Below are 144,179 nucleotides of genomic sequence, written 5' to 3'. Positions count from 1 at the left end.
CCTCTCTAAAGTCTCTGAGAGGTATTTAGATCCGGAGGTAACAGACGCCCTTGGCTGAATGAGTGCAGGAATGCACAGGTTTTTCAAGTGAAAGCATCCCCCTACTGAATGAGCTGTTACCTCAGACACGACAAAAGTAAATCTTAAAGAGACCGAACATGTGCACTAACTGATGGTTTGAGAAAGTGGTGGAAGGGTCCGTTTAAATATCGGAAAAGTGTAAGTTGACGGAAAAGAAGGAGAAAAATATGGAAAAAGCTGAGTTTGTCAGAGGGAATTTGGGGCGAAGATGCCTGTAAAGAAAGCATATATGAGTATTGATTGGCAAAAGCACAAGCATGTAGCTCCCACCCTGGTGCACGGCCGGCACCAGTGGTGGCAGATACATGAGAAAAAAAAAGAAATTGGGATGTGACTTAAAAGTGTGTTTACGGGGAAAATAAAAACCCGGAAGAAAATATACTTTACTCGCTACGAAAGAGTATAGGAAAAAAAGCTAAAAGAGGCAGTATAGGAGAATGAGAAACGAATTAGGAATTAACTCCTGATCACGCTGCACTGGTTAATGTGCTGCAGCCAGCGACTAAGTTATATCCTGCTCTCCCACAGGGGAACAAACAGGCAGGAAACGAAAATAATTGGGATCAATTCCCTCAGTGGCCATATGGAGAAGGGGGGTCTGATTGGGATAACACTTGGTATGAGTGTGATAAAGACGGATCAGGGTCTCCCCTGTTAGAGGGAGGGCGCCCGCAGATCTATACTCTCACTCGAAGTGGGAAAGGACTTGATGTAGCAGGGGCTGGCGCCGTTGATGACAGCGCCACTCTAACACTGTCTCGCACCCCGTCGAGGGGGTCTGCAATCGCACCTACCTTCCCTGATTTCCCCCATACGATCAAATCCAAAACCGTAAGATATTGACCGGTGGGCTAAAGTACCGCACCCGAAATTAGAAATGCAGCGAACCTGGAGTGCGCTTCAGGAATTAAAAGGATTCATGTAGAAGTAAAACAAGAATACAGCACATTGTATTACGAAGAGAAAAATATATTCTCGATGTGTATGTGTGTTTTATGAATTTTTGTGCGGGCATGTATGTGTGTAACTGTGAGTTTTGGTCTACTAAATGACGGTGTGAGTGTGTTTAGCCAGCGGGACTGGCTAGAGACGTAACTAAAGAGACTTGACGAAAATCAACTTATGGAGATTGGAAAATATAAGAGCGTCTGAAACGTATAAGTACAGTACAGGTGGACGTAAAAGTAGTTAAACAGTTTTTGTATTTTTATACAATTAGTTGCAATAATGGAAACAATTTGGTTTTATTCGAATGTCTCGAAACCAGACATGCTGAAACGCTGTAGGTTTAGAATCGAGACTGGGGAGAATAACGTCTTGTGAGAAAATCTGTTTACCTAACGATTAGATCCTGTAAATCCCTTGTAGCCTCCCTAAGTCTGTCCCAGTCCAGTGGATAAAAATGTACTGTTAATGGAGTGTTGGTTTCTCTGTTAGGGGATACTGGAGCACTACTGTCCTGCTTGTTTCACTCCTCTGTTCAACAGTGTACTATAGACCACCACCTGAAGGAGGGCACGACCTCATCCCAGGAGAGTGGGTGTGGATCAGGAAATTTCCTTCACAGGTTCTCCAGCCCAGGTGGGACGGACCCTACCAGATCCTGTTGACAACCGAGTCTGCGGTTCGAGTGGAAGGAAAAGATCGCTGGATCCACGCGCCACACTGCCGACGAGCCTCATCCCCATTTACAGACTCAGAATGAAATCATTTCTGTTTATAACAATAATTGTTGCTGTAGGACTATGTTCCGCAGGAATTAATGATCATCTCTCCCACAAAGGAGAACATGGAATTAATTCCTTTTTAGGCCTCTCCTATCTGACAGCTAAGAAAACCAACCAAAGTGCCTGCTGGGTGTGTGCCGCATTACCCAAATATGTACAGGGAGGACTTCCTATGGGGGCCATTCCTTGGCGTCTCGAGGAAGTCATAGGCATGATCATTTGGAGGGATAATTTAGGAGATTTTAATATGACAAACTATGGGGGTTGCCATAACACGACTTTAACCTGCACAACATTACAATATCTACAGGAGCAAGGCTTAGAGCCCACGAGTTTCACAGGCTCTTACGCTCCTAAATATAACAGAAGCCATACACCACCATACCTGACTCTCAATAAGGAACGTGAGGGAAACATATGTTTTCAGCACACTAATTGGTCTGCACTTGGTTGGATGGAGTCGTTGCAACCTTACCATCGCTGCAAATATATCCACCTCTACCTTCCAAATTCCAGGATGGGATCGGCACACCCCACAATTCGGTATAAGCTTCTTATTTTCAGAGGCATGGGGAGCGCCAAACGGAACATATTTCATTTGTGGAAAACGAGCCTACCCATGGTTGCCAGCCCAGTGGTCTGGCTCATGTTATTTAGGATATGTGGTTCCTCATATCCGTGTTCAAATCCACAGCCCCTTCGGACCTAACCACAGACCACAAAGAAAATTGGCTGATTGGGAATATTATTTAGGTATAATATTTCCACAAGCCGGCATGAACTTTCTGAGTCGAGAGTTAATTCAAATGGCCTCGACTTTAGAAGAATTAGCAAATTCTACCTCATCTAGTCTGAAGGCTGTTAATGATGAGATGGTAGCCCTCAGAACAGTGGCCATGCAGAACCGACTAGCTTTAGATTATGTACTGGCGGCCCAAGGAGGAACTTGTGCAGTAATTGGCACTGAATGCTGCACATATATCCCTGATAATTCTGAGCACATCTCAGATCTGGCCCAACACATTTACAATGAGGGACAGAAATATCAGGACTATTATTCTGAAAATTGGGAAATTGGATCTTGGGTAAAGTCTGTGTTTGGGGCCTGGGGCGGAACTTTTTTACAGTGTTTATTTGTAGGAATAGTATTGTTTATATGTATAATTGTAATCATCACGTGCACAAAAACATGTATCACATCTTGCCATAACCGTGGAACGTACAATGTCATGGCAATACATACCTGTTCGCCAAGAAAGGAAAGATCTGCCCTGACATTGTATGTATAAAAATAGGCTACACTGACGTATGCCATATTTTATAAGGGGGGAATGAAGAAAGATGTGAAGACGGGGGTTTGAATTTAATCTTTTCTGTAGGGGGTTTAGACTTCCAAGTCACAAGCTGGGGTTTATAGCAGGAAAGGGGGTTAACTGATAAGGATTGCAGATGCCAGCTAGGAACCCCCCTGGGTGTAATGTTAAACTGACCATTTGCCCAGAACATCGTAAACTGGCCAAATACCATGATACCCCCTCTTTACCATCAGACCGAGTGACGTCAGAAACGGAGAAGAAAACTGTATATAACCCAAAAGTTTGTAACAGTACGGGGAACAATACTTCGGTTTTGTTGTTTCTTGCGGGAAACAAGACTTCGGCTTTATTGTTCCTTGCATGCAATAAACTCATCTGTTTTACTTCATCTCGGGATCAAGAACCTTATTTCTTCTGTTACAACAGATCCAAACAGGAAAACCTATGAATATAAAAAAGGTTATAAAAAAGGAGGCCAATTCAGTCCATCTAACTAGGTAGTTAGTGGCTTATTGATCTCAGCTACCCGTTTCTTGTATAAAGCTATGGTATCAGCTTCAACAGTGCGACTGGGTAGTTTGTTCCATAATCCCACAACCCAGTGGGAAAAGAAGTGCCTTCTGTTCTCTGTTCTTGTTTCACTGTTCATTCTGAATTAGGTCTTAGAAAACTTACAATTAAGTGGACACTATTTCATGCCCTGAAACTTTTCTAGCATGAACACCACTGTGCCTATTACTTAAGACCCCCCAGAGTTATTAGGGAGACATATGAAATACTGGTTGCCCTTATCTTTCACCTGGAAAAGGCAGCAAGGTCCGGTCCGGTAGAATGAATTGCATACAATTATATATGCAAAGGACTGTAATATTCCTTATATATAAATAGTCACCTACTGTATATGAATACGGAGTACAGACATCTACCTTATTCAAGTATAGAGGCAGCCTTTGTTGTTAATGAATGAGATAAATTACAGGTATGTTTTGGAATTTAGAAAGCATTTTCCTGAACCATAATGTGAAGGCCAACACTATGGACCTGGCAACAAAACAATGCAGTACATCTGACATACAGTAAATAGTAGGCACAGCTGAAATCAGACAGAATCAAACAACTCAAGGAAAAGCTGCCAGTTCTTAAAAAGCCTGTTGCTGGGAAAAAGGAGATGATGTGGAACAGCAGCTGAGAACAAGGTGTAATAAGTGCAGATGAGTCACAAATGGTCAGGGTTTTAATAGGGTCATATTGGTTGGGTCGAAGGGTTAGAAAAATAGCTGAAAGTAATAATTTATTCTTTCATACATGTCAAAAACATCTGTTGTCAGGGGTATAGGATCCTGGCAACAGCAAGCCATCATTAGTCAAGATTTACTACCTTATTATCAGTTGCCATCGGAGATGTATCATCAGATCATGATTTGACAGTGCTTTTGAGCCCTGCATATTTTGATCTGTGCAGAAGCATGGAAACAGAACAGATTTAACTTTTCCAAAACAAAATGTAAAAAATAAGAAAAAGAAAAAATCCATACTGAAAACTGTTTATAAATGCAATGTATATTTTAAGTTCAAAGACCATCAGAATTAAAACCATAAAGGAAATTGTTACACCACTTCTATTCTGATTATTAAAGCAAATATTTCATAGCTGTGAAATGTAGATATTACTGTACAACATGCATACTTTACTGTATACTTTATATATAATTCTAAAAAACAGTAAATATTTTTAGCATCTACTGAAAATCTCAGGAAGACTTACTGAAGTACACCAACTCTACTCTGCTGTTGTTCCTACCCACCCTTTCATTCTACTCGTTCATTAGTCCATCTTGGCAGCCTACAGGCTTCCTTTAATCCCCTCAGTGGCTGTAGCCATTGCTTTTTATGTGCTGTTTATTTTACTTAGGTGTATCAAATTCTTAGGAAAATTAGTCTGTAAGCCATTGAACAGGGCTTTAAAGACATCCAGAGCACTCACAGCAAAATCTGAGAGTATTATCAGCAAAATAATGGATATTGTATCTGGTAACCTGCCAGCAGCCATATCACCCTGCAAATCACAACTGGCAGCCCACTGAAGCTGATATGAGCCTTGTCAGTACCTGGATGGGAGATCTCCTGGGAAGAATTAAGGTTGCTGCTGGAAGAGGTATTAGAGAGGCCAGTAGGGCGCGCTCACCTTGTGGTCTTTGTGGGTCCTAATGCCCCAGTATAGTGACGGGGACACTATACTGTAATTAGGAGCAGTTCTTTGGATGAGATGTAAAACCGAGGTCCTGACTCTCTGTGGTCATTAAAAATCCCACGGCGTTTCTTGAAAAGATTAGTGGTGTTACCCCAATGTCCTAGCTAAAAATAGACAAATTTCCCATTAGCCTTTACCCATTACCCATCTACGCATTAGCTTCATCACCTTGTTGTCCTCCCCACTGAGAGCTGGTGTGTGGTGAGCATACTGGTGCAATCTGGCTGCCGTCGCATCATCCAGGTGGATGCTGCACATTGGTAGTGGTGGAGAGGAGTCCCCATTACCTATAAAGCACTTTGAGTGTAGTGGCTAGAAAAGCGCTATATACTGTAAGTGTAAGCAATTATTATTATGTAATCTTTCCAGCATGTCTGGAGGGCATACTCACCAGATGCCTGAACCACTTCAACTAGGTTCTTTTGATCTGTAGGTGCAGTGACTTCCTTCCAAGATCCTCCCAGTGATCCTCCGCACTCCACACTTTATCACAAAAAATAAGCCCAAAAGCCCTACAGAGTAACATCATTTCCACTGCTTGTACCTGCGATCTCAATCTTTCGGTCTTTATTATTATTAACTGTAATAAATGCAAAGCACAAGATAGGAGATACTTTGTAAAAAAGGAGCACTGATGTGACACTGTCTACTGTAGTTGTTTTGCAGATGCTGATTATAACCAGGTTTCAGAGGTTAAGGCTTGACTGTGACCTTTAATTATTAAACAACAAATAGGAAAAATCTGGTGATATTAATTCTGTCCAAAAGCTCCCTTGGTATCCAACCAGCTGTATGCTGAGCAATTGAAAACCCATAATTTAATTTAAGATTAAATAATTTTATGTTGGAAGATTAAAATTTGTCCCAGTCTTTAAGTGTGATTGAATAAAAATATAATGGAGATCTTCTTTGAAAATAATAGGGACTGATACAAATGATGTTTTCTCATTACTAATTATTTGGTTTACACTACTAACACTACTGCTTGGTGTTACTATCCCTATCAGCTGTTTCGGTCAGCATGACTGCAGTTACATCATCTTTCATCACAGTTCAGCCTCTTGTGATGTCATCAGAATATGAAGGTGAGGTGAAGGTTCCAATCTTTTAGAGATAAATTGGGCATTAAATGTTTAGCTAAAAGACAAAGAAGATGAAGTGAAGACTCTACTGGCAGCTTTTGGGCTGCTAGTATGGAGGGGGCATATTGTTAATGAAAAGAGGGCCCTGACCTCTGCAGAGCTCTGCTTGACACCCAGTGAGGTTGAACTGCTTATCAGACAGGAGGACACTGGGCAGTCCAGAGAGGAACACACAATAGTAAGAAACAGCAGACACAGTATAGCCAGCTAATGTAGTGTACAGTACAGATGCAACCATTCAAAACGAGCGGGGTACGCTGTAGTACAACGCGGTGGGAGTGTCACATCAAAACTCGGCATAACGTGTAATTTCGTGTCATACTGCATTTTACTGCATGCACATTTGATTATGTTAATAGTATCTGGAATCACCTTGTAAAACCGCCAGGTGGACCTAATAAAGCTAAATCTCTCGTATACAGCATTTGAGCTGTCAACAGAAAACACCCGGTTTCGAATCCCCATCACTGCTGAGGGACAATCTTTATTCAATTAAGAATTTAAGTTGTATACTCTTTAGACTTTTAAATTTAAACTGTGTATTACAGCATGTTAATCATAAAACATTAAAAAGTTGGTATATTTTATGAAAGCAAGATTGCTCAGTTGGACAAAAGTACACAACCTACCACCTTAATCATAAATATTTTAATTATGCAGGAATATTTTATGCATCAAAGTCTTTACCTGAAGATATTACTAATAGTATTAATAATGAATGACCTTGGACAAGCTGTAAACTCAAAGTATTACCCTGGTCCACATTCTTTGTAACCGTCTTTATAAATGAAAAGAATACAAAGTAAATTTTGAGAATCTCCTATTCACCATGCCTTTCACATGCTCATAAAAGATATTAATTTAGGAACATAAACATATTACTGTATGTAAACGGTACTGTATATGGCTGGTCTTGGTAATTTAAAGAAAAAATACACACCAGTATTCCATTTCTCCCTAAACATTTTAAGCATCAAAGTTTTATAAAACGGTCCCCAAATATGCGATTGCTGTATAGAATAAATTTTATTTTTTAAAATGTATTTAACACGAAAATTAAGCTGTTTATTCCGCCTGAGAATATAGTCCCTCGTTGCTACACAACACAGAAACACAGTCACAAGTAACTGGCAAAGAGAGGACAAATTACTTGTTTTTTGTTTATTTCTTTAGCGCATTTATTTAAACATTTCCATCGATTGTACAAGCACTGAAAAACTGTCCAATCCCTAGTTCACCAGGCATTTTCTTTTACTATAACAACAGGCATCAAAACTCCCTTGCTTTTAACAGAGCATTTAATAATTTCTAAGAATAAAAATGATTTAAATTATGCGACACATCATTCAATGAGAGCTCAAAATATCACAAGGATCCTCAAGAGCGCAACAAAGACAGCAGAAAAAGATATCAGATACATGAGAATCCAAGCTTTTTCATCTACGCTAAGAAGTAGTCTTTAAAATTTCTTTATCTCACAGTGAAGTCAAAATTCCGGGGTGTGCGTATATTAGAGAATATAGCTTCAAATGTGTGTCAGCCAATCAGATTTCAGGACCGGAATTATCCGTTTTATAATAGGGAATATAGTATGGAATCACGTATCTAAAGAAATTAATAATGATATTAATTTAAGGATGTAAATATCTAAAAAATATGTATCTACAGCTGTATATAGCAGGTAGTATTACTGTATTCCACTTTCTTTGTAAACATTGAAAAACAGATTCATAATGCGAAGCTGTGTCACTCTTCTGTGTAAAAAAAAAATGGTTTGAAAACTGTGGCTCCTGTTTTTAATAAGCTGCTGAGTAAAGAAAAGGAATGTTCTTGCTGTCAGTCTTTAGCGAAGATATCCCTAATAGTATTAATAATGAATGATGTTGGACAAGCTGTAAACTACAAGCTGTAAAGTATTACATTGGCCCACATTCTTTTTAACCGTCTTTGTAAACTAAAAGATTTTATTTTTTCATTGACAAAAAGTAATACCAATTGAGCAATCTTGCTTTCATAAAATATACCAACTTTTTCATGTTTAATGATTAAAATGCTGTAATACACAGTTTAAATTTTTTACAAGGTGATTCTATTAACATAATCAAATTTGCATATGGTAAATTGTGGTATGACATGGTATGACGTGTTATGCCGCATTTTGATGCGATACGCCCAACGTGTTGTACCGCAGCATACTCCGCTCATTTTGAATGGCTGCATCTGTATAAGCTCCAGCTCCCCTACCCGTGACCCTGTATCAGATAAAACAGTTAGAACATGGATGGATTTAGAAGTATGTGAATATGTTATATTTATAATTTCAGACCACATAAGAGAACAATAAAGACTGACAATCAATGAGTGTATATCCAGATACAGATTAAAGAAAGATGTCTTAGATTAAAAAAAATACAATTTTTCAGTGCACACAACAAATTTCCAGGGTCATCTGGCATACCACCTGGGGGCGCTCTGCGGACCATAGTTTGAGAACCACTGGCTTACATCATCCAGCTGTAAATCAGGTAAATCAATGAGCTGTTTGGAGAAGGTGACAATATTTTGCAACCTTGGTAGCACTGATGTCTACTGTGATAGAATACTCTTTGGCTTAAAAAAATTAAAAACTGTCTGAGAAGTAATGTAATGTGGCTCTGAAAAGTTGGGAGTTGCTCCCACTCATTCAGAATTGAATCCTGGTGGGAGCAAATTCACACACATCTTATAAGCTTTTTTCATTTTTGTTGTTTTGTTGTATATATATATACCTATAATACAGTATGTTTTATATCCATTAAAAGTCACCCCAACTAAGGGGATCTGCCATCATTTTGTTAGATTTAGCACTGAACAATACATGATATTGTAACCCCAATTTGTTCTGTAATTGTGAGTCATAACATTTTCTTGTTTAATGTTGTGACAGTGGAAATTGGCTTCAAATATTATACTATTACTCCTACTTTATAATAGAATCCCAGATCTGCCTGGTAGGATACCTCTCATTACTTCATATGACAGCTCAAAATATACAATTGTATTACAGTACTTCTTCTTAGCAATACATATTTCTAATACATATTTCTATCAATGCTGTACATTATGAAGCATGAACTTCAATAACACACATTTCTTATGCTATTCGATTTTTCTCTCAACTCCATGTTGGCTTAGTCTTCTCTACAGTTCTAAAGCTGTCCACGCTCCATCTGCACAGACTGTGACATCAGCTTCAAATTCAAGTCTGCAATATACTGTATATGGCTGCCAGTGAAATCATCTAACAAAAATACCCTTCCCTCCAAAAATTCCTCCCAGGTTATCTCAAGAATAAGTATCTATTTAAATACAAATTGAATACAGTTTTCAGTCCTAATCATGGAGTAACCCTGTGTCTTCTGGTTATTGCTCCAGAGAATTCTTAATCACAAGCTAATTTATTTCAAGTTTTTATTTCAGGCCTTTTTTTAAATTTGCTTTCAGTTCTAAAAATGACATTTGTAATTAGTGTGAACTCTGTGCTAATTAGTGAGCTTCAGAACAGCCCTCATTCAGGTATGTGAGCTGAAATATAACCAATAGGATTTAAGAAGAAGAAAAAACACTGATTCACTGAGGGAGTTGTCTGACACAGTCATTCCCACATGTATGTTCATTATCAATTGATTGCTTATTTAGGGCTGTTTAATCAGATATATTGATAAGGGAGCAAATTCTTAATTAGCAAGTCAAAGAGAGACTGCATACATTTCTGAATGCTGAAATAATGCACATTAACAACAGTATTTTTAAAACAATGACTGAGTGCTGAAAAAAGTCTAAACCAGCATGCAGATCACTTACAGAAGCCAGTTAGCTCTGGTAATTAGAAGCATAGCTGGTGCAAGAACCAACAGACACAGATTTTGATAGGATGGTACGTTCAGGCATAATGGCATCTATCAGAAATGACTTGCTTCCCTTAGTTATCTGACCAATACAAAGACGACAATTGGTCAGATGACTTAAAAGCCAGGAAGCGGTGGCATGTTATTCTTTGCTGTGTAGAGATGTTGGGGAGTACTTTTTTTCTTTCACTTTAAGTAATAAAGCACTCTTTTTACCAAATGGCTCTGCTTGTGTGTATTTTCCTTGACATCTGCTTATTTGAAAGTTTCTGTTACCTGGGTCTACACCTTTGCAAAAAAGAAGCCTAGACTATATCAATAGTTCTGCTGAATGTGTTTATTACCAGAGAAGTTTCCAGATTTGTGTTGCTGGAGAAGCTCTAAATGCCTGTTTCTGGCCTCTCCAAGCCATTTGTGAAATTATGACATTGTATGAAAAACCTTTTCATTTGACTTTTTCTCCACAGTACAGTGTGAACTGACGGCTGAAGTCTTCTCCTTGCTTACCTCCTCTGAGACATCTTCACCTCTCATGTGGGCAACATCCTTTCTGCCAGAACAACCAATGAACAGTTGGCCATAATTGAACAGTTTTCACCGTAGCTTATTCCTGCATTATCAGGTGTTATAATCCACCCCTTCCTTTCTCAGCTGATTTACGGCATATCCACCATTCAAAGTGCTGCAGTATTGTTAAAATACTCATAGTCAAATGCAATAGTCAGAGAAAACAAGTGCCTTATTTTCTTAGCTTCTCTTAGCTTGGTAATAAAGTTAAAAGAATGTGACCTTAAAAAAACATTTACTGTAAGAGACAAACAACATAAATGCTGTCCTCTAAAGACACAAAAAAGATCCCTCCTGGCAAAACACAAATAGATAATGGGTAAAGAGGTCACCTATTTCTTATAAAATCAAATAATAATTAAGGATTAGGACGATATTAATATCCTGCTAATAATCTCATTAAATAAATGCTAAAATTGGGAAACTACTTCCCTAATCAAAACAGTGTATCTCTAAATGAATGGGCTTTTTTAGTCTGAAGGATAACACAAATGGGAAATCAATGTTTTAACAAATAAAACATGAGTCCCTTTCTTAAGGTCTAGAGTCCAGTCTACTTAAAGTATCTCGACAGAGACTGTGCCTGCCTGGAGAGAGACTGTGAGATAAAATTCAACTATGTAAACATTCAAAGGATGTCCTTTGTTCTAATAAAATCAATTGGATATTTTTAATGGGGAAACCCAAACACCTTTATATCCCCTCCCCTGAAATAACAATGTGTAAAGAACCTAAGAAGACAGTAAAATATCTGTCAGTAAAATAGACAAACATCTAGTTATTGATCAGTAAAGACTGATCACCTGCTTTATGTGAAATCAATTCATTAAAGAAGGGACTAAAACAAGGTACATGTATCAGTGCTCAGTGACAGTGAATCTGTTACTGAAAGAGACATCATGCCCTTGAAACCTAGATAGGGTAGAATGTTCCCGTGGCAAAAGACCTGGTGTTGTGAATAGGCACTGTTGAGTTCACTGCTGTCTGGGTAGTGTCCTCATCCTACAGTATTAGCAACTGTGATTGAATCCTGGTGGAGTGACATTTGCCACACACAAACAGGTAAGAAAGGTGAGAGAAAAAATATTTCCTTTGATAATTGACCCTTATGACAATAAAAAGTCATGAGAGAATAAAAAATACTTTTTTCATTTTTAAATGTCATTTTTTAATGAACGATATAAGGGTGAGAAATTAGGAATAGCACTATGTGGAAATGGATAAATTTTTCTTTCTTCTAAATGAGATCAGGTCTCCAGATTAATTAAATGCATTCATTCTGCACCATAGTTCCTTCTCATTTAACACGAGATATGAAAACCTGTATCCATCTTTAATTTATTTTTATAAATCTATGCCTGATAATCCTTAAATGAGACATCTGTAATCACTGATATTTCCTAGAGTTTCCAAGATCTTCATGTTAAAAAACAGTTCTCTGAACACTAAAACAGAACTATCAACCTTTCCACAGAAAGAAAGAAAAATATCCAGTTTGAAATGGGCAGACAGCTCTGCAATAACTAAGCACTTAATTCTAAAGTACCAGTTTTCACACTGTCAGTCTGTAATAAGTGTGCTTTACTTTAACATTTTCTTCATTTTCATTCATTACACTTATCTATACATGAAAAAAATAACTACACACATGCCAGTCAAAACCATTATCTACCTGTAAGGTTTAGAGTTAGGTTTTGAATGTTTTTTTCATTCTTTGCAGCCAAATCTCATGCAACACCATGTGAAATGTCTCTTTTGCTGTTTGACAGCTCTCAGCCACCAATCACACATCACATTCCCAGCACATAGTGTAGAAGCCAGAAGCCTCTGGCAAACAGAAATTTGCAATTGTACTAGACTTGTACCTAGTGATATATGCCAGAAGACAAGGTCATGATTTAATCAGGATCAAAGTGAGTCAAGGCATACAAATACTGTCATAGTTTTATTTTTAAAGCTAGTAAGATTATAAAATCACCTTTAAAATGAAATCAAAATGGCAAACCATTCACATTCACATAAAACAGATTATTTTGTGTGGATAATACAAAGCAGAAAATATACAGTATAATGAAAAACAAAAAGATCTCCTATTCACAGTCAGAATAAAAGCAAAATGATAATAATAATAATAATAATAATAATAATAATAATAATAATAATAATAATAATAATAATAATAATAATAATAATAATAATAGCTTACACTTATATAGTGCTTTTCTGGACACTCCACTCAAAGCGCTTTACAGGTATTGGGGACTCCCCTCCACCACCACCAATGTGCAGCTATCCATAATAGCAATGGTTATGATCAGAGTACTTATAGTTGAAGTAATGGAGTTTATTACTTTATTTACTTTATTAAATGATGCAAGTCTTTTTCACCCATTCATCTTGTAGTATTTACAATTACAATTACAATCACCATTGAACTTAACATTGAAATGTTAACAAAAAGTGTTACAAATATATATATATACTGTATATATTTCTAAATGTTTTCTGATATTCTGATATAGATTATTATTATTTATTATTGCCTACAAAAGTTACGTTTTTTGGCCCCTCATGTTTCCAATTACAAGTCTACAGCCCTAACCATCATTCTGCTCTTATCCTTGTATTGACTAAAACCAACATGTGTGTGGCTTTGGTGTTGTCTAGGAATCACTCTGTAGCATATTTGCATTATCAGAAAGATACTTATTCCTGGTAAGGGTTGTGGCCAGCCATAGCTTATTCAAATATAGGGAGTTTAGAATCAATTGCATGGCATGCACACACACACAAATACCAAGGAGTATTACTTAAACAGCAGATCTTTAGAAGGAGGTTCCAAAGTTGGAAGCTGGGAAGAAACCTAATAACTCAGAGAAAGATTGTACAGACAGAGGAAAAACATACAGACCTCACACAAAAGACACCCAAGCCTGTACTCAGGACCCAAAAATTGTGAAATAACAGCTCTATTATTTAGAGCCACCACACTACTGTGTTAGCCACATCGGTAATAGTGTTTGATAAATTAGGGTTGAGTGCATAGCACATAGAAGGGTGTTAAATAAAGATCTACTGTAAGGCATAGCAAGGAGATAATCGCTAATATATTGGTGATTGATAAACTTACCTAAATAGTATTGAAAATGATGGTGTACCTCTAGTGTTCTACCTAAAGTGCTTCTTCTCGAATACATTGTAGCGGCAAGGCTTATTAAAAACACAGAAATTAAGTTTGCTGCTCCCTTGCCAGTCTCTGTCTCTCATCTCAGTGGTGCTGGACACAGAGAGGCCATTCCATTTGGTTCACATTTAAGGTGTTTTTCTAGCTGATAGAGTGTCCTGATAAGGAACAACTCCCAATGCTGAGATTCTCCAGCAACCCTAATAAATGGTCATCTCTGGCACCTTACTGTCTGGGAGATTCCAAGGGAGAGTCTCATCCCAAGTTGTTTGCAACCCTAAGGTCAGAGTACATTGTTACTCATCCTCAGCCAATCAGGAACTGGTAGGGCAGGTTAACCCCACGTGGGTCTCGAATGCCCACGGAACTTTCAACCAATGAACGACTGTAGTTCCTCATGGTAAAACAGGCAGCACAGGCTCCTCAGGCTCCTCAGGGCCCCTCCAGGACATTCTCAGACTCAACCACGACAACCACGTAACGGCCAGTTTGTCCGAGTGCCAGGACTTTACTGTGTTCTAAGAGTCAAGGTCAACGGAGGTCGCCAGCACATAACCAAAGGATCCACCCGAGGTTAGCCCAGCAACACCTCGTGAACACACTGTTAACTTTCACCTGATCAACAAGTGAACTACGGTCGGAACTGTGGACAGCTGAATCTCAGGATTCAGGACTAGCGCTACATCAGGAACGAACCGGTCTTCTTCCTGTTTAAAGAGTGTGACCTGCTTGGACCCGCAGTCACTTTTCTCATGTGCTCAAACTCCGCTAGTAAGCCAGAACTAACTAGCCGGTCTTCAGAGAGCATCAGCAGCGCATCATAGCAGAAATCTCTTCCTCCTTCTCCCACAACTCCAGCCGCACCGGCCACTGCCTGGCACCAGGCCAGAGAACGCTGATTGGACACAGCAACAAGCCTGCCACTGTTCCTATGTGTCTGCGGAAGATCTGAATCCACACAGATTGGATGAGTATTCAACATTCTGTATTACAGCTCAAGAATTCAATTGTTACCTCAACACCAGTTGATATCAATTTAATTCCTATGAGTGATGTACTTGTTTTTGAGTATCTAGTGTAGAAGTTGTAATCCAAGTTCATTTATGAAACGGTCTCAAATGAATGGTATACTGAATGTGTGTCCCTCTTGGTTTGTAACTCTTCGTGATTTAATATATACCTTATGTATTCTGCTAACCCTCACTGATAAGATCTGTAATGTTTATTCACGTTATGTATTAATAAATGTATCGTCGTGTATTAGTATCCGTGTGTTTGCATTGCTGTTATCCCGCAAGGTCGGCTTTCTAATAGCCATCAAAGAATCATTTTGTGACTTACTGCTACAATTAATAATTGTCCCAGTAAATGCACAAAACCCCTACATTTATTGGTGCCTCGTGAGAGGATGCCCACATTTATTGGTGCCCCGTGTGAGGAATGGCTCAGGTTGAAATAAGTTGACCAAGCGGAATAATTCAGTAGAAAAAAATGCAGCGGCTTTTGTATACGACAATACAGAGTGTGCTGAAAGCCGAAACAGCCTCCCTGCCACAGGAACGGTGCTCCGAGCAGCCGCCTGATCCACCAGGTAAAGAACACCCCTTTTACATCCCTATAGAGGAGCAGATCTCCCCACTTGGTGATGAAAAGGAGCTTTCCCTGTGCACCCTGGCACCCAAGTGGGGTCAGGACCACCACCCCGCAGTGGTGGAAGGGATCCAGATGGCAGGAGAGCAGGTTGGTGATGTAGCCCTCACCCTTAGCCCTGAGAGGCCCTCTATTAGTGAGGATCTGTTTGGGCCTGGTGAGTGATAGCAAGTTCCAAGACTGTGAAGTAGCTATCCCAGTGCTGGGGCGGCTCGCTCCCTGAACCCCTAGAGAGGGAAGGGGGGAGCGAGCAGGTGTCCTACTGTACACCCACCCCTAGCGAACGATTGCAAACATGCCGATCAAGGGATTCCTCAATCAGGAAGTGTGCAGGTTGGACCTGAACAGTGAGAATGGGGTAACAATCCTAGATCACTCAGGTGCTCCAGATGACCACACAGCCAAGGGTCAAGCATGCTCCACCGCTGTACCACCCCCAGCGGGGTTCCTAGAGCACAGGCATGAATATATATACAGTATATAAGTGTATAATTAAGTTATACATCCTTGAATTTCACAAAGTTCTCACAGAAATAATTTTAGTAGCAGGTGCACTGATCTCTTACTGCACATTCATGATATAGATAAATTCATCCAATAAATTATGGTGATCATCAATAGGGTATGTGAAAGTCACAGACTAGTAGAATGTGTGGTATCTGTTGAAAGCAATACATCTGTTGCTGTGCAACAGGTCACAGATGCAGTCTTGTTAGATTTCAAAGGGCCTGAGCCATAAAGTCTGAACAAGCATGTGTTTCTGTCATGGGGTGCCAACAGTGAATGTAGGGCAGGGGCTTGGGGGCAATTTTTAACTTTAGTTGCGTACTGTATATAATGGCCAGAGTTGGGTGTGTTTTTGTTTTTTTCTTTGTGTCAACTCTTTTCATTTAATCAAGGTCTCCAAGCCTTTCTAACTCAGATAGTGTAGTAAAGTGACAACAAAGATTAAATGACGTACTATTTTACCTAGACCCCCCATTAATTACCATACAGTCAGGGGACACATGTTAGATTGTGTCGGGTTGCTGAATAGGGTGTATTGAACCTGGAACAGCTGGACAAAGAAGAAGAAGGAAAAAAGAGAAAGAGGCAATGAACTGTGACAGCTGTTCCTCTGTATGCAGTCATTTCCTTAATAAGCTTGCACTTACAGTATGTGTGCTATTTCACCTCATCATTCCTCACCCTCATTCAGGTTGTTATGGTCAGAAAATCACTGGTGGGTAATCCAGGGCAAAGTCCACAAGTCCAGAACTGGGTGATCCATCCAAGACAAAAACAAGATAAGGTTAAAAACCGGAACAGGATCTGATGCAGGGACAGGGGATAAAAACGGGTTAACGAGGTCAGGCACTCCGGACCCAGATGGTCAGGACGCCGTGGTGAAGCCTATGCTGTAGGGTCACTCCAGGACCCGCTGGTACGGGGGCTTTCGGGCGTCTATCTTCCGATGCTGAGCACAGAATAGTGAGAGCGTCTGGGTTTAATAAGGAGGGGCAGGATAGGAGGCAGGTGTTGTTTAGATGTCTTCACATCACTGTACAAGTGATTTCAATCATAGTGATAATTGACGCATTATCAAACACTCTTTTCTTTATTATAGAGATTGAAGATGATAGAAGTATAGCATCTCTTGTATCTTGTGTTTATTCTGAAACGATATATTCTGAGCTTTCTTCTCTGAGCAGAAAGTTAGATCTGGTCTTTTAAGACCTCTAATATATATTTAATCTTAGACAATATGTTTCAGAGAGATTCATTTTATAATCCAAGCCATCATTGTAATTCAGCCCTTAATATCAAGGAGTATTATATTTCTAGAAATTCAATCTTCTGTTCTCCTTACTGCCTAAATCAATGTTAAAATTGGTTCTGTTTCTTTTCTTAAGCCAAGGATGGTGGAACAGAACTGTATATTATTTATATGTAATTAATTTAATTATCCATGTTTACTGTATCTATCTTTGAATGCCGTCTTTTGTCACAATGTTATTATAAAAGTTGATGTTTCTGTTACAGTATCTGTAAGTTGGAATTAGTGACAAACAATTATCAATGTTCGATGTTATGTTACCAATAGTTCCCCAATAATACTTTTTTATTGTTTGAAAGTTAACAATTTTTCACATTACTGCATTGCATATTTTCATTCATTACATTTCTATGTCTTTTATAGAAAGTACTGACAGCTTTCATAATGAAAGACAACTCAGAATCAATTTATAAATATAAATATGACAAATGGAATTTGTTGAATTCATAAAACACAATTGTTTATTTTGCTCTGCAAAGAGTCCAAAGGAGAACTACTAGAACAAATTGAGAGGTGAGTCATATGTGAATCATTTGCCGTGACTCAAATGGCTGATCAGTCACTCGGGGATTACAAAAGATTTTAATCAAAATTAGGTTAAAAAAATCTGAAATAAAATTATATTTTTATTATAAATTATTATTATAAAATAAAACACTTGAAAGACAGGTAAAAATGCAATTACTTTTTTAAATTGATTTTTATTAATCACTAGTTTGGAATAATGGTTTAATTAAAGTTGGGTAATATACAGTAAACACTGACTGTAAACTCATCCAAAGTAAGACATTTGATCATCATGGTGAGGATGATACAGAATCTAATACATTTTTAAAAATTCTCACTGGGAGATGAATGCCTAGTCTGGTCACAGCACCCAGTTCTTCTCCTCTGACTCTGAGGAAGGAAGTTCTGATTCTGTGCTGAAGTATGTGACTAGAGCAGTGGTTCTCAGAGTTCTATGGTCCACTTATACCATGTCACAGATGCGGTGGACCACCTACTGTATGCAGAATAATTTTGGTTTCGGTGGTCTTTCTGATGTATGAGTTCGGAAAACCATCTTTGAGAACACAGACGGAGAGATTAGAGTGGTCGTGGCCGTCAGAGGTGAAATGAGAAACAATGGGCTTGGAGAGATCTTTAATCTTCACAGCCCTGACGTGTTCTCTGAAGCGGTCTCCGAGTCTCCTTCCTGTTTCTCCAATGTAGATGGCTGGGCATTTGCTGCAAGAGATACAGTAAATAAGGTTGCTGGAGGTACAAGATGCTGTCTGGGTGATCCGGAACTGTCCTGAGGGGCCTTGAATGAGTGTGGTGGTGGATGTGTACTTGTAGGTGATACAGCGAGCTCTGTTGCAAGGGAAAGTGCCTGGTGTGGATGGTTGTTGAGGGCGGTCAAGGGAGCTGTGAACAAGGAGGTTACGCAGATTAGGTGGTCGGCGATATGAGATGATAGGGCGATCAGAAAAGAGGGCCCCAATGGAGGGATCATCCTGTAGGATGGAAAAGTTGTGGTTAATGGTCCTGGGGATAGGAAGTGTGTTAGGGTGGTAAGGAAGCTCCAAAGGAATGCGGTTGGTTACGGCGGGAGTTCCTGATCGGGTTAATGGTAATGGGGGTGTTTTTGGCTCGGGCAAGGGCCCTGTCAATCACACTGCTGGGGTATCCTCTGTTGATAAAAAAGGAGTACATTTCGAGGGCTTGGTTCTCGAAGTTGATGTCGTCGCTGCATAATTATCGTAGCCTAAGGAACTGTGAAAAAGGAAGAGAGGTTTTAGTGTGGTTGGGGTGAAATTAGCTGTACAGGAGGTAGCTGTGTGAATCCGTGGGTTTGTAATAAACTGAAGTGGACAGTCGGGGGTAGTTGATGGAGAAGTTGATGTCTAGAAACGGAAGAGTAGTGGAAGATATGTTAACCGTATATCTGAGGGACGGTTGGAAGTTGGTGAAATGGTGCAGGAAGAACTTAAGCTGATTGTTCGAGCATGTGACGCAGTCATCAATATATCGTTTGTAGAGGTTAGGGACATAGCCAGTGGAGGAAGCGAAGAAGCGTTCTTCTACCCAGCCGACAAAAATATTGGCATAGCTGGGATATCATCAGAGAAGTGATATCCGGATCCAAGCTGGACAACTTTAGTCTCATGTCCAGAAGCAGATGAAGATCACATCTACAGTAGCATACCTTCTGCTTCCTTGCACATCACATTTATCAAGCTGTTGGAATTAGAGATACAGCACTGCTGTATGGTTCACAAATTACCTCACTCGCATTTTCACTTCTATTCTGCATCTTGCTCACACTTGTGCTGTCACTATCGTCGCTATATTTGCGTTTTAGAGTCCCAGATTTGAGCCAGTGATCCATAATAACCCTTCTGCTTTGACTGCTTTTTTAAATTACACTTTAAACGTTCAAATTCAATGTAAGATATTTAAAAGTAAGAACAAAACAATACGAACAATAATAAGTGCAACGGTCGAACCACACTCACATATCAAAAAGTAAACAGTGTAACCATGCAATCATGACAACTAGTGATGCGTGGGTTGACTCAGGTTAAAAAAAAAAGATTTTAGATAAGGTTGGGTAGGTGCGGGTTAATATATGACCAAAAGCAAAATATTGCAGAAAACCGATCATTTGTATGTTAGATTAAAGTGATTTGATTTGACTGACGTCATCTTTAAGCCCTAATTGGTTGTAATCACAAGGCAAAGTGGGAGAAAACATAAGCAAACAGACAACAGTGTATTACAAAGAAAAAAACATAATGGCAACCTCGTTAGAGCAGATCAGGACACAACTCCAGAACAGTGAGATAACAATAAAGAAGAGAGAGGGACAGAAGAGCCAGGTGCAAGAAGTTTGGCAAGCTAGTCAGCACAACTCAAGAAAAAAGCACAGATTGTTATCTGCATCGATGGTGAAGCACTTTACACTAATGACAGTCACAAGACTAGGCTACTTTAGTCTGTACAAACAAGGAATCTGGATATGCTGTTTCAATTAATGTTGATTAAATGAATGGTGTGATTTCTAATGGAGTGGGTTCAGACCAGTTTCAGGTCAGTTCTTTTATCATTTTAAATCTGGTCGGCAGGTGCGGATAAAAAAAAGCCGACCCTCACATCACTAACAACAATACACTGCTGCACAGCAGCAAGGACATCGCTGCCAAACTGACTGTCTCGTTTTCAATGTGTGACATCATTTCATTCATGATGCATAAAACTAAAACACTGAAGCAATAGGCGCTGATGGGGAGAATGAAGAGGCGAGGTGGTCTGGCATAAGTCAAGCTTCATTAAAACACAAAGGCAACAGAAGGGTACATCCAAGGAGAATGAATGGAAACTTTGCCCTTTTCGGCAGACCCTCAAGCCAGCCAAGCCTACGACTAGGCTGGTGCTCGCCCAATTACTGACACGCACAGTCCCCTTAATGGCTGGTGAAACCCCCAAACCTAGAACCAACACACAACTCCCTCCTCCCACTATTTACAGCTTGCAGTTCTTAACAGTGCTCCTAGGGGGAGCCCCTTCATAGAGGACACTATAATATTCTTTCCTCAGACTTAAACAGCGTAGACTTGCTTTAAGAAAGATGATTAGGTCAGCCCGTGGACCACCTAGCACTCGCTCCCAGATCACTGATGGTCCGTGGACCACACTTTGAGAACCACTGGCCTAGAGAATTACCCACTATGCTAAGCTATGTCAGTAGAAGATCTTTATTAGAAAGCTAAAATTCTGTGTCATCCTGGCTATGACGATTAAGGTGTTAAGAAAAAGACAATTTGTAATGTATAATGAGACCATTCTATTGTTCTTTTTAGATCTGCTTGCTGTAGATTTTTCACATTTAATTTCCCTCTTCAGGCAGTTTTAGAAAAGCAATACTGTTTCTATTAAATTGTGTCTTACACATTGCATTTTCAATTCTACATGTTCTTTACAAATTCCTTTCTTCATATTCATTGCTGAAAAAACACTTATTGTAATACTACTGTCACGTAGCAGTTCTAGGGCCCTATGCAGACGACACGATCCAGTTGGTGAAGACACAGGGTCGGAACCCGCGAGGGGAATCAGGAACAGAAAGTTAAAAGCATAACGGAGCCAGACACAGCAGGACCCCGGGCTCTCATGAAACGCGATTCAATGAGGAACCTCGGGTGATGCCTACGCCTGGCTTTTAAGGTGGAACTAAAGAGGGGCTGGAATAAGGAGCAGGTGTGGAGAATGAGGTAGAACGAGGAAGGGCTGGAGCGCCCTTAAGAGGAGGAGTAGCGATCGTGACAGTACCCCCCTCCTTTCCAGGGCGGCTCCGAAGCCCTAAACAAAAAATAAAAAAGGATGAAGTCCAGGCTGCCAATGTGCCATCCGCAGGGCCTGGGTGTTGGTTCCTCATTCTGTCACGTAGCAGTTCTTTCCGGGCCCTATGGAGACGACACGATCCGGTTGGTGAAGACACAGTAGGAATAAAATCATGCAGGAGAAGGGATGGAGACAAGGGGGCGTGTCAAAGGAGTGCAGGTGTCCAGGGGAAGTGAGTCTGGGGCTAACAATCCATTTGGGAAATCCAAACGGGTAATCAGAAACAAGGGCTGAAGTCCACGACCAGGCGATCCATCTGGGGGGGGGGGGACAGGAACCAGGTCAGAACCGGCGAGGGGAATCAGGAACAGAAAGTTAAAAGCATAACGGAGCCAGACGCAGAAGGACCCCGGGCTCTCATGAAACGCGATTCAATGAGGAACCTTGGGTGACGCCTATGCCTGGCTTTTAAGGTGGAACTTAAGAGGGGCTGGAATAAGGAGCAGGTGTGGAGAATGAGGTAGAATGAGGAAGGGCTGGAGCGCCCTTAAGAGGAGGAGTAGTGATCGTGACAACCACCTGTTGCACAAAATAACAATATAAAGCACAATTAGGTAAAAAGAACATAAAGTACCTATTACTGACTACAGTACTTCTACATATTTCAAAACATGTTTGCAAGACAGAATTCTTTAAAAAATCCTACTGTTGATTTGATGTTTTGCAAAAACGCATATCAAACAAAAGACTGTGCATCTTTTACACAGATATTGAACAGAACTACAAATGTTTACTCCTGTTATTGATTACTTGCTTGCTCAAATTACTGTATATTATCATGTTTTAAAATGTACTGCCTTTTTTAAAAACATTTTCAAAACAAGACAAGCACATTGCAGGAGCACTTGTACAATTCTTTGAGAAAGTTTATCCAAAAGGAAATTAGCTGAAATATAAGTATATTAAAATCTGAGAAATTCTGCTTTGCAACAGCATCACGATAAAAGCCAAAATGAATAAGAATCTATTTTCTATGTGAAGCCTTCTAGAATTTAAATGTTTTCCAGATGATCATTTAAATGCATGTTATGTTTATGTTTCTTTGGTTCAGAATTTAATCATTTATCAGATACAATAGAGAACAAATGGGAATGGAAATCTGAAAAGGAACACAAAAGAATAATGTAAGTGCATAACATTGAAATGCAAATTCAAATAATATAATAGAAACGATGGTACACAATTGAAAATGTGTACACAGAATCACTGGAGGACTCACTAATATTAAAGTTCTTCATTTGCTACCTACTGTATAAACTATTAAAGTACAACTTATTGTCAATCATCTTATATGAATGTTTTTTTTTCAGGTTACTCTGAAAGACACCGTGAAATTGTACTATTCAGATGCACAAAAAACACAGCACTCAGGTTTCATGGATTTAGTAAAATATTAAAACATGCACAGCAAAAAATAAAACACTAATAAAATCCAAGTCAAAGAATTTGATCAGTTTTCAGCATGAAACGTAACTTACGTCAGAATGAAAATATCAGTGTTGGGTCTATCACAATTGCAATGTTAAGGTCATGCTCGGCCTCTGGATAGAATGTTTTTTACTGTGTGTTCTTCCATTCTTCCTGTGCATTTGCAACCAGCTACTGAAGGCTGTTCAGCCATAGTTGTCTTCTGTTGCTCCGACAGATGTTCTGTTAGAATATTCAGATATTCTAACAGGCTCAGGTCAGAAAAAAAACTTGTAACAGTAATACATTGTTATTGATTTCTTGATAACATGAGATTGTAATACTAGTACTATGTGGTCTTGCATTGTCCATCTACATTGTCTCAGACTCCCTGATGGCTTGCAGGACAGCTTATTCAATGTACTCTATCAGTAGTTAGGCTACCCTGAATCAGGCCCAAAGGTGATTTTGAATTAAAGATAATTCCTCCAGACATCATGTTATCACTATGGTTCCATTTTGTGGCCTGAACAATGAAAGAGAGAGCATCATGTTTTCATGTACTAGTCATTCAATTATCTGTCGATCATTAGTAAATTAAACACTTTCACTCTCTCCCCCAAGTATATCTTTTGTTTTATATTTTCATATTGTATCCTCTGAGATCTGAACATAATTAAAAAGGTTAGTCAGACAAATTTGACAGTCCTGGCCTGTGACGGGGACCTTCTGCCTTCCAGGATGTTCTGTTCATTCACAGAACCAGTTTCCTGGTTTTTCAGCTCTAGCCTGCTGACTAGAAGTAGAATATCTCTTCAACATGCAAAGGCTACCTTCACAACAATAAGAATCGTCATTCATGGGGCATGGTCATATTTTTCTGTTCTTTCATCTCACTTAAATTATGTCTTTCTGAATGGTTGCTTATACAGATTAATAACCAATTTTAACTCAACTCAAATATCAAATATATAGCAGCTGGTGTTTTTCTGAATTCCCATTACATGAGATGAATATTTTGTTATCCCAAGGATGAATACTACTCAATTAAAAATCCTATTTACATTTTACAAGTACAGTAAATAACATTATTTACATCATGTATCCAATGATGTAAAACATAGGCTATCTTGTTCTAAAGTCTGTATTTATTAAAATAGTAAATGCATACTAATAATTCCATAATTACCAGTCAGCGTGGTAGGCCCAAAGAATAAAATATAATATTTACTTCATACTACTACAGGTGTTCATTTCATAAGTTTTTAACTACCTCTTGCCTAGATCTGATATGTATTTTTCACAGATTAAGGTGTAAAATGAAACTCTCACTCACCAAGTGTGTTTATCACCACATCACAATTGTGAGAAAATGTACATTAGTTTTCTCAGACCCTTCTATTTAGTTTTCTTTTTGTGTCTTTGCTTTCATGCAAATACTCCAATTTTAGTTTTAAGAAACCTAATTTTTGTTGTTTTTGTCAACACTGATTAAAGTTCTGATGCATTTGTCCTCTAGCATGTACATGGTATTAAGGTTACATTTCGTATTCAAACAGTAGTATTAGAGGTTTGCTTCTAAAATGCATGCATTTAGCAGTTAAAATTATCAGTCTAGAGCACATGTGCGTATTAATCTTTAATAGCACACAGGCCCTTCACAAGTGGCTTTTACACTTTGAATTCTGAGATGTTTTACACACCAGGCAAAATGCTAAACAGATTCAAAGCATGTAGTTTTAAGTACTAAGAATAAAACAAATGATAATCACTAGTACTCAATGAGTGAACATTAGGTACAAAAATCTATGACTATTGCTGATCAGGTGCTTCTTCTTAATAATAATAATAATAATAATAATAATAATAATAATAAAAAGTACTGTATCTAATTTGATATTTCAATATTTCAATATTTCAAACACAGCAATATGATGCTAATAACAAGACAGAATCAGTCAAATCAAGGAAAGTAATGTTAAAATGAGTAAGAGAAAAGCTCCTGAGTTAAAGTATCCTGTGAAGAAAAATCCACAGATATCCATAGTGTACATCATTATGCAATCAACTACTGTCGCCAGTCTTCCAGACAGTATTCACACCACTGTTTTGCTAAAAAAACAGATTAAATGAAGCTACCATTCTAGTAACTTATAATGCAACACCTTGTGATCTGTTTTGAGCCATGAAGGGTTGGAAGAGGTGAATTTCATTGATGTGGGTTTTGATGTGCATTTTTGTTGATGTTTGATGTGCATCTGCACAATCTAAGGAGAGACAGAAGTAATCAATTCAAGAGCAACTATTTACAGCGATCAATAACATGTAAATCCTCCATATCCATTGTATATTACTGTTCCAGAAACACCTCTAGCAGACATTGCAGCTACTACAATGATATCCCCAATGAAGAAGTTCACGTAAAATTTTCATATTCATGAGCAGACATGACCAATTCAAATACAAAAGCAGGTATTATCACCTGGTTGGCAATTTCATGGGTTATTTAAATAGTTCTGGCCAACAACAACAGCATTCCTAAATATTGTTTAGGAATAACTTCACATGACTGTAACTTGTTTTTAAGGACATTTTCATAGACTTTCTCATCAATCTTCTTTTTGTCTTTCCACAATTCACATAGGGAAGGCATTTTATTCTACTATTCAAAGCAAGTGTACAATTGTGAGAAATTAGGATCCTGCAGAAGTGTACTATGAGAAGCTAGAGTTTGCAAAATGAATGGCTTGGAGGAAACTGTAAAAGAAATTCACCAGAAAATGAAATTGCTTACTAATGTTAAACTAAAAACTACTGTATAAAACCAAAGCATAAAATCAGTTTGTCAAGTACTAAGAGCCTGAGAGACAGTCATTAAAAGGTCATATGCGTAAGTATTTTTAATGATGGCCCTGAGTCACATCTTAATCATAGTGTCTAAATGCAACTACTGTAGTCATCTCATATAATTAAACCTTAAATGAGCTTCAGTCATTTTTTATATTGGATTTGAACTGCAAATTGTGAATAAATGCATTAACAATAGTCTCCACAACTCTTTGAACTAGATTAAGTGCCACCTTCTAATACATTTAAGTAACATCCAGCAACTCTTTCAAAATACCATATTTTAAATACAGTAGGTGATAAGTGATGAATAATATCAATATCTTCCAGTACCTATTGTGGTATTCTAATCCCTAAAAAATTATTGTGGTTGAAAAACAGGCTTTTTCAATGTACAGCACAACATATCTGCAGTTCTCTGTGACTTGCTCTATTACTTTTTTTTACGTCATAAAGAAAGTTTCATACTCCTAAGCAATACAGTACAGTATATGCTTTTCCCCAAGAACCAAACGTAAGTTTGAGTTACATAAGTCACATATTATCTTGGTCTTGTACTTAAGTATCCTTTGAGTTTAAAGCTGTAGCAAAAATTACATGAATACATTTAATCCAATGAAATGTTATTGAAAAGGTTTCTGCATTCAATACTTAATGTTTAATATTTCCATGGACCATGATTAATCATAACACCTGCCTTCTTACCTAAAGTAATATTATGTGGTCCACAGTTAGTGTTAATCATGGTTTGTGAAATCCCAGTATTGTTCCATTCAATCAGTACCAGATTCTAAAATCATTTAAAAGATTCAATTGCTTTTCTTAGCTCAGGTTAAAATTTCCTTTCCTCCAATTTTAAGATGCAAATGAGGCTCTTCTTTGCTGGTGTGCATGAACTGACAGAATATCATTCCATATTAAAAGTAAGTAAACATTCCTTTTATTTTTGTTATTAGTTATAATCCTTTAATGTAATTATTTTCTTTAATTTAAACATCTTTTAACTTTTCTAGTTCAAAATAGAAATTTGTTCTATTTGCAGATGTGAAATGTTGCAGTATTGGCTCAAGCAGCTTTTTTAAGAAGCACACATTTAAAGAGGTGAAATATATGTTTCATTAAGCTACCAAAACCTTACTGAGATTAATTATTTTTCTCTAAAGAATATCAGTGTTCACGAAACGCATAAAGCAAAATTACAATTGTATAAAACCAAATATAAGTAATGTTTAGTTCATTAATGTGTCCGTGAAAGCAAAGTCTATTTAGCATTCCCCACCTAAAGCCTGGTTAAAGATTTACCTCTAGTGTAATGATCTGACAATCTCCGTTTAGACTAATAACAGAAATACCCATATGTAATAAACTTTAAAAGTGAAAAAAATATCATGGCCTCACTTTGTTTGTGGATGTTGCAAAGGCACACAGTATAAAATAATGGGAACCATACACACGAGAAATGGCTATTAGGCCATTCTAACAAACTTTGTAGTCAGTTGTTAATTAATCCAAGGATTGTATCCAGTGGTATCTTGAAAGAAACTAGGGTATTAAGTGAGTAACTTGTTTCATACTCCTACAACCCTTTGGATAGAAAAGTGCCTCCTGTTCTTTGTTTTTCACATAGTTTTCAAATGTGTCCTCTGGTTCATGTTTAATTGTGAAGAAATCTGCTCATTTGACTCTACCAATGCCTTGGAAGGTTTTAAAACTGCTTTGTATTGCATCTTTTTTAACTAAAGACGTGAAATAGGGCTTTTTATTACATAGACTCAGTGTTATCTGTGTAACAAAACATAATATACTCCATTCCTTTATTTGTAAAATGAATTTATTTTGCTAGATTATCAGATCAATATTGTTGCTTGTTAAATAACAACTTACCTGAAGTTGTTTGGAAGATTATCTCCCTAATCTTGTAATGTCTAGAATTAACAAAAATATTGTTAGATTATTGCTAAAGAGGGGCAAGGGATTTTGGGGAAGTCTTAAAGACAAAATATAAGATTATACTATAGAAAGGTATTATAGAAGTTAAAGTTTCACCCTCTACATATAATATACTGTATTTAGGACTATATATTTCACTTTATTTGGATTCTTTACCTGTATACTGTATATAATATTAATTTGATAAAATGCAATTGGATACATGTCAATTGTATGCCATTTCATAATATTTTTCTACACAGGATCCAGCAAATGGTGTTAAATATTCTTTATTTTTTTTGCCTGCAATAAATATTTTCATAAGAAATAAAATGTTAAAGCTCTGAAAATAACTTGCCCACCATTTAATTCATTTTGTCAAAGAAATCATATTTGCTTCTGATGTGTCACAGAATATTCAGTGATTTTTAAAAGTATTCAGGCCCTTCCAATGGTGTCTCATTATGTAAAATTAAAAAATGTATTCAGATGCATGGAGTCAGTGACAGAAACACCTTTGGAACAATTAAAGCATCATCTCTTTTTGGATAAGTCTAACAAATTTGCACAGTGGCTTGGTGAATTTCTGCCTATTCGACTTGGCAGATTTGCTCAAACTCTCTCAAGTAGATTGTGTTATGCTGTGGTGGCTAGCGTGGTAATAGACCAAAGCCCTAGTGCTTCTAATGGTCTTTCTACAGAATCAGTGAAAGGATAGAACAGGGGATTTAGAGAGAGAGATATATGGTGCAGGCAGGGGAAAGGAAGACAGTCTGTCAGCGGAGATCCCAGGTGAAATAGAAAAAAATGGGTGAGGTTGGAGAGCTGGTGTCATGAAAACACAAGGAAAAAACGAATAATCTAAATAAATCAAAGGTTAAAAAAAATTAAACCAAAACGGGTGGTTAGGCTGTTGCTTGGAGAAAAACAAGAGGAACAAATACACTCCATAGCTGTTAAACTGTCTTAAATAAAGAGCCTAATTAGATTGTGATTTAGATTGGGAGCCTGACTGAAATAGTGTTGGTCTGGCATTCTGATCTAGTTTGAGTGACAGGTTGAGAAATTTTGGGAATGTTTCTGTTTCCAGGGGCAACAGCAGGATGCAAGATGGTCCCAGCCCGGGCATGAGGAGACTGAGGATTGCTTATGGACAGCAGTTTTCATGTCATTCCACAGATTCGTGTCAGGAATCAAATCAGGATTGGGACAATCAATGACATTCACTTTCTTATTGTTAAACTCTTCTAGGGTAGCTCAGGTCTTTTGCTTTGGATCATTGTCCAGCTGAAAGCTGAATTCACTAACTGACCAAAAACATATTGAAAGTATCATGACTGCAAGCTTTAAGAAAATTGAAAACTTTTCAAGCATCTGAATGCTATTGTAAGGCACTGCACCATGCTGTTGCATAGCCAGTAAATTATGTCTATAGCAGATATTTTCAGGATAATTACACAAGCTGCTTTATTGTGCCCCTGGCATGGATAAGGAGTGTGTATCTTAATTAAATTAGACTACAGAAGAGTGTGTCTAAAACATATTGGAGACATTAAGAGTTTTGGTGGTAAATATAATAAGTATAATGGGTCAGATAGCATGCATTTGAACATTTTTGTGTCTAGACATCACCTATCCAACAGATGCTGTTTTGTACAGTATATCACCGTTGAAAAAGAGTCTCAGACTGAACCCTGAACCCGAAATACAAAATGCCAAAAACATCGATTCTGACCAAATTCATAAACATATGGGCGGCACAGTGGCATAATGGTTAGCATTGCTGCATTGCAGCTGCTGCCCAGGGTTCAACTCTGGACCTTTGAGGCTAACTGCATAGAGTATTTATTGTAATAGTTTCGGGTTTGGCGAGGATGGACTCGGTGACTCAGACACTCGTTGAGTAAAGAAAACTGTGCTTTTATTAAAGTTCAGTACAGCCAGCACAGCACTACCGCTACCTCGCGCCAACAGAGCAGAAGACAGACTGAAAGTGAAAGAGAATGATCAAGCCCCAGAGAGAGACAAGAGAGAGAGCAACACGCCGGGATCTACAGATGCAGCCATTCAAAGTGCGCGGCACAGACACATACAGGAGGTAATTGGCTACGGCCTCGCGCGTCATGATGCAAAATACCCCAGTACGTGATTGGTTGACCGACAGGGGCACTCGTGGTGCATTGGTCGGTCGTAGAAAGATTTAAATGTCTTTACTGTGCCCGTTTTAGTATTGAATATTTATATGGAATTTTACCACTGAAAGGAAATCTTAGTAGCTGAGCATAAAAAGAATAGGAGCATACTGTAACGCGTGTGAAGGCCATAAACGATATTAATTTTAGAACATAAACATACAGTATATGGCTGGTCTCGGTACTTTAAAGAAAAAATACACACCAGTATTCCATTTCTCCCTAAACATTTTAATCATCGAAGTCTTTAACTAACCTGATACCGGAGTCAACAAGCATACTTTTAGAATTTGATTAAAAGGGAATATAATATGGAATTGCGTATCTAAAGAAATTAATAACGATATAATTATATTCATGTACCGCAACACAAGAATAGTACACGCTATACGATGTCTGTTGATAATGTTTGTATGTCTTTTTCAACACTCCTCACGTGACCTTGCCGGTGGCGATGTGGGTTAGGTTCCTGACTCCCACGTCACATGTTGCGTTTTTGAATCCAGCTGGAGCCATTACTTTTTTTTTTAACAAACATTTCTTTGAAAACATAAAAGGTTTCCCTGGGTCAGAGATTAAATAAAACTTCACTCGCACCAAACAAATTTATATTTCTAAATATCAAAACATTATCAAATTTAAGTCATTTTAATAACAATGAATAGTCACCTATGCGTTACAATATACACATTTATATTGATTTAAATCGCGTTTAAATTGCCTTTATTTAAAACCCATAAATAAAGCTGATACTGTTTAGACTTTTAATTATTTAAAACTGTATTACAGCAGCATAATGCACAATGCAACGTAAATCGCTATCTTTGTCTTCTGCGTAATAATGTTCACCTCTCTGTCCAGCAAATTAACAATAGTAATAATAATGAACTTTATTGTATATGGCACCTTTAAAGGTGGCTCCTCAAAGCGCTTTACAGGTTAAAAACAATAACAACAATACTGTTAGGCTGGGCAAACGATTTTTTTTTTAAAGAAATACAAAATGAGATATAATGATGTGTTCCGGGTTAGACATTAAGAAAGAGCATAACACGTGTACTGTATACACTGCAAGTACAACCCCCCTCTCTGCGGGAGTGCTGGCTGTGACGAATTAAACCGGTTTCACAGGTATTTTCAAAGTAGAAGGGGGCGAGATTTCCAGCAAAAGACACCTCCCCCCCTCAAAAACCCAGTAAGTACAGTACTTAATAGTTAAGAAAGCTAGGCTCCTCAATGAAATCGCTTTAACATGCTAATGCGTTGGTGTAACAGTCCAGGCGTGGCAAGCTTCTAATGTCAACTCGACTACGGCGAAGGGAACCCTTCTTTCATTGGAAGACAATGAACATATTCTAGCCCTAAATGAATTAATAGCAAACATGGTTTACATAAAAGACATTTTTCCAAGAAAGTTTAGCCTTTGTCACTAATGAAACCACTAAATAAAGACATAAATATAGAAATCTTAAGATTTTTAAAATACATGACTTTGCTAAAATTTATTAAAAAATAAAAACGATTACAAACGCCAGCGGAGAGAGAGAACAGGGGAGGGATGTTCGTTTTGCATAAGGGGCCGGGCTTTGGAAATTAGGTCTATTTGGAAATGTGGAGTTACATGTTCTGGCTGTTTGTGAATTATCGTTGTTGAGTATAGAGTGTTGAGGTATTGATTTTGTGTAATGCTTTATGTTGAAAATTGAGGTGGATTTTGTTTATAATAAAGAGGATAAACTGGGATGGGAGGAGGGTTTGGTTTTGCATAAGGGGCAGGATTATGATATTGGAGGAATTTGAGGGAGTTTAATGGTTTGATATATTTGATTTTGTATTGTGGTTGTTATCTATTGTAACGCCCTCGCCTGGTGGTGAGGAGGAAGCACCCCTAGGCGCTCGTAGTACCGCTGGGCATGCTGGGAGTGGTAGCCGGGAAGAGTCTGAGGGTCAGCACGATGACCAGCGGCTGACCCTACCTGTGTAAATAATGTCCTAGTAATTCTAGTGCCCTGTGTAGTCCTGTAAAAGTATAGTGTGTTGTTAGGTAATTACCACCCTAAATATGTGTACGTGTTCCGTCAGTCTCCTCATGTGTGTGTAGATCCTGTGTTTGGCTTTTTTGGTGTGGTTGTTAAATAAAGTCAGTGCTTGGTTAATCGCGTCTCCACTGTTCTTTAGTTCTGAAAAAGAACCTACAAACGCTACACTATGTTTTTGGTTGGTATTATGTTTATATGGTTGTTTTTGTTGGTTGGTCGTTATTATGGTTATTAATAATACGATCTATAGTTGAAATCTGAGCCTAAATAAAAAGAAAAAGCATTTTCAGAGAGCAATTAAGCTGTGTTTATGTAGAATAAGTGATTAGGTTTATGAGCAATCTAATTACTTGTTCGTTTAAAATGCTATATAAAATAAAGCTCGGTTAAAAGCAAAGGAGATTGTCTGTTATAGTGGACATAAAAACAAGAGTTTGCTGGCATTATATCCTAGAAGACACAGACCGGCGCCAGACCGGGAGAATGCCCACAGCGTAAAAGAAAATGCCTGATGAACTAGGGATTGGGCAGTTTCCAAGTGCTTGTACAATCGATTGAAATGTTCAAAAAAAATGTGCAAAAGAAATAAACAAAATAATCATTTATTTCTTTATCATATTGGCTAGCTAATGTCCTCTCTTTTCTAGTTAGTGGCTGTGTTTCTGCGTTGGGTAGCAATGGGTGACTGTTCTCAGGCGGAAGATATAAACAGCTTAATTTTCGTGTTAAACAATTTTTTAAAATTAAAATTCATTCTATACAGCAATCGCATATTTGGGTACCATTTCATAAAACTTTCATGCTTAAAATGTTAAGGGAGAAATGGAAGACTGGTGTGTATTTTTTCTTTAAACTACCAAGACCAGCCATACACAGTACAGTTTACGTACATACAGTAATGTTTATGTTCCTAAATTAATATCGTTTATGACCTTCAGACGTGTTATGCGTCTCTTCTTTTTGTGCTCAGCTACTAAAATTTCCCTTTAGTTGTCAAATTAAAACTAAGCAGATTAAAATGTGCACAGTAAAGAGATTAAATGATTAAATCTTTTCACTACCAACCAATGCACCACGAGTGCCCCTGTCGGTCATTTTGGCCAGCCAATCACTTACCGCGGTGCCCTGCGGTGGCTTGTGGGTAGTTTACCGTACCGCGGGTTTGTACTGTGCATTTTGAATGGCTGCATCTGTACATGTTCCTAAATCAATATCTTCTATGAGCATGTGAAAGGCATGCTGAATGTGGACCAGGCCAGTACTTTGAGTTTACAGCTTGTCCAAGGTCATTCATTATACTGTAAATACTATTAGGAATATCTTCGGTAAAGACTTTGATGGCAACACCTCAAACATGAGAGGTTGAGCTTTATTAGCTCCACCTTGCAGAAATTCAGGATACTATTATTTTATTTGTGGTATCATGCGGCGCTATGCCAGAATATACAGTATAAATACCGTAACTTGCGGTATACTGCGTCAAGCGCACCGGAAAATAATGCGTTATCGCCCGCTTGTTTTGAATGGCTGCATCTGTATTCCTGTAGGTACACAGGGATAGGGAGGCAATTGGATACAAGTATAACTAGGGGTGCATAACCAGGGAACTATTTACAAGAAGGCGGGTGATCTCATCCAGTTGCCAGACGAATGCGCTACACTATGTTCTTCCTGCGTTTGTGTGATTTTTGTCCAGGTAGTCTGGTTTCCTCCCACAGTCCAAATACATACCAGCAGGTTAATTGGCCCTGGTGTATGTGTACCCAGTGATGGACTGGTGTCCTGTGCAGAGTGTATCCTGTCTTGTGTCCGTTGCTTGCTGTAATAGGCTCCAGCTCCCTGTAACATTGTATTTAATACAAAACAAAATGTAATATTGTCACTGCATATTTTTTTATTCATTTTTATGTCATGAATTAAAACAACAGAACATCAGAACAACTACAAGGGTGAGAAAATGATATTGATTCTATATTTCCTTCATTCTGAACTCATTTGGTTCTATTTCTTTATTATTCCATAAGCAGTTCTGGATATACTGGGACTATTCTTCACCAAATGTAAAATCCCCTTGAACTTTCCCAAAGTAGCAGTTATTAAACAGTTATTATACTGGTATTTGACAAGTGAGAGGAAACCAGAACTTTTGATGAAAATCAACCTGAACAACAGCAGAACCTGTACATTCCATAAACAGGGACACCCATTTGGAATCTAACCTTGGAACCTGAAGTTACCAGTAGTACAAACCACCATCTTTGAAACAACCATTAGACACTTATTAGAGAAAATACTATAATTGAATCATAGGAATACAATTGAGTTATTTTAATATATACTGATGGAAAAAATGAAACACAACACCTCCTCCTCCACAGTCTGGCCCTCCAGTCTCTGTGAAACAGGCTGAAGAGTGATTAATCCGTGAAGAGGACCTGATGCCACTGCTGATGAGTCCATACCCTGTCTGGCCCAAACCAGTTGGGTGTGATGTCTAGGAGGTGTGAGCAGAGGGCCTCTGACAGGTTGCCTTGCTCTAAGGCCAGCAGCATGGATCCTCACTGTCCTGTCACTGATGTCGGCATTGTTTTCTGCCAGCACTTTCAGCAGCAGTACGGGTGGCAGATCTGAAACGATCTCTCAGATGGACCAGTCTGATGTGTCGGTCATGCTCTGGTGTGGACACTCGAAGGCAACCGGATCCTGGATGGCTATCTGACCAGCCGGTCTGCTGAAATCTTCTCATGCAGTCTTCATGCCTACAGCATGCCAATGGCCCTCTCCCTTTGCTTTTGGTGACATTCGCGGCATTATGTAATGCATAGAAAAGTTACTTTTTCTTGCAGTGACCTAAGCTTTGAATTAAGGCCTTTTTAAAGGCATTGTTCCACCTGGACCTCGTTGGGTAAAAGTGCACCTAACGAGCTTTCGTGTGATTGGCAAGTTGCAATGCCTCACTGCACAAGCTACTGTATATTGCTGTTCAGAGGGCTTAAAACAAATTGACAACTTTTTGTGAAAGTACATACTGTACAGTAAGCTATAACTATAGTATTCACATTCCAGAAATGTCTTTTTTTCCATCAGTGTATATATAGTGTGAAAATGCTATCCTTATTAAATACTGTATGTGTCACAGATGTCGGAAAGGATGAACCGTAGAATGACAGGAGAGTGAAAAACCCTATGCCTAGCGGCAAAACGGGGGTTAGCCCGGTCTCAGCTGTTCAGGGAATGCCGTGTAGAAATCTACGCCCTCAGGTAGCGGACATGGGGCGACCTGGTGCTAGGCGGGTCTCAGGACATCCGAACGTCAATGCTGAGCGAAGGCAGACTGAAAGACCTGGAAATATATAGACCCAGAGAGAGAGAGAAACACTGCAAGGACTGGAAAGAACCGGAAATGAGAGACAGGACAGAGAAGGAGCGCCCTCTGGCTGCACAGGGTGTGACAGTATCCCCCCCCCTTCATGGGCTGCTCCTGACGACCCATACAAATAAATGAGCTGCACAGCACTGGGGGGAGGAAAAACCTAATTTAACTGAAAGGAAAGCTCCGGGAGTCCACGGCTGAGAGCTAACCCCCTCCTCCGGGGTATAAACCTTTATTGGGTGGAGGAAGGGGGGGTCGAGTAGAGCTCCGAAAACTTCCAACAAAAAAGTACACAAGCACAAACACAACAGACATAAACCTGGGAAAGACCAGGGAGACAAACCACAAAAAAACCAAAGTTCCGAGACACGGGGAGCAGGGGGGAGCAAATAGGAGGGGAAACCAGGAAGAGAGAAACCAAAACAGGCAAAAAACTAGAATAAAACACAAAAACCCGGGGAAAAAATACCTCAGACTGGGCAATAGGCACGTTCACATTCCAACGCTGATATCGGAGTGGACAACCTGAGGAAAGCCAGACCGCAGTCCGCTCACAGACACAGATGCCCGGAGTGATATCCAGTGAAAGGATTTGAGGAACGGAAGAAAGCTCACCAAACTAACGCTGATATCGGAGTAGACAAACCCGAGGAAAGCCTGGCACAGGACCCGCTCACAGGCATGGAAGATCGGAGTGATATCCAACGAGAATAGAGGAACTGAAAAAAAAGGCCCAGAGAAAAAGAAAAAACTGCAGAAAAGGCACCGCTCGCGGGGTCGAAAATGGCTCAGCATTCTGTCAATGATGTCTGAAAGGACGAACCGTAGAATGACAGGAGAGCGAAAAAACCCTATGCATAGCGGCGAAACGGGGGTTTGCCCAGGCTCAGCTGTTCAGTGAATGCCGTGTAGAAACCTATGCCCTCAGGTAGCGGACGTGGGGCGACCTGGTGCTAGGCGGGTCTCAGGACATCCGAACATCAATGCTGAGTGAAGGCAGACTGAAAGACCCGGAAATATATAGACCCAGAGAGAGAGAGAAACACCGGAAGGACAGGAAAGAACCGGAAATGAGAGAACTGGAAATGGCTGCACAGGGCGTTACAGTATGTATTTCTTTGTAGAATAAAAAGAATAAAAAATGAAGACTTCAATGACAGGGAAATCATTATTAATTGTAGGTATACTAAATAGTTTCTTCACTCTTCTTTTATTTGTGATCTGTGAGCAAGCCCTTACTGAGTAATTTAAATTAATTTTTAGAACTGGTTACCAACACAAGCAAAACATTTGCAGCTCTGTTTCTTTCCTGTTACATGTGAACATTTTCTCTTTTGTCTAAGAAAAAGAAATAAATATAAAATATTACAGTGTGATAGTGTGCTACTCTGTATGTACAGGTTTATTCATTCTGCTGTATGTAAAATGTCAGATTCCCTCAGGAGAAAATCAGAGAATAAATATTGATAGCAACCTCACAGTACACTCCCTAATTGCCATGAAAGGGTTGTTAACCTAATTAATTCACATTCATGCTGCTTCTCTAAATCATCACCAAATTATATAAATCATTTTGCAGCTAATGCTGTATTTTAACAGGTGATGCATATAATTCATTACAAATATATACACACTGAAACCATTTTAACATACTGTATGTATTAAAAAGTATAAAAGCCTTAATTAGTTCATGGTACACCCATTGGTTCATCTTATTTTATTTACACCACTACTCATTAACCAACCTTGATGACAGTTTGGAACTAGGTTTAAATTTGAAATCTTTTAAAAAACTTTTTAATTTCTGTCTTGGTGATATTTGAGAAACACATGTATGAATAAAAGTGATAATGGTTAGTCCTGTGGAAAATAAAATGCATAGGGAATGAATGGAGAATGTTAAGACCCAGATGATAATTGCTTACTTAAGATATCGTTGCTATTTATTAAATTCTTAGCTCTCCTTCTGAAATTTGAATTCCAGACACAGCCAGGCTCCAATGGACACCTTAGTACATTGATTTATTTCTAGACTTTGGTGCTAAAAGAAGATCAAGATGGAAAATGTGGATCTTTCTACATGCATGCCATAGGAATGAGACTGTATTCTGTATATTCATAAAACATACAGATGCAGCCATTCAAAATGCGCAGTACAAACCCGTACTGCACACAACTACCCATAAGCCACTGCGTTGTACCGCAGTACGTGATTGGCTGGCCAAAATGACCGACAGGGGCACTCGTGGTGCATTGGTCGTTAGTGAAAAGATTTAATCATTTAATCTCTTTACCGTGCACGTTTTAATCCGCTAAGTATTTAATATTTATATGGAATTTTACAACTAGAGGGAAATTTTAGTAGCTGAGCATTAAAAGAAGAGGAGCATAATGTGTCTGATGATCATAAACGACATTAATTTAGGAACATAAACATGTTATGTAAACTGTATATGGCTGGTATTGGTAGTTTAAAGAAAAAATACACACCAGTATTCCACTTTCTTCACTAAACATTTTAAACATTTTAAGCATCAAATTCTTACATGTGGTTGAAGAAAGATGTGAAGATGGGGTTAAATTAAATCCTTTCTTTCTGCCTGAAGATTAGACTTCTAAGCAACAAGCTGGAGTTTATGGCAGGAAAGGGGGTTAACTGATAAGGATTCCAGATGCGAGCTAGGAGAGCTAGAAAACCCCCTGGGGATGTAATCTTAACTGACCATTTGGCCAGGGTCTGTTAACTGGCCGAACACCATGACCCCCCCTTTACCATAATAACGAGTGACATCAGAAGCATCAGGAAAACCCTATATAAACTGAAAGTTTGTACCGGCACTTTGAACAATACTTTTGTTGTTTCTTGCAGGAAACAAGACTTCGGCTTTATTGTTCCTTGCATGCAATAAACTCATCTGTTTACCTTCATCTAGAGATCCAGAACCTTATTCTTTCTGTTGTAATCTTGCCATAGCCAAAATGTAAATGTAGTGGCTCTCTGAAGGCACCAGTTCTGTAGGGTTTGGGCATTTACTGAGACAATTATTAATTGTAGCAGTAAATCACAAAGTTGATTCTTTTGATGGCTTTAGAATCCAACCATGCGACATAACTCAAACAATGCACACACACAGGTACTAATACACGAGGATACATTTATTAATACATAGAATATGCATATAAAACTAACAGATCTTATCGAGAGGGTTATCAGAATACAAAAGGTATATATTCAGTCAGTTACAAAGAGTTACATATATCAAGAGGACATACGTTCAGTATATCATTCATTAAGACCGTTTCGTAAATGCACTTGGTTATAACTTCTACATCAGATACTCAAAACAAGTACATAACTCTTAGGAATTAAATTGATATCAACTGGTTGGGATAACAATTGAATTCTCGAGCTGTAATGCAGTGAAGTTGAATACTCATCCAATCCCTGGGGATTCAGATCTCCTGCGGGCACAAAGAAACAGTTGCAGGCTGTTGCTGTCCAATCCGCGCTCTCTGGCTCGGTGCCAGGCTGTGCTGTGCGGCTTGCGACGGTGCGCTGCAGATGCTCACTGGCCGGCTAGTTAATGTTGGCTTTAACTAGCAAAGTTTGCGCACAGGAGAAAAGATGACTGTGGGTCCCAGCAAGTCAGGAAGAGGACCGGTTCGTTCCTGATGAAGAGCTAGTTCTGAATAGTGATTCAGCTTTCCACAGTTCCGACCTGTTCACGAGGCTTGCTGCTGGTGCTAACCTCGGGTGGATCCTCTGGTTACTCTCTGGCAACCTCCGCTCTAGACTCTTAGAACAAAGGAAAGTTCTGGCACTCGGACACATTGGCTGTTCTGTGGTTGTCCGGGCTGAGTCACAGGATGGTCAGGAGGCGCGCTGCGAGAATGTCCTGCCCTTGGGAGCCTTCTGCTCCTGGGCCGTCCTGCCCTGGAATTCTCCTTTGAATTCCCTTTAGAAAAGTCCATAGAATTCTCTTGAATCTTACTGAATCTTACTTCTGAATCTTACTGAATCTTTCAGGCTCTCTGTGTTGCCTGTTTTTACCTGGAGGAACTTCAGCTCGTTCATTGGCTAAAAGTTCCATGGGCATCAGAGTCCCACGTGGGTTACTCGGTCCTACCAGTCCCGGATTGGTTGATCAAGGTGAGATATGAGTCACTTACTCCTGATACTGAGGAATGCAGTCCAGATGTCCATCTGGCACTCCCTAGACAGATAGGCGCCAATGGATGACCATTGATCATGATAGCCAGGCTTAGCTAAGTGCATCCCCCTTTGGGAGCTGTCCTTATCAAACCTAAAATCAGCCTGCATGAATAGTTTCTCTGTGGCTGCACCACAGAGATGAACAGAGAAATGGGGCCTCATTTGGGAAAGCTCAGAAACACTTAATTCTGCCTTATTAATAAGCCTCGCCGCTACACTGTTACAACATGGTAATTTTGGAAATGTTTTTATGTGCTCCTTCTGACAATATTAAGTTTATGTACTTTGTGAAAAGTCCTAATGTTTTAATGTTTTCTGCGAATACGCTCGTTTTCGGAGTAAACAACAACATACTTTTAGAATTTGATTAATAGGGAATATAATTTGGAATCGCGTATCTAAATAAATGCATAATTATATAATTATTGTCATGTACTGTAGCTCAAATAGTAGTATCACACACTTTCTATAAATTTAATATGGTCAGAAGGAGCACATAAAAACATTTCCAAAATAACCACATGTAAGACTTTGATGCTTAAAATGTTTAGGAAGAAAGTGGAATACTGGTGTGTAATTTTTCTTTAAACTACCAATACCAGCAATATACAGTTTACATAATATGTTTATGTTCCTAAATGAATAACGTTTATGGTGGTGTATTGTAGTGTTACTTTTTGTTAATGAAAAATACCATAATTCATTATTAATACTATTAGTAATATCTTCCGTAAAGACTTTGATGCATAAAATATTTCTGGATAATTAAAATATTTATGATAAAGGTGGTTGGTTGTGTTCTTTTGTCCAACTGAGCAATCTTGCTTTTATATAATATACCGACTTTTTAATGTTTAATAATGAACATGCTGTATTACACAGTTTAAAATCATTGAAAGTCTAAAGAGTATGCAACTTAAATTCTTAATTGGAAAAAGATTCTCCTACAGCAGTGACCGGGATTTGAAACCATGCGTTTTCTGGCGACAGCTCAAATGCTGTACATGATAAGTTAAGCTTTACTAGCTCCACTAGGCGGTGATTCCAGATACTATTATCATGACTGCAGTATTATGCAGTATGATGCGATATGACACATTATGAAGCATTGTGATGCGACACACCCGATGCGTTTTACTGCAGTGTATCCCGCTTGAATTGCTGCATCTGTAAGTGAACAGAAAATTACTTGTTTGACTGGTGTATTTTTGCCTCCTTCCATTAATTTATTTTATCCACAGCTCTCTGCCTTTTTTTGACAAATTGTTGTGGCCTTCACCTGTATTCATAACTAGTGTCAACAAATTTCTTTTGAAAGGATTTGTTTTCTTCAACTGATCTAATACTAATTTTTACAAATTATGTTATTCCTTGGGAATAACTTGAACATTTTATTTCACTCAGTAGTGATACATCATCTATAAGACTGATTTATGTAGTGAGCAGGTTAAGCCTTGGATCCAGTTGTGATTAACTCTTGTCATTCAGTTTTCTGGTAGTCTGTGTAGTCTGGTAGTCTCTCTGGAGTTTTGTAGACCAGCCATTAAAAAGGATACATAACATTTTTTAACATTTCAGTTGCAAGGGATTTTAAAGCAAGATCTCAAAACTTGAAACTTTGAGAGACAGTTCTTTAGGTTAATAAGGTTGTTATTATAATTTGTAAGGAAATTATTTTAAAGAACAGCAACAGCAGCACAATTCCAAGTTGTTTCGTAAAAATAATGTCCAGACAGGAGGGGATCCAATGATTAAGGGAGAATGTGAGGCTCCCAATGCAGTACTGACATCATTTTAGCTGTGGGAGATCCAAATTATTGTCCTCCTCTGGCAAGTGTACTTTGTTGTAACAGTTAATATCTCTCATTCCAATAATACACAGACATACACAGGAAAACACCTCATCTATGACATTCAGGTCATTATTGCAGATAGTACGTATTGCCAAAAAGACAGAGGAAGCCAATCCCTTTGTTTTGCCACTGATGTCAAATAGACTATGTCTTGAGTGCTTAGACAACCATGTTCCCAGGTTATGCCATACCCAAGCACATGATGAACACATATGCAAGTATAAAAAGAAAGAAGAACCAGCAAGCTCATATTGCTGTAATTATTAAAATAACTGAATCAGCATATCATGGCTTCTGATAATGGTTTGTAAATTATTCAGTTATTCATCAAAACACAAATACGGTATCTAAAAAATACTCCAGTATAAATTGGATCCTAAATTTACAACATTTGATCCTGGCTTGACCAGTTTGACCATCATGTGGAGAATATTTTAAAAACATTTTTCCATCTCAGCAATATCACTAGGCTATTGTCATGCTATTGCATCCTTCTGTTGCATCCTACTTGACTTGCATCCCATTGTTACCGGGGCAACCCGAAGATTCATACGGGCTTCAACAGAGCCCGTACAATAAGGCTGGGACACCTTTCTATTAGATCAACAATTTTTCAGTCTGGCAGTCAATAAGAGTCCTAATCCACTTCATTAGCTGTATATTTAAGGCTGTTCATTCCACTGTGTTGATATTCCTACAGTACATTGAGCTACTTTGCGTTCATGCAAGTATATGCTTCAGTCTGTTTTCCTGTACATTCTCTGCTACAACTCTTCAGGGCGTAGTGAAAAAAAAATTCTCACTCATTTTTCCTCTGATGGCCAATCCGTTTTTACAGATGTTCTTTCCGAGGCTTCAGCTTGCCAGTTCACTTCTTTTTATTTTCCACTGGGAACCTCATCTCATCCAGACAACCCACCCCTGTCTTGCTACCTTAAGACTTTTGCTGTAGGTATTAGACAGCATTTTTCCCACTGCATCATTCAGGTCTTGCTGTAAATCTGCCTGCCCCAGATCTCTCTTATATCACCCTCAAAGCTACTCTCTGCTTCTCTGTAAAAATCCAGAGTACCACCCTGAGATCTGTGCTTGGACTTCAGCTAATCACTGCTCTGTCCTAGGTTGTCTTTGACTGTAGCAGAACAGTAGTCAACACATTTGTCTTTTCTTGAATAGATCACTGCAACACCCTATTCACCAGGGTATCTACTGTAAATCCACACTGAACAAACTCCAATATGTTCAAAATTTGACAGCCAAAATCCTGACCAGGTTGTACACAAATGATCACATTACACCTGTCTTGGAGTCCTTGCACTGGCTTCCTATCAGGTTTTGAGATGACTTCAAAATCCTCATGGTCACCTATAAGGCTCTACAAGACTAGACACCTCAGTACCTACAGTATCAGAGTTTTATTATCTGCCTAGTCCACACTTCAAAACCTTTGCTCACCTGGCTCTGGTCTTCTACTGTATACGTCCCCCAAGCTCGTATAAAATCCATGAGTGACAGGGCCTTCTCTTATTGTAAAGTGCTTTGAGATGCTACTTTTAAATGTGCTATATAAAATTGTTTTTTATTATTATGCTAAAGAAACAAAAACAGCCAGAGGCAGAAGTGCCAAGGTTAAAACATACAAAACAAAAATAAAGGTATTAAGTTTCTTTAAAAAATCTGAATAGCTTTTATGATGTAGGGTAGAGAATTTAATTCCCACAGTGCAATGTACTAATAACCTAAGAGAGAGACATTTCATATAAATAAAACCTGATCCCAAGTCCAAATAATCCAGAACCAATCATAAGCATTCCCATTGATGCTGACTAAATGCTTTCTATGCATCTTATAACACAATGGCACAGCGGGACACAATGTCTGCAGAGAACAATTTAAGATGACAGACTTAATTTAATTAATCTGATTCAAAAAAACTAGTCTGGTCATATAAGCCTATAAGCAGTGTCATAACACTTTATACAGCTTGATGTTCAAACAAGTCTAAATAAAACAAAATATCTTTATATATTTTTGATAACTGGGCAACTAGTTTAAGCAAATATACAGTTGCATATATAGGAGAAAGACTTAAAGACACATAAAGAGATTTAATAAGTCTCCAGTAGGTACCCTGATAAAATTGAATGTCCTAACTGAGTTAAACATGCGAAATGTGAAGTTTATATTTACAGGATCTGACAGAAATTCACCTTGTTCTGCTTGAATATCTACAAAAGTAGAGGAGTCCTGAGGAGTCTCAAAGCTACTTATTGGCTAGGCCAATTGCTGTAAAATAATAATTTTGCCTAGATCCATGTACAGTAGAAGAAATTCAAGAATACATTTAGCAGTGAATAAATTCAATTCTAATAAGGTTTAATTTCCAATGCAGTGTACTCAGAAACAAAAGAAACGTTGTTTAGCATGCTCCAGAATATCCAACTTAGTTTCCTATTCAGCAATTTTCCTAAGATGTGATTTATACAAATATCAGGTAATTACAGTAGAATTTTCTCTAAAGAAAGGCTTTTGAAGCCCCACCTGTTTTTTTTCTCTCCGCTTAATATAATATTTATAATATGTTTATTATAAATATATTTTTCTAATTTCCTATTAGAATGTTTATTAGAAATTCTACAAACATCTTGTTGTCTCAAATGAAAGTCCAGTATCATGACAACATAATAATAATAATAATAATAATAATAATAATAATAATAATAATAATAATAATAATTGCTTACACTTATATAGTGCTTTTCCGGACACTCCACTCAAAGCGCTTTACGGATAATGGGGACTCTCCTCCTCCACCACCACCAATGTGCAGCATCCACCTGGATGATGTGACAGCAGCCATAATGCGCCATAACACTCACCACACTATCAGTGGGGAGGAGAACAGAGTGATGACACCATTTCATAGATGCCATGATTGGTAAAGGCCAATGGGAAATTTGGTCAGGACACTGGGGTTACACCCCAACTCTTTTCGAGAAATGCCCTGGAATTTTTAATGACCACAGAGAGTCAGGACCTAGTGTTTTTTTTACATCTCACCTGAAGGACAGCACCTTTTTACAGCATAGTGTCCCTGTCACTAGACTGGGGCATTTGGACCCACATAGACTGCAGAGTGAGTGCCCCCTGCTGGCCCTACTAACACCTCTTCCAGCAGTAACCTTAGTTTTTCCCAGGAGGTCACCCATACAGGTACTGACCAGGCTCACACCTTCTTTTCTATATAAAATAAAATAAAATACTTTTCTATCTATTCTCCAAATAGATAGTATGTTTGTTGGGAGAATATACTGTACATATACACGTTCCATAACAAAATCGAAACATTAGTTGTACATATTAAAAACCAAACTCAATGTCAACAATTAATTAATATATTGATTTAATATATTAATATATTGAATAAAGTTTTTAAATTTACCTCCGTCCCCCATCCCAAAACAACAAAGAAAAATAATCCCCATCCAAAGAGATAACCCAAATGGGAGGAGAGGAAGCATGTGTTGGGAGGGTCATAAAAAGAAGCAGAAGCACCAGTGCACTTCTCCTCAGTCAGAAAACTACAATAAATAATTCACATCTGCCATAGAAACCCCTTCTAAACATTAACAGAGGAATAAGCACAAGGTAGATGCCACTGTAGGTAAAAGAAAAAGAATAAAGTTAATAAAATCATTGAAAAATACTGAGCAGATATTCCTGAGCAGACACATCTCTGCTGGCTTGTTACTGAACTGTAATCCAGTGTGATAATGCATGGAATGGACATACACAACACATTCACACCAAACAAGGATACTCTCATGAAGAACATTCCCAGCAAAACAGGATGCATAAAGAAAAGAAAAAGGACATCATCAGTACACATTCCATTGACTGACACACACAGATTCAAAACACTTGTACAGCACACGCTTCTAAATAATACATTAGAAAATGTGTGTGTATGTTGTGATGGGTTCTTATAGGCCAGTACCATGTGCTGCCTGTGGTAGTGTTCTGTTGTCTCTCCCTTTGTCCCTCCATATCGTTTGTATTCACCTTGACATCCGTGTTACAGACTCCCCCCTCCCAATACTGGCCTATGCATTTTCTTGCATGGTGTCACTGGTCTCTGATTGAATAATCGAAGCTCTAAATTTAGAAGAGTGTGCAGCTGTGTGAAGATTGTTTCCACTGACGTGGATAGAAGTGCATGAGTCCTTCTGCCAAGCAAAGGGGGCTGTACTGCCTACTTTACTTTGAAAAGAGCTCTGTTTATGTACTGGAGAAACTTGAAAATAATAATCTGGGCCTTGTTGTAGTCTTCAGAATAGTGATCTCATATACAGCATATTTCCCCTATGTACAGTAACCTCTTAATGATTAATCTACTATCCTGCTTAGAAACTAGAGCGGGATCTACTAGAAACCACTTAGGGTAAGTGACCTCCACTAAGATAAATTCCTATATTTGTTTTTGCCTTGAACAATCTTTTTGTTCAATGACCTTGCACTCCAGAATTTGTTACTTGGGCATTATTAATTGACCCAAATATAGTTTAGACACCAGCTTCTGAGTAGTAATCATCTAAGCATCTACATTATCAGCTATTGCTGCAATTTAGGAATCAGTATTGCCACAGACCTTTCTTTCTTTTTCTTCATAGCTAGGTAAGAGACAGGAGAAGAATCCAGCTTCTTTCAAATTTCTGCCATCTCAGGTGGTTTCCAAGTAAACACCAACAAAGCATCTTGCCCAAGTGCCAGTTGTCATGGTTTTCAGCCTAGGTTATGTCAGTCAGCTGTGACTGGGTTTCTCTATGAATGGGTTGGCCAAGTGCCTTTGACAATACAGTGAGAATAGTTGAGTTGACCAGGACTACAGGCTACATAGCTGCAGGTAATCCCTGTAACTCGCCGAGTGCTTGCAAGGTCAAGGTTCTGTCAATGAGGAACACACATTTTCTGTTGTTGATGCCATATCTCCTGCACAGTGCTACTGTACATAGCCTTGGATATACTGTATGAAAAGACAAGTGCGTTGAAGCAGTCTTAATTCATTTCAAGTTTGTAGCCTCAAGACAAGATGTGAAAAATGCACAATTACTAATTCCACATATCAGATGGGTATGACAAATATATCAGTTGATTCTAAATGTATTTAAAAATATATCTTAAAAGGGGTGATAGTGACAGGAACTCTAAGTCTTGGTTTTAATTTCAGTAGACTGGTCCAGGGATCAGCAATTTAACATTTAGTACTAAATTAAATATACTGATCCACACTCCAGAAGACACACTCTGACTTCAGAGATATGAACAAAAAAAAACATCTTACACTTAAGTCTCTATTTTAAACTAGATAAAAGCTTAGTTTAATGATTATATAAGCAAGAGCTCATGTTTATTCACACTTGTTTTTCTTTCCATGTAAACATAAACAAGGTCACAACTATGCATTCCTGCTCTCTAAGCAATATACAGTGACAGCCCAGCCTTATATAATGTTTTTTAGAGTTACATTATAATTTTACAACATAAACAGACGTGTAAATTACTAGATAGTTCTTAAAGCCCTTTACTTAGCCCTTTAAGTAGTCATTTCATATACTGTACATACAAACTGAGTTCTTTGAAGACAAGAAGTGTCTGTATGAAATGCCTGTTTTGAACTATATTCTTTATACAAATTCAGCCATTCAAAATGTGCGAAGTATGCTGTGTTAAAATGCAGTAGGCTTGGCGCATTATACTGCATGCAAATTAGGTTATGATAATAGTATCCAGAAGCACCTGGTAAAACCAGCAGGTGGAGCTAATAAAGCTTAATGTCTCATATACAGCATTTGAGCTGTCACCAGAAAACGCCCAGTTTCGAATCCCGGTCACTGCAGAGGGACAATCTTTTTCCAATTAAGAATTTAAGTTATATACTCTTTAGACTTTTAATAATTGTAAACTGTGAATTACAGCATGTTAACCATTAAACATTAAAAAGTCGGTATATTTTATAAAAGCAAGATTGCTCAGTTGGACAAAAGTATACAACCTTACACCTTCATCATAAATAGTTTAATTATGCTGAAATATTTTATGCATCAAAGTCTTACAAAAGATATTACTAATAGTATGAATAATGAATGACCTTCCATAGGCCGTAAGTTCAATGTATTACCGTTACACTTTCTTTTTACAGCGTTACGCTTTCTTTGTAACCGTCTGCATCAGTTTAACTTTATTTTTTCATTGATAAAAAGTAACACCACACTCTCTTGTTTAAATGGATTGTTTTGTTGCTGCACAGACTGTTAAACCAGAGGAAAAGAGCACCTCTTTCTTCGAAGCATTTCGTTGATCCCATCATGTATTCGTTTCCAATCATGCAAAGTAAGTTTTGAGAATCTCCGATTCACCATGCCTATAATGGTTTCCCGGAGATTGCTCATAAACAAAATTAATTTAGGAAGATAAACATATTATGTAAACTGTATATGGCTGGTATTGGTAGTTTTTTAAAAAAATACACACCAGTATTCCACTTTCTTCCTAAACATTTTAACCATCAAAGTCGTTCATTCGGTTACATACTGTGGTTATTTTGGAAATATTTTTACAGTATGTGCTCCTTCGGACTATATTAAGTTATATACTTTGTATATAAAGTATTGTTTTAACCTTTTCTGTGAATACTTATGTTCGTTATCGCAGTAAAAAACCACATACTTTTTAGAATTTGATTAATAGGGAATATAATATGGAATTGCTTATCTACTTAAATAATGATATAATTATATTCATATACTGTAGCTCAAATTCTGCTAAACTAAGAATTAGACACAAGAAGAGTATTACTGGACGATGTTGTGAGGCTCTGGTAGAATTTCTCTGTAAACTGAAGAGTTATAGAGGAGACTTGTTGATTGTTGATACCTTTTTTTATGAAATAAAAAATAAGATACTGTACAATGACGTGTTCCTGCCTAACTCAAAACTTGCATGACTTTAAAAGCTGTAAAAAATGGTTTAGATAGTATATTCCATTGCAGCTACCTTATGTAAAGCAGCTCCATAAGGCTTGGGCTGTCAACATCCCTGTCTTATTATATTCAGTAGATGTAACAAATCCCAATGATGAGGTATGAGGATCCTATGCAGACGAAGGAGAGGGAAGATAGTGAAACAAGCATACAATCCAAATCGTCAGGTGAGTTCGTGGTCAAAAGACAAAAGGACGTTCAGAAACCAAACAATACTGAGACAGGCGTACAAACCAAATCGCCAGGCAAGTTTGTAGTCAAAAAGCAAATGGAGGCTCAGTAGTCGGGAGAAGTATTGCAAGAGGGGTTCAAACAAAGGCGAGGTAAGAGCTCTCCAGGAGAGGAATTAGTACTGAGCAACGGGAAGCGAGTTTAGATGGTTTAAATAGCGCTGCCTGCCGCATGGTAGAGCGTGTGCTGATGGATTATCACGTGCGGTGGCACTTGTTATTATGACCCCGCTGCTGGCACTGGTTGGCTCTTTTGTGGGTTGATCTCTGCTGGCTGGCGGTCATGACAGTAGAATAGAATAGAACAGAACAATTCAGGGGGATGGGAAGGAATTTTCAGTAGCATGCAATGTTGTCATTGTTAAGGAACAAGTAATAGGTTTATTCCATGCTGAAAAGAGAAGAGAAAACACAATGTTTCATCTGTGAAGCCTTCTTCAGGCGTGAGGGTCTTCAGGTCAAAATGAAATGCTAGGAATTTGTAATGTAGGGTGCTCTGAACAGATTTAACTTTGATGCAGGACAAATGTATTTCCCACAAGCTATACTGTAGTGGCAGTACAGTAGCAGATTGAAGATATGGTTAAAATATTATAACTTTTTACAAAGTATATAAACTTAATATAGTCAGAAGGAGCACGTAAAAACTTTTCCAAAAAAACTACAGTATGTAACCAAATAAAAGACTTTGGTGTTTAAAATGTTAAGGAAGAAAGTGGAATACTGGTGTGTATTTTTTATTTAACTACCAATACCAGCTATATACATTTGACATAATATGTTTATGTTCCTAAAGTAATATCGTTTATGACCTTCAGATGTGTTATGCTTCTCTTCTTTTTGTGCTCAGCTACTCAAATTTCCCTTTAGTTGTCAAATTCCATATAAATATTCAATACTAAGTGTATTAAAACATGCACAGTAAAGAGATTAAATGATTACATCCTTTCACTAACAACCAATGCACCACGAGTGCCCCTGTCAGTCATTTTGGCCAGCCAAATCACGTACCACGGTACACCGCAGTGAACTGTGGGTAATTGCACGTGGTATGGGGTTGTACTGTGCATTTTGAATGGCTGGATCTGTAAATCCTTAAATTCAACAAATATATTTTTCAATAAATAAAACACCACATTTTTAAAAAATTCTAAAACTGTTCCTATTATATTATTATTTACACATTTATAGGAGACACTGGTCACTAATAAAGAAGAAAATCATTAGAGACATAATTACATTACTAGAAACATTAGGACAGAGTCCCCTCTGTGTGTGTAGGTAAATAAACTCTGATTTATCTGCTTTTAAAAGTTTCCAGCATTTCCAATTTATACATGATTACAGATTACAAACATAAAAAGAAAATCATGTTTCAGCTATTTTCACTCTCTCAGAATTCTAAGAAAGATTCATGAAGACATGCAATAAAATTAATCATATTTACCTTGAGGCAGACTTGTATTGTGAAGAAGATTAACTACATTTGAGTGGTACGAGAATGTCTTATCTATCACTGAACAGAGACCATTATCCTAGTGACTCAAGGCCAATATTTTATAATTCTAAAAGAAATCCATTGGTAGGCTTTTATATTGTTTTATCTGCTGAGGTCCAGTATCTTAACTGTTACCCAGTTTGCATTGAAATTGAAGGACATCGGAGCAGAGTGTTGCTGTGTGCTGTGATGAAAGGTATGGCCTTCAATGCTGTTTCTGTTTTTCTGCAGTATTCCCAAGGCAATCTAACCCATTCTGAAAGGCAGTGATATCCCAGAAGAATTCTCCTTTAGAGGATAGACGTCAGCCTGCATGGGTGTCATGATAGCCAGTTGTAGAGCACAATCTGCCATTAATTTAAAACAATTTATCTCTAGATTAGTGAACACAAGTAACAAAATCATTGGGGTGAATCAGACCAAGCTAAATCCTCTCTGCAAAAATAGTATTCTAAAGAAGGCTAACAGCATTGAGCAGTGTGTGGAACACCTCCTCCTCTACGAATCATCACTACTCCCATCTGCATCTGTGCCCCCAGGTGCAACACCAATACATCTAGGATATTGTTTATCCCCCCTGCAATTTCAATTTAGAATAATGTAAAGCATCCAACCGTTTTCTAACCATTTCTTCCAATTCAGGGTCACAGGAGAGCAGGAGACTACCCCAGTAAGCAGCATGGGCAAGGCAGGGTATACCCTGGATGGGACACCAGTCCATCATACGGGTACACACAGACGTGTCTGTATCTGTGTTTGCCCTATGATGGACTGGCGTCCTATTCTGGGTGTGACGCGTCTTGCACTTTTTGCTTGCCGAGAAAAGGCTACTGCTCCCTTGCAAAGCTGAAATGGTTGGGGTGTAATAATAATACATTACACTTTCTTCTTGTTCTTGTTCTTGTTCTTGTTCTTCTTCTTATAGGTCTTATTTGGTTCAAATGTTTAACTTTATTGAATCCTTTTACGAAAAGAGGTTTCATTACGATAAAAGACTACAATTACTGTGTAGTGTGTTTTTCACAAATGAAGAAAAACACACTTTACAAGTACATGAAAGACAATATACAGTTTCGTGCTGATATGACCACTGAGTACAAAAATAAAGTTGATAAAAATATGAAATTTCAAACAGCTTCGGAAGTAAGCCGAAGTTAATTATGTTTGGTCATGTTTTCACCATTTGTGATACTCCAGCCTCAAAATGCCATATTCACTGTTTACTTTCCTTCCATGTGCTTCGTTCTTAGCAATTAATGAAAACTGATTTTTTTAAATGATTTAACTAAAAGATAATGATTGCTCACTATTCTCTGTTTGATTTTGAGTTCATCAGAGCATTAATCAAAATAATGCTAAAATATTTATGTTGTGTATCCTTAATTGTGTCTTTAACTTATTTTCCATTTAATAAATGTTTTCTCACATTCCTAGATGCACATGATGACAAACATGATAAATGAAGTCTGATGGTGCCCCGCATAATGTGCGCAGATTCGGAGTTATCATTTTTCAAAATATTTTACTTAATCGAACTACGATTAAAGAAATACGCGTTGCTGTAGTTATTTTAACGTTTATTTTATGACCTTTTATATGAAATAGGGGTTGATATCACTGTAGGATGAACAAGGATGGCACTGATCCAGCGCGACTCCTCCCTCCGAAGCCGTCAGTCAGACATACCAGAGACATAAACAAAAGTCTCACGTATTTTAACCAGATCATTCTAATCCAGCTCAGCTGAGTGAAAGGATACAGTACACCGTTTACTTTTATTCAGCAGTGGGAGGCATATGCCAATAGGGACAAAGCTCTGAGAAACAGCAGTTTTCTGGTGAAGGGATATGAAAAACTGAACAAGTCTCAAGTCTGCGATCTGAGTTACATTTTTTTCTGAGGTTTGTTAATTTGAGTGTTAATCCCCGTTTGCTTTGTGTTTTTTTGTACTTTATTTTTTTCCTACCCGTCGACCTTTGTATGAAGAAAGTTGATTGATATAAAGTTATTTAATCGGAAATATAATCGATTTGACTTCCCAATCCATAACCCTTTACTATTGATAGTTTGACAAAAGACGGGCTACCCTCCTTTTGGTGTACTTTAATGAGATGATGCTTTGATGGTTCTGGGACTCACAGACGGTTCCAGGGGCCAGGACAGCTTTCAGAACCAGTATGTAAAATTATAATAAAATACGGAGACTCCACGAAGAAGGTGAGGAACGTAACAGGAGCATCTGCCGCTGGTTTTATTTTCAACTATAAAAACCCTATAGATGATTCCACCAGCTAACATGCTAGAGGAAGACAACATAGAAAAAGAAAAGGAAAACGAACAAGAGCATGATCTGCCTCAATCACCAGCGTCTACTGTCAGCCAGCAAGAATCAAAGGTAATAAATGAAGTCTCTGCTTCGGAGGAGTTTTGTTTCTACCAGAACATGTTTCATTTTCGACCTGATCAAGGGGTATTCTTCATTTTATACTCTAAGCGATTCTCTGTAGTTCCAGACTTATAAAATCAAGTAATTATTCTACAACACAGTTTTGGGGAACAGACGACTGTTTAAATTACAGATTAATATTAACTAAATAATAATAAACACATAATTCTAGCGGAATCTGGTCTAAATGTTAAGCATCATACTGTATATAGACATTCTGAGTAGCAACTAAATTCGTAAACAACTAATTATGCAACACGCAATCTGAATGAAAATTCAGATGAAATGAAAATTTCTCAAGATGGTATTCATATCTTTGAATTGTCTGTTAAATGGTTACAGTAAGTGCATTTGAGATAATGACATTGTTTTCCACCTTGGCATGTTATTTTTTATTCATATTGAGTCATTCTTATGTTATGTGAATAATTAGAAGCCAGACAGGGAGTCAAAGTCTAAACACAAAAACATTTTAGATGTAAGGCTGGTTATTACACTACTTTTAAATTAGTTATTGGTCACATGTCTTATACACGATGATCCTATAGTTTGAAACAAATTGAGAAAAGTATTTACAGTGTGCTACAGCATATGAAATAGAATTAATTTTATATCTGTCATTATCGAACTGTCAGACTAGCTTTAACAACAACTTTTAAGAAAGAAATGACTGCTAGCTAACATTAGCTACAGTAGATAGGTGTTGTAATAGTTAATGAAGCTAACAGTACTTTATATTTTTGTTACTATATTACATTTCAAGTTCTTATGTAATATTTATCCAATTGGGATATCCTCATGCTTTTAATGAGTCTAGTATGTTATAATTTAATGTTAAAATATTAGGGTTCACCTTTGTATTTCAAATTATTTCAAATCAGCCCACCAAAAAAACTTTACCAAAGGTCTCCCTGTTGGCAGTTCATGTACAGTAAGTTTCTAGTTCAGTGACAATTTTCTGGGTCACCTATAGCCTTGAGTGTGAACTACAGTATATTGCAAAAAGAGCATTGCACTAGGTAAAGTTATTGAGGATTAGATTACACTAAGAACTATTTAAATAAGTTTTGTGATATTCTTTCACCAGCATTCACTAGAGATGTGATGATCTTTTGATCTAGTGAGTCTGTGAGCTAACCAGTATGGAAAAAAATCATGAGATGGAAAGTTCCAGGTGTGAACTACTTCACCTAGTATTTAAGCATATACTGTTTTGTACTACACAGTGCAGCTGACATTAAAGTATAATAGGCTGAACTAATGAACTACTAATTTGTAAAGCTGGACTCTTCTAGTACAATTTTTTAAGTTGCTAGTAAAAGTACTAAGATTAAATAAGTCAGATTCAGTCAAATAATTTAGAAACCCAGGATTTGTGACTAAACGAGGGGTTAATGTTTCTGTCTCAGCTCTTTTGTCCTGCATTTGATTTCTGGTTGTGGAGCCTTATGTGTGGAGTTTGCATATTCTCCTGTGTTCCTTTGTGTTCTCACCTGGTGCATCCTTTTCCTCCCACAGTCCAAAGACATGTTGCCTGAGTTAATTGGCATCCCTGAATTGCCCTAAATCTGTGTGCACCCTGCAATGTACTGTTATTCCATCCAGGGTATAATTGCATCTTGCATTCTTTGCCTGCTAGATTACACTCCAGCTCAAAGGCACCCTCTATGAATAAATCAGTTGCAGAAAATGGATATATGAGTAAAATCGCAAGGTGCCCACTTGCTCAGAGGACACATAATTAGATGACCACATAACTTGCATACTATAATGTAATTTTGTAATTTGATACTGTATACTATTTTTACATTGTGCTTTTCAAAGGGCCATGAGGAATTGGTTGCTTGATATTCTTACTGTTGCCCAGACACAGTCAGGCATTCCTGTACAGGACGTTCAATGAATAAAAGGCATGTTTTCAAGGTTCTTTTTATTCTTTTTCTCTTGTGATGAAGGATTGGTTTTCAGGACATCAAAATGACTGGTCTCCCTTTTAACAAAGGCGTTTTCACTGGCCTTTGCTAGTACTCATTTATTGCTTGTTTATTTATTGAAGTAACTTTGTCCTGAAGTAGTATTTGAAAAAGTAGGAAATCTTTAGCCAATTACAGTATTGTATAATATTCTTATCTTTCAAATTCCAGCTATATCACTGGTACAGCTTATACAAGATCAGTTTTGTCCCTCAAACCTGTGAGGAGAATTTCACTTACCCATGCATAGAAAATTGTCTGCAGAGTATGATTCTCTGCTTGGTGTTGTTTTGGAATCACAAAGACCACGCAAATGACTCATTAAAATGATGAGTTAGTGTCTCTAAGAATTTCTGAAGGAAAAACAGTCAGGGTCTTCAAAAACATGTATGCTTGATGTATTTACTTAAAGATACAATAACAAAATTCAAAGTCAAACAAAACCAAGGTCTTTGTAATATTTTCTGTTTTTCTATTTCCTGCGTTTGTAGTGTACTGTATGTGGTTAAGATCATGGACTTGAACCATCTTCACTCCTTCAAGTACCCAAGCTGAACTGTCCAAACAAGAATAAAACCCTCAGTGACCAGTGTTTTCACATACTGGGTCTTGGATGATGTTACATAGGGGTTTAGAGGTGTGTCACTGAACATTAATCTACTTTTCTTTGCGAACTGATGAATTAAGTTAGCCTACCTTAAGAAACTTTTCTAAAGTCCTGTATCATTTAAAATAAATGTCAAGGTTGTTGGTAATAAAACTTGATTCATTGTATCCCAGAGTGTCTAGATTGGATTTATGTCTGAAGTTGAAGAAAACAGAATGTCTCATTAGCTCCACATGTTCTCCAATTTAGCTTTTGTTCCCACACATATTACTGTGATTATCACGGTGGGAAGAAAACAAATAACTTTCATATTTCTGAGCCATTTCCTTGAATGCATCAAGGTGTTTCTTGCTTCAAGGTAAAATCATGACCTGATTATGAGAACATAATATAAATATTTGGGTAACATGCTAAAATGTAATTCATTGATCCAGGCTTTAAATATAAGCTGTTATGTGTTTCTGCAGTATGTGTTGCATAGAAAGGAGTATCTGTTTAGGTTGACCTTAAACTCAGAATACTTTGCAATTGAGTCATGTAGAGTACTGTATATTGTTGTGTATTCAATTTATAGGCTACAAATTAGCTACTGTATTGGAATCATAATATTTGCTCATCATAAATGGCATTTTTAACAGAAATTAAGAGAAAGGTTTGATTCTAAACTTACCCACTTTTACTCTCTCACAGTAGTATATATATCACTTCCTGAACACCCCTTTGCACTTCTCTCTCGCCACCCCTTGCGAAAATGAGAGACGATTTTGTCAGCCTCATGCTTGCAGTTAGACTGCCATTAGGCAAATTATGCCAGACAACCTCTAATACATTCCATCTCTGTATCACACTTACTAGGATCAGACTGAACTAGTTAAAAGGTAAATTTGGTAGATTTCCTTGTGGAATATTTTTGTTATGTGCTTAAATTTACAAATCCGGTTATCTTGCAGTAGCAGTATAGAACTGTAAAAACAAATATAACAATAGCTTTTTTCTACAATATGACATTGAGTATGCTCTCAGGACAACTGCTGCATTTCCTCATCAAAGAAAAGAAGAGTGAATGGAAAACTTAGTATAAAAAAGAAAGCTACACAGTATTTGTCATCTATTTTAGCAGCTCTAACTGCATGACCATCTTTATTCTCAGTAGTGAAGGCTCATCGGTTTTAAAAACACTGAATGCAGCCTATAATTATCTATTGATACTTCTCTTCTACTTTCAGTGGTAATACAAGGTCACAGTCTGACAAAAGACAACAGTGAAATAATTTCACTCATCATGAGTCTATCACATGAAAATATAAGAAATCCAATACTAAGGCAACACAATAAGGTACAGAACATTTAAGAGACACTAATTGACCTAACAAGCATGTGTTTTGAAGATGGGGGGGGGGGACTGGATCACCAAGGGAAAACCCCACATGAACCTCAAAAGAGCATGCAAACTCCACACAGATAGCATCCCAGTCAAGATTAGGTCCCAGGACCCAAGAATTGTGAAGCAGCAATGCTAACCATCATTGTGCTATTTCTATATATTGTTTCATAAACGTCTCAAATATATATTACATAAAATGCAGGTACTATATTCACAATAAACTTTTGCATACTCATTTACTTTTCCCTTATACTTTTTTCTCTAACCTCAGATATTTCCTGAGTAAAATGTATTATTTAGCTTTAAAAATGTAAAATAAATTATTGAAGCATAACAGTGTTCTGCGGGTAATGTTGAATTTAAGGAAGGCTAATTCAGTGATCTTTCACAGAACCAATAGTTCAAATATGGTGTTTCTCGTAAGACCTGCCAGCTAGTTTATTTAAAACCTTTCCTTCACAGTAAATTGACAATGAAGACACCCACACAATGTACTACCCAGGAGGTGTGCATGTAGTGTTGAAAAGGGTCTGTTGTACAATATGGCTTAAGGCATCTTTTCTCAAGACAAGTGTGTAGTAAATCTTTGAAGAGCTCATAAGTACCTGAAATGTACCATTACAAATACCTATTGAATGTTTAGATATGAAAATATGTGAATCTTCTTTTAATAATGATTATTTCTCATTCCAAAATGTCAGTGAATTTGTGCACAATTAATGCTGTTAAATAAGTACCAATAAATTTGTGCCAAATGGCATCCGTCCGTGCAATGAATTCAGTTTGTAAAATTGGCTCAATAATAAATGGGCAATATCACAAGTGGCAAGTGATTTTATATTTGTGTGAATCAGACTTTTTGTATGAACATCACGTCTGGGTGAAAACTGTACATGCACAGTTATAAAAATAGACTTTACTCTAGTGTGTTATTATGTTCTATAGATTATAATAGTACATGTGTTTTGTGTCCAAAACATAGCAAAGCATTCATAATTTGACCAACAGAAATATTACAAAGCACACCCTTTTATTTATATGTTTTAATTTGAAAATAGGTAAAAATATATAACTTTGAAAAACTTATTTAAAAACAAATACTTCTCGCATCTCATTTTTCTTATCCTGGATTACATTTAGGTAAGAGATTCTTTAGGTCAGGTAACAGTGTAACCTAGAAATGCTGTTTAATTTGCTCAATCACAGCTGAAAAATGTGCATGCAGTGCTTGAGTTCATAGCAATTCTCTTGACATAAAAAGTCTGTATATGATGTATATATTTAGAACATATGTAGCTAAGATGAAAAAAAATAATAAAAAGAAATGTCACAACTAGGAAAGCCATTCTTGGCAGAGAATTGATCTGAGGATCATCTTGCTGCTTCTTGAAAGAAAGCAGGGTATCAGCTTTCAAAACATGACTGCGTGGTTTGTTCCATACTCCCACAACCCTCCGTTTAAAGAGATACCTCCTGTTACGTCTGTTAAATCTGATCTTATGTTTCATTTAAGTGTTAAAACATGTTCACTCCCTGGCAGAGGTAGAATAACAATGACATCAAGTCCTTGAAGAATGTTACTGTATTATAAAATGATTATTTATATTTTTCAAAGTACCATAACCTTATTTACAGTAAGCAGATTCAAGTTTTTGGCTTTGTTCCACCGCTTTTACAAAACCACTTGGCTATTTCATTCCATTTTTTTTTCTCCTGAAGACTTACACAGCTGGTCTCTTGGCTTGAAGTCATCTGTCCAGTTCATTACAGTCCAATTCCGTAGAATGTTTGTAACCCATGTTTCTCCCATGCTGTGTATTATTGTCCTGTTCCTGGCTTTAGACCGGCAGTAGCAGAGATGTCTCTGAAGGCCATGTAACAAGCAACACAGATGGAAATCAGACTAAAGTTAAAATAATATGAAGCTATAGATCTTTTTATTTTAGAATGTATTAGTATATTAATCATGATTTCATGCACAATTGATTAATGATTCATTATACCAGTAGTGTTCAATCCTGGTTCTGGAGAAGAGTGCGTCAACACAACTTTGCAACACATTCTAAGATTTCTTTAACTCCAAGATCCTGCAAACTTCGCAGGTCAAGGCTTCCGGCTTTTAAAACAACCAGCCATATTAGCAATTAGCGGATTGGTGCTTAAACAACAATCTGTCTCTGAATGTACAGTAGATAAGACAAAATCTCTTGACTTCAGCCCACGCTGATCACTCCCCACTGCACATCAACGGCTCCCCTGTGGAGACAGCTAGAAGTACTAAGTTGTTTTGGTGTGCATATCACAGATGGCCTCACTTAGACCATCAACACCACCTCCTTAGCTAAAAAAGCACAACAATATCTCTACTTCCTGTGGCAACTGAGAAGGGCAAACCTTCCCCCATCACCCCCTTCCCCCCAATACTATCCACATCATTGGAGCCTCCCTTCCATCCATTCAGGACATCTACCACACACGCTGCACACACAAAGCCTCCAGTATTGTGGACGATCCCTCCCACCCCTCCTGCCACCTCTTTGCTCTCCTACCACCTGGTAAAAGATATCGCAGTATATGGGCCAGCTCCACCAGACTCCGTAACAGCTTTTTCCCAAGGGCTGTAAGGCTCCTCAACAAGCTCATTGTACCTACTGCACCTACTTCAAATCTGGAAACTTAGTTCTTTTTGCCTAATGTCAGGCACACTGTCTGATGTATTCTTTGCACAGTCCTGTAAAGTAAATTGCACTATGCACATTGCACTTTATGTACCCCGTACCCTGTCAGAAATGTCTATGTCTACATTGTCTATAGCATTGTCTTATCAGTGCCTTGTCTGTATTCGCGCCGTAGACCTGGAGAACGATATCTCGCTCTGTATACTTGTATATGGCTAAAATGACAAATAAACTTGAACTTGTATTATTTTGGATTGTTTTGCTCTGTTTGTGTACTTTTGCACATATTTAACAGATATGCATACTGTCGCATTGGTACCATACTGTTGTTTACACCGTTATTGTTACTGTATTTTCTGTCTATTGTCTGCTGTTCTACAGTATATATACTGCACTTGAGAGACTAATGAAAAACACTTTTCATTATACTATGCATCTGTTTAAGTATAATGTCAAATAAAGTTGAATTGAATTGAAGATCAACAACATCCGGCATCACATTCTCTACACTACGCATATCATTTCCATACAGTTCCTCCTCCCTCCTTATCCAACTTTTCTGGTTCTCTTCTCTACAACTTCTCTCTTGTTGACTCAGCATCCCGCAATAAAATAGTTACACACATGAAAGATCCCATTCCCACCTCTTTATTTCAGTCCTGTTTCTCTTCTCTCTGTCCTATTGTCCTCAATATTATAAATGAATCCTTGAGCACTGGCGTTGTACCAATGGTCCTCAAAACTGCTGCCATTACTCCCATGCCAAAAAAGCCTAACATGGCTGTGGACAATCTAAACAATTTTCTCCCCATCTCTAGGTTACCCTTTCTTTAAATAATTCTAGAACGTGTTGTCACACGTTCAGTTACAGTACATAACCACCTCATGGCAAATAACCTTTTTGAACACCTCCAATCTGGCTTTTGTCAACTTCACAGTACAGAAACTGCCCTGGTCAAAGTCACTAACAATCTTCTAATAGCTTCTGATTCTGGTTCTCTTTTTATACTCATCCTTCTTGATCTCAGTGCTGTTTTTGACACTGTTAACTATGACATCTTACTTTCTACTCTTGAGACTGTGTTTGGAGTTTCTGACACTTCTCTCAAATGGTTCTAGTCTTATGTCACTGATCGCTGTCACTTTGTCTCTCTTAATGGGTATAGGTCTGAAATTGGTCTTGTTAAGTCTGGTGTTCTAAGAGCTCAATACTGGGCCCCTTGCTCTTCATCATTTACATGTTTCCACTTGGTCAGCTTTTAAGAACACATGGCCTCAGCTATCATTTCTATGCTGATGATATGTGGCTGTCTCTATTCTACCTAATTGCATCTCTGACTAAAAAGTTTCCATCATCTTAACTGTGACAAGACTGAAGTCATGCTAATTGGCACCCCCCATCAACTTTGTAAAGGCAATCCTGCAACCCTGTCTATAGATGGTTCTGTACTTGAGCTTCTGTCTAAATTGAAAAACCTGTATATTTGATTCTGGCTTAACATTCGACCCACATGTGCAGCATATTGTCAAAACATCTTTTTTTCACCTCTGAAATATCGCTAGACTACACCCCATGTTATCATTAACTGTGGCTGAAAAGCTGGTCAACACATTTGTGTTCTCCCGAATTGACTACTGTAATGCTCTACTCGCTGGGGTATCTAAATCTCCATTTAACAAACTGCAGAATGTCTGAAATTCGGCAGCCAGAATCCTGTCCAGGTCTAGTGAAAGTAATCACATTACTCCTATCCTGGAGTCCTTGCACTGGCTTCCTGTCAAATTCCATGTGGACTTTAAAATCCTTTTGCTCACCTACTGTATAAGGCTCTGTGTGTCTTGGCACCTCAGTACCCATCTGAACTATTATTGCCCTACTTACAACCTTACAACATTTGCTCTTCTAATTCTGGTCTCCTACAGTAACTGTCCCCCAAGCCCGTCTACATTCTGTGGGTGACAGGACCTTCCCATGTTATGCCCCCAGACTCTGGAACTCTCTCCCCTAGGATATCAGAGAGTCACCTTCTCTAAACTCCTTCAAGTCCAGACTCAAAACCTTTTTCTTCAGAAAAGCCTTTACTTAACTGGTTCCATTCTTCAACCCTCTGCCTTTCTTAGTACCACCATCCACGGTCTCCTCTGTGTATTGCATTTGTATTTTATCTTGTGTATTCTTTTTATTTATTTTTGTTGTCATTCTGTAAAATGCTTTGAGAAGCCACCTTTAAAGGTGCTATATCAAATAAATGTTTTTTATTATTATTATTATAGCATCAAAGTGCAAAAAGAAAGCAAAACTTCTAAAAAAAATTCAAAATAAAAAGTAGAATAACTGGATTGGATAAGAGAACACCCACCTGAGTTAATACTTGGTAGAAGCACCTTTTGCTTGAATTACAGTCTGGAGTCTGTTTGGATACATCTCTACCAACTTTACACAACTAGAGGGAGGAATATTTGCCCATTCCTCCTTACAGAATTGTTCAAGCTCAGTCAAATTGCATGGTGACCGTTGATAGACTGCCCTCTTCAAGTCATTCCAATGATTTTTGATGGTATTTAGGTCGGGGCTCCGACTAGGCCACTCAAAGACATTCACCTTCCTGTCCTTCAGCCACTGTACATTTGCTTTGGCAGTGTGCTTTGGGCCATTGTCATGTTGAAAGATGAACCATCTTCCCATTTTCAACTTCCTGGCTGAGGGCTGCAGGTTTTCTTCAAGAATTTGCCTGTATTTTGCACCATCCATCTTCCCTTCTATCCTGACAAGTGTCCCAGTCCCAGCTGAAGGGAAACACCCCCACAACAGGATGCTGCCACCACCGTTCTTTACTGTAGGAATGGTGTTTTTTGGATGGTAAGATGTATTGGGTATTTGCCAGACATACTGTTTTGCATTCCGGCCTGAAAGTTTGATTTTGGTCTCATCTGACCACAGCACCTTTTGCCACTTGGCCACAGAATCTTTAAGGTGCTTTTTGATGTGGCTTTTTAAAGAAATGTGGCTTTTTCTTGCCACCCTCCCATACAGGCCAGATTTGTAGAGCTCTTGTGATATTGTTGTCACGTGCACACAATGACCAGTCTTTACCATAGAGACTTACCGTAGCTAGTTCAAAGTTGCCATCAGCCTCTTGGTAGCCTCTCTGATCAGTCTTCTTGCTCAGTCATACAGTTTGCCTGATGTAGGCAAGGTCTGGGTGGTGCCGTATGCCTTCTACTTCTTAATGATGGTCATGACTGTGCTCCATGGGATACTTGTCACAGATGTCGGAAGGGACGAACCGTGGAGAGGCAGGAGAACAGAAAAAGACCCATATGCGTAGCAGCGGAATGGGGGATTAGCCCAGGCTCAGCAGTTCAGGAGTAGTATAGAAACCAATGCCCTCAGGCAGCGGACGTGGAGCGTCCTGGATGCTAGGTGGGTCTCAGGATATCCGAAGGTCAATGCTGAGCAAAGGTGAATGAGTGGCCCAGAAATATATAGCCCCAGAGAGACACTGGAAGGACAGCAAAGCACAGGAAACTAGGGACAGGACAGAGTAGGAGCGCCCTCTGGCTGCAGAGGGCTGACAATATTTAAAGCCTTTGAAATCTTTACCCATCTCCTGACTTGTGCCTTTCCACAACTTTAACTCAAAGTTCTTTTGAAAGCACCTTTTTGCCCATAGTGGATTCTTTGCTTTGAAATGCACTTCCAAGCAGTGGAATCCTCTAGAAACAGGTGATTGGTTATACCTGAGCAAGTTTACAAATGCAGTTGTAAGGGGGATGTTCACTTATCCAAATAAGGTATTTTACTTTTGTAATTTTAATTAATTTCCAGAATGTTTTAGAATGTTATCTTCACTTGGTAAATGTGGGTTACTGTGTGTAAATAAAAGATGAACAAGCCTGGATTAATTTGTTTTTATTTTCAAAGTGTTATACAACAAATGGTAAAAATTGTGAAAGGGGGTGGTGACTTTCTATACCCACTGTATGAGTATACAACTGCAAAATATAATATTTCTTTCTGCTGTTCAAAGGCAAACATATTTTTGAAGCACGGCTTTAAAAAAACTGTTAGTGACAGTTAGTAACAGCCATGTAATAACTACTGTGCATTGCTAATCCTTCATCAGGCATGACATATTTTCTTTCATACATAGAAGTGCAAACTCCTCAATCAGACATCAGTCTTTTTGGTGGTTGGTTCAAAAGGAAAGCAAAGCAAAAATGTGTAATTCTAACAGAAAGTTCCTGTTGTCTCTGTGATAACAACAGTATTGCAAAGTTTGATTGTTTTGGCCTTAAAGCATAGTATCTCCTCATATGTGGGAATAATACTGCAATGTTAGTGAATATACTGTACCTGGGAAAGTTCTGTTTCCTTCCATGTGAGGGTTATTTGATTCATAGAGACAGCCTTTGAGTTTTGAGCTTTTATTTCATTTTTATTTTCATGTATTATGCCTTGGATTCTCATTCAAATCTTCATAAAGCTGGTTGAAGTTGTGATTTTCAGATCACAAGCAGTTGTAAACAGTTGCAGCAAGATTTAAATACAGATCTGAGTATATTCAATTTCAATTTATCATATTTGTCACTATAAAACAATGCTTGAAATGCCTAGTTATGAGAAGTTATATGTTAAAATACTATTCATTGACAGCATGGTTTCCTCATATCATTCTTCAGCCTCATTTGCATACAGCATTAGCTGGATTAATAATATTAAATCAATATGTTGGATTAATTTTTCATAACCCAACATACTGATTTGCATAGAAGTTCACCTTTGCATGGTTTCTTTTCAGAGTGTATGTGGAAAGGCTAAGGATATAAAGTGTTGAAATACATTTTTATAAATAATTGAATCTTCATGGTTTATAAGCCCTAAAATCGGTTCCCAACCCCAGTCCTTTGTCTGTGGTTCTCAATCCAACTGAGCTCTAAATCCCCACTTCTAATTAAGGACTTTTATGATCTGCTTGCTTGTGTAGACCTTGGTTCTAAACTCTGTCCTTGTTCGCTTTAGCATATATTGTACAACTAAAAGCATCCTCTCATCAACTTAACTTTATTTCTGACTAGATGAAAGGGTAAAGAGCCCTTACTACTCTAGGTGATCAGTTTATGATGATCAGGCATGGGAGGGAATGCCTATTTACAAATTTGGCCCATCTGGACCAGAAAAGGTTTATTTCAAGGCATTTTTAAAAGGTAGATTACTGTATGTAAATAACAACATTTCAAAAATACATATTTCTTTAACTCTTATTAACATTGCTATAATGGATCTTGTCATCCGGCATAAACATTAACAATTTTTTTCTGTTCAGAAACTTACTCCTGCCAACTGGAATTTGATTATTTCTAGGTTATAGTCGGTCTATCAACCTTAGTCATTTTTAAAAGTGGTGCTGCAGTTTAGTTCTAAAGGCTGAAGAAATGAGAAATAAAGTGGAAAATTAAGAATGTGCTTCAACAGGAACATTGAAACCTGCTGCCCAGAGGGTAGAGTGAATTAATTCTTGGAGAAGGAAGTTTCCTGGAAACTTGACCAGCACATATAATGACTCATAAAAATTGTAATGAGAGCAGAGAGGACTCACAGTGAGGAAGTGCTCATGTCTTGCCTCAACATCCCTGAAATAAAGACCTACCACAGAAGCACTTAAATTCTATCTTCTGGAAATTGTATTAGTACTGTAGGTAGGAAATTGTTTTTGTCAAAGAAATGAACCAAAGACCACCTACTGGTTATAGCAATAACTTAAAGGTTATAGTGCACGCAAGCCTGCTTATTCTGATACAAATTTGAATGGAATTACAGACAAACAATGGCACAACCTGTCGGAACTCTGTTAGCCCATTAGTTATTAGTGTTATGTGTGACTGAAAAAAAATATTTCTGAGATGCATGCATAATAGGTTTTAATGATTGTATAAGAAAACATGTATTAAAGTATTTTTCAGACAATAGTCAAAACATCCAGTAACATATATTTATATCACATTGTCTTTTTTTATATCAGTATTAGCAATAAACTAAAAGGGTTGTAATTACTCAATACATAAAATAATTCTTTACAAAATAAATAAAATGAGATTTGTGTACCAGACTGGTCACACCCCACTAGGTGAGCTCATCATTGGCCTGTCATATTTTTCTTTTCTAACTCTCATCAAGCCACACAGCCATCCATCCATCCATTTTCTAACCACTTCTTCCAAATCAGGGCCGTGTGGAAGCTGGAGCATATCCTGGCAAGCAATGGGATCCCAGAGGAATCCCACTCAAACACAGGGAGAGTACCCCAGGTCCTGAATTGAACCCAAAGTCTCAGCACTGGGGGGACTAATGCTAAGCACTGACCAGCCACACAGCCCCCAGACACAATTAACATACTTCAATCCAGTTTCTTTTCTTTCACTACACACTCTTTTAATTATCACACAACAGTCTGATATGTATTCACCCCTGCCAAGGTCCTTCTCTGTCCTTGCAGTCGAGACGCTTTAGACTTCGTTCAGCTACAGGAAGCCAGGAGCCCACTCTTCGTATCCTGGGGGGCAGCCCTTTCGGCTTCATTGATACACGCACAGAAACTTATTATCTAATCCTGTAACTCATCACTCACAATTACTCATACTCCCACGCCTTTTACTGAAAAAAATACTTTTTTGACTCGCACACAAAAAAGCTCACTCGCCTCACAGATACGGTGGATATAAAAAGTCTACACAGCCTTAATGAAATTGTAGGTTTTTGTGATGTAAAGCCAGAAATCAAGATAAATCATGTCAGACATTTTTCCATCTTTAATGTGACCTTGCAACCAACAAAATTCGAGAGATAATTCTTAGAAATAGATAATTCTTAGAAAAAATAATTGAAATTAATAATAATAATAATAATAAAAAACTTTATTTTATATAGCGCCTTTAAAGGTGGCTTCTCAAAGCGCTTTACAGGATGACAATAACAATAAATAAGAAGACTACAACAATAAATAGGAAGATTTCACAAGATAAGACACAATTACAATTACAACAATAACAATAGAGGAGACCGTGGAAGGTGGTACTAAGAAGAGCAGAGGGGTGAAGAATGGAACCAGTTAAGTAAAGGCTTTTCTGAAGAAGAAGGTTTTTAGTCTGGATTTGAAGGAGTTTAGAGAAGGTGACTCTCGGATATCCTTGGGAAAAGAGTTCCAGAGCTTGGGGGCATAGCAGGAGAAGGCCCTGTCGCCCATACAATGTAGACGGGCTTGGGGGACAGTAAGGAGGGCAGAATTTGAAGAGCGGAGGTTGCGAGGTGGGGAGTAGGGCGATAAAAGTTCAGGATAGGAGTAATGTGAACACTTGCACTAGACCTGGTCAGGATTTTGGCTGCTGAATTTTGGACATACTGCAGTTATTTCAGAGTAGATTTAGATACCCCAGGGAGTAGAGCATTGCAGTAGTCAATTCGAGAGAATACAAATTCTCAACTCAAACACCTCCATGACCCTTTCCAAGCCACATCTCCGGCTAATAGCCAGCAGCCTCCATTGCCCTCTCACTCTAATTAAAAAACCTACAACACTCTGGTTGCATACAGTACGTGTGCACACCCCCCCCCCCCCCCCCCCCAACTAATACTTTGTGGAAGGACCTATTGCATTTATTACAGAAGTTTTTCTCTTGAATTTTGTTGGTTGCAAGGTCACATTAAAGATAGAAAAATGTCTGATTTGCAGTCTCACTTTAGGCCCACTGACCACCAAAGAAGACATACCACACAGCTGGCTCCACCGTGGATCTGAAAGGGTTAATAGTCTGTTGCTAGATACCACAACCGTCAGCCTCCACTGCCTGTAAAATTGCTTTTCAACGGACTCTCTCTTTCAGAGCCCCCAGTAAGCAGACTCCATTCAATTTGCACTCATGTGTCTTCCCTACTCAGCCGCGCCTCATTCACACAATAAACGCAACTCAAACACCTCCATGACCCTTTCCAAGCCACATCTCCGGCAAATAGCCAGCAGCCTCCATTGCCCTCTCACTCTAATTTCTCATTGTGGTTGGACTGCCACCATTGGCCTGTACATGAACATGTCTATGGCAATTACAGTTAAGTGAACCAAAGAAATTCTATAGGGATCTTGCTAGGAAAGGTTTTTATAAACCTTATCACTGCAAACTTATCACTTTGAAACAGGAGCAGCTTTCAGTCAGAAGCCCCAATAATGCATTAGTCCTGGCCTTTCCACATGTTTTATCCATATTCCTATTTATACCTCTTATGCTATATTTTGAGAAAGTACAGTTAGGCACTACCCTATTATACAGTCATAGCCACTTTTTAGTTCAGTGGATTTATCTTTCACAATTACTATGGCAGAGTCCAAGCTAACCTTGTTTCTGTTACACACTGAGCACATACAGGTACCCAAAGTTAGCATTTTTCAAATATGACCAATGCTTCAGCCAGGATTCTAAAAGTCACTCTTATTTCTCCACAGCTGCAGAAGCTGAAGAGATCACTGTCCTTCAAAGCCAAGAGTCTCAGGAGTAAGAGTGCTGATAATTTTTTCCAGAGGACTAACAGTGACATGAAGCTGCAGGTGGACTTACTGACTGGTGTGAGCACTAGCACAGGGCAGCTTACCACTTCCGACAGTCACATTTCCTCTCCAACAAAGAGCCTGAAGCAACCTGACACCACTGTCCACAGCTTCCTGGAACATATTTTCAAGAAGCCCACTTTCTGTGATGTCTGTAATCACATGATTGTAGGTAAGCATACAGCATTGAATTACTTTAAGAAATGAAAAGAAATAGTGATGTGGTGTTAAGACAACCAATACTGATACGTTCACAACAACTAATATTGTGGTCACTCTTTGCATTTAGCCAAATCTCAAGGAGCTACAGAACCGATGAATAAGTTTGAGTTTTTTATTAAAATGTGCAGAAAATTGTTTGTTTATACATTCTTTTAAAAAAAGAATGTGGAATGAATATATGTTAGGAAATGCTAGGATATTTTACCACTATCTTTGTATTTTCAGTAACACTATTTATTTTAGCTTGGTGTGACTCAACCTGTTATTCCTATGCGGAATTAGTAGTAACAGTCATCACAACTTATAGCATGAATTCAAGTAGGACTGTCTGTATGTTGTTTTTAAATAAAAGTTCACAGTAAAGTACTGTATATGGCACATTTGTTAAGCATGAAAAAGATACAGTATCCACAAAATATAAATTTTCAAGAATAAGAATGAAAATGGCAAGTTTATGTTTTATGGTAACATGTAAAAGAGGAAAGAGTAGAGGTACCTAAGTGATTTTTATATTGTTTCCTAGTTCTTATTTATTAGCTATTATGTTGGAATTCAAAACAGCAAAAACGATACAAAAATATATATTATTTGCTCTGTATAGTACGTACTGCATACTGTATGCAAAATGAACTGGAGAAAGACCATTTTCATTTTCATATTTTAAACCTCATCTAAGATCTTATATTATGTTAAGAAAATCCATAGAAGAATAATATTTATTTGTCCTTTAGAAACATTATCTGTACAGTCATGTCAGTGTCTGCTTCAAATTCAGCCAAATTACCCAGAAATATTGTACAATGCTATATGACAGGCAGATTAAACAAATCATTAAAACTCGTTTAACTTGCTATTAATTAATTCTGAAGGAGTATTGGCACATTACTCCACCAAATGTCTGACAAAATGCACAGATACAATAACGGGGTCCAAGCTGTGCTTGTTTCTTCAAGTTATCCAGTTCACATCACCTTTTTAATGTTTTTTCCTATTACATGTTATGTAATTTCCTTTTATCGAAATACTTTGATTTTTTGCTTAGAAATAATTTATTCTACCATCGGATACAGTGAATGGGTATCCTCCATGTACTGTAAATTGAGGTGCAGAGCCTATAAGTATCTCTGTAACATTCTGGTGGTCTTTGCGAGATGCTGAATGGAAAGATAATTTTTACAGTGCCAATACACGTATTGAAGTTGAGCAGCTGAGGCACCATTTAAAAATGGCAAAAATTTGGAACCTTTTTTAAAACAAATGTTAAGGTTTTGCCAGAGACAAAAAGCTGTCCACTTGCACCTTTTTCACATTCTCTCTCATGGCAAAATTCAACACATTTTTTTTCCCAATATGGTTTTTCCACTGGCAACCAGCAAATGAGCAAAAAAAAAACAGCAAGTTTCACTTCCAGGTTCATATCCTACAGCACAGACACTGATAACCTCCAGCCGTGGACAAACTGCTTGACCTCTGCTCTGCTGTTGAGACTAGTCATCAGCTGCATGTTTCATTCTCAAGAGATTACACAACAATTTCTAGTATGGTTTGTTGATTTAAAACCACTTATTTTATTTCTTTGAGTAATTCAAAAGATAAAACTATGGAAAATGACACATAATACTGTTCAGACACTAGTTTTTCATTACAACAAAACCCCAAATTGGTCAGAAGCATGTAAAAGGTGGTGGTTATTCTTATTACCCCAGTTACTGATACTAATATTTAAACTAATACTAATATGAATATACTAATACTAATACACTAATTGAATTTGTATAGTGCTTTTTATTTTAAAGGCTCCCAAACCATTTTGCTTTGCCATTATGTATTATGCAAGTGACATGATATACTATTACCCTCACTACGCATCAGACCAGGAGGTGATATGAGAAACTTCATCAGTATTTGCATTCTAGAGGAAGTTTAGATATGACAGATTGAGCAAACCCAATGTTTAATCATGCGAACAATGACTTGCAATCATTTCTACAAATAGCGACCAAATAAACAGGTTTAACAACTTATACAAAGGGCAGCAGCATCCCCTGTCATCATTTTTAGGGCATTGTTTGGAAATCCTGGTCCAGAGGGATAAAAACACCTGATGGGACTGGTCCACCAACACCATGTACTGCAGCGGCCTGGTTTTGCTTAGAGGTGTTCCATGGCAGTGTTGACAAGATATTACTTAGCTCCTGAAAGCTGATCAAGCTTCAAGGTAGTAGTGCTGCATTGTGTAATACAATTATTCTTATTTGGATTTTGAAGCACTGGCTTTGTTAGGCTCAGTTAAGTTTTCATGGAAACACTGCCTTACTATGTAACCATGAGAACTTAGTCCTATTTAGTGTAGTGTCATAGGCAGGCATTACCAGAGCAGAGTAAGCCTATAATAAAAATGGCCTTTATTGATCAGTTGAAATTGAGAAAATTAATCAAATAAAAAAAAGCAATTACTTTTATTGATGTAGCCAAGGAATGTATTCTTAAGCAAGTGGCATGGTGATCTGTCAACCTAGCATATGTTTCTAACATGCTCCATTAAATGTACTGTAATTTGAAAAACAGAGTACTAACAGCAACAGAAGTACTAGGAAAACTGTCATAAAAGAAGTGCAATGAAGAAAATGCTCAGTTTGTTGTTGTTTTTCCTATATCGGTATTAATATTTGTCCTTCTTAACGTTTCACTAAATATCTTTCAGAAACCATTTACTTAAAGATATTTAGTGATCTTTCTTTAGTAACTAGTTTGCTGTTTTCTGGTGTACACTCCCTTTTGTCAGGATGAATCTGCAATTTTGCATCTTCAGAATAAGGAAGAAGACTCCTGTAAAGATCTGTCATTGACAAATGTCCTCAAATTAAGTTTTTTAGAACCTTAATTGACTACAGTACTTGTGCACAATAGCACAGTATGGGAGGTAATAAGTTATTCAGTAAGAAAAATAAAAATTATGTTTCAGACGACGGATCACGCATAAAACAAATTACAGAGGAACCCTTCACCTCCTAATTCAGGCATCCATTTAACTCAACAAGCAAATCTCTAATTGCCATGATTACTTGTGAATGAAAATACAATCGATTTGTGACTAAGTTTATGATTTTTTTACAGATGCTATATTAAACCCTTTTTAGAGTTAAGAATGATGATTATTAATCCCAACCTTTGAAGATACACAGATTAAAATAGGAAGTTAAAATTATGATGAAATTAAGCAAGATTTGTTTGAAGTGTTCATGTTTAATAGGGTCATGTTTATAGACAGATACAGTACATTTGCCACTGCTGAAAATGGTTTAGCCAGAACAGCTTGAATTGTTATTTTGTCGGCTTGGGTAATTGTAAAATGCAGTATCACAACATGGGTTTAAGATACTGTAAGTATGCTAAACAAGGGGAAATTATACAACTTTTTTTTTTAAAAAAGAAGGGAAATCATAATGAACTTTTGCTTGGTTTAATGAGGGATTCAGTATCTGACACATTTTAGCTATAGCATTCCATTTCCAGCTGTGGTGTGCTGAGGTTACAATGATGGACAGAAATGTTATGTCACTGTGTTTTTAAAATAAGAAACTCTGAGGGTGCAACTAAAGGGAAAATACATTTCCTCAAGAGCTAGTTTAAGCTTGCAGTCTAAGTTTACTTTGGAAGTCTATGTAAGGACATTGTTGCGCTTGTTTCTGAATTTTAGTATGGAGAATTCTAAATACAGAGGAAAAATCTCTGATTTGGCAACAGCATAAGTCTTATGACAGTTAACCAGTATTTCTGTAATTCTTAACCACTTAATCAATAATTATTTAATCGGTTGTATTATAATTTATTTAGGACATACACTGAAATGTATGTAAGGTATTGTCACGAAAATATGCTAGGATACAACTACTTTATTACAGAAATATGTTACAAGACAGAGGATATTGAGAATTTACAGCAGAAAATAGACATTAACATTAACCCTGGATTCTTCCCCCGTCTTACCAAAACCAGAAAACTCACCATTATTTATGTGTATCCCAGCAATTGGACAGACCCTATTTGTACAAGCAGATGAGTCCACCAGAGGTCCCTCCATTCTTGTTCTCTCTTCCCCCTTGGGTGCAGCAAGACTGGTGCACCAAATCACTCCTTTGTCTGTGCATGTTTCCTGTACCACAGAAACACTGACATGCACACAAGATCAGGGAAGCATAAAAAGGATCACAGGTTTTTCCAATATCCAGTCATACACATTGTGATCACTGCAATATAATCTGCATGTGGTCATTTAGACTACAGTCAAATGGTCAAAAGGTCTTTTTATGGTTCATCAGTAGGCCTTGCAGTAAAATAACGGAAGGCTTTTTTTGTTTGTCTACAATACAAAACTAAATGTCTACATGATAAATGATTACTGCCAAATAAATTAAATGACATTATTTTACATTAGTCAAATACACTTAATACAAGCTTCTGCATTGACAGTTCACTACTGGCTCCTGTTCTTTGAATTGCAGTTTATTCTGTGGATTAACTTTTGAGGTTATTTACCTTAGCTGTCAGATAAAAAAAAAATAATGACATGACATTACATAAGAATTTTAGACAAATGCAAGCTAGATGAGGCCATTCAGCCCCTCATTTCATAGCTTCATACAGTAGCTAAATGAAACAAAAATTTCAACCATTTCTTAAAAATACTGTTTCGATCTCGGCCATCTTACTGCAATACCTGTTCCATTTACACATAGCTCCTAGTGTTTTCTATTCTATATACTAAATATCCCTTTAGTTCCCAGTTGTGAAAGCACACTCTTGTTACACTACAGTGTGTGATATAGTCCCGTTTCATCCGTATGTTTGACCCTGTCTTTACCCTTTAGGATCTTGTATACCTGAGTCAAATCTCCTTAACTTGGCTGTATTTGCAACTGCTTGAGAAGAAGAAACGTTCTTGCACTCTTCTTCAGTTTTCTAATCTAATATATAAATACTGATGGAAAAAAGAAACACAACACCTTCTCCTCCACACACTGGCCTTCCTGTCTGTTTGGAACAGGCTGAAGAGTGACTCATCCGAGAAGAGGACCTGATGCCACTGCTGATGAGTCCATCGTAGCCTCTGTCTGGCCCAAGCCAGTCTGGTGTGACGTCTCGGAGGTGTGAGCAGAGAGCCTCTGACAGGTCACCTTGCTCTTAGGCCAGCAGCATGGAGCCTCACTGTCCTGTCACAGATGTGGGCATTGTGTCTGCTGGCAGTTTCAGCAGCAGTACGGGTGGCAGATCTGGAACAATCTCTCAGACAGAACAGTCTGATGTGTCGGTCCTGCTCAGGTGTGATCACTCGAGGACGACCGGATCTTGGATGGTCATCAGTTTTGCTTGTCTGTTGAAACCTGCTCTGCAGTCGGATACAGTGGAGCGGCTTACCCCATAGTGTCTGGCAACACTGGCACATGACATGCCTGCCTGCAGTATGCCAATGGGCCTCTCCCTTGCTTCTGGTGACATTCGAGGCATTATGGAATGCACAAAAAATTGACTAAGTGTGGCAAAAGCTGTATTGCTTGTCAGAGGGCTTAAAACAAATTGACAAGTTTTTACATAAACTATAACTATAGTATTCTCATTCCAGAAAGTGTTGCATTTCTTTTTTCCATCAGTATAATATGTTGACCCAGAAACAACACAGTATTCCAAATAAGTTCCTACTGATGCATTATAAAACTTGTGCATAACTTCCATGAATTTAAATTCAACAATTGTTTCGGTTTATGTCTTTATTTATGAATTCTGGATCCATGTTGGTTGTGTCTTCAAACTTCATTGTTTTCTAAGTATTCATTCAATTTAACTCAAAATATTATTTCCCAAAAGGTAAAGGCAGAGATAAGGTACAGTTACAGATTACCTGTGGTAGATTTATTGGTGGTAGATCTGCAATTTTCCAATCCCAGGTAATGTTCCCATTCTAAGCGAGAGTTGAAGTATCCTGGTTAATGGAATAACATCCCTCTTTTATTTGAGAAAATGCCACAAGGACCCAGTGATGTGTTGGATTTTAGCTGCCCCAGTGTCAGATTGTGGTATAATTACCCAAAAACCAATGGAGCTTTGTCTTTAATATATAATATATTTGCATATTCCATTCTAAAATTGACTTGTGCACCTAGTCCTACAATTAACAGCACTTACTGACTTCATGCAATTAACAATAAATACAGTGAAATCCAAGCTTATGTTTTTAAGATCATGTCCAAGCAAAAATTATGTAAATTATGTCAACAAATGCAAACTGGATTCACATTCCTGCATACAAAAAAGATGATAGGTTTTATATGAACATTGTAGCTTCTGATGATAACTTAAATCTTGTTCAGTTTTTATAATAAGCTTTTACTCTGATACCAAAAGCTCATATTTAAAATATGAGCTGCAAGTGCAGATGCTAGACTGCAAATATGATAATTGAAAAATAATTCTGCATGATTTCACCATGCCTGTTCAAAGGTATTTTTGATACTGTTCCACAGAGATCTTTGTACATGAAAACACCTCAACTCAAGACATATGTATTATAAAACGCATTCAAGATGTATTCATACTTTCACTACAAGAAAACAAAAGCCTATCTCTGTCTGAGCTCTAGCTAAACGTCTTTAGATTCATTTCTATAGATACTACAAGGGAGCTAAGATGTTTACTAGCTCCAAAACAGAAGTATCTCAAAGACAAGAACAAGTCATTTAATGTCCATTGGTTTTCCAAACACTGAACAGAATTTAAGAATTTAATGGTCATATGGAAGCCTCAGCTTTCTTGTTTTAAATGTCACCTGACCAATTGTCTTCCATCAAATATTGTGGTGACTGAAGTCAACTAGTCCTCTTCCCCATTCTTCCACGTAATGTAGTTCATACCGAAGTCTCCTTCTTGTGTGAACCTCTAACAATGATGTATCTGACTTTATAATAAGAAAAACATTTATAAGATATAGATTTAATTTATTTCAGTATCTTGAATCAAGGACCATTAAAACTGCCTAAACTAGAGACTGAAAGCAGTACATATAATCCCAGATTATTTTTTGGGGGGAGATGGTTTAATGCCAGTGTGTTCATGCTGCGAAATGAGCCACCTCATTATCAACACTCATCTGAGCCATCATATCTGCACACTGTGAACATGTCATCAGAAACTGCAGTATACTCAGGACCAAGGTCAGAGTGATTGCCCTTTTGTAGCAGAACTCTCTGTGGGGACTGATGCTCTTGTCAGAAGACAGATCAAAAAGAGTTACTGATTAAACACATACACTTTTTATGGAAGTTTCTAAAGTAAAAATGTGGAAGAGGAGATAAAAACAAATATACACCTAGATATAAATTAAAAATAAACTAACAGTTACTAAAGTTACTTTTGGTGGTTTTGTGACATCGGACTGTGGTGTAGCCAGTATTGGAAGTTTAGGAGTATTGCTACTGGAAAATGGAAAGTCCTTAGATGAATTGAGTAATCTTCTGTGTTTCTTCAAATGCCATTCAGTACATGCAGCCTCAGTTTCATCTTTAGTAAGAAAAGACAGTGCTAGTTATTTGATCTCTCCTGGCCTAAATTTGTATGAGGATCACCTTAAGGTTATTGGTATTTTTTTCTTAATTTGCTTAACTCTTTGCGAGGTAGAAATGTATAGCCTCAAGCTTCTTAATATTCTTAATTACTCAGGTCTAGTCTGAATAAAGTGTTTCTGTGGTTTCTTTCCTGTGACTAATTCCATTATTGCTCCTACCTTGATACAAGGCAAATGGCATACAGGCTTACCCTAATGAAAGGTTGAATTCCACAATGTATTATTATACACAGTTATCCGAGACGATCTAAAGTTACACATTTGGTTGAAAGAAATATCTTTCTTAAGATCTCAATTTCTTAAAACGTTTATTTATATAGTTTGTCTCAGGGAAATGCAGAACTGACATCTTTAGTTTTTCATGAATTATTAATTGAATTCCAGAGAACATGATTGTCACATTTATTCACACCTGTGTGCATTCTTTTAAATACAGTCTGCTCATTGAAAGTGCAATCAAAACCTCCAGATCTCTATAGCGTATATATATTGTAAGATAACCAGGGGAATGGTCATTCATAACCGGTATTTTCGGAATGACCTACTTAATATACTCGACATAGACCTGAGTAAAATGGCCGCCAAGAAGAACCAGCTGACCCGTATATGGAAAGGGTCTACCCAGAGAAGCAACGAATAGTAGTTATTACTGGACTCTAGTGGATAAGCATTTAAGCATTGGTTTAAAGAAATGGCCTTTTTTCTTTTTCTACCAATTAAGGAAAAAAGACTAAATAAGTAGTCTAAAGTACCATGTAGAATCAGATACAGTACATAATTCAATCAACATGAATACAGTCATGATTGAGATCATATCACACTTGCATTAAACCCAATACTTTAATTCCAACATATAATTATTAGAATATAAGTACTGTAATAAGAGGCAATTTGGTTAAGGCAGCTTGTTTGGCCACTAGTAACATGATGAACTAAAAATTAATCTGCAAAGGAACAAGTAATAGGTTTATTCCATGCTGAAAATAGGAGAAAGAACACCTGGACCAGGTGTGGCACCTGAAAAAGGCTCCATGGCCAAAATGTTGTGTTTTCTTTTTTTCCTCTGTTAGGCATGGAATAAACCTATTACTTGTTCCTTTGCAGCCTACGCATGCTTAACAAAGCTACCCACCTGAACTAAAAAATAATCTTTCTTGAAGGATTCCTCACAATCAACTTCTACCACATGATAATATAATAATGTTTCTTTATTAGCCCTGTACAATTTCTTGCATTAGGAATTTGTCTTTTCACATACCCCAGCTTTTCTCAATGGAGACACAGACAGGGAGAGAAGCTTGGGGTCAGAGCACAGTGTCTGCCATTGTACGGTGCCCCTAGAGCAGTTAGGGTTAAGGGCCTTGCTCAGGGGCCCAATGGAGTAGGATTCCTCTGCCAGCCACGGGATTTGAACTAGCAACCTTCCAGCCACAGGCACAGATCCTTAGCCACAGAGCCACTGCTTCGCCCCAGTGAGTGGGAGTAGGTTCCTCTATGTAAAAAATGTCTGATGTTTCACGTCTTGAATGGTCCTAAACTTAAAATATCAATATAATAGTAAATACACTAATATTGTATACTGTGCCCACAGTCCAGAGTCCATGGGGCGTGGGAATAGTGTATAGTTTAAACATAATCATAGAACATCCACCCAATATACTTCAAACATGACATCATCACAACACACGAAGACGATACATGCACAATGCCAAACCATTATAATGTATATACTCATTAGTAATGCAAGTAATTGTATATGGCTAATAAAGTGATCTTATCTAGTAAGAACACATATTAAAATCAAAACATAAATTATAACAGCTGTCAACACTATCTGTCACCTGTGTCAAGTGTGTTTATTAGTTTTAAGTTTTGTTATTATTGAATTACAGTATTTACTATTATTGTGTCTGGAATTGAGGAAAGTTTGCTTTCCAAATGAATACTTCTATCAATCCATTAAACAACCTGAAAGCACAATCAGAATTGATTACCACTGGGTTTTGTGGTGGGGGTGTAAAGTTACCATGTATTGCTGCAGGGGGTGCAGGGCCTCAAAAAGGTCAAGTATAGTCCAAAAGGTCAAAATGTGTCACAGGACATAACCTTGGAATGAACTTTAATTCATCATTTGAGCAAACATAAGAGAACAAAAGAATGTTGATGCATACAGTTCAGCATTCTTTTGTCATTTATTATCTTGCTGACTAAGTGCATCTTTTTTCTAAACACACATATAATTAGATTTGTTGCATTTACATGAGAAGTCATAAGGTCACATAGTATAACACATTTAACTCATTCAGGAAGAACAAGTGTTATAACCTCTGAGAAGGTAATGCATTTAATATATGAAACCTTTAATATTATTATTATTGTTGTTGTTGTTGTTGTTGTTGTTGTTGTTGTTATTTATTTATTTATGGTGTTGTGTTGATTTACCTTACAATAAGGACAGCAAATGCTGGATATACAATGCAAGTGGAACAGGTAAAATGTCATTCCATGCTGAAAGGTAAAGAAAAACACAGTGTTTTGGCTGTAGAGCTTTTTTCTGTGAGGTAGAAAGGGAAAGTTGCAAATAAATCAAATGTAGGAGAACAAAAGACAGACTAGGTAAGAGTCAGCAGGGAGCAGTGGGGAATGGGTGTATAGCCGGTGAGCATGAGTGTCCAGACTAAGGGAGAACTTTAGGAGAGGTATGGAAAGCCAAAATCTGCAAAATGATGAGGTTTTAAAAGGAAATTAATCTATCATTGAAAGAATGGGAAAAGTGTGATCCAAGTATAAGAATAATTTTGGTTTCTTTCTGCAATAGGAGTCCCAAAATCTCTGTGAAATGACAGCTCGCAAACAGACAGATCAGAATGATCATGGCTGGTAAAGACTAAATGGGGAACCATCAGTTTGGAGAGATCTTTGATCCTTGCAGCTTTGACATATTCCCTGAAAAGCTCTGCCAGTCTTCTTCCTGTGTCGCCAATGTAAATGGCTGGGCATTTTCTGCTTAAGATGTAGTAAATGAGGTTGTTGGATATACATGATGTTTTTTGGGTGACTCGAAACTGTCCAGAGGGTTACTGTAAGGTGATGCAGCAGATTCTGTTACAGAGCTGTGGACAATAGGGTTGCACAGATTAGGTGGTCAGCAATATGACATGATAGGGCAATTTAGGGACAAGGCCAATATAGGAATCAAAGAAGCATTCTTCTATCCAGCTGAGAAAAATATTCACACGCTCCTAAAAGAGGTTATTGAAAGAGAAGGCATAAAGTGTGAGGACCAGTTCCTTAAGATGTACAAGAGCATGGGTTCACTGGGGTGGACAGAGTCACTTCAATGACACAAAGACAACTAGCTATACAGTCTTAAAATTTTCTTCAAGCCACCCTCTTATTGTCTCATGCTTACCTAATATACCTATAAAATATCTGTACTGTCTTAGTCTTAGTCCTTATATTTAAACTGTATAAAATCTAAAATTAAATAATTAAAATCATTAAATAAAGTAAGCCACTGTGTGAAAATCTTAGAATGAAATAAATTGCAAAGAATTTGTAAATAGTTATTCAAAGTTACATTTCAAAAAACAAAATCTTTAACTTTCAATGAATAGAACGGTTATAAAATAGTGAACTTGTCTAAAAATAGTAATTGTCTAAAAACCTCAACAAGGAAAAAAAATCTTGCAATGTTACTTACAAGACTTAAAAATTAATATGAGTGAAGATGACTGTGCAATTCAGATGTGTCGATTAGCATATGAGTCATGCATTTTCCACACTGTTCACCACCCACTGTATGTACTGTATATACATACAGTATATAAAGCTGATAAACATAAGCAAATAGATGAAAATAACGTTTAGTGCAACTACATCGACTATATGTGTAATTATTTTTATTCAGGAGTTCAATCCTCAGATTGGGTGTTGACCCAGAACAGATTCCCCCAATTTACAAGCATTTTTATGGGAAATTAATTTATGGGATTTAGTTTATGGGAATGCATCTGTCATGTTAATCAAGAGTTACCTATTGGAAGCATTAAAACAGTACAAACATAGTGTGGACGCAAAGAAGGAGTGAAAACAGCCTTATGTTATGTTTTCCAAGTTCACAGTGAATAATTGCAATAAGCAAATCACTTTAACAGCTTGAGAGGTTAGAAGATTAGAGCAATGTGGTGCAAGAGTGACTAAAGAATGTAATTAAGAGCTAAGAAATCACAGGTGCTGTCAAAACAGATGGGACTTGATCAGGCACCGGAAAGTGGTAGGGGACTGAATAGTTTTAATTTCTGTGAGCAGATTATTTCACCACTGAGGAACATGATTAGAGAAAGAACCAGTTCTAGATATGGGAGAAAGGATAGGGAGAAAGTCTAATAGAAAAGAAGGAAAAAAGAGGGGTATATGGAGTGATAAGGGACAGAAGAAAGATGGGAGAAGAATGTGGGTGGTGGCTCTGTGGCTAAGGATCTGTGCCTGTGGCCGGAAGGTTGCTAGTTATTAACCCACAGCTGGCAGAGGAATCCTACTCCATTGGGCCCCTGAGCAAGGCCCTTAACCCCAACTGCTCCATAGGCGCCGTATAAATGGCCGACCCTGCACTCTGACCACAAGCTTCTCTCCCTCTCTTTGTGTCTCATGGAGAGCAAGTTGGGGTATGCGAAAAGACAAATTCCTAATACAAGAAATTGTATATCGCCATTAAAGTGATCTTCTCTTTTCATTCTGTGAAGCCTAGGCAAGAACTAGGGTTTTGAAATTGTTTATGGCAACAGGGAGCCAGTGCTGGACTGATGGAATAGAATGCGATAGATAATACAAGCAGCATAATTCTGGATGACTGGTAGTTGATTTTTTTTTTCAGGAAAGCTTGCCAAGATGGATGTACAATAGCCTAGGCTATACAGTAGGAGACCTAGGAGACTAGACTTTTTTTTAAGAAAAGTGGACTTCAAAAGCACCAACAAGACTGTACCTGAGAAAAAAAATACTTTGTATTTTTATATATTTTTATAAATATATCTTTAAGATGGTGGGAGTCTACGCAGCAGACAAAAAGTGGAGACCCAGGATGGGTACAGTATGTGAGGGACAGTAATGGTATAAGAAGCAGAGAGTAAGCCTCATTCAGAGATTTTGTATGTGCCACCAGTGATATAGAAGGAAAACCAGGTAAGGGTAGTGTCCCATTAACAGGAGAAATGTCAGTAACTGCAGCCTCTAGAATAGAGAGATTTGGTATCAAAGGTGGCAGATAGATTAAAATAGTGTATGACAAAGAAGAGGGAGCAAATCAAGCAGAGTAAAGAGAATTGGTAAATGTGGAGAACACTTTCAGTTAAATGTACCAGGCCAGACTGAAGAAAGGCAAGTAGCAAGTGTTGCAAAATAAAACACTTTATTTAACAGTATATAACAGTAGAACTGTTGATGCAGCACCCACGCATGGGTTTGAGAAAAAAAAAGAAGGGAGAGAAAGCAATAGCTCTGAAGTAGTGATGGATGAAGGGTGGGTTTTTAAAGGGACACTAATAATGCACAAATTAAAAACAGGGATAGTCATCTGAGAATAAAGAGATCTTAAGGAGAGCAGAAGTGTAGGCTTAAGGTAAGAGTACCGATAGGAAATTCTGAATCAATCATAAGGAGACTCCCTATAACCCCAGTACAACAACAACAACAAAAACAACAACAACAACAACAACAACAACTACAGTACTACTACTAATAATAATAATAGAAGAAAAAATGACAAAACCTGATTTTAGTTTGCGAGACAATAGCCTGCCGCTATTGTAATAAATGGGCCTGGGAGTTTGCTGTAAGGGTGTAGATGGTGAGTGAGAGATACAAAAATGCAAGAAAGATACTCAAAGGAAAGACCTATTTTGGGACTTAGATATACTATATAGGATTTTACCATCCTCCTGAACTTCAGTTTACTCCATTAAATTTGTATGAATGGAAATTTTAAATTACTGTATAATTAATATAGTATAGTGTACTTCTTCTCCTGACAATCCTTATACAAATTGGATACATCATTTACTGTACATGTAAACAGTAAATATCCTTGAGGTGTTGGTCCCAGTAAATTTATCTTAATTTCATTCTGCTGTCTTTTGAGACTTTTTGGGAAAAACTTATTTTACTGCTTTGGTCTACTTAATATTAATGCGACACTAGTTTTCTGTTTAATCCTCCTGAAGTTGTTTATTGGTATAAGTCTCATATTTATGAAAGTATAGGTACAGAGAGTCTCAAATGGTGTAAGCAATTAAATGACTACAGTATACAGTATATAGTGTAAACATTTCAGATTCCATATAGTGTATCCAATTAATGTCTGGCACACAAGATTGTGAAGTCATGTGGTAATTAGCATTTAATATCTGTTGTTTTTTTCTCTTACTTGATCCTGTGTTACATAACATCTGCACGCAAATAAGCCTCATTATTCTACATTTAATAATAAGGTTGTGACTTATGTATCAATGGAAGCCATTAGAATGGAAATATTGTGGAATCCAGAAAACAGACAATGGCAGGTCTGCTATTACTGACTTTGCCATGAATCACATTCAAATCCTACAGGCAACAAATCCCTATTTAGGTCTGTGCATGGATAGAACGCAGATACAGAAATGTCTTTATCTGTTGTATTTTAACATTTAAATTTAAGACACAACAGTTCTGTATTTTCCAAAGAAACACAAATCCAAAAAGAATATGTGCTGATATTGAACGTTGATAGACAAAAAACAGGAAAGAGGGAGCTAAATAAACAGGTTTTTAGTTAAGAAGAAGCACCTGACCATGCTGTCTCAGTTTCACTAGCAGAGCTTAGCCTTGTCATATGTCCTTCGACAAGAAAGGTTTCTAGAATTCAGTACAACCAAGTATGATCTAAGGGCACAGTACTGTATCTCTGTCTGCCTCCTGCTTCATAAGGTAGATTTATTCAGCTGTAGTTTTAAGGAGGCAGTTGTAACGAACAGTTCTTTCCGGACCCTATGCGGACGACACAGTCCGACGGAGTGGGGAAACACTAGGGAAACGTCATGCAGGAAAACGGGGCTGAAGACAGGGGGGCGTGTCCAAGGTGCGCTGGTGCACGGGGAGGTGTGGCCGAGGCGAACAATCCAAGAGTAATCCTTAGGGAAAATCCAAAACGCACGAGTAAGTCCAAAACCAGGAGATCCATCAGAACAAGAATTAAAAACCACGAAGGCCGGGTCGGAACCGGCGGACGGGGAACAGGAACGGGAACCGAGGTTAAAACCTTAACGGGACCAGGCGCTTCCTGGTCCCGGACTCGCATGATACGGAAATCAGATGCAGAGCCCGGATGAGCGTCAGCGCCTGGCTTTTAAGGTGGGCAGGGAATAGGGAGCAGGTGCATGGAATAAAGTCTTGAGTGATAGGGCTGGAGCACCCTTAAGGAGGGGGAACTAATATCGTGACAGCAGTACCATGAAGTTGGGAGGTCAGTTCTTGTTTTCATCAGACTTCTTTGTTTTTCAGTGAGTCCTGTATTTTTGTATTTATCATATCACCTTACTGTATCTGAGTAATGATTGCATTGTAGTTGTGTAACTCACATTAGCCATTTGTACTGCTTTTTGTGAGTTGTGAGAGTTTTTGAACGTCTAGCTTTGCTGTCCTAAGGAAACATGCCGAGGAAATTCAAAAGTGGGTTAGTCAAAATTATCAATATGCATTAGTCAATTAATTAATTGGTTGGCTTCATATTTTCAAGATGGCACCATAGAAATGCATAACTATTGTAATGTCCAGAACACAATATGGGTATATAAGCCTGTGTGTGATTCCAACTGAGTTACAAGGATAGTATTTGCGTTCTGCGTATACTGTACACAAAGCTCCTTCTTTGTCAGTTTTCCCACTCTCTCAGCTCACCATGTTATGTTTTTGCAGCAGTCTTTACATTACAGATTGTACTGTGAGTCAAAGTATCAATCATATATTTTAATTACACCTACAAGAGCATATCAAGCCAGCTGAAATCCATGTAAAATGTTCTGCATACCAACCTACTGAGCAAGGGATAAATCAGATGACTGGTTGTAAATGGGATGCATTTGGGTTGTACTGTATTTGTAACATTAGCAGAAATAACAAAGAAATATAGAGCCATATAGTGGTATATATAGTGCCATAGCAAAACAAAGAACAGTTTAATGAGACAGTTAAGTTATAAATACACTGTAGGAGAACTTTAAATGTTTCAGTGAGTGAAATGAATTATCTTACTAGCACCATACAGTATGTTCAAACACCTTAAAGCTTAAATTCATTTTGCTTTCTATAAGGATTTGAGTTTGGTAACTTGAATATAGGGCTAGATATTTCTTATTTACAAGATAATACTACATCCTAGTATTTATTTCTAGTGGTATGCTTTTCTTTGTTCTTTCTATGCTCTATATTTTTGTTCACAGTCATGTCAAGTATTAATAATTTTAATTAAATTACATTTTTCTTCAGTTTTTCTAGTCATAGTGTACACAATGTAATCTATAATATACTTTGCCACAGGTGCATAAATGGGTTTACACCAGTACTAACCAAAAACTGTTATTAATCTTTTATTAACAATATTATTATAAATCATAAAGTTATATTTTCTCTGGGTTTTTTGTCAGGCACCAATGCTAAACATGGACTGCGCTGCAAAGCCTGCAAAATGAGCATCCATCACAAGTGTGCAGATGGCGTTGGACAGCAGCGATGCATGGGCAAGTTGGTAAGACATTCTTTTTTTCCTGCATTTTTTAAAGCAATGATAACTAGATGTTTTGTTCTGCTGCCATCCTTTGTAAGGCTTCCTTCCTAGCACAACAGATTTTCAAACCAGCTGTTTCATATCAGCCACATTGCAGAAATCTTTTAAACATGGACTTGAGTGATAGCCCACAAAATAGAAACTTAACAGTACAAAAGTTTCTTACCTTTAACCACATGGGAAAAAACATAATGAAAGTACTCAATATTTTGTGTCTTTACATGAACAAAACTATTGTTTGATGTGAGAAATGTTTAATTACAGGATGGCTTTTCCTTACTCCCTATCAGATACTGAGCATTTTTCCATGAACGCAAGAGATGTATTTCTGTTTTTGTTTCCAGTTAAAGAGAATGATTGATGATTATTCTTATAATAGAGATTAAATTGGGTGATGGAATACAAATCAAGAAAGAGCCATAAAGGATATTCTGTGGTGGGGTCACCTTGTTTATTTTGGCATTCTTTGTAGAACCAGCTAATGTAACATTCAGCATCTTAATAAGCTCACATTAAGGTGTTTTTTAAAAATAATCTTTTACACCAATCAGCCCTCTAATTGTTAGACATAAAATAATGTAACACTAATACAGTGTATTGTTCTAGTGACTATGAGACCAAGGATAGATGTGAACTGAATTTTATGTTGCTTTACATAAGTACCAAATACCAAAGCACATATTAACCTCAGTAAATAATTAATCCTCTTTGTTTTAATCAAATACAATGACTGTTACATTGTTTTTTTCTTTTTTATGTTGAATTCAAAAGTACATCAGTGCTCCTTTTTACTATTAGTCTATTCAGTTTGTGTTTCATTTTTTTCTTTACTCCTGTACCAAGTAACACATTTATCCTCATGCTTCTTCTGTATGCTGAATGTGTTCATGCATTTTTAATGAAGAAGCTAGGAAAATATTCTTCGACATGCCAGATCTCGTCTGTCGTTTAGCTGTCTTCAGTGGTACTCCAGGGGATTGATAGTCACAACCAAGCAAGAACAGACATTTCCAAGCTTCACACTAAGAGAAAAAAGCAAAAAATAAGTCATATATCATATCTCTTGGCATGCCTGCTGCAAATTTCCACATAGAGGTCAGGTGCCACTAGGAAAAAGTGTGGTTTTGAGACCTGTGCAATACACATCCCTAGTCACATTACATTTCTGATTAAAAAAATAGAAGCAAACAAGCTGTGTTGTTTCCTTATACAATATGATTTGAAGATTAGCAATTCTGTGATATGGTTGTATTTCAGAAATGGTAAATAAGGTGCAGTGTTGATAATAAACAATAGTATTCCCCATAGACCTCAAATCTATTTGTAGTTATATTTTTTTAAATGCATGCATAAATTTGTTCTTTTGACTACTGTTTGATGTGATTTTTCTATAGAATTTGTGGATTTTTAAAAGAAAAATCCTTTTGTCCTATAATACCTTGTCTACATTCTAGTGGTGCTTTTAAAACTGTGATACTGTATATTTTAAATTAATTTTGAGAACATAAAAAGGTTGTAACATGTAGAGTCCAGGTACAGACGTGGAGAGGCTAGGTGCACATACAGTAGCAATCAATAACTCCTTGGCTATGTAATCTAGGTCTATTGAATCCTAGTCCTGAAGGCACACACTCTTAATGGTTTTCATTCCAGCTGATCTTAATTACCTAATTGAAGCTTTAATTGAACTGACAAGTTGCTTGATTTTAATATTTTTCTGTTTAGAATTCTGTTCAGAAATTTAGAAATGTATGTTACTTACAGTATGAATTGTAATAGTTAAAAGACAACCTCCAATATTTTTAAGAGCTGAAAATAGCCGAACAGTTTGAATTAATTCTGTTATGAAGTCAGTTAAGGGTCCAACTGTGTAACAAAGCTCTGCTAAATCCCAGACGGTCTGTGGGCCTACAGGACCAAGATTGGGAGTCCTGTATTAGTTAAATAGGCTTCCTGTCTTATCTCTAGGCAATGCCTACCCCTCCAGTGTTGTATTAATGTCAGACATAAAGCAGAGAGACTGTACTTCTCTGTGTGGGAGACTGTCCACAGTAGTGTTGACATGCTAAAGCTGAGGATTGGCAAACTGATATGGATGCTCTACCCTTCCAAGCAATGTAATAATAGGCTTGTCATTTGTGACTCAAGTAGAACCTAGAGAAGAAAAGTGCCTTTAAAATTCAGCACAGGAGGCACTTTTTTACATAAATGGCTGTGGGAATCCAGAAAGAAACAAAATGAGATTCTTGAATCCCTTAATTACTAGCAAGTAACAAAATTAGGTGGAAAAAATTATTTGTGGTGATCTGGATTTGATCCATAGTCCAGCCTACCTTTCCTTTCAATGTTACAACATTCTGTATACACAAGGTATAATATAAAAAATAGAAAAAAATATGGAAGGGGGGCAAGCTAAATATTTTTGTCTTCAACTATACCAGTTCAACAAGAAAACGGGTTTCAAATTAAAACTTGTATTCTTCCTTGTTTTGAAGAGTCAGTTATGTAAGGTTGCTTGTAAAAATGATATCTGAGTAAATTCTGAAGAACATTTACAGTTGAATGTAATTGGCACCATCTTCCTTAAAAGGAGGGGGGATTTCAGTTCCAAAATCTATACATTTTCTAACTGCTTTATCCAATTCAGGGTCATGGGGGATGCCGGAGTCTATCCCAGAAAGAAACATGTGGAAGGCAGGGTACCCTGGACAGGACACCAGTCCATTGCAGGGTACACATACTGTAGAGAAACACACACTCACACCAGAGCCAATTTTTCCAGAAGCCAATTAACCTAAAAGTTGGACTGTGGAACTGGAAGAAACCCACATGACCAAGGGGAAAACATACAAGCTCCACACAGATAGCACTCCAGGAACTGAACCCAGGACCCCAGGCAGAAATGCTAACCATTACACCGCTGTGATGCCTCTTAATTGATCAAATTTGAAACAAAGTAAAAAAGAACAGTTCCTATTAATCAGTCTGGGTGAAAAACTTTTTTTTGTATTTTTTGTATTCCTATTGTTAAAACATGTATTAATGAAATGTTTCTATTTTTATTATTGAGACAATATGAAATTAGCAGAGATATTTTAAATGTATCCTATTGTAATTGTAGATGATGTGTAAACATTGTTATTGATTCTCAAATAAGTCCACTCACATGAAAGAAATGACATTTTAAGTTTGACTATCACCCTTCATAAAAGAGGGAAAACAGGATGTTAATAAAAGCCCTGCCCAACTGGTGGTATGTTCTCTCGATGTTCACATGGGTTTTCTCCCACAAACCAAGGACATACTGTACTGGTAGGTTAAATGGTTTCTGGGAAAATTGCCCCTGATTTAAGAGTAGGGGTGTTTGTGTCTGTGTGTGCCCTGCGATGGACTAGCCTCCCATCCAGAGTGTATTCTGCTTTGTGTCCATTGCTTGCCGGGATAAACTCCACCTTCCCCACAACCCTTTATTGGATTAAATGGTAATAAAATGGATGGATGATGTGCAGTTTACATAGAGTATGCTGTTTGACTAAATATAAATATAGTTCAGATGGGTAGCTGCGTCAGCATGCGTACTTGTTCCTAAATATAAATATATACAGTGTACAGTATGGTTAACTAAAAAAAGTTTATTAATATATAAACAAACCTTTATATATGATGTTTATACTGAGTTGAACATTTTCTTTGTCTATCTCTTATGTGAGGAATATTAAGCATATAGTCTTATACAATGTACTTTATACATTTTGAGGGAATACTTTTTTTTGCATTGATAACCCAATGTGACTCTTAATTGCATTTTCAAAACCATAACCATCTTTTGCTTTACTAGTCCCTTTTAAAAAGAAAATTGAATTCCACCTCAAAGTCCAGTCAATCCCTCAGTTTAATCACTTTAAAGATATTGGTTAATATTAGTTAATAATATTGGATATTATGTTCCTCAATAAAAAGGAAAATAAATTAATGTGATAATTATGTGCAAATAAAGGATTACCTTACAGTAGATGTTGCACCTGTTTTAACTTTATGCATTCATTTAACTATTTAAAACCAAATTAAAATAACAGTGTGCCCACTGTTTTTCAAAGTGCATTGTGAACAAAAGCAGTTCCTCTGCCACTGATTTTATAAAATATGAAGTAAACAAGACAGGTTAATTTCAGTTACTAACATTATAATAAGTGTAGTCATATTATAGCAAATATAAAAGCTTTTCACAATATTGGAGTTATCAGTTCTATATAAATAACTGTCCTTCTCTAACCTGATTACATATTAAGGCTATATTATTATAAGACAAACCTGTTGTATGAAGTATAAAAACTATCATAATTACTGAAATTTAGAAATTGCTGCTGTGTACTTTGGTATGACTTTGGTATGATAAAATAACTGATGAGTTCTCAGAAATACCAGATTTTCATTTTCAATGATTTTCAAGATCATTTTGCTTAGTTAATATTTACAAATGTATATCAACATGCATTTTTAATCAATGTTTGTAAAGACACAAAGAATGCAGAAATGGAAGTTACTAGGGAAAAGCAAGTATGTAAAGGGAGCAAGAGTAGGAAGAGAATGTGGCCACACATGGAGTGTTTAGACGTATTTAGCTGCCGGGACATTGCCCATGTTGCTGTATTGATCTCATCACTGACGTGGTTCTCTTCTTCCTCTCTCCCTCATTAGCCAAAAGGATTTCGTCGCTACTACAGCTCCCCACTGCTCATCCAGGAGCAATTTGGCTGCATCAAAGAGGTGATGCCTATTGGTGGGTATCGATTTTTCCTGTACTCTCAATGAATGCACAGACCTATATTACAAATACGTGCCTGATTGCTCTAGGCAATTTCTTGCTCACTTGTCAGTTCTAATTTACCTCTTTCTTCATATTCCCTCCTCCCAGCCTGCGGCAGTAAGGTTGACCCAGTATATGAGACTTTACGCTTTGGAACTTCTCTAGCACAGAAGACTAAGAGGTCCAGCACTGGCAGTGGCTCTGAGTCACCACATCGAAACTCTGTAAGTGAAGTGTATAGTTACAGTATACTCATCTGTGTCAGCATGAAAAAGAAACATTCAGTAGTATGCTGTGCTCTAAATCATAGTTTTTAAGGTTACAAACTAATTTATACTCATATGGGATCACTTTCAAAGCTTGTTCCTAAAGAATAAAATTTGCTCCCCCTTTTCTATATCTAGATAAAAACTTTCTATAATAGAAAATTGATTTCTTCATGAAAGTTTAATATATATTAATCTTCCTCACAATTACAGTACATTATTTTTTAGAGAGCAAGCTAGTTTCTTAATGGCCACCCTCCCATGTTCAGGCTTTTCCTGAGACAACAGTCATAGCAGAAGAGGCATAGAGATCCATAAATGTTACTCTGGAGTCCTTTTGAACTTCCTGGAACATGTTCTGAAGGATTTTTCTTGGGAACATTTTAGCAGGCCAGCTGGTCTTGGGAGTAGTAACTATGGTCTTGAATATTTTGTTTTATAGAGGAAAGGATTTGTAACTTTTTCAAGATGAATGGGTATTAACTACTCTTTTCCTGAGGTCAGTTGAAATCTCTTCTGATTTCAGAATCTGTATGGCAAAAAAACAAACTCACTAAATTTCAGAATATTATTTAGGAAAGGAATGCGCACACTTAATCCTTGTTTAAGTTTGTCCCAATTATTTACAGAAACCACTTGATTCTAATTACCCCCTTAATTGCGCAACATAAATGAGATGTTTAGGCTGATTCCTAATTTTTTCATTTTCATAATTTATATAAAAAACCATTAAATAAAATACAAACCATTGTTTCAATTAAACCATATTTCAATTAAACGATGCCATGTTAACAATTTGTAATTTCCACAATTATGTTGGAGGCTCACAAACATTTTTCACAGCACTGTAGTTGTAGATAAAACAACAACATTAATAGCTATAATTTGAGACTCTAGACTTTTACAAACACAAAGAGAACTGGGTTTACTTGGGTTTATGTTTCTGCTTCAATCTGGGCACACTCAGAATTTTGGACATAGGCAAAGGTAAAATATTATATCATAATGTTTTGTACTGTAGATCAAATTTAGGAACCCAAACTTTCAACACTGAAAAAACTAACCTGAGGCAGAGTATGTATCTGCAAGATATCTCAAATAAGTCTGAATTTGACAGCAGAGAAAAAAAATATTTTCACAACTATTAAAAAATTAAAATCATTTTATATATTACTCTGTGGATGAATTATTCAGTGCAGAGGTAGCAGTACTTGCCAACCCTCCAAAAATGTGTGGGATAGAAACCTGGGCCCAAATGTGACTGTTTAGTCCAGAGCAGTGAAGGTTGATTTATTACATCAATAGTTTATTGATTATTTATTGATTTAACAGCAGGCTTCCCTGAGTTATTAATCTCTGCTTAATAACTCATTCTGATGTATAATGAGCAAGTCACTAGCTGTAATTTATTATGCAGTGTGTTGTAGGAGGTGACAGAGGTGGAAAATACTTGTGTTAGAATGTGAAACACCTGCTCTAATGAAACACTTTTAAGACATTCATGGAAGCATTCACAACTGTCTTTTGGATCTAAAATTGCCCTTATTTACCTCACAGAATCCATTAGGCACTGTAATATTTCAAGAAATCTCCTACTGATATCTAAATTCATTTCAGCGGGTGCCACAATTAAACACAGCATGGTAATGTTGGTTTAGTAGTTTTTTTAAAGAATAAGGATATAAAGAACACTTATAAAGAGGAGGAGGCCATCAATTCGATCTAGCCTCTTTAGTAAATAGTAATTAATCTCATTCAACCATTTCTTTAAATAAAACAGGGTATTGGCTTCAAATACATGGCTGGGTAGTTTGTTCCAGACTCCTTCAATCTTTTGTGTAAAAAAGTGCCTTCTCTTCTCACTTTTAAATGGAATTCATTTCAGTTTGCACTGATGTCCAATTCATAATTCACTGTTATTTCTGAAGTCCTTTGGTTTTGCCTTTGAGGATTTTGAATACTTGAATCAGGTCCCCTCTTAGTATTTTCTGTTCAATATTAAAACTGTTCAGTTCTTTCAGCCTGTCTGACATTCTAGGAAATTACCTGTTTTTTGGACAAAGCTCTCAGTCTTCTGGTTAATCTATGTTGCAAGCTTCAACTATGGTCACAAGCTTTGAGTGGTGACTAAAATGCAATCACAGATATAATTGGTGCGAATGAGGTTTCTCCTTCGGGCTGTTGGGCTTTCACTCCATGACAGGGTGAGGAGCTCAACTATCAGGGAGGACCTTGGAGTAGAGTTTCTGTTCCTACAGTTTGAGAGAAGCCCATTGAAGTGGCTTGGGCATCTGGTAAGGATGACCCCAGGGCAACTCCAGTGCACTGGGAAGAGACCCTGGGGCAGACCCAGGACATGCTGAAGGAATTATATCTCTCAGCTTACCCGGGAATGCAGGGGAGTCCCTTAATAGGAGACTGTTGCTTTGGAAAAGGGAAATCTGGTCTGCTTTGCTTAACCTGTTTTAGCTTTGACCCTCAACAGGAATAATCAGACAGAAAATGAGATGAGATGTAAGTGATGTGTTAGCATAAACACTTTTTTTGTCAAAGGTGGTTTCTTCAAGCACAGTGTTTTCTTATTTATATTTCTAGTTTAAGTTCTTGTTATCTGCATGTAATATTCTACTCTTCTCTTCATATAACACTGTCTGCAAGGTGTTTGCCCTATCTTTAATTTCATCTTCATCTTTTTGAAATGTCTTTGCTTATAATATTTCCTTCCATTGATCTGCCAATTACATTATCAACTATACCAGAGTCAAATACAAATTAAAAACAGCAGTGGTCCTAATATAAACCCCTGTGGTACTCACTGGAACATTTTTCTCATATGAAAGATAAAACAAAAAGTTTATGCAAGAGCTCTTTTCTTTGAGTATGGACATTACCTGTGCTGTACAAATGTGCTATTGTTTCCCCGAGGTGCTGTACACCTGACAACTACAACAATGTTAACTTGGTTATGATAGCAAAGTGTTTGGATTACTCAACATTAGTAAGAGGAGTTTAATTGTGAACTGAATTATTACAATTATTGAAGTTATAAATTAGAATTTCATTTTAAATACTTTTACCTGGGTGGGTGAAGTGCTCAGCTGAGTGCAGTAGGGGGATTTCACTATAGTCTATAACAAAAACTCCATTAATTGAGATAGATATGTGAATTAACTGTACATTTTAAAGAGATTAAGAAATTATAAGCCCTAGAACTCACATGGCCACTCTTGGAGGTGTTTTATATTGAATGGCTGGTTGTGTTAAAAAAATGTTTTACTAAAAATATTAGTTCAGTGGATTTGCTGCCTCACACTACCGTAACAGCCTGAACTACTGACAAGGCATTCCATATTTTCACTGGTCTTGAAATATAAATGACATTAATTATTAATAGAGAATCCAAACAATTTTAACTGTTCACTTCATGTGTACTAGTCAGCTGAAATATGACAGTGCATACAGACCCCTACTGGGCCATCCCTGGACACAGGCAAACTAGGCAAGTGAAAATGCATTTGGTATTTTATTTGGTTAGATCCATGTAACAGAAGCAAAGGGGAGTTTTTCAGAACTCAACATGATTAAAAAAACATACCTGAGTTCAGCCATGGCACAAGACTGCCTCAGTGGACTGGCCATCATGAGCATCAATCATGCAGTGGGTGGACTACTACTGTATGAAAATGTAATTGATGAACTTGCCTCCCTTAATTTAGGTGAATTGATTTCTGAACATTTTTATAAATCTTTCTCATCTACTCAGCCTTACCAATCTCACATCAGCCTCAATTTCACTTATTAAGTGTAATAATTTCTTAAATATGTATGTATGTATCAATTCCTTTCTACAAAGGTTTTAATGCAGTAATTTGTAAGTTATGATTTGCTATAATTTTGAAGTAACATATTCTGTTTATCATTATTTTTTATTACTAATGTTCCTATTTATGACTTTCAATGTTAAAATACATGTTATCCTTGTATAATTTGTGTTTCTTGTTCATGTTTGTAACTTGTTTTGAATATAGGGCACATAAAGTATTTATTATACATTGTCATATTACTGACCAATATTTTGTTAGTACAGGATAATATACATGATCATTTACTCAGGTCAGAGAGTATGTGAATTTTAATTTGAGTCAATGCAAAGGAGGAAAAGCTTATTTATCTTTGAATGGACAGCTTAAAGTACAGTATACGAGCAGAAAACAAGTATCACATCTTTGCAGACTCTTAAATCTGGAAACCTGAGAATTAGTGTTTTCTGTGCTTTCTCAGACTGATATTTTTCTTTTTATCCTGACAGACAACTGACTTGGCTGAAGTGCCTGAAGAATCTGATGTCCACAGCCTGCCAGGGCACACAAGGAAACTCAGTGACAGTGGTGAGTCATTTATTTTGCATGGCAGTTTTAATTAAGTTATGCAAAGAAAAGAATTTAACAATTTAACAAATCACTTAATGTCCAGTTGACACAGAATATTGATTTTCCAGTCAGTTGATATTTCAAGATTTAAACTAAACACATCATCCAAACCTTTTGTTTTTGAGATGTGTTTTTAATCTTTTTATGCACATACTTCTGCATAAATATTTGAACAGAGATCCAGCCATTTAATATGAGCGAGGTACGCTGCGTTAAAACATGGTTGAGAAAGCGCAACATACCGCAACATACAGCATGTTTTTTTAAATAGGATAATAGTATCCGGAAGTACTGTTGTAACAGAAGAAATAAGGTTCTTGATCCCGAGATGAAGTGAAACAGATGAGTTTATTGCATGCAAGGAACAATAAAGCCGAAGTCTTGTTTCCCGCAAGAAACAACAAAACCGAAGTATTGTTCCACGTACTGTTACAAACTTTTGGGTTATATAGTGTTTTCTTCTCCGTTTCTGACGTCACTCGGTCTGATGGTAAAGAGGGGGGTTCATGGTATTTGGCCAGTTTACGATGTTCTGGGCAAATGGTCAGTTTAACATTACACCCAGGGGGGTTCCTAGTTTAACATTACACCCAGGGGGGTTCCTAGCTTGCATCTGCAATCCTTATCAGTTAACCCCCTTTCCTGCCATAAACCCCAGCTTGTGACTTAGAAGTCTAAACCCCCTACAGAAAGGATTAAATTCAAACCCCCGTCTTCACATCTTTCTTCATTCCCCCCTTATAAAATATGGCATACGTCAGTGTAGCCTATTTTTATACATACAATGTCAGGGCAGATCTTTCCTTTCTTGGCGAACAGGTATGTATTGCCATGTCATTGTACGTTCCACGGTTATAGCAAGATGTGATACATGTTTTTGTGAATGTGATGATTACAATTATACATATAAACAATACTACTCCTACAGATAAACACTATAAAAAGGTTCCACCCCAGGCCCCAAACACAGACTTTACCCAAGGCCCAATTCCCCAATTTTCAGTATAATAGTCCTGATATTTCTGTCCCTCATTGTAAATGTGTTGGGCCAGATCTGAGATGTGCTCAGAATTATCAGGAATATATGTGCAGCATTCAGTGCCAATTACTGCACAAGTTCCTCCTTGGGCCGCCAGTACATAATCTAAAGCTAGTCGGGCCTGCATGGCCACTGTTCTGAGGGCTACCATCTCATCATTAACAGCCTTCAGACTAGATGAGGTAGACTTTGCTAATTCTTCTAAAGTCGAGGCCATTTGAATTAACTCTCGACTCAGAAAGTTCATGCCGGCTTGTGGAAATATTATACCTAAATAATATTCCCAATCAGCCAATTTTCTTTGTGGTCTGTGGTTAGGTCCGAAGGGGCTGTGGATTTGAACATGGATATGAGGAACCACATATCCTAAATAACATGAGCCAGACCACTGGGCTGGCAACCATGGGTAGGCTCGTTTTCCACAAATGAAAGATGTTCCGTTTGGCGCTCCCCATGCCTCTGAAAATAAGAAGCTTATACCGAATTGTGGGGTGTGCCGATCCCATCCTGGAATTTGGAAGGTAGAGGTGGATATATTTGCAGCGATGGTAAGGTTGCACCAATTAGTGTGCTGAAAACATACGTTTCCCCTCACGTTCCTTATTGAGAGTCAGGTATGGTGGTGTATGGCTTCTGTTATATTTAGGAGCATAAAAGCCTGTGAAACTCGTGGGCTCTAAGCCTCGCTCCTGTAGATATTGTAATGTTTTGCAGGTTAAAGTCGTGTTATGGCAACCCCCATAGTTTGTCATATTAAAATCTCCTAAATTATCCCTCCAAATGATCATGCCTATGACTTCCTCGCGACGCCAAGTAATGGCTCCCATAGGAAGTCCTCCCTGTACATATTTGGGTAATGCGGCACACACCCAGCAGGCACTTTGGTTGGTTTTCTTAGCTGTCAGATAGGAGAGGCCTAAAAAGGAATTAATTCCATGTTCTCCTTTGTGGGAGAGATGATCATTAATTCCTGCGGAACATAGTCCTACAGCAACAATTATTGTTATAAACAGAAATTATTTCATTCTGAGTCTGTAAATGGGGATGAGGCTCGTCGGCAGTGTGGCGCGTGGATCCAGCGATCTTTTCCTTCCACTCGAACCGCAGACTCGGTTGTCAACAGGATCTGGTGGGGTCCGTCCCACCTGGGCTGGAGAACCTGTGAAGGAAATTTCCTGATCCACACCCACTCTCCTGGGATGAGGTTGTGCCCTCCTTCAGGTGGTGGTCCCCACGCCTCCAGGACCTGCTCGCGGGCTCCTTGGGTGGCCTCTGTCAGCTACTTGCAATAATACAAAGGAATGGTTGATCCATCTGAGGAAACCCCAGTCTCAGCACCTGTAAGAGAACTTGTTTCAAATTATTACAGGTGGCTTTTGCTGCGGGAACCAAGGCAATCTTGTCCTTGTACTGCACTCCCCCCTTAAGCAGATCTGTTAAGAGTTGTGCTCACCCTGTAAAAAACATTGCACCCAGGCCCTGTTAAAATTTCACAATGCTAGACACAAAAGGGCCTTATCATAACTGCTTCTATTAGACACTCTAAAGCTGAAGCAACTCAGACTTGTGGGTTTCCTTGTCAGGGGAAGCACTCAGAATACCATCAACATACTGAGTGATCACAGCCAGTTGAAGCCACGTGATACCCTGTTCTGCATAGTCATTCTTTGTAATGCATAATATTCCAACCCAATAGATCTGGAATAAAACCACCCATTAAAATCTGGTACTCGGCAAGTAAAACTTGCTGTCCCAATACTCCTGTGGCCTCCTGCCATCTTCCCCTATACATTGCTCTATAGTACACTGTTGAACAGAGGAGTGAAACAAGCATGACAGTAGTGCTCCAGTATCCCCTAACAGAGAAACCATCACTCCATTAACAGTACATTTTTAACCACTGGACTGGGACAGACTTAGGGAGGCTACAAGGGATTTACAGGATCTAATCGTTAGGTAAACAGATTTTCTCACAAGACGTTATTCTCCCCAGTCTCGATTCTAAACCTACAGCGTTTCAGCATGTCTGGTTTCGAGACATTCGAATAAAACCAAATTGTTTCCATTATTGCAACTAATTGTATAAAAATACAAAAACTGTTTAACTACTTTTACGTCCACCTGTACTGTACTTATACGTTTCAGACGCTCTTATATTTTCCAATCTCCTTAAGTTGATTTTCGTCAAGTCTCTTTAGTTACGTCTCTAGCCAGTCCCGCTGGCTAAACACACTCACACCGTCATTTAGTATACCAAAACTCATAGTTACACACATACATCCCGGCACACAAATTCATAAAACACACATACACATCGAGAATATATTTTTCTCTTCGTAATACAATGTGCTGTATTCTTGTTTTACTTCTACATGAATCCTTTTAATTCCTGAAGCGCACTCCACGTTCGCTGCATTTCTAATTTCGGGTGCGGTACTTTAGCCCACCGGTCAATATCTTACGGTTTTGGATTTGATCGTATGGGGGAAATCAGGGAAGGTAGGTGCGATTGCAGACCCCCTCGACGGGGTGCGAGACAGTGTTAGAGTGGCGCTGTCATCAACGGCGCCAGCCCCTGCTACATCAAGTCCTTTCCCACTTCGAGTGAGAGTACAGATCTGCGGGCACCCTCCCTCTAACAGGGGAGACCCTGATCCGTCTTTATCACACTCATACCAAGTGTTATCCCAATCAGACCCCCCTTCTCCATATGGCCACTGAGGGAATTGATCCCAATTATTTTCGTTTCCTGCCTGTTTGTTCCCCTGTGGGAGAGCAGGATATAACTTAGTCGCTGGCTGCAGCACATTAACCAGTGCAGCGTGACCAGGAGTTAATTCCTAATTCGTTTCTCATTCTCCTGTACTGCCTCTTTTAGCTTTTTTTTTTCCTATACTCTTTCGTAGCGAGTAAAGTATATCTTCTTCCGGGTTTTATTTTCCCCGTAAACACACTTTTAAGTCACATCCCAATTTCTTTTTTTTTTCGTCATGTATCTGCCACTACTGGTGCCGGCCGTGCACCAGGGTGGGAGCTACATGCTTGTGCTTTTGCCAATCAATACTCATATATGCTTTCTTTACAGGCGTCTTCGCCCCAAATTCCCTCTGACAAACTCAGCTTTTTCCATATTTTTCTCCTTCTTTTCCGTCAACTTACACTTTTCCGATATTTAAACGGACCCTTCCACCACTTTCTCAAACCATCAGTTAGCGCACATGTTCGGTCTCTTTAAGATTTACTTTTGTCGTGTGTGAGGTAACAGCTCATTCAGTAGGGGGATGCTTTCACTTGAAAAACCTGTGCATTCCTGCACTCATTCAGCCAAGGGCGTCTGTTACCTCAGGATCTAAATGCCTCTCCGAGACTTTAGAGAGGATTTACACCGCACTGTTCACAGGTAAGAAACGAGACCTCGAAAACCCCCTTTCTTGATCAGTAATTCACCATCCCCAGAACGCCAGCATCGCTGCTTTTGCCCCGGGGTGGACTTACGCACTGAGCTCAATCAGGGCGATTCTCGGGTCCCCCAAATCCTGCCACTTAATGCCCCGCTCCCCACTATGAGGTGCGCCCATGCCAGTGTCGCGCGTGTGTATATGTATTTCACAAACAAGGAAAACACCAAAAACATACATACATATATCTCCTCCACTCCTGCTTCCTTTAAAACAAAAAAAAACCACGCCACGCCAATCTGTGCACGATCAAGGCGTAGCTAATCTCAGGACCCCGGGCGTAATTAAAGCCCACACCAATCCTGGATTATACGTGCATTTAATGCACCACTCAGCTCCAGAACCCCGGGCGCAATTAAGGCCCACACCGATCCCGAGCCACAGAACTCCGGGTGCAATTAAGACCCACACCAGTTCTGACCTTCAGAACTCCGGGTGCAACTAAGACCCACACCAGTCCTGAACTACGTGCATTTAATGCACCACTTGCTCTAGAACCCCGGGCGCAATTAAGGCCCACACCGATTCAGAGCCTCAGAACTCCGGGTGCAATTAAGACCCAAACCAGTTCTGACCTTCAGAACTCCGGGTGCAATTAAGACCCAAACCAGTTCTGAACTTCACGGTAAGGGTCCAAAACCCGTTCAAAACTCCACGCGCAATTAAGGCATACACCAGCTTCGAACGCCTGTACACAATACCGCGGAACCCCTGCCAGACCAAATTCTGGGCTTACAGCAAACAACCCATTACATACACCGGTGCCTTCCCCGGGCCAGAGGAATTCAGAAACTCACGTTTACTCCGTCATCTCGGGCGATTCTCGCAGGGAGCAGAGATTTCCCAATCGGTCAGAGAGAGTCGGGACTTTTAAATAAAAGAGGAGTCCTTACCTCTTAGTTATGTGCGCGCTGACCGTCTCTCCTGCCGATGGGAAGTTCTGCGCCTTCTGGAGCATCCGCCGACTACGCCAAATTTGTTGTAACAGAAGAAATAAGGTTCTTGATCCCGAGATGAAGTGAAACAGATGAGTTTATTGCATGCAAGGAACAATAAAGCCGAAGTCTTGTTTCCCGCAAGAAACAACAAAACCGAAGTATTGTTCCACGTACTGTTACAAACTTTTGGGTTATATAGTGTTTTCTTCTCCGTTTCTGACGTCACTCGGTCTGATGGTAAAGAGGGGGGTTCATGGTATTTGGCCAGTTTACGATGTTCTGGGCAAATGGTCAGTTTAACATTACACCCAGGGGGGTTCCTAGCTTGCATCTGCAATCCTTATCAGTTAACCCCCTTTCCTGCCATAAACCCCAGCTTGTGACTTAGAAGTCTAAACCCCCTACAGAAAGGATTAAATTCAAACCCCCGTCTTCACATCTTTCTTCAGTACCTTGTAAAACTGCCAGGTGGAGCTAATAAAGTTCAATGTCTCATGTACAGCATTTGAGCTGTCACCAAAAAACACCCAGTTTCGAGTCCTGTTCCCTGCTGAGAACAATCTTTTTCCATTTAAGAACTTAAGGTGTATACTGCTTAGACTTTTAATAATTTTGAACTGTGTATTACAGCATGTTAAACATTAAAAAGTTGGTATATTTTATAAAAGCAAGATTGCTCAGTTGGACAAAAGTACACACTTCCACCTTCTTCATTAATAATTTAATTATGTATAAATATATTATGCATCAAAGTCTTTAACTTAGTAACTTACAGTGGGTTCTGGTTTTAATGTGCTTGTTCTAACATTATTAAGCTTATATTCTGTACTTCATAAAAAGTTATAAAGTTTGATCCTTTTCTAAGAATATGTAGTAAGAACACCACTTGCTGTTATTGTAAAAAGATAAATGTTGTAGTGATTTAACATCATGTGATAGTTATATTGATATGGAATCATGTAACCAAGCAGCTAAAGTATCACAAGAAGACGTTTTGGAAACATTTTGACAACCGTTTCTTTAAAAAAAAAATCTTCTATTGTCCTTGTAGTGGTAATGAGCACTGTAATGTAGTGAGCTGCACTTAGGCGGTTCAAAGTGCGATATGAGCATTACTTTCGGTTTGTTTCTCCTATAGCTGAATGCATAAAAATAGTCCACTATTATAGTTTATTGTGAACATGATGTGTCTCTTTCAGGTTTACATCCGAGAAATTTACATTGAGAAAATCTATATTTTGTCTTAATCCAAATGTCAGCAGCCAGTAATCAGCCAACAATTTACAGTAACTTTGAATTTCAAAAACAGTTTAAACTGTACTATATAGTAATTGGATTTGAACCCGGTCTGTCAGCATCATTCAACAGAGAACAAGCTGGACGAATTATTATACATGATGGTTTTGTGTTTAAGGATTTCTTCATGAAAATATTTCAATTAAATGAGGGAGGGGGGAAGGGTTATTTTTTACAATTGCCAGTAATCGGAGAACAGCTTATCAACACGATTGGCAAACAATTCTTTTAATTTTTAAAAACGAAATAAAAAATAAGATTCAATGAAGTGTTCCTGCCTAAAACATTGCATGACTTTAAAAGCTGTAAAAAACTGGTTTAGATAGTTAAAAAAACACTTTTTATTTGCGAAAAATGGGTGATTTTTCTTCCTCATGATCAGCTTAGAATCTTTGTGTACACTGTATGATTTTTACTTTATAATTAAACGTTTAAAATACTTGAATTTCATAAACACAATACACATTTCATACAGAAAAAATCACATTCTCTTCTCTTCTTGTTGTGTAGGACAAATCAGCAGGTCTTTTTTCCCAATCAGAGGCTGTGAAAATATCACACTGCCCACTGCGTTCCATCAGAGGGGGGGGCGGCCCCGAGAGAGGGAGGAGGAGCAGTACAACATGAGCGAGCTTTCTAAAGCACAGAGTGCAAATGGCACCAATTGCGTCTGCATTTATCACTTAGTTTTTTTAATTAAACAGCGTAAACAATTATCTTTGTCTTCTAAGTCACTTAATTAACTTTAAGCATAGCTTTCTCACCATTTAGATTTATTTTTCATACAATCCTTAAACAAAGCAGGAGCATATTGTACTTCCTAATGGCATCACACTTGGAAAGATTAGATTGTAATTGTTTTGATTTATTAAAATACATTTTATCAAAGTGTCATCTATACAAATGCCACAAAACTATTCTCGATTGTATTTCTGAATGTTATGGCACACTAAGTTCAACATTTTCAATACATCTAAATAAGAAAGTCAGGTGTGAACATAAACGATTAATAATCAATAATATTAAAAGTAGCACTAATAAATTGTTGCACTTTTTCAGCATCTTGTAAAAATATTAATTTACAAATCATTGTTCAAATGTACATGACTATAGGATAATAAGTAAAATACAAAATTAATAAAGAAAAATTAGGGTTTTAAAATATTGTTTAAAATAGTTTGCTAATAATCAACAATTAATAACAATCTTAACTGTTTATAAAAAAATAAATATATTAACTAAAGAATCGGATGGCACAATGGTTAGCATGCCTTTTGTATGTTTGTATGTTCTTTCATCAATACAACAGTAGCACCACATGTCTCAGAGGCTTTCAAAATTAAATTATGCATGGAAATCTTTGAACTAGAAAGATGACTAAGATATCCATCCATTTTTAATGGTGGTGCAGTGATTAGCTTTGCTATCTTGCTGTGCTGAGGCTCTAGGTTCAATTCCTGAGGTATTGTACTGTATGTGTGGAGTTTGCATATTTTCTCTGGGTTCATGTGGATTTTCTCCAGGTAATCAAATTTCCTCTTGCAGTTCAAAACATAATGGTAGGTTAATACTGACCCTGGTTTAAGTGTGGGTTTGTGTCTGTTTGTCTGCCCTGTGATGGACTGACACTATGTCCAGGGTATATTCTGCCTTGCATCAGTTTCTTGCAGGGATAGACTCCAGCTACTCTGTAAAGGATAAGGAGATTAGAAAATGAATGGAACTAAAGGCACTGTGTAACTACTGTATACACAGTGATAGAAACCCACTATGAGATGACAGGATCTCATTGAGGATAAATTATTTTATAGTGCTGGTTTATGGAGTCAGCCTTTCCTCTTCTCTGGATCTGATCAATCTAACTACCTATTTTCTGTGCTTTCCCTGTCCTGCTTGATTTATAATTATTCTGAAAATCTTCTTCTTGAAATGGGTCATTTATAAATACCTATTGTCACTGTTAACATATTGCACCAACTCTGTGACAAAATATACACTGAGCTCAACCTGACAGCTGCTGAGTCCTTAATTTTATTTTTTGATCCCCCCGCCGAACTTGCAAAAAATATATTTCATTGTCAGCTATTACTGTTGCACAATGTATTGTTGTGCATTTGATAAATCCATTTTGATTTGATTTTTAAGCTGTTATCACTGATCACTGAATTTTTGCACTTGACATTACTTAATTCAACCCCTTTCCTGAACGTCTATGACAAGCATGTCTATGACTGCGCTCAACAAGCTTAGGGAGAACACAAAAACAGCTCTTCCTCCCAGGGAACATTCTGAAACATTTTTACATGTTCCTTTTAACTACATTGCTGTCGATACTGTTGCAATAGGCAGTGAAACCCTCAGAGTTTGTAATGTAGGGCGATCTGAACGAGTTCAACTTTGATGCAGGACAAATAAATGTATTTCCCACAAGCTATACTGTAGTGGCTTTAAAACTATACAATATTGCACTATATGCATGTGGCAGGTCTTTGTTGAAGTTTTAAACTATAGTTTGGAAAAACGAGTGTTTAGAAAAAACAGGACATTTGATTGTTGGTTGCCAAATGTTAAAGAGCAACAGTGACAACACAACATGCTACTGAAAGTTCGTTCCCATCCCTTGGGCAGAACTGTCTATTCTACATAACAAACACAGCGGAGTGTAATACTTTTAGCCTTTGTGAGAAGTATGGAGCTGCATTACATAAAGTGGCTGCCATGGAATATACTGTAGTAGGAAAAAGCTAATTCCAAGCTGAACAGAAAAGACTCAATGTGTCTCATCTCTAAATCTTCAGCTTACAGACCATCCAAGGTCATTTATTATTAATAATATCTTCCATATCGCATTACAATTGGAACATTTTTTACCAATGTAAATCCACCTGTCTATTTTCTCACCACTTTATCCAGGACAAGTAACAGTTTCACCAATACTATTTGGTAACATTTTTTTACGATTTTGACAGTGTAGTGATTCATAGCCGTTCAGGGACGCCAAATATGTAATCATAGTGGCTCTCTGAAGGCACCAGTTCTGTAGGGTTTGGGCATTTACTGAGACAATTATTAATTGTAGCAGTAAATCACAAAGTTGATTCTTTTGATGGCTTTAGAATCCAACCATGCGACATAACTCAAACAACGCGCACACACAGGTACTAATACACGAGGATACATTTATTAATACATAGAATATGCATATAAACCTAACAGATCTTATCGAGAGGGTTATCAGAATACAAAAGATATATATTCAATCAGTTACAAAGAGTTACATATATCAAGAGGACATACGTTCAGTATATCATTCATTAAGACCGTTTCATAAATGAACTTGGTTATAACTTCTACATTAGATACTCGAAACAAGTACATAACTCTTAGGAATTAAATTGATATCAACTGGTTGGGATAACAATTGAATTCTTGAGCTGTAATGCATTGAAGTTGAATACTCATCCAATCTTTGGGGATTCAGATCTCCTGCGGGCACAAAGAAACAGTTGCAGGCTGTTGCTGTCCAATCCGCGCTCTCTGGCTCCGTGCCAGGCGGTGCTGTGCGGCTTGCGACGGTGCGCTGCTGATGCTCACTGACCGGCTAGTTAGTGTTGGCTTTAACTAGCAAAGTTTGTGCACAGGAGAAAAGATGACTGTGGGTCCCAGCAAGTCAGGAAGAGGACCGGTTCGTTCCTGATGAAGAGCTAGTTCTGAATAGTGATTCAGCTGTCCACAGTTCCGACCTGTTCACAAGGCCTGCTGCTGGTTACTCTCTGGCAACCTCCACTCTAGACTCTTAGAACAAAGGAAAGTTCTGGCACTCGGACACACTGGCCGTTCCGTGGTTGTCCGGGCTGAGTCTCAGGATGGTCAGGAGGCGCGCTGCGAGGATGTCCTGCCCTTGGGAGCCTTCTGCTCCTGGGCCGTCCTGCCCTGGAATTCTCCTTTGAATTCCCTTTAGAACAGTCCACAGAATCCTCTCCAGAATCCCTTCTGAATCTGAATCTCCCTTTCTGAATCTGAATCTCCCAGGCTCTCTGTGTTGCCTGTTTTACCTGGAGGAACTTCAGCTCATTGATTGGCTGAAAGTTCCATGGGCATCAGAGTCCCACGTGGGTTACTCGGCCCTACCAGTCCCTGATTGGTTGATCAAGGTGAGATATGAGTCATTTAGTCCTGACACTTAGTAATGCAGTCCAGATGTCCAACTGGCACTCCCTAGACAGATAGGCGCCAATGGGTGACCATTGATCATGATAGCCAGGCTTAGCTAAGTGCATCCCCCTTTGGGAGCTGTCCTTATCAAAAGAAAACATCTTGCATGAATGGTTTCTCTGTGGCTGCACCACAGAGATGAACAGAGAAATGGGGCCTCATTTGGGAAGCTCAGAAACACTTAATTCTGCCTTATTAATAAGCCTCACCGCTACATATCCCCCCTTTTTGAAGGCCACGAGGTCCCGAGGCATTGTTGCCTTCAAAACAAAACAGAGTTAAGTGATGTCCCTTGCCATTAGAACATTAATCTTAAATGTCTACATTACTCCTCGAGAATTCATACCGGAACCAGCATTGGATACAAACAGGATGAATAACATCTGGAGTATGTATAAACACGGTAGGAGACATTATCTCAGTCTAGGAATTACACATCAGGAAGTTCACTGTCAATATCTGATACCTCTGTAGTAGATATTTGGGGAGAAGTCACTTCCTTTCTTTTGACATGCTACCTTTTGCCTCATTCATGCTACCCAGAGTACATCTTGATGCGAGAGTACAGCATTCAGAGTACACTGTCAGTCATGATCCAACTACCCGGCAGTAGTGTTACAATAACAACGGTTCCTGTTCCCAGCCCTCCGATAAACCACAACACCTGTGTTGGGTATCTGCTAGGGTGGTTTGGAGGTTTGTTCCATTAAAGCAAACTAACTACCTGTACCTCTTCAGGGCTTACTGTTTCTTGGATTTCTATCCAATTGAATAGTGTGGCACCTGAAGGCATCTTTGACCTCAAGTTTGGTCTTATATTGTCTGGTTCCAGACCGTACAGTGTTAAGTTACCACGCTGTAGCCTCCTCGGGAACTTGCAGAAAAACTGTTTGATTAGGTAGCTGCATTGCGGTAGCTGTATCATGCCTGTCACAAGTCATAGTGTCAGTTAAATGTGGTGTGCTGACCAGCCAATTACTTCCCACCTGCTCTTCATGGAGTTCATTAACCTCCCTCTGCCCGTTAGTAGCTTTACACCCTTCATTGGTGAATCGTTTAGACACAGCCAATGGATAGCTTTGGTAGCCATACCCATCTCAAGATTTGGAACCGAATTCAATCTTGGATTGCCTTCTGGGTGAGCTATGAGCGATGGGGTTAATGTCACATACTCCTCTACTGAGAAGAGTGGAATCAAGTGGGTTGGGATTTGTGCCATGGCTAGACTGGCTACAGTGGCACCAAGCTCCCTTAACAGGTCTTGTGTCAACATTCTGGCCTGTTGCACACAAGCATAAACCCACTGTATAACACCAAGAATCATGTCCACTGGTTGGGGAATAAGGTTTAACCCTGTTGCATAGGAAGTTGCATGTAGGGTTTTCCCTAAGCTTTCCAACTTTTGCTGCTGTCGATACAGTCTGTCACTACCCTCTGGCATCTCTGACACCTGCCTTCTTGGGGCAGTCAGGGTGAGAGTGCCAGTAGCACACAAACCTACCAGAAATAGCAAACATGCAACAGTGGCGGCAGCAATCAGTCCTCCCAAAAGTCTTTTCGGGTGGCTGATCCCAGTCATCTCCTTCTGAGTGACTGTTGCCTTTCTAAGCTGGTGCAGCATGTACATGGTGTCTTCCTCAGTATGCCATGTGGCATCTTGGGCACCAACCTCCTGGAAATCTGGGGAGATCTGACGCAGCTGCTGATGCTGCTCCTCCTTTTCCAGGGCATCTGCTTTTTCAATTTGTTCCTGCCTGTGCTCTAGGAACCCTGCAGGGGGCGGTGCAGCGGTGGAGCATGCCTGACCCTCAGCTGAGTGGTCATCTGGAGCACCTGAGTGATCTGGGATTGTTACCCTATTCTCACTGTTCAGGTCCACCCTGCACACCTCCTGATTGAGGAATCCCTCTATCGGCATGTTTACAATCGTTTGCTGGGGGTAGGTGTAGGACACCTGCTCGCTCCCCCCTTCCCTCGCTAGGGGTTCAGGGAGCTGCCCCAGCACTGGGATAGCTAGTTCACTGTCTTTGAACTTACTATCACTCACCAGGCCCATGTCAGTGCAGGCGGGGATTCTGACACCTCTCTTTGCGATGTCCTGCACTGGCAGGCGGGTGACTTGACCATCCAGCTCCAGTCTGGCTGAACCACTGTTGGTCAGACTCAGACTGACAGACTGAGCTGGTGGCTGTAAGAAAACTGGCTCGGCTTTCATTCCCTGTCCCTTCTGGGGGACTGGGTGTGTTGGAAACCCTGCCGTTGAGGCAGGAACAATCAGGTCAGTCTCACTCACTACCTGGTAGTCGTGAGAAATAATGTTACCTGACTGCAGGTTCCCTGGGTCAAAGCAGAGGGAATCAGCATCTGGGATCAGGTGTGTCCACAGCGCAGTAGTCTCAGCGTCCAGCTGGACCTCCTGTCTAACCTGTGAATGTTGCACCAGGGGCACCTGGCGGTGGCCCTGTGACAGCTGCTCAAGCAGATCCTCACTAATAGAGGACCTCTCAGGGCTAAGGGTGGGGGCTACATCACCAACCTGCTCTCCTGCCATCTGGATCCTTTCCACCACTGCGGGGTGGTGGTCCTGACCCTTCTTGGGTGCCAGGGTGCACAGGGAAAGCTCCTTTTCATCGCCAGGTGGGGAGATCTGCTCCTCTTTAGGGATGTAAAAGGTGTGTGCTTTACCTGGTGGATCAGGCGGCTGCTCGGAGCACCGCTCCTGTGGCAGGGAGGCTGTTGAGACCTCGGCCGGGACACGACTTCCCTGTATATTCGGGGAACAAGAAAATATTTTTATTTCTTGTCCAGAGGGAACAGAAGGAATCTCCGCATGGGCTTCTGTGTTCGGTGGGCACTGTGTGAGCACAGTCTGCCTCTTGGCCCCCCTTTCCTTCTGTACAGAAGACTTAGGAGCCTTGACCTGTTTCCACACTTTGCCTTTCTGGTGATCCACCAAAGGTTCCTCTCTGAGTCGCATGCCCTTTTCTTTTTCTACCCGTTTGAGCTTGCTGTGTGACATCAAACACCTTTCAACCTCAGTGTCAATCAGTGTCTCACTGGGTAAGACATCTCCCATGGCAGCCTTGAGGTAAAAGCTTCCTGCTTTTCCTCTCTTGTTTTACTGCCTGCTCTGTGACTTCAGGGGTGGAGTCAGCACTCGCTTGGGAGTGGCTGACCTTATCCAGGCAGAAACTCTTCCGCTCAATCAGATAGACTGAGGGAGGAAGAGGGGGCGGGTCTCCGCCTCCTCCAGTGGAGAGTATCAGCTCATTCACGCTTCCGGCAGCCGTGGGGAGCGGTTGTCCCTGTCCTAATAAAGCTTGTTCAAGCCTGGCCAGGCGGGCGGCTACTGAATCCTTTTGTTCAGCTTTTTCTAGCCCTTTCCCTCCCCTGGTGTTCTCATGGCACTTAGGACGCTGGGTGCGGTCCTGTGTGAGTGCTTTGGAACGGGGCTTAGCCAGCTCAGGAGCCTGTGCTCCTTCGAGCAGGGGGGAATTAACCCTGCTGGCTCTGACGGCGAACGCAGTCGCTTTAGCAACTTTTTGCTCAGAGCGACTTTGGACATCATACTCCCAGGCTTTCTGCACGAATCTCTTAATATCAGTCATTTTCATGGTCTGGGCATCTATATGCATTAAGATCATCTTTCTGACTGACGGGTGGAGATTCGCAATGAATAAACCCTTGAAATGTGTGTTCTCTTCGCAACCCTCATCATTTCGCCCTGCAAAATAAGTTCGTCTAAGTCTCTCGTAATATTCGCGAGGGGACTCTGCTCTCTCGTGCTTAATGTTAAGAGCGGCGGCTATCGCGACAGTCGGGTCAATAAACGCACTGTATTCTTCGATAAGTGCTTGACATAGCTGCTCAAAGTCATTACAGACTTCTTTCATCTGCCTAGCCATCCACTCATGTACAGCTCTGCTGGTAGTTTTTCTAACCAGAAACACTTTCTCCTGTTCTGTGGCGTTTGGCAGGTACTGCAGGTTATACCTGAGGTCTTGAATATAACTCTCGATATTATTCTCTGACACTGCGGGGTCAAATCTCTCTATGTCCTTCGCTAGCTCTCTCAGAGAATGGAGATTTATTCTCCTAGCTTCTCCGCTGACGGAGATATGGAAGAGATCGTGGTCAGACCTGTCGCTGCTAGAGAGAGTGCTTAATAGCGACTCGAATTCAGACCTTTTTGCAACCATCGTTAAACTTAAAGAGTATTACTTTTAAGTACGAAATTACAGTTTTACCACAGAAAACCACAAGATCAAGTATGCAATCAACCCGGTAGATCGCAAAAGATCACAAAACAATCAAGCACTGCTTAAAGAGCAAGGGGAACTTTTTTTCCTTTCGGCTTTCAGCACACTGTATTGTCGTGTATGAAACCCGCGGCGTTTTATATGAATTATTCGCTTGGTTGACTCATTTCAGTCTTGCCACGCCCACCCAGGGACGCCAAATAATGTAGTGATTCATAGCCGTTCAGGGACGCCAAATATGTAATCATAGTGGCTCTCTGAAGGCACCAGTTCTGTAGGGTTTGAGCATTTACTGAGACAATTATTAATTGTAGCAGTAAATCACAAAGTTGATTCTTTTGATGGCTTTAGAATCCAACCATGCGACATAACTCAAACAACGCGCACACACAGGTACTAATACACGAGGATACATTTATTAATACATAGAATATGCATATAAACCTAACAGATCTTATCGAGAGGGTTATCAGAATACAAAAGATATATATTCAATCAGTTACAAAGAGTTACATATATCAAGAGGACATACGTTCAGTATATCATTCATTAAGACCGTTTCATAAATGAACTTGGTTATAACTTCTACATTAGATACTCGAAACAAGTACATAACTCTTAGGAATTAAATTGATATCAACTGGTTGGGATAACAATTGAATTCTTGAGCTGTAATGCATTGAAGTTGAATACTCATCCAATCTTTGGGGATTCAGATCTCCTGCGGGCACAAAGAAACAGTTGCAGGCTGTTGCTGTCCAATCCGCGCTCTCTGGCTCCGTGCCAGGCGGTGCTGTGCGGCTTGCGACGGTGCGCTGCTGATGCTCACTGACCGGCTAGTTAGTGTTGGCTTTAACTAGCAAAGTTTGTGCACAGGAGAAAAGATGACTGTGGGTCCCAGCAAGTCAGGAAGAGGACCGATTCGTTCCTGATGAAGAGCTAGTTCTGAATAGTGATTCAGCTGTCCACAGTTCCGACCTGTTCACGAGGCCTGCTGCTGGTTACTCTCTGGCAACCTCCACTCTAGACTCTTAGAACAAAGGAAAGTTCTGGCACTCGGACACACTGGCCGTTCCGTGGTTGTCCGGGCTGAGTCTCAGGATGGTCAGGAGGCGCGCTGCGAGGATGTCCTGCCCTTGGGAGCCTTCTGCTCCTGGGCCGTCCTGCCCTGGAATTCTCCTTTGAATTCCCTTTAGAACAGTCCACAGAATCCTCTCCAGAATCCCTTCTGAATCTGAATCTCCCTTTCTGAATCTGAATCTCCCAGGCTCTCTGTGTTGCCTGTTTTACCTGGAGGAACTTCAGCTCATTGATTGGCTGAAAGTTCCATGGGCATCAGAGTCCCACGTGGGTTACTCGGCCCTACCAGTCCCTGATTGGTTGATCAAGGTGAGATATGAGTCACTTAGTCCTGACACTTAGTAATGCAGTCCAGATGTCCAACTGGCACTCCCTAGACAGATAGGCGCCAATGGGTGACCATTGATCATGATAGCCAGGCTTAGCTAAGTGCATCCCCCTTTGGGAGCTGTCCTTATCAAAAGAAAACATCTTGCATGAATGGTTTCTCTGTGGCTGCACCACAGAGATGAACAGAGAAATGGGGCCTCATTTGGGAAGCTCAGAAACACTTAATTCTGCCTTATTAATAAGCCTCACCGCTACAACAGGCTTCAGAATGCTTTGACTGATGATTAAAAATGTAACGTAACAAATGTAAAAAATGTAACATTGTAGTAAAAGAGCTATTGAGCACAGAACATCTTTTCACCTGTGAAAAGATTTGCATATGTAGTTTATTCTTATCTGTGTGAAAACAGGAAATACAGAGGGAGTTTCAGATACTAAACAGAGGTCTGGAACACCCTGTCTCAAACATAGACGTTTAATAAATTGAAGGTTCTGAAAACGGTGACAAATCAACCGGAACAAAATAAAATTTTAAAATACAAGCGGTTTGAAATTATTAGTTGTTATTAATAAATCACTTAACTTTGAACATGTTGTGATATTTAGAAATACCAAAAAACTCAATATAGTGTTCATAATATTAACTATTTTAGTTTTTCAAAGAAATGTTTATCTGTTAAAAGAAAACCCATGCCGGGAGTTAGGTTTGAACCACTGACCTCCAGCATGCAAGTCACACGCCAAAGCCATTATACCAACACACCTCTTGATAACTTATGTTATAGCTGAAATGGGTAGGCAAAATGTTTTCAAGTAATAATGGGTGAATGAGTCAAATTGATACAGATGTTTACAAAGAAAGTGGACTACGGTAATACTTTGAGCTATATGAAAATAAATAAATCCTTAAGTATCATTATTAATTTCTTTAGATACCCGATTCCATATTATATTCTCTATTAATCAAATTCTAAAAATAATGCTTTTTTTTACTATGATTTTCATAGAAAAGGTTAAAACATTATAGCTTTTTATAAAGTATATAAACTTAATATAGTCAGAAGGAACACATTAAAACATTTCCTAAATAACCACAGTAAGTAACTGAATGAAAGACTTTGATGCTTAAAATGTTTATGAAGAAAGTGGAATACTGTTGTGTGTTTTTATCTAAACTACCATTACCAGCCATAAACAGTTTTATAATGTATTTATATTCCTAAATTAATATCGTTTATGATGTTCAGAGACGTTATGCTTCTCTTATTTTTATGCTCAGCCACCAAAATTTCCCTGTAGTTGTAAAATTCCATATTAATATTCAATATTAAGCAGATTTAAATATGCACAGTAAAGACATTAAATGAAACAATCATTTTCACTAACAACCAACAACCAGAAGTGCCATCTGTTGGTCATTTTGGCCAGCCAATCACGTACTGGGGTATTCCACGCTATTCTGCAGATAATTATGAGCGGTATGGGGTTTTACCCCGCATTTTAAATGGCTGTATCTGTACATCAACAATATATAAAATGCTAGAAAAGAGACATAGGCAGTGTAGTTATTCTTGTACACATACAGTTTATTTTTGTATGTGAACAATTTTTGAAATCACTTTTAAGATTAAAAATAAATTACATTTATAATTTTAAAGAGCTTTTCAAGTAATACATAATGTGTGCTGTACATTTGCCTGAAACAAATGTGTGCTACACAAAACACTTTTCTATAGATTTGGTATTTATTATTTGTCATCTTGGTTTCTGCCATAGGAATTATTACCTTGTTTGGAAGATCAAGAGGCCACCTGCAACACATCTGATAATTCCTTATGGTTGCAGGATTTCCGCTTGATTTGCATTTGATTTATCTGTAGCCCTTAGTGGGATTAGGCTTCAGGTTGCAGATGCAGACAGCTACATAAAAAATACTCTTTTGCCTTGTGTCACCACAACACGCAAACAACAACCACTCTTACACCTTCAACTGCCTTTCTCAGATTATTTAGCTTTTATCTGATGATGTAAGAATGTAAAATTACATTTTTCAAGTAAGAATGTACCCAACCAGATAAAAAAGATACCATTGTTCTTTTATCTTGAAAAAACAAACAATTTAGATTATCTGAATAATCTTCCTTTGTTTATAACAACTATGTCTATCCATCCATTTTCTAACCGCTTTGTCCAATTCAGGGTCACGGAGAGCCAGAGCCTATCCCGGCATGCATCAGGCGCAAAGCAGGATACACCATGGATGGGACACCAGTCCATCGCAGGGCACACACTGATAAAAACACTCACACACTCACAGCAGGGACAGTTTTCTCAGAAGCCAATTGATCTTCTAATATGTCTTTGGACTGTGGGAATAAACCAGAGCATCCAGAGGAAACTCAGGGAAAACATCCAAACTCCATGCAGATGGCACCCCAGGAATTGTACTGTGCTGTGCATTATAACAGTAATTTTCTTAATAAAATTCCTGTTTTCGTATTAGGTAAGAGCACTTAAGATTAAAGCCACAGTATTAGGCTTTAACAGTTTGTGTTACAGTCATTCACTAGGAAAACAATTCATAGGAATCCACAATCCTTGATTTGATTTCTGAGTAAAAACATTTATGTGTCCAACAAACTGAAACATTCTGGTGTGTATTTAGTCCATAGCCAAGGCTGAATTACTCCCTGTGACAGAATGGCAGGTTCAAACAAGATGGCAGATTGTAAAACCTTTTAATCTTTTAAACTGTACCATTATATTCCATACTTTCACTTTATAGACCAGAAGTCCTTAAATGCACTTAAAATGGGTAAACATAAGCTACTTTAAAAAGGAAAAACTGATTTTTCCACCTTTCTCAAGCTCCATCATGCTGGAATTTGTGTATGTTACTTACTGTATTTTTTTAGATCTACAGCAGAAAACATTTTGTAATACTAATAAAAAACAGTGGATACCAAAATGCTATCCAGGGACCTGTCAGTAATAAAGCTGTGTAATACACTTCAGGTGGCTTTAGGGTATTCCTTTTTATGCAATTAGCAAATATAATTTTTGTAGGCAGCTTACATTGAATAAATTAAAATCCTAACATAATTCATTGCATATTAATGTGAGACATCTTGCACAAGTAGTGGAAGTCTATAGTAGTCAAAAGGATTTGTTCTTGTTACTTTTGAAAAAGGTAATGTTTGAAGATGAGGCATTAAATTTGCAAAAAAATTGGTCCTGTGTGAACTCAGATGGCATGTTGATCTGTGTATTTGAAAACACTAAATCATTGTATGCACTGATTGAATTAAAATCTGCTGAATTTTATCAACAGCCAAAGCTTTGTTTTTAATTTTGCACCTGAAAAGGTGCTAAAATTTTTTTAGTAAGTTGAGTCCTAAACCTTTTGAGAAACACAAGCATCACACAAACTATTCCTGCTCATAGTCTGGCCAATTAGCTCTAACCCTAATGGGTATTATTCAAGTTCAACTGGATGAATGTACAGTATGTGAAATTGAGGTTCCTGCATAAATCAAAATTGCCACATAACCTATGTTTCTTTTTCTTCATTATCTACTGTACATGCAGCCCATAACAACCTCTGCTTTTTAAAATCAATTTACTGTAGCTGGTTAACTCCAAACATCATAAGTATCATTCTACTGGGCATGCCACTAACATCTGTGACAGTGTCATTCTCATACATATGATGAAGACCACATTACTGTCATTTTGTTCTCTCTAATCAACTCTCTGTCTTCAAACCATTTGATGTGATAACAATAAAATCTGCTCCTGATTGGGGCCCCACAAGTTGTTGTTATAATTTTTAATTCATGTAGGGATCCAAGGAGTAGCGCAGTCTAGTGAAGGTTTGAAAGGAGCTTAATTGTGATGAAAAGTGCCACTTCCAGAGAACACTGAAGGAGACATACACACGGTGTATTTCCCACACTGCCCTGAATTGCAAAAGGTTTAATAATCTGAGTCCAGACATGTTATTACCATGAATGGGGGTTTAAGAGTCCACATTCTACACATTCTTATGTTACAGTGGCTATTCCTGATGAGTTATCCCATATTTCAGCTATTTCTGAGGTGTCATGTACAACAGCAGGTGTCTGTTGAAAGCATACTCAGAATGACCCCAGGACAGAGCCAGATTTCTACACTCCTAACAGGTCATCACATCTAGGGCTGCTTTAAAGATAAAATTTAAATGCTACAGTGATACTACTGTATATTCACCCTCAATGGGTCATCACATGCTTAGTAAAATGCACCTAGAAATGCCTGCTGCTTTTCTTCAAAAAACATTTCGTCAATGAATTCCAGACTTGATAAGTGTCATTCAGGTTTCCTAAAAAGTGGATAGGAATTTGGTAGGAAACCTTCATAACTGCTTACAGTTTTGTTGTTTATTTGTTTATTATGAAATTACAAACTGGCCCTGGTCAAACAATGTACTGTAAGTAATGGAATGCACATTTAACTGAAATATGGCATATTTCACCATCAACCAAAAGTGCTTCATTTGTACCTTACAAGCTGTAGCAATTAACATTAGATTAAATGGGGTTCCTGCATAATCTAAGACAGCTGTGCACCATTTCATTTGATCTCTTGTTTGTATACAACGAAAATGCTATTATTCACAAACTGGTCTAGTAAACTCCAAACTATAGTACTGTAGGTATCATTCGAGTGGCAATCCAATTAAATGGATTTAATGGAATTATTACATAAATTAGAATGTTTGGTTGTTTTACCTCTATCGCTTCTCAAAATTCATGCTGCTTATATTCAGAAAATTTAAGGTACTGAACTTTGAAGGTATAGTACTAAACTTTAAATTTGGAAAATGTAAAATATATTCAGGTGAGTTCCTGGTGACATTGAAATTATAATATTGTTCAGTGGTGCTCCTGCGTTGACAACAAAGGCATCCTTACTACTGGTCACTTTTTTTTGCGGTTCCAGTTTGAGTGTATGCTGTGTGTTTTGGCTGCCACTACTGGTATATTTTGCTGTTTTTTAATTCCTTTCCTTTTTTCAATTTGGTTCATTGGATGCTGATTGTTAAATTTGTTGGATTTAAAGTTTCTAAACGTTTCCAAAGAGCTTTTTTGTTGTTTTGTTCCATTGATTTAATGCACTGTACAGTACTATATTGGCACCACTCAGGATTCTGCAGATGCTCTGCCTCTATGGACTTTGCCTAGTAACGCGCTCAACAATTTGAAATAGCTGCATCAGTATGTGTAGGCTGCAAAGGAGCAGGTAAAAGTTTATTCCGTGCTAAAAAAAGCTCCAGAGATGAAACATTGGGTATCTTTTCTTTTCCTTTCAACACTGAATAAACTTTTACCTGTTCCTTTGCAAGCTGAAATAATGACTGTATACTTACCACGCCTGTCCTGAAGTACTTCTTATCAAAATTAATATTATGTGTAACTGAGACCTGGCAGTAACCTAACAATTTTGTTTTATTGAATTAAACTATTCCTTCAGGTTTCACATATGTTGGAAAACACCGGTCTGCTGGCCGTGGTGATTTTTTGGCTGTAGTCTGTCCAAAGAACTTAATTATAAAGTTAAAAAGTTATCTTTTTATTCTGTCACCTTTTATGAATGTCTTGTTCTTAAACTCTATGGACTCATACCATTGTTGATTTTACTTGTCTGCCTCGACCTTACTTAACTGGTAAGTTTTCCCAAACACTTTTACAGCCACACTCTTGATCTGGTCTGTGTTTCTGGCCAGAATGTTTAACATCCTCAAGAAATTCAACAACACATTTCTAATTAAGAAGGCTAAGCTATTTAAAGCCTATGCCTTTTTCTTTAGAAAGATGTAACCACACAATTTGTTTTAGAAATTTGAAATCTATAAACATCACTGATTTTTCAAATACTATTCTTAGTTCTCCCCTTGTTCAAAATTGGTAATCTTCAGTGGTTGTGCTACTCAGCACTTATGTACTGACTATTACTTTGGATGAACTAGCTCCCCTTAAAACTCCTTTAAGATTGAATGGAGTTTGGAATGCCTGAGTAAAAAAAAATCTTTGAGGTTCATATTAAGCCATATTATGAACATCAACAAGTCTAAAAAGTTGCACTATCTTCTGCCATATCTTCTTATATATTTGGAACTATTAACCCTGGGCTAAGAATTAATATTAACCTACTTTTTCTGTTATTAACAAACTGATAATTGATAACTGTTAACTGAAAACTGTTCTTTCTTCCATCCCTGACCTCAGTTTTAAGTTTAATCTATAATTTATAAAAACTCTACATTTGTCTGAATCAAATTTTAGCCTTGTTCCTGATCTGGATAATTATTTGAGTCCAGGTTTTTCAATAGGCATTCCCTCCGTACCAGATTCTATTGAATTTAATTGAATTGACTTAGATTAATTTGCTAAAATTATTAACAGTTAAACAATTTCATGTTGCTTAGACCCCAACCATTTGTCTTTACTGAAAGCTTGCCTGCATAACATCTGAACTATTATAGTCAATATTATTAACAGTTCTCTTTCCATGGGTGTGGTACTGTACTTACTACTTTAAACACTTCATCAATCACTCCAGTATGAAAGAAACAAGATTCGGATTCTGATATAATTGTAAACTATAGACCAATTTCTACGTTACCAATTTCCACACATTGTAGCAAATGATCTGAACAATTCCAATCTGATTTTCATACTTATTATAGAACAGAGACTGCTCTTGTTAGGTTTATGAGTGAATTGTTTGTTGTGCCAGACTCTGGGGCTTTAAGCACTTTTGCTCCTTGAACTTAGTGTTACTTAGTGTTTAACCATTCACTGTTAATCAAACACTGCAGACATGTTTATCTATCGATGACACCGTTTTTAAGTGGTTTTGCACAAATTTGTCTGGCAGGCAGCATTTTGTTTCTCCTGGTCTTCATAAATTCCCCATGGCCACAGTCAACCATGTTGTTCCTCTGGGTTCTGTATTAGGTCCACTGCTTTTCATTATTTAAATGCTTCCTCTCTGTCAGATCATACACAAATACGATCTTTGATTTCATTGTTAAGTAGATGATAATCAGATCTATTTTAAAACGTCTTCCCTTTCTGATCCCCCACCTCCATTACTTGTCACTTGTCTGCCTGACATTAAGCTCTGGTTGATATCTAATTCTTTGAACCTAAATAGTGACAAAACAGAAACATTACTGGTAGGCAGTAAATGTCAGCTGGAAAAGCTGGAGAGTTTCACAGTAATGGTGGATGGCGTCTCCAAATTAATAATAATAATAATAATAATAAAAAACTATATTTTATATAGCGCCTTTAAAGGTGGCTTCTCAAAGCGCTTTACAGGATGACAATAACAATAAATAAGAAGACTACAACAATAAATAAGAAAATTTCACAAGATAGGACACAATTATAATTACAACAATACAACAATAACAATAGAGGAGACCGTGGAAGATGGTATTAAGAAGAGCAGAGGGGTGAAGAATGGAACCAGTTAAGTAAAGGCTTTTCTGAAGAAGAAGAAGTCTGGAATTTAGGAGTCTTATTTGATCCTCTCCTGTAATTTGAGCCCCATGTGAAAAATTTGATTCAGAACTCATCTTAGAAATAATGCCTGCATTTGGCAATTTCTATCAATGACTGATACTGAGTGCTTGCTAATGCATTTATAACACCACGGCTTGAATTCTGCAATTCTTTGCTCTATTGGCACCTCAGTAAGTTGCAATATGTCCAAAACTCTGCAGCTATTCTTTTATCTCACACTAGTCCCTGGCAGCCCATTGCTACTACTCTTAAATGTCTACATCGGCAACCTGTAAAGTCACATATTCAACACAAGACCTAATTACTGATTTATAAGGCTTTGAATAATCTGACTACATCATACATTTCTGAACTACCTTGTGTATACATTTCTTCCCATAGTTTGACCTTCTTAGTTTGTTTTGTATGTCTTACTTTTTTTTTTAGTGTATTTTATATCATTACGTACAGCTTCCTTGGTTTGGAAAGGCCAATTATAAAAAATATTATTATTTCTTATTTGTGAACACTTAAACTGTCAGTGATCAAACCTAGCTGATTAACTGCAAAGTTGATTTTCACTTGTCAAATTAGCAAGGAAGATACCAATCATATAAAAACTTACTTGCTACATTGCTTTGGTACAGTATTACCAGTATTACTGTATAACATTATAGTATTACATTCTAGCAATTTTTGTTGGTATGTCATTGATTGTCTTAGTGAAGACACAAATAATTCTATCATATCACAGGATTCACTGATAATGATCATAGAAGCATGGATTCACTGATAACACTTTATATAGTAAGACATTTTAAGAAATTCTATTTAAAACTTGAGAAATATTGCATATTATACTACTGTGAGTAATATATATACTAACATTATATATTTGCTCTGAGTTAAAAACCAGTTCAGATTTAGCGAATAGATGGTATGCAATAGGTAAAGCAAAAATTTACATTTCTATGTTTTTCTCATACCAGGATATCTCAAGATATTTGAAGAAACAATTAATCCAGAATGCAAAACTATATTACATATTGAAGTATTGAGTAAAAAAACTGTGGTATAATTGTGAATGTTTATAATAAGACTGAGGGACTGCAATGCAATAAGAATATGCAATGACGGCATAAGCATACATTCATGACATACAGTACATGACAAGCATACTGTACATTCAAAGGTACAAAAGTGTTTATTATGCCGGCACACAGAGTTGATATTTCAATTCAATTTAAGCTTTATTGTCTCAGTTGGGAAATTTGTTTTAAAGCACACTCCCAATGTAACAACACATTGAGAGACCAAAGCTTCTAACCAAAAATTCAGTACAACAGTTGTACTGCAAAATAAGGGAGAAGACAGTAAAAATACATTGTTTGAAAGAGATATTGCAATGGGGATGAAAGATTTCTTGTGTCGTGTCTATTAGTATTATATCTGGAGACACAGAGGCATCTCCCAGGTGGGAGAAGTGTGAACTTGCTGTGGAGGGGGTGAGAGACACCTAGCAAAAATAGGGATAAACTGGGCTACCAGGAAACATAGACATTAAAATCAATGACAAACTATATAAAAGAGAAGATAATTTTCTTATAATGCTTCCAAAGTATTGAATGCTAATAACGTGCACACAACTTTGCATTATGTTTTTGTGTGCCTCCTTTTTTTATTTTCAAACATTGAAAATGAAAAATCTTTAAATTAATCTTCCTTGTTTTCTGAATTATTATCTTTTCCAGTATTTACATCTTTAGAAAATGGAACAGAACATTTTCACTCAGAAGAAAAGAAACCTGAAACTTCTCCGGTAAGGGGTGGCATTTTAACAAAAGCTGAACTTCAAGTTTAAAAATCTTGTGTAAAAAATGCAATTAGTTAAAATGAAAGAGTTTGAAAGTCTACTGTTTAAAAATAATGTTTTATAAAATAAGATCTAGGCTGTTATTGTACAATTCTTGGCAGGTATGATTTTGACAGTAAAGATTTATGACACTGTCTGATCAAATTACAGTTTGCTAGAAAGTATTTATCTTTAAGGAAGTACACTATTCACCTTTCTTTCCCCTGGGGTATTAGCATTGAGCTGGCATCCACAGGATGTCAATTAAGTATTTGGGTGTTCCACGACTCATGAATTTTAAAGTGTTTGAAAAAAAATGTAATAAAAAAATTGGTGTGGTTCAAATTCCACCAAATGCCAAACATGTAGTTAATCATTTCCTATTTTCACATGATGATTTCCAGTCTTACCTAGCTTACAACATTGTCTACTCCTGTGGTGTAGACACATTATTAATTGTCATTATTCCAAAACTTGAACTTGAACTTTATTGCCATATGTAACCGGTACTGGTACAATGGAATTCTTACTTACAGAAAGTCTCTCGATTGTAAAACAAGTGTAAAAAACAAAACAAAGTGCAAACAGTACATCAAGACAATGTACAAACAAACAATAGACAATGTGCAAGTAAACATGCAGACAGTTTGAATGTAAACAATACAGACGTGTAAACAATGACTGGAGACGTACAATAAATAAATTACAATGAGGTAGATGGTGATGGAGTAGGTGTGGTCCGAGGGGGATGGCTAAATGTGTTCGCCAGTCTCACTGCTTGTGGATAGAAGCTATTGAAGAATCTAGTGGTAAGTGTCCGTATGCTCTTATATCTCTTGCCTGAGGGCAGTGGGGTGAAGAGCTCATGCCCGGGGTGGTGACTGTCCTCTGTGATGGCCAGAATTCTACCACGGCAGCGGTCCTCATAGAGCAGTTTAATCTCAGTGAGACCGCAGCCGATGATCTTCTGGGCCATATTGACCATTCTCTGCAGTGCTTTTTCGCGAAGAGGTGTTGCCATACCACACGGTGATCCCGTTGGTGAGGACGCTCTCGATAGTGCAGCGGTAGAAGTTCACCAACACATGTATTGGCATCCCCCATCGCTTGAGGCACCTCAAGAAATAAAGGCGCTGCTGAGCCTTCTTCATGATAGAGTCAGTGTTCACAGTCCAGGTTAGATCTTTAGAGATGTGAATTCCCAAAAACCTAAAGCTGGTGACTGTTTCCACTTCCGTTCCATCAATACTGAGTGGGCTGTGAGTGTGTGGCCTGTGTCTCCGAAAGTCCACTATTAGCTCTTTCGTTTTCTTTATGTTCAAGGTGAGCTTACATTTGTTTGATATGTTTTATTACTCAACTACAGTTACGTCCAACTACTGAAAAGTGTTTCTCATTAGTCTATATATATATACAGAACAGCAGACAAGACAGTAAATACAATAACAATAACAATGTAAACAATTAGTATGGTACCAGTGTGACAGTACCCATATCTGTTAAAAACTGTGCAAAAGTACACAAACAGAACAAAATAATTAGGCAAACAGTACAAAATAATACAGCGATTATCAAACAGTACAACTATCAAATAGTACAACTACAATCAAGTATTGTTTTAAGTTCAAGTTCGGCTTACATTCAATGGTCAGAGGTATGGTGTCTGTAGTGTCAATTAATAAAAAAAGTATAAATAGCTGTAGTTTTAAACTAACTGTAGTAAAATATAAATGATAGAGTTCATCAGAACTGTCTGAAACACTGAGGTTCTCTTTAAACTGTTTAAACTTTTTGATGGACAGAAGAAAATAGCAGAGACGTGACCATCTGCAAATCTGATATGCATGGCGTAAAACAAACATGAATACAACCACATACGAAAATGGGCTGAAACAAATGGCTGTGACTTCTGAGCTGTCCTTGGCATGCATTACTAGTTTTTGTCCCTAGTAAGTGTGACTCTTTTTGGGAAGAAGAACAGAGATGTACAGTATAGTACCATGTCAAGACTGAAGTAGAAAATACATCACAGCTACATTTCCAATGCAGATTTGATATGTCTTATAATTTTATAAGCACCGTAGTCGCATTTGTTTATCTTTCATCTTTCTAGAATGTCCTGAATATACAATGTTGTTGAGAGTTATTGATAGGGAGATGAAGGAATTTATTTTCCATATGTACACGTACATTGTGATTCTTATTCGAAATAGATAAAAGACAACATTAGACAACACCACACAATGTGTACAGTACCTTACAAAACAGTCAACATACTGTTAAGTCATTACAAAATGATAGTCAAGTCTTTTGCAAGGTCATCTTTTAATAATAATTCTTCCTTACTCTTATGTACTCCCAAATGATAGATGGGGATTATTAGTAGGCCATGATTGGCTGCCAGTTGTCAGTTGCAGGGTGATATAGCTGCTGGCATTTACTTGTTGACCTTTTAAATTTCTGAAAATGCAATAATTAGCAAGATATTCTAAGAGATTAGCAAAACATTCTAAATTTTGACTCCTGTGTACTTCACTGAAAAAAACAATACCTAAAACATTGCTTTTGTAATTAATGCCAGTTACGTTCACTATAGCAGGAGTAGAGCTGCAGGCACACCACAGAGGTGGAGTCAGGTGAAAGCACCAAAGTGAAGGCAAAACATGTGAGATGAAGCAAATATTGAATCATACAAATGACAAAGTCCAAGTGTCTGTGTAGTAGAAGTCTCTTTATTTCATACTGTATGTATATGTGAGAACGGCTTGCAAGCACCGAACTCGAAAAATAAGTAACTAAAGATGGTCTTTTATTCCACGGCCAAACAAGTTACTATGACATATTCTGAACGAATAATAAGACAACAACACATCCCTATATGGTTATTAATCATATCTAAGTTGCAGATTAGACAAAAGTTAGTTCTTTTCATATGTTCTGGGCACACATCCAGCTTACCTCATACATGCCTTTTTATCCTACTGACCAAGGACAGGCACCACATTTATATATTTGTGTGCAAGGCCAACTTCAAGCACTAGACTGCATAGTTTGCAAAAATACAAAAATTATATTTTTTTATATACGTGGCAATACGTGAGCCTTGATTTTACAGAACATGTCAGCAAACTCGTAATATGCAGTTGGAATCTTACTGTGGTCAAAATCCTACAGGGCAAACATATGCAATTGGTGAGTTTCTTTCAAAGCCAAACTATGTGAAGGTTTTGCAGTTCCAGCCAGGGAATCCCAGGATCACGGGGTAGAGTAGGGATAAGACACACAAGAAAGAGATAGTTCCGCAATGAGGTTCTCCCATTGTGAGATTCAAGGACAGGTCTGCTGGACAATGACTCCAAGAAGATTTCCTTCCAGAGACAGGACATTGGATAAAATTTTGTAGATCTGCAGAGGGATCTTCAGACATTCAGCTATCCTTGATTGAAGTTCCCAGTATCAGAGTTAGTCAACAGAAGTGTTTACTTGGACTTGTCAAGTCCCCCAGGACAGCAAAAGCAGTAGACTTGAGGTGGTGAAGAGATTGAAGAGATTACCTGCCTCCACACAGTAAGGTCTGCCCTACTATTCTAGAACATTTCCTGGAATCTCAAGGCACTCGATGTAGAAGTGTCCCTTCCTTCCACCATAGATGCACAGCCCATTCACTCTGTGTTGCCGGCACTTGCTTGGGGAAAGCCTGTCTCTTGCCACCTGCATGGGTTGCTCCTTGAATCGCGGTGAAAGAGCTTGTCTTACAGGGCTGGGTTCAGGCAGTGGTCTTTATGCTCTGGCTGCATCCATCTGAACCTGCAGGTGTTGCTTTTACCATTGCTCTTGAAGGCATATGTCTAGATGGGAAGCCACACTGATGAGGGCTTTTAAGTCTTGCAGGAGTACACAGCATACCAATTCATCCTTCAATTGTTCAGATAATCTGGCAAATAGTGCAGCAACATCCTCCTCCCCACATCCATTCTTGATGGCCAAGGTCCAGACCTGAATGGCATAGCGATCTACTGTCTTGATTTCTCTGTCTCGGTTACAGTAGTTGGTGCGATGCATCAGCTGCTCTTTCAGGAGTGCAGAACACCAGGTGGATTTTGTATTTTAACACCTGGAAGTTCCTGCACATTGGGTTTTCCTTCTCCCACAAAGCTTATGGCCCAGGCCAAACCTTCGATGAGAGAGGAGATGTTATATGATATATGATATATTACCAAGTCAGAAGGGAAAGCAGTTGGTTCAATTGAGAAAATAATTTCATACGGCATGAGGAAGCCTCAACAGGCCGATAAGTCTCCTGAGTAGGGGGCTGTGGAGGATGGATCTAGGGCTCTGGGACAAAATGAGTGGGTGGGGGCGGAACTTCGGTATGTTATAAGTCAGGGACAGAAGCCCAAAAAGAATGAGGAAATTCATTAGCTTGCTGGACACAGCGCTGATTTATGGTTGGCCTCAACACTTGGATTGCTTCTTTTCCCACAGTAATCATGTTCTGGGTCATTTTTAACTGGTTGAATGAAGGATCCTAATGCAGGAGTAGTGAAGCAAGCTGGTGAAGCAAGCCAGTGAGACATGGCGATGCAGCCAGGCAGCCACACAGCAGGAATACAGCTGCAGGTACTCCACTGAGTGCCAAGGGAAAATCCACACAGGTCATTCAACAAGCAAAGGTTCAAACAAGGGAGACAAAGCTAAGCACAGGCAAAATCCAGAAGTGGTGATGCAGGAAGCAAGAAGGAGGCCAAGCTAAATAGTAAAACTGAGAAAAAAGCAAAGCCTCGGGGCGGCAAGTACATAGCAGATAGCTAAGCAAAGCTGGGCAGATTCTAAGAATGAGCACCGTGATGTTCGAGGAGAGGGAATAATGCCCTGCTGTCAATAGGGTTTGTGGTGTTTAATTACGGCTTATGGTATTGAAAATCTGCCTTAACATGCTGAAATGGGGACGGGCATTGATTTGCTAACTGAACACTGGTTGTAGCATTACAGTAGCAAGGAACAGTATTCATCTGAGCATGAGCATAAAATACATAAATGATATATAAGTGTTTTCTTATGTATCTATTCTCTTTCTTTAAACAACAATCTCTATCTCTGAATGTACTTTATTAGAGGGGATTTGCCTAGAATCAAAGCTGAAAGTTTTAGAAGTATTTAAGGCAATTATTCTGTATTTCCTAGGGAGGTAAAGATTAGAAGAATTGGAAAAAAAGCAGTTTTCTTCAAGACTTCACTCATGCTAATATAAATTCTCAACATTATAAGAACATAAAAGATTTTGATGAAAATACAAACAAGAGCAGGCTATTTTAGTTTGATAGTTAAGTAAGTCAAAATGTTGTAGACCTACTCCTTGTAGAAAACCAGAATTATGGAATTAACAATGCCTATGTATCCTTTTCCAGAATAAGTGATTCTTATTCTCCATCATTATTAATTCTTTTTTAGTTAAGAAAATATTCTAATTGGTCCCCTGTGTCTTGGTCAGCCTTTATAGCTTGGTACTAGAGCGACTAAATAAACATATTTCACTCAAGTGTACAGCAGGAACATGAAGCTGCAGTCTGTCAGTTGTGAGGTCAAATGCTTAGCCATTACATCATGCCACACGCTCATGCTAAAGATACAAGATTCTAAATAGCTACTATAAATCAGAAAAAGCTATAAATCAGAAACAGGCCTAATACTGATTCCTGTGTCACACCATTGTTTACATAATCTCAATTACAGGTTATGTCCCTTTAGATGACATGCTGCTTCATGTTTGTTAACCAGATTAAATACTTTCCAAAAATCTAAATATCTCACATCATATGCTTTAGTGATATCTCCCATCCTTGTTACTTGTTCAAAACTTTCTAGTATTTCGAGCAGTTTTGTTAAACATTTTAATAAACATTAAACATTTTCTAAATTAATTTTAATTTTAAATTAATTTAATTAATTTTAATCTCTTAAAATGCAATTGTTTTGTATTTGGTAAAGTATTCTTCTAGTTTAGCTCCAACGAGCATTTACATAACTTTATTAATAGTAGAAGTATGACTGATTGGTCTAGTTTCCTGTCTCAGTTTTGTACCCCTTTTTAATAAATTAGTTTTTACGCTTTCTACACTGTTGTTGAACATTATGGTGATTTGTCACTCAAAAAGCATTTTAAGAGTTTCACTTATCTGTCAAATATGAAAACAAAATTATATGAAGCCACCAAAGTTATTATTTCTGCTCAAGTTTTAAGGCTTGTTTTCTTGTCTTGCAGGTGAAAATACAACAACGAAAGGATATACTGCAGCTTAACACCTATGTGGCCTTGTACAAATTTGTACCACAAGAGAATGAAGACTTAGAAATGAGGTCAGTTTAAATGTCTGATAAATGTTGCTGAATGCTGTTCTCTAGATTGTTGTAAAAAGGGCAACAGATAACCAACACCAGTCATTTGCAGTGAACAAAAGAAGAAGGTTAAAAATCTATAGATATACAGTAAATGAAGACCTGACAATTTTACCCATTTTACCCATTGTGCACACATTCAGTAGAGTAAGGACAACTTTTTGATCAAACACTTAACTTTCAACCTCCCACTGAAATACTTTTTTTTTCTGGGGTATGCATTTGTGTCAAACAGTGAATGTTTGATTTAAGGGGCAGTATCAAATAACAAGGCTGTACAGGTCATTGAATACTTAAAACACCCACAACTGATAGCACTGTTCATATTCCACAGAACACAAAGAAGTAGTGCAGAAGCTTTTTGTTTACTGTTATAGATATGCTGACAAGCTTCAGTGGCTTTAAAATTTAAAATTAATTATTGACAGGTAAAGATCATTCTTTATGTGAATCAGTGTAGACAGCAATTAGTTTCGCCAGGCACGTTTCATTCTTTTAAAATGTTTTTCATGGGATTCCAATTCATTCTCCATTTACGGTACCACATCAAATAAGTTTTCATTATTCAAATGCATTTCTCATTTACGATACAATATTTGCCAAAAGCTTAATCTTTAAAACGAAGTTTCAGACTTCATAAACAAATACCTTAATAATGGGATTTAAGATTTCTGGAATAAACAGTCCAAAACAGTTAATTCTTATGAATTTATTCTTTGATTTGAATGTTGTTGTCTGTTGGCCTTTTTTGACTATCCTTCATAAATTAAATTGTCAGGAAAATAAGTTAAGTACAGTACTCTCATTGGATTAAAACAAAAATAATATACAGTAGCTATAAAAGACTCTGAGCAAAACCTGAGATTATTTTGTCCTTTAGCATTCTGTACCTTCTTAAAAGGTAAATAGCAAATAAAGAAATCCATTTGAGGCATACAGCACTATTTCCAGCTACACATGAATGTACTCTCAATCAGAAAAATGGCCCTGACTCTACTCTGATAGGCAGTTAACAATTTTGTGGGGAGCAACACAGAAAAATGTTTTTTCTAAAATATATATTCTTGGGACACCATGGTAAATAAGTAAATAAAATGTACCTCTCAGTAGTATAAAATGTATACTCTTAGTAGGAATAAGTCTTCATGACAAGTCATCGTAAAATATAATCTGTTCAATGTTTAACATTACATTACAGTGCATTTTTTTTCGGCAGTTTTGCATCAACACTACCATACATTTGGAAAGCTGTGTCATTTCTACTTTTCACAGAAACGGCGAACAAGACTTGAGTTTAATCTGGGAATGCTCACTGAAATGGTGTTTTATATCATGTATTTAAAAGACAGTATACATGCTCCTTTAGATTATTTTTTTCCAAAAAAAGGTGTGTGACGATATTCTTCAGTTGTTAAAGTCAGTGCTACTGTAGTGTTTTCTCACGAGGCACCAGTAATGTAGGGGTTGTGCATTTACTGGGACAATTCTTAATTGTAGCAGTAAGTCACAAAATGATTCTTTTCATGGTATTAGAATCCAGCCTTGTGGGATAACTCAAACAACGCACACACACGGGTACTAATACACGAGATACATTTATTAATACATAAAAGCAGTGGGCTCTCTGAAGACCGGCTAGTTAGTTCTGGCTTACTAGCAGAGTTTATGCACAAGAGAAAAGTGACTGCGGGTCCCAGCAGGTCAGGAAGAAGACCGGTTCGTTCCTGATGAAGCGCTAGTCCTGAATAGTGATTCAGCTGTCCACAGTTCCAACCTGTTCACGAGGCTTGTTGCTGATGCTAACCTCGGGTGGATCCTTTTGGTTTACGCGCTGCAAACCTCCGTCCTCGAATCTTAGAACAAAGGAAAGTCCTGCACTCGGACACACTGGCTGTTACGTGGTGGTCCGGGCTGAGTCTGAGGATGCTCAGGTGGAGCCCTGAGGCTGAAAGTCCAGCAGGCGCGCTGCGAGAATGTCCTACGCTTGGGAACTGTGTTCCCTTGGGAACTGTTCTGCGCTTGGGAACTTTGCTTTTTCCTTCCAAACTGTGCTACAGTATGTTGCCTGTTTTTACCTGGAGGACATGCAGGTCGTTCATTGGTTCAAAGTTTCATGGGCATCAGAGACGCACGTGGGGTTAACCTGCGCTACCAGTTCCTGATTGGCTGATGATGAGTAACCATGCCCTCTGACCTTAGGGTCGTAAACCAACTTTGAATAAGACTCTCCCTTGGAATCTCAGACTTTAAGGCGCCAGATAACCGTTTGTTAAGGTTGCTGGAGAATCTCAGCGCTGGGGAGCTGTTCCTTATCAGGACACTCTATCAGCTAGAAAAACACCTTAATTGAACCAAATGGTATGGCCTCAAGCACCTCTGAGATGAAGGAGAGAGGGACTGGCAAGCGAACAGAAAACATAATTCCTGTATTTTAATAAGCCTCACCGCTACACTACTTTGCATGTGACAATATTATTGCATGTATAATCCAAGATATTTATATAGTAGGCAATATTATTTACAGATTAACTATCATGTTTTAACTCAATGTTATCTTGTATAAGCGCAAAAATATTTTTTTCTCCATAATAATAATTATAATAATTGCTTACACTTATATAGCGCTTTTCTGGACACTCCACTCAAAGCGCTTTACAGATAATGAGGACTCCCCTCCACCACCTCCAATGTGCAGCATCCACCAGTGCGCTCACCACACATCAGCTATCAGTGGGGAGGAGAGCAGAGTAATGAAGCCAATTGATAGATGGGGATTATTAGGGGGCCATGATTGATAAAGGGGATGGTAAATTTGGCCAGGACGCCGGGGTATACCCCTACTTTTTTCGAGAAACGCCCTGGGATTTTTAATGACCACAGAGAGTCAGGACCTCGGTTTTACATCTCATCCGAAGGACGGTGCCTGTTTACAGTATAGTGTCCCCGTCACTACACTGGGGCATTAGGACCCACATGAGCCGCAGGGTGAGTGCCCCCTGCTGGCCCCACTAACACCTCTTCCAGCAGCAACCTTAGTTTTTCCCAAGAGGTCTCCCATCCAGGTACTGACGAGGCTCACACCTGCTTAGCTTCAGTGGGCTGCCAGTTGTGAGTTGCAGGGTGATATGGGTGCTGGCATATGGTAGTGGTACCATGGTGGTAATAAGCATCTGTAGTTACTGTGTGAACGTCTGCAGGAGTCTGTGAGCGTGGGAATGTGTTGACGTTTGCGTGTGGTTGTGACAAGGAAGTGTCTCAAGTTTTTTTTGCTAGCTTCAAAGCAGAGAGAATGTTCACTGAGGTGTAGGGGGTCCCCCAAGGTTTACGTTGGTTTCCCTATTTAATTACGTGGGTAATTTATTGTCAGTGAACAGTCCAGAAACACCATATAAGATCACATTAAGATCACAGAAGGAGAGGCAAAAGAGAAAAGGGGAGAACAGAGAAGAGAGGAGAAAGGGAATGTCAGATCACATTAGAGAAGTCAGAAGGAGTTGAAACTTAAAGCTTGCACCAGGCGCGAGCCCCTGCTTCATGATCATCCAAACAAAATTTGATTGGAGATAAGTTTTTGAATTTTGCTAGAGAGCGACTACTATTCTGTGTTTTTAGGGAACTTGAGTTTCTGGATGAAAGATACCGCATTAAAAGATGACATTTCCTGATTGTGGGTGCATTTTTAGAATAGGACGAAAAAGGCTCCCATTTACTTTGTGGCATCTGGGTTTGCAGAGAAAGAGATTTAACTGCAGACTGTATAACATTTATTTAGAAGGCAGCTTAACTCTTATTTTGGCCTCTGTAGGCATTATTTAAAACTTTAATACTTAGTAGCAGTCTGGGGTTTTCTGGATGATCAGGATGTTAGGCCTCTGAAATGCGTTGTCTTTATACTGTATATAGTAGCTTGTGTTTTGCATGTTAGGTTGTGTGTAGTCTAGTGTTTTTATTGTTATTGATAATACATATTTGTTCACTATTTGTACAAGTGTGCCTGGATTATTACTCTTTTCACCAAGGCTGTGCCTCTAGTTAGTCTTTAATTCTAGCCATTGCTTGGGTATATTCTGGAGATAAATAACTTACAGATTATGAGTTATGGATATTTATTTTACTTATTGACTAAATTTCACAGTCAATGATATTCACCATTTTCACACACACCCTCCCCCCATTTGTAACAATAAAGCATCTCTACTTTCTTTTTAAACATTAATTTAATATTTAACATATTGTAATGTACAGTATAAAATTAATAAAAGTCAAAACAGAATGCAAATTAAATTAAATCACTTTATCTACTTTATCTTTATCTTTATACTAAATCACGTTTGCAGTGCAAGTCAAAATAAATGTGTTGTAAGGTGGTACAGTATGTATGCCGCATTCTGGCTCATTATTTGACCTGTATTCTGAATGGCTGGATCTGTACTGTATGTAGACTCCATTAGTAAATATAAAAAACACAATGCATTTCCTTAGAAACTTTCCTAGACAACATAAATGACAGTTTATGCAGTTCAGAAATGTCCTCCATTTCTGGTGGTAATAGGAATCTTAGATTTCTCAGCCCAGGTAAGTTAAGAAACTCTAATACCTCATAAAACACCAGGGTGATTACAAAACAAATCAAACACAAAAACATTGTGTATCGCAAAGTACCAGTGCACTTTGAAAAACTGAGATACAGTACAGTACATAGTTTTGTTTTACAATCTGAATCCTGTGTTAATTAGAGGTAGTGAGTTAAAACAGGACAGAAGAGTTCTGAATGAATATTTAGGAGTGAAAACAGGAGTTATTGATTATTTACTGTACTGTACATACAAGAGCTCTTTGCTGGATCCTTTATGAAACAGCTTGAAGTGACGAAAAGAATAAGGCAGGGTTGTTGCTTTGCCAACATTGAGATCTCTTACTTACAGTAACAGGGCAGTACACTATTCATAGAATATATATATATAAAATATTTTCATTACAGTATATTTGTTTCAGGACTGTATCTGAAAATGAGGCACAAGCTTACTGTGAAAATGAATATATTGAATATATTCTTAATTTTAAGAGTGGCACATACTGTACATCCTACTATATTCTTGAGATATTCTTTATTCTTGATATATTCTATATTCTTGAGATTTTTTATTTTTAAACAGTTAAAATTTTTTGTCTTAACATTCACATACTGTACAAATATAAGAACATCACAAAATATACAAAAATGTAACAACTCTAATCTATACAGGTACATTCGAATTTCAATTTCAGAAATTTAAATTTCGGTTTCAGATAAGCTCCCCTTGTTCTTTGAAATTGTGTGGTTCTACATCTTTCTGCTGCCCTTCTTTTTTCAATTCTTAATTAATACTTAAATTCTTAAACAATAAGCATAGTAATGGGGTTAAAATAATATTACATTTGAGATTGTAATATTACATTATTTGCACTCTTAAATTTATTTTTTGAGAATAACCCCCCAAAAATTCTGAGGATAAAACTTTTCAATATTAACCAACCACAATCTCCGTTCCGCTCTACAGCCCCCTTGCCTTTACTACTTTAGCTCTGTGAGAAAATTGTAGTATTCGTGTTATTTATTATATTTATTTTTTATTAACATCACACTCAAATTAAGTTAAGTTAGTTATGTTAATTCAAGTTAAATTGTTGACTAAATTTGACTATTGACAACTTAAGACAAAACACATGCATTTGTGAAATTACATTCCTGAATGTCTCCTATTGCATTCTACTATCTTTGGGAGAACACAAAAAAGTCTGTTAGTCAACTTCTTCTCTCAGAAACTATGAATTGCTAACATGAGTTCTTGTTTCACCTCCGTTTTGCTATATTCCAAATCTACTCTTGGAGGAAGTGCCAGACTCTTTCTCTTAAAATAAAATCTAATTATTATAACATTAGTATTGATGTTTTATTAATTTTATATATCACAGTGTATTAAATGTTCACTTTACATTCAAATGAACTGAAGTTCAGTTCAACTGACCACAAAGTGATAAAGAGGGCAGGAGATGGTAACTTCTCCCAGGGAATGTCTCACCGTAATAATAATAACAACATTACTTTATTAACCCTTTACAATTTCTTGCATTAGGAATGATCTTTTCGCATACCCCAGCTTACTCTCCATGAGACACACAGATAGGGAGAGAGCTTGGGGTCAGAGCGCAGGGTCTGCCATTGTAAAGCGCCCCTGGAGCAGTTGGGGTTAAGGGCCTTGCTCAGGAGCCAAACGGTGTAGGATTCCTCTGCCGGCTGTGGGATTTGAACCGGCAACCTTCCAGCCACAGGCACAGAGCCATCACTCTGCCCCAAATGTATAATAATGTATAATAATACAGTGTGTGATCTCCTGTCATGGCCTAAGGAACATGGCCTGTCTCTCAATAGTGTTGAACATTTTATTTTACGTTAAGTGTCCAATAACAAGTATAGGTATATACTGTACAGTATTACTGTATATAAAATATAATGTACTATATACAGTATAAGCAGTACAATACATATATTGTAGGTATGTAATTGAAATGTAAAAAAAATAACAATGACAGCAAAAAGTAATTTAAAATAACCACAAGTGAACAAGTTACAGAAATAGATACAGTTGTTCACATGAAAGTGGAATGTGCTACTACTACCAACTTAATAAATTATATTTAATTACATACTGTGAATTAATAATATTAATATGATTAATGATTAAACTATTTTTTTCAACTACCAAAATTCCTTTAGTTACATGATTCCGTATTAATATTCCCTATTAAGTGGATTTTAAAAAGTTCAACAACTTTTATTTACAACAATATTGACAGCAAGTATTCACAGAAAGGTTAAAACATTATAGGTTTTTATAGTATATAAACTTTATATTGATCAAGCACATCAAAATATTTCCAAAATAACCACAATAAGTGACCGAGTTAAAGAATTTGATGAAAAAGACTTTGACAGAAAATGTTTATTAATAATAATAATAATATCACTTTATTAACCCTTTACAATTTCTTGCAATAGGAATTGTCTTTTTCGCATACCCCAGCTTGCTCTCCATGAAGAGGAGCTATGAAGAACGTTGAGTACAACTTGTACTTTATTTTTATTAGTGTACTTTATTTTTAACTACCACTACCAGCTATAGTATGTGCATTATGTATAATATATTTCTATTCAGAAATTTATATTTTTTAAGAAGTTCAGATACTTCATATTCGATAAATAAATAAAACAACGACTGACTATTCCAAATTGGAGAGACTCAATCTAAAAATAACATTAATATTACAACAGGAGTGAAATTGTATTAGCAGTTCCATTTGAATATTGTAGCATGGCAGCTTAACAACATAGCCTTACATGCATATTTCTATGAAGTTTTTCCTGGAAAAATCCAAGACGGTTAATAAGTAAGTTAACAGGTGGCTTAATCAGTACTGTAGGAAACTACTGTGTCATACAAGTGCTGCAAACTAAGGACTTTCACCGTACTGTACTAATTCATTTAACATGAGAACTAGTCAGGAATGCAAGTACACTATACTGTATGATCCATAATGCTCACTTGGTTTTGTTTTTATATAGTGCCATAGTCATCATGCAAACAGCTCCATCAACCCTGGATTCATTAAAACCCAATCATTAATCATTTAATTAATCATTTAAACCCAATGAAAACCTCTCCAATATGGAACAATGTAGGAAAGAAAACCTAAACTGCATGTCCTTGGAAGACTGGAGGAAACCATAGCATTAGCAAAACAATATGCATGAACACAGGGAGAACATTCAAAGTCACATAGACAAATACCCCTTCTTAAAGTAGGAATCAAGATCATTAGTAAAGCTATAGAGCTCACCACCATAGCATTGTTATAAGACTTATAAAACCACAGGTCCTTTGCAAATGGTTTTATTCTATTTTTTTTTATTTCAAAATATAAGTTCATTATGGATTTTATGTAAATCTCTTGATATACGAGATCCATTACATGTAGCTTGAAACAGGGCAACAGGTTGTCTGCTTACATTACCTAAAAATGTATTATGTGACATTTTTGCCCAGTTCACTGGAGCAGACAACACAGACAAGTGTGCACATCTCACATGTTGATAATTTGTCTTGAAATGCAGGGGAAAAATCTCTCTTTCATGGAAAACATCTCATTAGTATTTAAATACATAACTTAATATATCAACTAAATGAAGGCCATTCCCCATTGACAGCACAAAATAGAAATCCAAGAGAGACTGTCAATGTAGACTGTTAATGTTGAAATGTAAAATGAGGTTTCTCTATTACTCATTAGCCTTAATGAGTCGTATTCGTGATGTTTTAGAAATCACTGACCCTTGTGCAGCAACTATGACATGACTCTGCTGCTTGGTCTTTTTAATATTGCTACTGGAACTGTAGAATTGAGTAATTCTACTTACGCAAAATCATCAGTTGATTAAGATTGTGTCTTAACCATTTCAGACCTGGAGACCGAATCATATTAGCGGATGACTCAAATGACGACTGGTGGAAGGTAAGAGGAGAAGCCTTCTACTTCCCTTGAACCTGATTAATCTTTTTAGTAGCCCATTCCAGCAAATCCGTTGTCAGATTGAGCTGAGCAAGGTGGAAACAGGTGTGATGTTTTTTTCAAACCAATCAGCTTACATTTGACGAAAATCCTCCTTTTTGCTTGTACAGTGGCAATAGTATTCAGTACAGGAGCATTTTGATAAGATGTTAATATTCCTGTCTGGCTGCAAAAGGTATGACAGCAAGTAGGTGTGGATCCTGATGAAATTTGCCAAGCATAAATTCAATCAGTAGTTTTTAAGAATAAAATATTGAATTTTATTTTATGGCCTCCAGTTGCAAGCTGTTTGTAAATTCAGTTATTCTTTTGCTGGCCTGCTTCAAATTTGTGCATACAGTATCCATCCATTTTCTAACTGCTGTCTCCAAGTCAGGGTTTATAGATACTGTTAAAATTCAACTACATTTATTATATTCTAACTGCGGCTTTATTTAGTAGCTAGCTACTATACTTGTATTAATTATACAGATTTGCAAAACAATTGTAGGATCAAGGCAAAGGCCAGCTAGAGGTTTGAATACTAATCACATAACAAAAACGTTAGAGTAAGGCAGCTAAATTGTGACTAACAGCAGTTAGTTATTATTGTTACGCAGTCAATGGGAGTGGTTAAATAAAAATGTACTTGAATAGCAGGTAAAATTTAGGCACATGAGAAATAGCATGTGCGTTCTTTATTTTCTGGCACAGCTCTGGCAAATGTAAAATCAGAATTTCCTAAAATAAATAGGATGTTTTCTACTGTGAATGGTTATTCTTATATTTTTGTCCTCTTTAATTACTGTAATATACAGTAGCACCACTGTTTTGATACTACAAACAGTTAATTACAGTCATTAACATGGAGATCATGGATAGAAAAGTTTTAGTTTTGTTACTGTAGATGTCATAACTCCAGTGTAATATACCCTTATAGTGAGATTGTATTGTTGTATTGTATATTATTGTATTGTATTACCTGCAGTATATGTGGAAGTTTGTTTTTCAGTATTTTAGTAAACACTGTCTTTTTTCACTTTGCATATTGCAACTGTACATCTTTCTATTATGCTGCCTTAGATTGAATTTAGTGAATGATGTTCAGTGTCCTTTGGGAATTTTTTAGGGTGTAATTGAAGACAGAGTCGGATTTTTTCCCGCCAGTTTTGCTCAGCAGGTGAGGGCTGGTGAGAGAGTTTACAGATGCACCAGAACCTATATTGGCTGCAAGGAACAAGGACAGATAACCCTAAAGGAGGGCCAGGTGTGTCCTTTTTACCTGATTCATGTTTCTGGTAGCTGTACTGTACATTCTTGTGTAGAATATACTTAAAATATGGTCTGTGGCTTTTTGTCAGGGATTAGGATGAATAAGTGATCAATTCTGACATTTGTTTGTACTGTTCCAAGGTGTACAGTACAATTACTGTGGCATGCATGTACTGTATAGCAACGTACTGTATGGTAAACCATGTCCATATTCACAGAAGTATACGAGTATACTGTAACAGAAGTATGTATGACAAGGTCATTTTTTTCTAACATGAATGTGCCTGGGCTTAAATATGGCATAATTCATTTCTGAATTGTTTTCGTTCACATTCAGGTACAAAATATCCCTGAAAAACCACCACAATCTGAGAACTATGTGCATTTCTATTCATGCTGAGTATTATTTGCAGGTTATCTACACCACTGAACCTGGAAAGCCCCAGTCCAGCAGCTTTTACAAGTATTACATGATCAGATTCTTAAGAACAATTGAACTAAACACGAGATGTGTTAAATAAGTAATTTTAGGGGATTCAAAACTGCAAACTTAATTTCCCCTAGCAGGCAAATTCTATAGTTGACTGATTTACATGCTTAATTTATCATTAACTTACAAACTTTTCTGTTATTTAGAAATAGGAGTTTATGGTACTTAGAAAAATTGATTTCTCCAGGATCAGAGATTAAGTCAGATGAACACCATGACTTGTTAGAGCTTTTTCAATCTTAACCCTAACTCTTTAACCCTAATTTCTAAACAGATCCAACCAGAAAAAAAATCTTCAATCAATCTTTGACTCAGTTCACTGTGAATCCATAAAGACCTATTATAAAAACTTGATTTCAACTTCTTTGTTTACTATTACCATACAGTAGATAAAATTCTTTTTTGAAAAGTAACTATCACATAGAGCTGGAAGCAGGGAAGTTGTGTATCAGCAGTGATCCAATGGTGGATTTGAATTACAGAATGCAGGTAAAATTCAATAACCTGTAAGGTCAGTACTGCCAGAAGATGGCTGAATGAGCTAAATACTTTTTTTAATTCACTTTAATTCTTATTAATTTGCCCTAGTGATCATCTATAAACCCTTAGCAATCACATGGTAAAAACAACTCATCATTTTTGTTGAATTTATAGTTTGTACTGTAACTATAAACTGAGAGCTTTCTGCCAGGAATACAACTACATTATTATAGATTGTTAGTTTCTACTTTTTCTCCCTTTTATTTCATTCCAGATTTGTGTAACCAACGAAGAAGAAAACAATGGCTTCATTAAAGTGTCTAGTGGGAAAAAGAAAGGATTTGTACCATTTGATGTTTTGGAAAATATCTGAAGAAATGAAAGAAAGGCAGTACCAGTGTTGTTCATCCTCATTTTGCACTGTGCCAGCAAATGTTTTGCAGCTCATGACATATGCTGAGAACCAGACAGAATTATCCAAGAGAATTTTAGAATATGCATATAAAAAATCTGAGAAAAATGAAGATATCTGGAGGAGGATACAAAGGGATTAAAGCCTAGAACTGCTAATTGCAGTGCTGACAGATGTATTGTACTATCATCACTGCAGCCTTGGAATTGCTTCATTGATTTTATACTGCAAAGGACAGAAGCTCAGAAGGATGTAGAAAGTTCATGCATTTGGAAAGCAGACCATTAGTTTTCTATGAGCTGTATCTACAACTAGGCTGGGTCCTGGTTGTTTCAGGTTATTAAGATTATATGTAACTTAATTGTCTTATAGACTGTCTCTGTAAATGTGCTAGAAGAACAACAAAATGTCTCTTTGCTGTCTATATGCATACAGATGCTTTACAGTTCTGAGGCAGTCTTTAGTGCCTGTATATTTTTAGCCATAGCTTTTAAATTTTTAAATGATCTACTGTATGTCTGCACTGTATGTTGCATGTATGCAAGAGATTGCTGAATAGCTGCTGCAGTAAAAAAAAACAGGGAACAAGATGTTTGTTTACATATTTTGTATCTTTCTACATTAGATCAAATACCTTTAATTTGGTGGGTGGCACCGTGGCAAAGCAGCACAGTGGGTAGTATTGCTGCCTTGCATTGCTGGGGCCCTGGGTTCAATTCAAAACCTGGGCTGCTATCTGTGAGGAGTTTATACTGTATATTCCTGCCATGTGTGTGAGGGTTACCATTTGGTGCTCTAGTTTCTTCCAACAGTACCACAAAATACTGTTTGGTTAATTGGCTTCTGGTATAATTCACCGTGGTATGAGTGTGAGTGTGTCTGTGTTTGTGTGTCTGCCCTCTGAAGGACTAAAGTCCCATCCACAGTATACCCCATCTTGCACTCACTGTTTGCTGTTTCCCCCGTGACCTTTAATTGAAAGAAATGGATAGATGGATTTTAATGTTGATGTGGGTTGATTAATATCCCTATTAAGGATATACGTACCAAAAGAGGGCAGTTCAACTCTAGTCCCTGAAGTGTGCCTGAAGGTTTGTGTCTTTAAAGTTTTTTTTTCCTGAAGTGTTCAAAGACGTTGGGAAATTCATCAAATTATAGCCAGTGATGAGCTGATTTATGTGATTTAGAGCTGGGTTGGAAAGAAAATCAAAAGACACACAAGGACCAGTTTAGGACCACCCTGTCTAACATAATAAATCTATCTGTACCATTACTTGTGAATATTAAATTGTGTTAACCTTTTGCTTTTATTTTTGAATGCTATAGAAATATGTCATGTATATTAACACATATAAATGTGAAAATGCATATATATATATATATAATATTTAAGCACAGAATTAAGATTAGTCAAAATAGTTTTCTAGAATTTGCATGGTGAATATCCCTATTTAATTCCCAGTGAATCACAAAAAGTACCTGTGTGGTTTAAGAACAGAAGACATCTGTTTTCTTTAGTGTTATAGCACCAAAGAAGAATACCTAGCAGAATCCAAGATAACACCAATGCCTATAATGTTATGCACTTGGAATTAACAGGATCTTTTAAGAGGTCTAAAATTGATAATTGCTGTTTACAAGGTTACTACAGTATGTAAACAGAATAACAATTACAATGCATTTTTTATCTACAGTATGTGATTGAGTTGCACATTGGTGCAAACAAGAACTAAACCAAGTCATCTCTTTCATGCAAAATCATTCGGAGCAGGAAGAAGAGTACTGCCCGGCCTCTTAAATAACATTGTAGGTCTTACTAACTTACTAACAGACTCATCAAGGACAAAGGTCTGTACAGAATTTTGCAAAGCTTGGCAAAGATTCTAATAAATTAATATCAGTATATATTCTTGCTGCACATAAATGGGCAAAATATGTTTTACTTATTTTTTCTCTTATATTTTCTGTGTTATTTTCAAACGTCTGCTTGGCTGTCAGTAGCGTGGGTAACCTTGCCTTCTTTTTCAGGCATGTGACATTACCTTCCGAATGCTATGGACAGAGAAGTGATTTGCAGTTTTTGTATCTTGGATTCTTTAAAAATACAAAATAAACAGTAAAATTAACCAAGAACTATGTTTCATATGACATTTCTGTGTTATATTAAAAATATAAAAATCTCAGGTGAAACCTTTAGAATTGTTTTCTTAATTTTTAGGCTGTTTTGTGTGTATTTTTCTGTTTTAAGGTTCTATTCAGACTTTATGAAATACTTCTTTGTCCTTATTAAACTATGTTGAAATATATTGTTTCAACATATGTTGAAATCTTCTGTACAGTTATCTTCCTTATATTTATCTTGATCTTTTCTACTATAGAAAAAAATGCTAATGCTAATAACACCTAAAAAGACACATAAAAAAGCTTACTGCTGTTTAAATCTAATGGACATGTCCATAATAGATATATATCTGTACAGTGATAAGTATTTGATAATGTAACAAGTAATAGGTTTATTCCATGCTGAAAAGAGAAGAAAGAAAACACAATGTTTCGGCTATGGAGACACCTGAAGAAGGCTCCACAGCCGAAACACTGTGTTTTCTTTCTTCTCTTTTCAGCATGGAATAAACCTATTACTTGTTCCTTTGCAGCCTACGCATACTGACACAGCTACCCACCTGAACTATTTGATAATGTACACAACAATTGGTTACCCTTTCTGCACAGCTGCACCACTGGGCATCAGGGTCATTTGCACATATAAATGATTTGGTTTCTTCCCTGGTTTCCTAGATTTTCAGCAGTCTGAAAGGTTACCAGGTTAAAACTACTTTTGGTCAATTGTAGTCAACTCTATGACTCTGAGACTGTATCAAGGTAAGTCATGAATGCTCCATGAATCAATAACCAAAAATAATAATAAAGAAACATTCCATTAAGGCCCTCCCAGCTCCCATTACAAAAATGCTGAGACTAGACTTCAAATCTAATTTTGCATATTGACCCTTTTGTCCTCTGCTCCATTACACACAATGGCTTCTGAATGCTGAGGAGAAAGAGAGGTCTAAGGAAGAGTCCCTGATACACAATGCCAGACTGTAGAAATGCTTTCACATGCTAATGTTACTCTTGCTACAGTACATGTATGGAAACTCCAACTGGCAGTGCAAACCATTGTGGCAAGGCAGGTAGATGACACGCAATCTTAATAAAAAAACTACAAATAAAGCACAGAAGGAAAGAGCAAATCCTATAGACAACAACAACCTTAGTCCCTTCCATGTTTTAGCTGAGCCTTTCAGGATCTGCTGTGTGGCATTTCAAAGTCTGTACTCGGGGAGAAAAAGCAGTCCCTCCTTTCCTCATGCTCTGTAGAACGGTCCATAGTGCTTTAATTCCTTCCGAGTGACCGTAGCCTGTTTCACCAGAGCAAGCAGTCATGTGCGTCTGCTGCCTTGCAAGTACTGGCTGGCGTGAGAGGGACCTGTAAATGGCTCAGAACATTGGCAGGGGCCACTGGATTGACAATGCAGTTGCACTGCAGCACTGTCCTCAAGTGCTAGAGGTATTGGATGGAGATGAGATGAGCCATCTTTGCCTGTGCTCTGGGAAGTCTTACAAACCAGCCTCGGACACTGCCGATGACGACAGAAAGGCAGGGAAGGGGCACATGTACTGTAGAAGGACAGCTACAGAGTTGCATTCCACATTCTCTGTTCTTCTGGGGTCCAAAAAGAATACAAATTGTCAACAGGTAACTCAACTTTTCCCATGGAAATCTAGAAATCTCAACTGTACAGTACATTCAGGACTTCAGCTTTCTTGTCCTCACCACATCTTTGCTTGAGCCCCCAGCATACTTCTGGTTTCTTCCTGATACACCTCTGCTTGTCCACATAACACTTAACAATGTTAACATCTTTCAGTGGATTGATTTCTCCTTTCCTGCTGCAATAAATTTCCATAAGTTTCTACAGTATGTGTGGATTTTATGATAAAAAGGTTTCATAATCAGTTACACTGCTTTATCAGCTATCTTTCAAATGTGAAGCTTCTCCGAGGTACTTATCCACAACTGGAAGCTCAAAGTAATCTTCTAGTGCCACATCTTTTTCTTTGACAAGACCTTTGTAGTCGTTTGTACGTTTTAACATAAATCATGACCAAGAGAGCAAATCTTGTGGATCTGGTGGATTTCTCTATGCTTGGTTACGAATCTTGAGAAAAGACTCACTAAAATGACTTTGTATATATCCTTAGTTATATCCCTTTTCAGATAAAAAGGTTTGATTGTCAGTTTTACTGTTTTAACTGCCCTCTCTTGAAAGAAAAGCTGTTTCGTGTATTGCTCTTTCTGGGTCAGGTCTGGTGTCCTGAGTTCATTTTATTGTGGAAGGTATTACAGCCGTGCATTCAGAACAGCAGCCATAAGATCCACAGCGGGAGGCAAAGACTGGCCAGCTGCACATCTTGTAGCTATATGGTCTCTTTGCACTAATTCCTGGGGTGCAGGTCACTGACACATGGGGAAAGCAGAGAAACTAATGAATAGGTAATGAGAGTCATTTGGGAAGAGTCCAAATTTGAAATATTCAACATTGTTATCTTCTTACTAAATGATAATAATCTAAATTTTTTAAATATATTAAATATAACACTGCCCTAGGCTAGGGCTGTTAGCCCTTCATTTGCTCGTCTATGGACAGCATGTTTGCTCCATTGTACTTTTTGGACAATCAGTCTGTATAAACCTATGCACATTTTGCACATATTTTATTGTTTTTACAGTGACTATGATCATCACATTTTGCACACACCTATTTATTTATTTATTTGTATTTATTTTGTTGTCTTTTGTTTTATAACTATTCTGATGTCTGTTTTGCTTGTCTTGGGCTGGACTGCTGTAACACATCAATTTCCCTACGGGATTGATGAAGTATTATCTATCTATCTAAATAATCTGTGCTGTTAATACTGTTAACACCTGTCCCCCATGTAAGAACAATTAAAAATATCTAATGAAACCCACCCTGAATTTAGTATGGGAGATGTATAGAAACCAGAAAACCAACCCACATGATCACAGAGTTCTTTTATGCATCATCTAGACTGCATATTTCTGCGTATTTAATCATCACTGTAAAATGCAAGAGAAGCATAGATTCATAGAGAAGCGAGTCCCAGGGCTCTCGTCTTACTCACATTTAACAATCTTTTCAACTGATATTGATTTAGCAAGTCCCGGAAGACAATCTATATTCATTATATCATGAACGTAATTAAGGAAACTGTTGAGAGAGACACATTGCATAATACAGCAGCATAGAAAAAATAATTATTGTTCACGTTATTTTTCTAGCTGATTTTATTCCTAATAAACTTTAAATCCAATAATGACTCCAGTATCCTTCCTACTGTAGGTAGACTATTGAGCCATTTAACACATTTTGTAAGGTGCAAACATTTGGCTTAGTTTTGTGGTTTAAAAGAAAGATAAGAAATCATCTATCCAGCCATTTTGAAACTGTTTCATCCAATTCAGGATTAAAGCGGAGCCAGAGTCTATCCCAGTAAGAAAAGGTAAAACAAGGTACAACTTGGATTAAATGCCAGTCCATTGCAGCGAAAACACAGAGATATGCATAGAGACATGCACATTCTCACACCTAGGGATAATTTTCCCATAAGCAAATGAACTTCACAGTATGTTTTGGACTGTGGGAGGAAACCAAAACACATAAAGGAAACCCACACAAACAAAGAGAGAACATGAAACTCCGTACAGATAGCAACCCAGGTCTGGTGTTGATCTCAGAGTCCCAGGACTGCGAGGGAACAGTGCTACCCACAGTTAAGAAATATCATCTCCCAAATGGAATTGTGTTGATTTTACCCTTCAGGAAAAAAATCATTATGGGCTATTTTGTTTTTGTGATAAAATAGCTACAGTGTAAGAACTACTGCTCATACATTACTAATGTTTTCATAATAGGAGATGATAAAAAAATGTAGGACATGAAATTAAGCAAGTGTAGGGCATCCAGAAAAT

The 144,179-nt window shown here is 37.8% G+C and overlaps 1 protein-coding gene across 3 annotated transcripts; it reads left to right on the top strand.

Moving 5' to 3' along the window:
- Positions 1-52,300: 52,300 nt before the first annotated feature.
- On the top strand, positions 52,301-140,257 carry stac (SH3 and cysteine rich domain). 3 transcript variants are annotated; one of them, XR_015925729.1, is made up of 11 exons: positions 52,302-53,020; positions 68,209-68,482; positions 84,829-84,929; positions 89,667-89,748; positions 89,884-89,999; positions 94,351-94,429; positions 120,388-120,455; positions 126,751-126,845; positions 135,383-135,434; positions 136,638-136,737; positions 137,987-140,257. XR_015925729.1 is itself a non-coding variant. In XM_088601516.1 (11 exons), the coding sequence occupies exons 1-11, from the start codon at positions 52,904-52,906 to the stop codon at positions 138,083-138,085; spliced, it is 1,221 nt and encodes a 406-aa protein (XP_088457642.1). In that variant the 5' UTR covers positions 52,302-52,903; the 3' UTR covers positions 138,086-140,257. The 3 variants fall into 3 exon arrangements, 2 of the variants coding, with proteins under 2 accessions (XP_088457643.1, XP_088457642.1); XM_088601516.1 differs by having other exon boundaries at positions 136,600-136,737; XM_088601517.1 differs by lacking the exons at positions 120,388-120,455; positions 126,751-126,845; positions 135,383-135,434; positions 136,638-136,737; positions 137,987-140,257 and adding an exon at positions 101,713-102,218 and having other exon boundaries at positions 52,301-53,020.
- The last annotated feature ends 3,922 nt before the right edge of the window (positions 140,258-144,179 follow it).

Source organism: Lepisosteus platostomus, chromosome 12, assembly GCF_059453375.1.
Source record: "Lepisosteus platostomus isolate fLepPlt1 chromosome 12, fLepPlt1.hap1, whole genome shotgun sequence".
In the NCBI taxonomy this organism is placed as follows: domain Eukaryota; kingdom Metazoa; phylum Chordata; class Actinopteri; order Semionotiformes; family Lepisosteidae; genus Lepisosteus; species Lepisosteus platostomus.
Note: the sequence above shows the minus strand (reverse complement) of the source record. Positions and strands in the feature narration are given on the sequence as shown.

Bases quoted from the DNA above. Each gene is read 5' to 3' on its own strand.
- stac (XM_088601516.1), top strand. From the start codon at position 52,904: ATGATTCCACCAGCTAACATGCTAGAGGAAGACAACATAGAAAAAGAA. The intron at 120,456-126,750 runs GTAAGGGGTGGC...CTTGTCTTGCAG, and splicing joins AGAAACCTGAAACTTCTCCG to GTGAAAATACAACAACGAAA. The intron at 126,846-135,382 runs GTCAGTTTAAAT...TAACCATTTCAG, and splicing joins AATGAAGACTTAGAAATGAG to ACCTGGAGACCGAATCATAT.